Below are 143,562 nucleotides of genomic sequence, written 5' to 3'. Positions count from 1 at the left end.
TCCAGAGCAAACTAATGGGAACCTAGGGGTGTCCAGAACGAGCAAGTTTATTTTGGGAGTTATCTGAAAAGGAGGTTTATAGGCAAGTTGAAAACTGTGTGAAAGAGATTGACTCTTCCAAATTTGCTTCCCCTAGATAAGAACTTGCTCTCCACCAGTTTAGCAAGAGGAACTGCCTTCAGTGAGGGTGTGAGCTGCTTACAGGCAGGAGGGGCAGCAGGAACCAAACACACACACACACACACACACACACACACACACACACACACACACACACACACACACACACACACACACACGCCTTTTCATCCTGTAGCCAGGAGAGCCAGCCACACACACACACACACACACACACACACGCGCGCGCGCGCGCGCCTTTTCATCCTGTAGCCAGGAGAGCCAGCCCATGGCAGAGTTTAGCACACAGCTCCGGTTGCAACTGGACCCTCTTCTGGGTATAATTAACACCTGTGGGTGGTACCAGACTGGTAAAGCACAGGACCCAAGCGTCTGACAATCACGACAGGCTTGCCAAGATACCAGAATAAAATATGCACTGAATTATTATCAAAAGGCAACTGAGGGGCTGGAGATAGCACAGCGCTTGCTGTGCTGCTGCCAACCTGGATCTCATCAAAGCCAGGAGTTACTCCTGAGCATGGCCAGGTATGGCAGCCCCTCCCAACCCTTTAAAGGCACTTGCCCTAACATGGAACTGCTAGAGTAAGCCCTTAAGCACCGCGGGGTATGGTCCCCAAACCAAATCCCCTAAAAGAGCTAAAGGCAACCGGGCCATAGCCTTATTGTAAAGATCAGAAATTGGCCCAGATAGTTAGCTAAGATCTGGAAGGCATGCACAGAGCTCCAGGGTCAAATCCCCAGGGTTGCATGGCCTTCCCGAGCACTGCCAGGATTTATGCACGTCAAGACCCATGTGGACTTGATGGGTCAGGGAGATGGCTCAGAGCTGGTTCATGCGCTCTGCACGGGGGAGCCCTGGGTTTGATCGGAAGTGACAGAAAGTAGGTAGTTAACATACCTCAGTGGGAAATTCAACGTGGCTTTGCAGCAAACTTTTGGCACTCCCTCCCCACACATCAGCCATCAGGCTTTCTGGAGCCCGGGCTGCAAAACTAGAGACTCCTTCTGCCACTGTCCTTCCTGGAAAGGCTTCGTATCCCCTGTGTGGACAGCACCCGCTGACTCTCGGGGAGCCCCCGCATCTCGTTCAGCCAATGGCTTGGGCATATGGATCTGGGGCCCGGGAGTTAGCACAAGAACCATGATGTGGTGGCGGTGGGGGAGCTGGGGTCACCCTCTTACCTTCCACAGCAGCTCACACTCGCGCTCCTCCAGAGCTTTCTTGTGACGCGCCGTCACCGCTTTCACCTCCGACTGGACCACCTTGGCCTTCATCTCCACCTGCTCCGCGACCGTCTGGGCCTGCTCGATGCTCAGCTGCAAAGAGGAAACACAAGGCACGTGCTTCGTGCTCTTCAGGTGGCAGAGAGACGGCTCGGTTGCTGGTTCTCTCTCTCAAGTACAGAGAAGGCAGCAGCCCCCTCCCCCACAGCCCCACGCACTTCCCGAGCAGGCACCTGCTGAGGCGAGCTGCTGGCACACACCCAAACGAGAGATGCCACCTCCAGTAACCCGTCAGAGCCACAGTGAGATAATGCCACCGCGAAAACAGTGCGGCTGGGTCACGGCCAGGGCCAGGAATGCGTACTGGCTCCGGGGACACGGCAACAACTTCCCACACGCTCTCTGAACCCCCTTTCCCAGGCCAGGGATACCCCTTACCCTCCCCTCCCACCAGCTGGGGATACCCCCAGTGCCCCCACCCCAAGCCTGGCTGCCCCACCCAAGTTGATCAGCTGGTTTAAATCGAACATATTATTGTTCATACAAAATTCATGCAGACAGAAGGCTTGGTGTTGCTATTAATATTACATGACACCTTCTTGAAAAAGCCACCAGGCTTTCTCAAAGATACCAAGTTACTAAATCAGGGATCCCAAAGTGTTGGCGGGCACCCAGGGGGCCGAGAGGAGGACAAGGCGCCTGACAGGCACTCGGGGTACAGTTCACGGTGAAAAGTCACCTGCCATGCACAGGTATGGGACACATCCAACATCCAACATCCAAATGGGACCACTCTGAACAGAGCAGAGCAGAGCAGACAGCCCACCCTGGGGCTGGGGGGAGCCCAGCTCCGAAGCCCGGCCTCCCTCAGCATCTTGGGAGGGCCCGCTGGGGAAACAGCGTGGGTGGAAAGGCAAGCGCGGCCACCCTTCCCTTTGGCCCCTGGGAGGGGCACAGGCTCCCTGGTTGCGTCACTCTTTTTTGTTTTGGTTTTGTTTGGGTCACACTCAGCAATGCTCAGGGGGTCACTCCTGGCTCGGCATGCAGGAATCATTCCTGGCAATGCTCAAGGACCATATAGGACACCAGGGATCAAACCCAGCACCTTACCCACTATACTAAAAATGTTTTATTTTTTTTTGGGAGGTGGGGGGGCGGCAGGGCCCCTCCCTCCCACACGAGATTTCAGGAGTGACTCCGGATGGAGCTTGTGGTGGGATAGTGGGGAAGAACATGATGAAGATGAGATATAGGTAGCACCATAGACTGAACCTGGTCTCCTGCACTCCAAGTATGTGCTCCAACCCTCATTGTTTCTTTTTTGGGTCACACCCGGAGATGCACAGGGGTTACTTCTGACTTTGTACTCAGGAATTACTCCTGGCGGTGCTCAGGGAACCATATGAGATGCTGGGAATCGAACCCGGGTCAGCCGCGTGCAAGGCAAACAACCTATCCACTGTACTACGTACAGTACAGCTATACGGCTGTACTCCAGTCCCCCTCCCTCACTGTATTTAAACCATGATTGTAGCACAGTAGCACTGTTGTTCCAGTGTTCATCGATTTGCTCAAGTGGGCATCAGTAACATCTCTATTGTGAGACTTGTTAAGGTCTTTGGCATTTCAAATACGCCACGGGTAGCTTGCCAGGGATGAAGAAATCGAACCCAGATCGGCCTCGTGCAAGGCAAACGCCCTACCGGCAGTGCTAATGCTCCAGCCCCTGATTAAACCATGATTTTTTTAAAAAAAAAAAAAATCGGAATAGAAAACCTGCCCTTGTAGGTTTCACACATTCATTATGTGCTGCCGCCAACCACCAGAACAAATTCATCACTGGAAAACGAAATTCCATGCCCACGAAGTAGTGGTTCTTCATACCCGCACACTGCAACCATATTACAGCTCTACAGATGTTAATTACACATAAATAGAATCAAACCCCACTTTATCGATCTTAGATTTGTGACTACAGTTCCTGCCAACATGTGCTGTGCCGCGTTAGTCTAGTCTTTGGGACTCGGGCACAGAGCTTATTTCTCTTTGCTGTCCCTCAATTCAGGGCCAGAGCGATAGCACAGCGGGTAAGACATTTGCCTTGCACCTGGCCAACCCGGGTTCGATTCCCGATTCCTCCATCCCTCTTGGAGAGCCCAGTAAGCTACCTGTGGCGTATTCAATATGCCAAAACCCAGTAACTAAGTCTTACAATGGCGACATTATTGGTGCCCGCTCTAACAAATCGATGAATCTCTCTCTCTCCCTCTTCTCCCCCTCTACTCTCCCCCCCACCGCCCACCACTCAGCTGACATTCAGGGTTGCTCCTGGCTCTGCACTCAGGAATCACTCCTGGTCGTGTTCAGGAAATCATCTGGGATGCCAGGGATCAAAGCCTGGTTGGCCGTGTACAAGGCAAGTGCCCTAGCAGCTGTGTTATCAGCCCAGCTCTCCACAGTCTCCTTTAACAGAGGGAAGGTCTCTAGTTTTCTAGGAGCTGGGAACACTGAGGCAGAACCAAACAAAAGCTTGTTCACGTCAGTCTCCAGATCACACCACCACACATGAATGGTGAAAGGGTACGAAGCACAGCCCTGCCTACGAGGCGCGGATACTCCCCAGCAGCAAAGGACCCCTCAAACACACGCAGGAAGGCAGACCCTGAAACAATGCTGCACAGGCAGACTTTCTTTTCGATGGTTTTGGGGCCATACCCAGATGTGCTCAAGAAATCATGAGTGTGTGTGTGTGTGTGTGTGTGTGTGTGTGTGTGCTCGCGCACACTACACACACGGACGCCCGGGTATCAAACCCAGGCGAGTCACATACAAGGCACGCACCTTAAATCACCACCTTTAACTTTGCCCCCCCTTTATTTTGAGGGGAGGAGGGGTGGTAAAGTGATGGATACCACATTTTCTAGTGAATAACCTGCATTTATACTGTGGAAATTCAGCAGGTTTGCCTAATATTGCTCAGATCAGCAAATGCACTCTCCCTCCTTCCCTCCAATTACCCATGTGCCACTTGGACCCCCCATTCCAAAATTCTCCATGATCACATAGTGACAGAAGACCTCTACTATATGGGGCTAGAATGATAGCACAGCGGGTAGGTCATTTGCCTTGCACACGGCCAACCCGGGTTTTGATCCCCAGCATCCCACTCAGTTCCTTGAGCAATACCAGGGGTAATTCCTCAGTGCATGAGCAAGGAGTAACCCCTATGCCTGGCGGGTGTGACCCAAAAAGGGGAGGGGGGGGGGAAAAAAGACCACTACTGTAGTATCAAGTAACATCTAAATCTAATGACTAGGTGCTCATCACCTCGCAGAGCAAACTCTACTAGCAATGACTCCTTGCCTCCGAAAGAGTTTTCTTTCTTCTCTCCACAAAATACTAAAATCTCCACTTCTCTGCGATTTCATCATTTTGATAACGCGCAGCCCTGCCCCTTTAACCCCATACTACTTCATGGTAACTCATCGTTCTCTCCAAAAGGGCAGTCGCCACAAACAGCAGGAGCAAAATTCCCGACTTGCCTCTAAGCAACTAAGGGTTCTCCAACCAGAACTCAAGAGTGCCCAAGAGACACAGCAGGTGAACACACAGACGGGTCCTACACTAAATGGAAGACAGAGTCAGTCCATCCATGGGACAAGGGTCACTGAAATGTGACAAGGGTCACTGAAATGGTACAGAAGTGAAACCATTCTTTGTGCTAATTGGGACTACTGAGATTAACCAAGAGACGCTCTGAGGCAAAAGAACGCAAGGTGCCTGGGCAGAGGGAGGCATGACAGAAATAAGTCTTTCCAGAAATACATACTCACACTCTTCTGATTTTATGACCTGAATACATCATCTGATTTGAAGTAATTCAATACCATGCACAGAAACATGACAGAGGTTAAGTAACTTATTGGAAATATAAACCATGCCGCTGATCAAACCCTCAATCCTTGGAGCACAGGATCGATCCTTTGCCATTTTCAAAAACTAAAAATATTTTCCCCAAGGAGCGGAGAGAAAGCAGAGGATAGATAGGGCACTTACTATCCAGAGTCCTGCAAGGGTGGTCCCTGAGCACGGAATCAGGAGTGAGTCCTGAGCACTAGAAAGTGTGGCCTCAGAACCCAAACCGAGACCTTCTACTTCACGTTTAAGTACTCTAGAATATATAAACAACAACTTTTTTTTCTTCTTTTTTAAAAATATAGGAGCACTGCTGTTTATTCAGCCATTGATTAAGCTGATTGCATTGGGCATGAACTCCACGTTGGTTTTTTTAAATTTTTGATTTTATAAGTTAGTATAAACAACTTGTAATTTAGCTTCTCCTTGAGAATTAGCCATCCTTCTAGGTGTTCCGTGCTTATTCTGTTAAAGAAGAAAACTGTAAATTTAGTTTTTCTAAAACCTGCCGTCTGGATCAGGCAGGAAAGCACAAAATTAATTCAGGGTCAGGGCTCACCTTGCTCGGTGAACCACAGTTCAGTCCCCCACACTCGATCTGGCCACCCCTAACATCCTCAGGAGTGACACCCTGGGCTTACCAAGTCAGGGCTAAACCCCGAATACTGGCGAGTGTGGCCCAAAGCAAAGCAGGGGCTGGAGAGCCCAGACAGCAGGCAGGGGGCTTGTTTTACATGTGGCCGACCTGGGATCAACCCCTGGCATCCCATAAGATCTCCTGAACACCACCAAGAGTGATCCCTGAGTGCAGACCAGAATTAACCCCTGAGTATCACCGGGTGTGGCCCCAAAACACCAAAAAAAAGGACAGGGTAGGGAAAAAAAACTGGGAGAGAGAGAGAGAAAAAAAAAGGATCAATCAGACAATTATATACCTGTGATAATGCGGACCGCACTCCTCTGCCCTGGTTACTCGTGCCGTCTCTAGCCCCCAAAGAACGGGAATGCCACAGACACATAGTCTCAGCGGGATGTGACCTAAGAAACTATCTATGGCGGAAATCATCTTCGCTTTCCCTCTGTCTGAAAAACGCCTCTGCTTCCCACACCCTCAGGAAAATCCCCTGCAGTCTATATGGAGCAGGGGAGCCTCTGGCTGGGAGAACAGGGGCCCCGAGGCCTTTCCAAGCACCCACAGGCCAGTAGCTCTGACAAATCCCCCCATGGCCCTCAGGGTGTAAGGAGACGGCCATGTGCTCAGTAAGGTCCTTTCTCCCACGGTCCCTACATACTGCAGCTGGCCCAAGAGCTCAAAAAGGGCGGAAGGCAGGGGTGCTGGAGAGATAGTCCAGAGGGTAGGGCGTTTGCCTTGCATGTGGCCAACCTGGGTTCGATCCCCAGCACCCCATAGGGTCCCCTGAGCACCATTAGGAGTGATGCCTCAGTGCAGAGCCTAGAGTAACCCCTGAGCATCACTCGGTGTGACCCCAAAAGAAAAAAATAAAAGGGGGAAGAAGGGAGGGGGAGGTGGCAAAAGTTAGTGCCGAAACATTGCAATATCATCATGGGAAGACTGACCTGGAGCGCCTGGCGGCCCTGCTGGGCGTCAGCCAGCAGCTGGATGGTGAGAGCCCGTGAGTCCTGCAGCGCCTCCTGGAGGTAGATGAAACTGTGGCCTCCGTGGCGGCCCATGGTACACTCACGGCAGATAGGCACGGAGCAGGTGTCACAGTACAGGTGCAGCACCTGGGGACCAGAGAGAGGACAGGTGTGAGTGAGACGGGGGGCTGGAACAGGGGTCTGCACCCACACACCCAACCACCCGCCACGCCCCAGTCCAGCTGCAGCTGGAGGCAGAATGAGACACCCCCGATCCCGCAAAGGTCCCTGGCACGAGAGGAGTGCCCGGGTCTTGACTAATAACCCAGAAGATATATATGGCTTTGTTTGAGGTAGGAGAGATAGGGGGTTAATTTGAGTTGCACACAGCTGATCTGGGTCCAACCCCGCTCCCCCACAAGTGACCCCCTGGGTACAGAGCTGGGGGTAGCCTTAGGAATCAGAAGTGACGGCCCCCTTCCTCCCCCCCACAGCCCCCCTATCTCCTGGTGTGCTGGCCACCCCTCCCAACAAGGAGATCAGCACAAAAACCCAAGCCTGGTTCTCCCCGCGACCCAGCACGCTCCCGAAGGGCCCCCCACCAAGCTAGCTTTAAGGTCAGCCAGCTTCTTGTCTTTCCTCTTCCTGCCAAGAGGCTGCGAGGAGCAGAGCCTGGGAAGCAGCTGGGCTGACAGAGGTGCTTTATGTGACTCTCCGTCTCCCTGGGGCCCACCCTCTGGCAGCGAGGCAGGGAGAAGGGTTGGCACGAGCCAGCCCGCTGATAACTGCGGGGGTTTCAGGAGCCAGGGCTCCTTGGCACGGAAACTGGGCCAAGCCCATTGTCTCCCTGCTCAGAGCAGGGGCCCCTTCGCACCGAAGTCTGTGTAACAGGTCTGCTGGACGGCTGTCAAAAGTGGGCTTACAGCTAGCTGCCTCTCCCTGGGTGTGAGGCTGGGCGCTGGGGCCAGGAGGCAGCTGAGCTGCAGGCAATGGCTGGGGGCCGGCAGAGAGAGCATACCTGTCCCACACCGGGCCCCACCAGCCAGAGCCGAGAGGAAGATGTGGCCACTGCATGTGAACAGCTCGAGGACAGGCTGGGTGGCAGGGATAGAAGGGGCACAGGGCAAATAAGGCGAGAAGGCAGCTACGTCACCTGGCCAGAACCCCAGCAACCTCCCAGTGGCACAGACGAAAGAGCCTGCGATCCTGGGCTTCCAGAGACATGGGCAACCCGCCTGGGGGGATTTAGGTCTCACCCACTTGGCACAGGCCCCCAAGCACCACTGCAGTCTGTGACCTCGGCCCCTTTCATAAAAGTAGCCTAATTTAAGAAAAAATGTGAAGAGGTCTCTAACTTCATTGCCCATTTAGGCTGCTAATTTCATCAGCAACGAGCAGGCTCCCAGTCTAGAGATACTCTGTAATCATTCCAACCCCGCGGCTCAAATTCTCAGGCAGGACTGGAGAGGGAGCTCAAAGGCTGCGCTCATACTCCGCACACGAGGCCGAGCTGCGCAGCTGTATCCTACCCCGCCCCCAGCACTGCCAGGTGTGGCCTCAACCCCCTCTCCAGCTCCCCCCATCCCCAACAAAGGAAAACAACAAACAACATTCTTGAGCTAACTTTAAATACTAACAAAGAGGCCAGGTTGGGTAAATTGGGGGCTCGGGGGCAGTTTTATGAGCTAGTCCTAAAGTAATTCTCCCACCCCCTTCAACCTCTCCAGTGCGTTTCTTCCCTTTGCTCTCCCCATTTGTCATGGGAATATAAAGGGTCCCTGCCTATGGTGTGAAGCGCGACATCAGAAGCCTCCTTTTAAGGGCGAATGGGACATGTGGGGAGTCCCCTGTCCATCCGACCCGCCTGTCTGAGTGGCCTCCCCCGCCTAGCCCAGGACAGAAGGTGTCGCTCAGCTGCGCAGGGCGGTGGCCCGTTCCCCGGCTTTCTTTCAGCTGCATCCGACGGGCATTAGGTCAAGCAAATGGAGCAGGCTCTAGTCAACACCCTGTGTCTGTGCAGGCTGTGAGTGGATGAGACCTGAAGCGTGTGTGTGGGGGGGGGGGGAGGGGGGAGGAGAGACACAATGATACAATGATATGTCACACACTTCGGGGTCCCAGTTCAGAAGCCCTACTTCTGGGGACCCCCATGTCACAATGATGCAATCCATAAAAGACTGCAAAGCCATGCCACCAGGCTCTAGGTGTCATCTGAATCACCATGAGGACATTTTCCGGAGTTTTAGGCTGGCTCAATGCCAGGCCTTTGGATGACGTGATTTCCTATAACAAGGAGTTCTTCCAAGGTTTCTGAAGATGCAGTTAACAGAGCAGGTGGCAACCGGGTGCCCAAAACCAAGCCTCGGAGCCCAAGGTCCCCCATAGGCTCAGATGTTCCCCTGATGGGGACCACAGGTCTCTGGCCAGAATCCCCAGGTGGCACATTTCACAAGGCTCACTGGACCCCTAGGTGCCCTGCACACGGTGGTGGGAGTCCGTGGGAAGGCCTGGGAGGGCCTGGGAGGGCCGGAGTTCTGCAGGCACAGCTGCCAGCAGGGGGCACAAGTAGGTCGGGAGTCATGAGGAGCCGCCGGCCGGATGCAGAGCTGAGCTGAGGGTGCACAGCTCAGCCCTACAGTAGGGGTCTTGCATGAAAGGTTCCAGCCTCCGTATATATTATCCCTCACACTGTCTCTCTCACTCACACACACACACACACACACACACACATACACACACCTGCCTCCACACCTCACACGCTACTAAAACAGAAGCCCAGTGATGTTTATATGGTGGGAACTGGGAAAGAACCTTGTCAGGGAAACTGGCTTTAGGGTGCATACGTCACATTTCAGAATCCCAGGTTTGACCCCCGACTATGGAGATAGGTGTGATCGTCACCCCAAAATGTGAGAAAAAGAGTAGGAAGAGCACTGTTTAAAGGGCCAGAGAGACAGTACAGCAAGCAGGCAGGCGGCTTGCTTTTTTGCACACAGCCACCCCGGGTTCAATCCCCAGCATCCCACAGCCCCGCCACGCGTGATCCTTGCCTGAGCAGTAAGGAGGAAGCCCTGAGTACTTCAACCCCCCTACCTCCCCCCAAAGAAATAAACTATCGCTCTCGAGGTGGGTCTCCCACCAAAAGTGGCAGAAGCCAGGGGCCTGGGCAGCTGGAAGAAGCTGGCCTCTGGCGGCAGGAATTCCAAAGCGCGCCGGGGGCTTTCCAGGGCCGTTGCAAGGACACGCCCCCACCCCATGGCGACAATCTGGCTGCCCGGGCTGAATGGAGCAGGCGCGACCTCTGACCCTGCAAGTGACCACCCTCTTCCCTGCCCCCAGCCTCCAGCACGCCCCACCCACAGCCTTCCTCTCCCAAAATTTCTAAAATACCAGGCAGAGACAAAGACCAAGGAATGTGGGCCCAGCGGGAGAGGAGGAGGAGGCTAAAGAAAAAATAAATAAAAATAGCACATGGGCACTGTTTACCCTAGGCAGTTTTTAAATCTGGCGCTTTGTTAGCGCACTGGAACCTCCAGCCGAATCTGGCCGGGCTGCGGGCTGCTGGGTGACATGCGGTCGCCAGCTTCAGAAGAAGCATCCTGGAGAACAGAAGTGGAGGAGCCCCTGGCGTCTCCCAGTCTCACCTGGAGGCTGCTCTCTGGCATCCGCCCACCCCCCCACCCCCGGGGATGTGGACACCTGGTCTTCCCAGACTTTGGCTGGGATAGAAGAGAGTGCAATACCAAGAGGGTCAGTCTATGGCCTTAGTATTGTCGCAAGTGGATGGAGGAGGCTGCCACGGGCAGCAGCCACTAGGCAGGCTCAGTGAGTACTTGGTACATACAACCCCAGCAACAAAGCACAAATTACCTTTCAAGAAGCCAACAACGGCTGTGGCATCTATTATGTAGCATCAAACCAAGCTTTAACATATGTAAGTTAAAACATGTTAAGTTAAAATGTTACTGCAACTCCAAATCCCATCCCCTGGGGAGCAGAAGCAAAACCGCTCTCCTCCAATCCCTGCCCCAGTGAGGGTCAGGGGTGGGGGTGGAGAGAAGAGATAGGGGGTGCTCTCAGCAGGAAAGCCAATTTGCAGGACCTTTATCATGCACAATTACCACCAGCTCAACACAAGCTGCATCCCTGGTCAAAACCTCTTGTGCTAATTTAGGGGAGGGGTACAAGTATATTTTAAATACTTCAAATGCCTACTTAATCTCTCCTCCCCCCACACCCATATCTTATTTAACTGTTTTTACTTTTTAATGGACCTACTCCCCAAACAGGGTATGCATAGATGACTTCTGCCTCGGGCGGCCTGGAGGAGGGGTTGGGAGATCCATTCTCAGTGATACCACCAGTATGCCTGGTGATACTCATGTAGGCTCAGACCCAACCAGTCACCAAATTGGTGCTATGGGATCATGGAACTAAGGTCAAAAGGCTCCAGGTGCAACTCCATGTAAGTTTTTGTTTTTGTTTTTTAAGAGACGGCAGTGTCTCTCGATACTAGGCTTCTCACTTGGACCATTCTGCCTGGCTTAAAAAAAAAAGATACATATGGTACTTGATAGGCTCGCGAGGTAAATAATTTTAAAGCTGTTCCCTGATTTCTGGTGCGCATGTGCGCACGCGCTCCGCCCCCCCCCCCACACACACAATGCTTCCATGAATAGTCCTGTTCTCATATCAGCCAACATTTTCGGTTTGGTAAAGTGTTTACTTATTGCTGCCCCCAACGTACCAAGAAGATGGACAGGAAGAACTCTTAAATTTCAGTTGCTGGGGTCTAGCCTGCCTCTAAAGAACTAGGATCATCAAACACTAGTTTGTTACCAGCATGACAAAAGGGACCCGCAAGTTCTGGGCATTCAGGTCTGCGCATGCTTCGTGGGATGGCGGGGGAGGGGGGCGGCAACAAGAAAAGGTGTCCACGTCCCACGCACACAGCTCAGGAAAGGTCTCTAGATGGGTTTCCCATGGAAAGAGGGTGTTTCAAACAGACCAGGCCATTCAAACAACTCGGCAAAGCAAACCCGGGGTCTGCAAACTCACTCCCTGTTTAATCCCACAACCACACAGGCTCAGGAAACCAGGTTTTACTTGTAATTGATTATTTGGCTTTTTAGCCAGGCAGGTGAGTGAAATCCTGAGTATGGAACCAGAATTATTGTGCAGCCCCCAGTAACTCTCCCCTCAATGTTTTAAAACTTGGCAACAAACCTAAACTGGCATGAAAGCAACTAATGCTTTCCCACCAGTATCATTCATTGTACGTTTTCTGTATTTCACAGAAATAGTCACAGAAATGCAAATCTGTATTTGCATGCACTACTTTATGATGCTGTTAATTCTGCACAAGCACAGTACTTTCTAGGACTAGAAAACTTTAAATTCACAGGCACATTCAGCCACAAAGATGTGGGTAAGGCTTTAAGTAAACTTAGATATAGAGCCTGGAGAGCAAGTGCTGCAGGGAGGAGTTTTATCTTTCAAGTGCCTAACACGGTTCCTTCCCTGGTACCCCATCTAGCCGTGTCCCCCCCACCCCCGCCCCGACCGCCAAGAGTGATCACAGAGCCAACTGTGAGTGAGGCCTGAGCAGAGTTGGGTGTGGTGAGGAACCTCAGAGTGAGGTAACAAGAGTTGGAACTGGCTGGAGGTGAGATGCACATAAACCCCAAACTGGGGACAGTGGCCTCCAATTTTCTCTGCCCTGGCAGAGAACGCAAATGATAAAAATAACAAGGTAGAAACAGAAAGGAGGCGGCTATGAGCGTGCTGGAGTGGGTAGGGCATTTGCCTTGCACGTGGCGGACCAGGGTTCGATCGCCAACGTCCCATATGGTACCCTGAGCACCACGAGGAGATCCCTATGTGAAGAGCCAGGGTAATCCCTGAACACTGCCAGGTGTGGCCCAGGAACTAAACAAAGCTGGTTTCTTCGATTAACTTCAGGCTTAAGTAATTCCTGTGCACGTTTCATGCCACTGCCAAAGCCAGGCCACGAGCCCACCCCCCTTTCTTTAGGGGGAAATCTTGCAACCCAGCCCACTACCCAGTCACTGCCCCACCCCCCACTCCCTCCTCCTCAGCCTTCCAAACCATCCTCCTCTTGGGACTCAGTACCCACACACCTGAGCTGAGCTACGTATTGGTGAACAGTCCCTCCACCCCACCCCCCCACCCACTGGCCATTCCCCATTGGCCCTTTCTGGGACCACCCACCAGCGCATATTAATGAGTGGGAGCCCGGACGTGGGAAACCAGAATCGCGACCTTCGCTAAAGGGGCGCGAAAAAAAAAAAAAACAGGCGAGCTCAGCGTCCGCGGCTGAGAGCTGCCACTCCGCCGCGCTTCCTTGCCGACCCGAAGAGAAATAAGCCCCTGGAAGGGCTCAAACGATGAAAATGAGCTCATCCTGGAAGAAAACCAGCTCCCCGCTAGCTCGGCCTCTCCAAGCAGCAGCAGAACAATGACGCCCTGGGGCGGCGCAGCACAGGGTTAGCTGGAGCCCCTGATGAAACAGTTTCACAAACGCAGGCTCAGCCCCCAGCCCATCCGCCCGGAGGGGTGGGGGTAGGGGCGAGGGCCAAACTTCAGGTGCTGTTTGTTCGCAGGCTACAAACATTCAATTTCTCAAGGCAAGATCAAGATGTTGCAAGAAACATGAACAGGGGAGCGAGAAGGGAGGAAGCAGGCTGCTTACTTCTCTGCCTCGGGTCCCTGCATTTCTGCTTTCCGGACAGCAGACAGGCAGGTGGGAATTAGAGCCTTAGGGTCTAGCATGTCCCAACCGTTTTGAATTTGCCACCTTGGGTCAGTGGTGGGTCAGTGGGCTTCAGCCTTTTTTATACCTACACTCGCCAAGGGTGAAAAGGACTCATCTAAACTCTCCGGAATTCAAGTCTCCAAACAGCTCCATTGCTTTTCTCAATGTCCCGAGACCCTTCTAGTTGTCAGGCACTTGCACCAACTCCAGGGTGATGTGCTCTCATGCAACATGCAGTGGCCCTCAGGAAAGCAACACCTTCTAGAAGGTCACATCTGAGACTACGGCTGACTCACGTCACACACCGGAGTGACAACATGGAACATTATACTTAGGACCCTACCAAACGTGATTTCAATTTACTTGAAATGACACTTGGGAGTACTTAGGGGCTGGAGCAATGTAAGGTGCTAAAGGCACTTGCCTTGCACGCAGCAACCTAGGTTCAACAACCCCTGAGCAACCTTCAGGAGTAATCTCTGAGACAAGTCAGGCCTGAGCACTGCTAGGTGTGGCCAATAAACCGAAAATTAATTGCGGTAGTTTATTCAACGAAGGCTGAGTCAGTCTTGTGAGCAAATATGATGCCAAATATGAGGTTCAAATCCCCGGTGTCCCATGTGCACCCAGGCACAATCTGGGAAGCTCTGCAGCTCTCCACCCCGGCCACATGCAAATTCCAGGCACATTCCAAGTAGAAAGCTGGAAAACAGGGGCCTGAGCCATAGCACAGTGGAGAGGGCGTTTGCCTTGCACGCAGCCAACCTAGGTTCAATCCCAGGCATCCCCTATGGTCCCTTGAGCACTGCCAGGAGTCATTCCTAAGTGCGGAGCCAGGAATAAGGTCTGAGCATCACGGGTGTGATCCCCAAAAAGCCAAAAAGAAAAGAAAGCTGTGAAACACCAGTCAGGAAGTGTGGCCCTTGCAGAGCAAGTTGGATCATCACTGTCCTGAACCCCAGGATAAGCAAACAACCAAACTGTGTGCCTTGATGTGGATGAAGACCCGGGGAAAACAAGCACAGAGGCCCTCATCAGAGTGCAAACAGCTCAGGGCAGTCGGGGGCAGTCAGGCCAGATTAGCTCCATCAGCTGGGATCACAGCACCAGCAAACAGGGAGAAAAGGAAAGCAACAACAACAAAAACCCGAGGGTAGAACACAGCAGGTAGGATCCATGCCTGCACACAGCCCGCCTGGGTTTGAACTCTGCCATCCCATAAATCCACCAGGAGTAATTCCTGAGCCCTGAGACAGTCATCCCTGAGCATCACCAAGTGTGGCCCCAAAACCAGAAAAATAAACAAACCAGGACACTGCGCTGACAGCACAGCAGATAGGGAGGGCACCTGCCTCCAAGTCAAGCGACCCAGGTTCGATTGATCCCTGGCATCCCATATGCACACCCCCTCCAACACTGCCAGGAGTAATTTCTGAGTGCAGAGCCAGGAGTGAGCCCTGAGCATCCACAGGTGTGGCCCAACCACAAAAACAGAAACAAATCAGTCAACCGGGGTGTTTTAAAATTCCCATTCAGGAGGGGCCAACCAGTGAGTGGAACAAATGTATGACTAAAACCCAATCACACACAGCTCGGTAGCTGTGTATCTCATGTGGTCCAATAAAATATAGTAAAATTCCCACTCAGAAAGTAGGGGCCTAGTGGACAAAGTAGTAAGTAATACACTGGGTAGGGCGCCTGCATGTGGAGTCCGGGGCTCGATGCACGGCATTCGATAGTCCCCCAAGCCATCAGAAGTAAGTAATTCCCGAGTGCAGAGCCGGGGCTGTCCTGAGCATCACTGGGTGTGGTCCCAAAGAAAAAATTTTTTAAAAAGGTAAAATTCCCATTCAAAAAGATCTGGGGCTAAAGCAATAGCACAGTGAGTAGGGCGCTTGCCTTGCACTCGGTCGACCCGGGTTCGATTCCCAGCATCCGATATGGTCCCCTGAGCACTGCCAGGAGATATTCCTGAGTGCAGAGCCAGGAGTAATCCCTGTGCATCTCGGGTGTGACCCCAAGAAAAGAAACCAAAAAAAAAAAAAAAAACTAAGACCTACCCATCAGAGAAAGGCTACGGGTAAGGACCCACATGTCAAGAGTATTTTTCAGCAAGGATGGAAAGGGGGTTGTGGGAACATGCCAGCCTGGCATTCCCATGTGACCTCACTAGGTGTGGGCCCGAAGTCACAGCGTGCTTAGAGCAGTGAAACAAAGTGTTGAGCAAAGTTTAAGGTGTGGGAAGGTTCCAATGTTCAGTTCCCTACTGAATGGAAGGAACAGGGTATGATGCTTTGAAGTGTGCGAAACGAAAAGGTTTCCACTGCCAAAGGTGGGGTTCCACTGGGGAAGTCAGAAGCTTCAGGCGAGACAGCTGTGCCCAGGTCTGGTGGGATAAACGGATGGACAGACAGACCGACGGATGGTGGGCACAGGTGGGTGTAACTGTCAAAGCTCACCTATGTCATCTATGTGCGATGCACTTCCCTCAGGGAGGGGGAAATCAAAACCAGCTTTGTTGAGGTTATCAAGCCTGGAGTCCAGCTGAGCACATGGGGGGAGGGGTTGGGAGACGGGGATGAGAGACCAAGGTCCGATTTACAGCACCATGGCCCTTGGAAATAATTAGATCCAGCATGCCTCTGACCACTGGGGAACTAATGAGAGCCCCCCCGCAGGGTCCCCAGAAGCGAGTAAAAGATTTATTCCAACACGGCATCGCTTCCCAGGTAAACTGAGTTACAGAATCCTGAAGCTGACAAGAAAGATAGATTTTGACACGAGTATGCTGCTTTCTCTCACTGAGGGTGCAGAAGGCCCGTTTGCATCCTGCGGTGTCCCCCACTAGGAGAGCAGGGGGTACTTGGGGCTTTTAAAAGGGTGGAACTCTGGGGAGGATCCAGTTAAGTCCCTCCTCACCTTTTCCGGTGCGCCTGCAAGCCAGCCAGCTGACTGAAGGAGCGGGTGTTTCACTTGCCTGAGCACCCCAAGATCAAGCGGCCTTTTAAACCAGGGGAGGCACCCTGGGAAAAGGACGTCAAAGGATGCAGAAGCAAGACTGAACAGAACTGAAATTCTGGCTCTAACAGGAGTAGCCTGATTTGTCTCCTGCCATTCTAACTCATTCCACTGCCACAACTGTCCTATCTGCGGATAGTATTAGAAGCAGGACCCAACGCCCCCTCACACATGGGGGTTACTGAAAACAAGGAAGTTGGGGGGGTGCCGCTCAGGAATGATGGCCAGGCCCTGATGGGGGTGTGCAGGTAGACTGTCGGGGAGAGAGGCCCAGACAAGATGCTTTTGCGACCTTCCTTCCATGTTAGGAAGGTTGTCACAAAGGGGTGAGGGTCGGGGAAGAGTCCACGGAGAGAGGACAATCCTGCAAACCACCAGCATCAGAAAGGAGCCCTGGGACGGCTGAACCCCAGTTCTGGTGACAGGTGTCACCTGTGGAAAACAGTTGTCACCCGCCATTGCCTCTCTCACCCGGGCGGAGAGCATCCATTGTTAGGTCTTCTGTTGCTGGAAACTAGAGGACGGGTTTTTGCCTGGCATCAAAGGAAGGACACTTGATTAACTCAGCTAACGGCGATCTTCAAAAGGGTCTCCAAGGGCTGGGAACTTTGTATGGGGGCTAAGGTGCTTGCCTTGTACAAGGCCCAATCCTACCCAGGCACGGACTGTGTACGATCCCTTGGGCACTGTCAGGAGTGATTCCTTGAGCACAGAGCCAGGCATGGCAGAATAACAAAAAGATGACCATGTGGGGGGCATTGCAGATTAAAATGAAGGAAAGAAAAAAAAAAAAAACACCAGGAATCCAGAGCCCCTCCTTGGGCTAGAATCCCAGCACCTCCACCACGCTTTATTCTTTGGCCTGGGGGGGGCTCATTCAGGGCACAGGACTTACTCCTCACTTTTAAGCTAAGGGACACCCCCATGGCAGGGGTCCTTAGGGGACTATATGGGGTGCTAGGGTCAACTTCACCTGAGGCAAATGCATGACCCACATATTCCATTCCTCATCACACCTCCACCTCCCCCCCCCTTTTAACTCTACAATTAGAATCCGTTCAAGTCTCAGCTGTGGACCTTTCTCTGCAACATCCCCCCCCACACACACACACCCGTCATTCCAACAAGGGAGGCGTTCCCACCTTGCCTCAGCTCTGACAGGAGCAGGGAAAGGATCATACAATCAGAAGACCTTCCACCCCTCATCTCCCGAACAGATAAGGCAAAGATAAAACTTTTTTTTTAAAGTCCGTGTGGAAGGAGGTTTGGCTGCTCCTCCCCTCCCCCCACAGCTCTGAGCTGGTGAAATAATCAGCTATGTCAGTTATGTCATCGGAAAGCTGGGGGGGGGGGGGGGTACCGGGACCCGCCGCGGCAAGGCTCAAGTGGCAGAGCACATGCCTTACATGTCTCGGGCTCTGGGTTCAAACCCCGGTATCAGAGGCCTTTGCACTCACCAGCGAGTGTGGCCTCTACAACAAAAATTATACTGGATGTAGGGGTGGGGAGATAGAAATAAAAGCGTCCTTGGTTGGAGAGAGAGTACAGAGGTCAAGAGCACTTGATCCCCTGGCCCAAGCACTATACCCCTGAGTAGTGCTTTCACCACCCACCCCCCAAAAATAAACAGCCCTGGAAACGGAGCAGGTAGGGCGCACATGGCCAGCCCAGGGTCAGTCACAGGCATCCCAAGTGATCCCACCAAGGCCTCCAAGGAGAGATCCCAGAGCGAAGAGCCAGGAGTGGGTGTGGCCCCCAAGCCAAAACCAACCAACCAACCCACTGGCCTTTAGTCCTCTTCTCTGTTTGAAATCCCTGGCCTTGCTTCCTGTGACTCAAAATTGGGGAAAAAGACCAGGGGCTGGAGAAATAGTACAGTGGGTAGTGTTTTTTCTTGCACACGGCTAACCCAGGTTCAATTCCTGTGGCGCCCCATACGGGACCCATAAGCATGCCAAGAGTGAGCCCACAGAAATTGTCTGCCGTAGGAGCAGGGTGAGGACTGGGATGTGGACGGTGGAAAATGGTCACTGGTGGAGGGATGGGTGTTAAAAAATCTTATGGCAGAATCTCAGACAGGAAAGCTTTGTAACTATCTCACTCACAGTGATACAATGAAAAGAAAAGTAATTGTGGAGTTCATGCCCAATTCAATCAGCTTACTCAGTGGCTGAACAAATAGCTGTACTCCTACTTGGAAAAAGAAAAGAAAAAAGAGTAATCCCACAGCACAGAGTCAGGAATAAGCCGGGGTATAGCTCAATGTGGCCCCCACTCCCCAAAAATTCAAAAATAAAGCCAGGTGTCTATTTTTAGGGCCTAAAACCTCAACAGCACTGTTCATCTATCTCCTTTTCAAGACTCATTTAGGCTCTGAACAAAGGGCCTTGGGAGATTTGAAGTAAGACTCTCATCTGTGATTGTGGATGTTCTGCATACACCAGCAAAAATGTATGAAGCCAGGGAGGGGGCTGGAGTGATAGCACCACAGAGCCAGGAGTAACCCCTGTGCATCACCGGGTCTGACCCAAAAAGCATCAACAAAAATGTATGAAGCCAGGATGAACAAACATGTATGAAGCCAGGCTGGAGAGATAGTACAGTGACTGGGCGCTTGCCTTATGCATCACAAGACCTGGGTTTGATGATACCCCATGCCCACCACAGTCCCCTCAAGTCCTGCCATGAACAAAGCCAGGATTAAGTTCTGAGCACTGTGGTGGTTAAAAAAAAAAAAAAGAGGGGCTGGAGCAACAGCACAGCGGGTAGGGTATTTGCCTTGCATGTCACCACCCGGGTTTGATTCCCAGCATCCCATATGGTCCCCTGAGAACCGCCAGGGATAATTCCTGAGTGCATGAGCCAGGACTGACCCCTGTGCATCGCCTGGTGTGACCCAAAAGGCAAAAAAAAAAAAAAAAAAGCAGCTTCCTGTACTTTGAAAATAATGACGGATTCTAAGATTTTGGATTACAAGTCCAGGGGGACACCCAATCAGTTTTTTTTTTTTTCTCGGACTTTGGTTTTTCCCTTCTAGAGCCATCCAGGTGCAGGGCCAGCACGCCACCAAAGGGCTCTATCCCCTGCATGGCCTGGAGACTATACACTCAGCTAAGGTGTGTGTACACCCAGACAACACTGGTTCAATCTCCAACATAATGATGCCCCAGCCGGCAGGAGTGATCCCTGTCCTGTCTGTGGCCCCAAAACAAACAAAAGAAACTTGCCGGCCAGAGACTACAGCAAGTGCTCACCTAGCTTGCAGCCAACCCAGGCTGAAGCCACAACACATGTGTACCCCCTCGCACACACACACACACCCAACCAACCAGGAGTGCTCCCTGAGCACAGCGCCACGAGTAAGCCCCAAGCATCACCACCAGGTGAGTCAAAGACAAAAAAATAGAAAAAGAAACGAAACTCAAAGTCTCTGGCCTGAGGAGCAGATAGATGGTGGGTTGCCCAGGCTGGCCGTTCACTTTGACAGACCCAGCCACGTGGCGTGGGGAGCACCACGCGACCCAGGGCAGGGCTGACATGTCAAGCATTGTCAACCTAAAGCTCTTTCGGAAGCTAGGGCTCAGGATGTTTCACCTCAAGGGGCAGGAGTCGAGTGGGGCATATGGGAGCCGCTCAGGGGAGATTTTGTGCCGCCTCCCAAAGTCAGCAACAGGCACAGAAGAATTCCAGGGTTAGTGACAAGCGGAAAAAGTTCAGCTCAAGGACTGCTGAGTGGGGTGCGGCAGCAGCATGCACTAACAGCACGCGTGCCCGCTGAAAGGAGGGTGGAGTCCTTGAAGACAAACGTTCCAAGAGTTTCAGGTGGCAAGACCTCCGACCCAGATCCGCTGTCTCCAACTTAGGATGTGCTCAGGGCAGACCGGAACCCGCCAGTCGGCCTCACCGCCACTGGCGCTCTGGCACCCATTTATGGGCAAGTGTCCAATTCTTTACTGCACTACATGAGAGGAACAGGCGGGCAGAGGGGGTCGGCACATGCACAGGATATTTTTTATTGAGGTTTTTGTAAGAAGAGGGCAGGAGCCTCACAGCCTGAAGTTCTCAGAGGATCACATGCAGTGTTGGGTATGAATCCGGATGGGCCATGAGCAAGGCAAGAGTGTCACTGTACCACCATCATGCTGGCCAACAGACATGTGATCGAGGAAAAGCGTCAACTTCCAAAGAGAAGCATTCCTTTGCTCTGCCAAGTAAGAACCTTAATGAGGCACTGGATCTGTTTTATGACGTTCGAGCCATCCAGGTAGGAGGCTTCCCTCAAGAGTCATGATTTATAGCACCATGTTTCAGAAAACAAAACATCTGCCCACCAACCGGGAACTGGTCAAATCACTGTTAAGTAAGATTGAGAGAACATGGGCTGACCAGCCCCTATGGACTGGTCTCCGAAATGTTAAAGAGAAAAAAGGGAAAATAAGAGCAGAGTATATATTAACATATGTCAGGGAAATTGTGTACAAGCTTTTCATGGATTGCTGTATGTGCTTCAGATCACAGAATTCGTCAGGACATACTAGACACTTGCTTTTTTTGGTCTATAGTAAACTGCGGTGTGAAAAACAGCATGACAAAAATGTGAGGTGAAAAAGAAGAGAAAGTTGGGGCCGGAGCGATAGCACAGCGGGTAGGGCGTTTGCCTTGCACGCAGCCGACCCGGGTTCGATCCCCGGCATCCCATATGGTCCCCCAAGCACTGCCAGGAGTAATTCCTGAGTGCAAAGCCAGGAGTAACCCCTGAACATCACTGGGTGTGACCCAAAAAGCAAAAAAAGAAAGAAAGAAAGAAAAGAAAGAAAGAAAGAAAGAAAGAAAGAAAGAAAGAAAGAAAGAAAGAAAGAAAGAAAGAAAGAAAGAAAGAAAGAAAGAAAGAAAGAAAGAAAAAGAAGAGAAAGCAAATCAGGTCTGTCCTGTCTCTCTCAGTTTGCGGGCCAGACCAGGTGGTGCCGAGGCTTACTTCTGGTCCTGTGTTCGGGGGCGGGGCTCTGGGATATGTCCCAGCTGGGCACCAAACCAGGACAGTTGTGTGCACGGTGCCAGGCTACTCACTCCATCTTCCTGGGTCTTTTCTAAACCCATTTAAGTGAAAGTGCAATACCAAAGTACAAACTCATTTCCAAAGGGCAAGACTAGCATTGTGAATGGGAGGGGGGGAGGAAGAAGGGGCCTTCAATGACAGGGTCCTCCCTCGAAGTTAGCTGTGGTGAGGTTTGTCAGGCCCTGGAGAACCTTCATAACTGCCAACATTTCTTTAGGCACCAGAAGGGTCAGGGCGAGGGCAGCCATCAACTCGCCTGACTCGTCACAGCTTTATCAGGCCACCTAACCCACGCGTCCTCATTTTACACATGCAGAAATGGAGGGACAAAGTCTCCCATCACCCACGAGCAGAAAAAAATCGAAGCCGGGTTTGAAGAGTCCAGGCAGAAGCCGTGAGGCTCTGCGCACAGCACACACTCACTCACTCGCCTGGGACCACTCCATCCCCACACCGCAGCCCACCAGGGGTGGATCCTGAGCCCAGCGCCAGGAATAAGCCAGAACACCCAATACCCACCGCCCCCTAGAAAGCCCCGAACCACAAGTGGCCAAACCCCAAAATAGTAATGTGGGTGTTTTTTAATTCAAGGTAACAATTTTAAGATCTGGAACTAGGAAGATGGCCCAACAGAACCAGAGCACACTGGTCAGGGCTGCCACCCTCGGGGCCCACAGCCAGAGTTTCAGAAACAGAACAGCAGGCGTTCCGTGGATATTCTCAATCCACAGCTCCAAGCCCAACACCCAGTAATTGGGGGAGGGGGAGGGCCGCGCTAGAATCCCTTCCTCTGGGGCAGGGCATATATGGCCCAACCTGAGACACCCCCCCATGCACTTCCCCACCGGCACCCCAAATGTTCAGCAAGAAGGCGGCTGCTTCTGAGCGGAACCCCAACTCTCAGTCTGAAAGGGCTGGGGCTCAGCCTCCTCCCCTGTTGTCTCTTCACAGCACTTATCCCAACCACTCATCCAGGCTCCTACAGGCTCAGATTTCCCTGAGACCCCCTCAGGCATCAGCCAGTAAAACCAATTGAGCCTACGCCCAGCCCCCACCCTCTCTAGTTCCCGGGATGGAACACAGCCCTCAATGTCCTTCAGAGGTGCCCCTGGGGACTCCTGTTGAGGCCACAACACGGTCCCTGTCCCTAATTTCACTCATGGCCCCACAATCCGAAAGGAGACCCCCAGGGGCTCTGTGATCAATTGAGTCCAAGGCTTAGAGCCAATCATCAACTCGCAGGGTCCAAGATGGCAGCTGGTCCATATGGAGCCTTTGTTCCCCCGGCCTCCCTCAGGCAAGCTCCAGCCCAGGGTTCCAGGCATTCTCTCTGCTGAATGGCTTCTTACGAGCAGAAAATTCCTTCCCCCCCAACCCCAGCCCAAGAGATAGCTGTTCTTAATGCTAAGTATCAGCCCTTCTAGCAACTTCTCCTAATTTCTTTAAAACACCCTCCCCCCCCATATTTTGCAACCCTGAGAGTAAGTTCTCCCCCAAGTTTAATGCTTCAGGGCTAGAAAGAGTATAGGGTAACGCTAACCTGTAAGAAGGCACTTGCAGCCTGCACAATGGGCAACCCCAGTTCCATTTCCTGCAAGACCCAGGCACCACATATGGATGCCCAGAGCGCCAGGGGTGATCCCTAGCAGGGTACCACCGGGTGTGGACCAGCCCTCCCTTCAAATAAGCAAACACACAAACAAAAAAATTAATGCTGTATGGTTCCCACCCAAGAGGTAATTAATTTAAATCAGAATTACAACGATCATTCCTCTCCTCCCCCTTCCATGGGCCAGCTCTGTAAGGAACCATTACAAATAGGAAGAAAGGCTGTGGAAAGCACTTGGCATAAGGCTGAGTGAAGGGGGGGGTCCACCACCCTACCTGCGCGCACACACACACACACAGGTTCCCTGATGGTATTAACTCTATTACTGACTGCATTCACCCCTATTACCAATTTTTTTTGTTTCTGGTTCAAAATGTTAAGTGATGCATGAAAGCCATTTTTAAAGAATTAAACTTAACGTAAGAGGAAACAGATTTGAAAGAATTTTTAACTCTTAGAGCAGAGGTTATCACTTATCAAAAGAAGCTACCAGTCCCAGTCTTATTCACCCCAGCCGCCCCCAACATCACCCCCCCCACACACACACACACAAACACACACAGTAAAGTAGTAAAACTAAGGTTCCAGTTGGGTTTTGGGTAAGGCTGATTCTAATCAGCCAGTCCACACAAAAGTTTAAAAACCAAACAGGAAGGTGGGAGTTTGTTGCAAAAACATTTCCCATTGTGTTTTGGCAAGTAACTTTTTTCCCCTAAGTCGCCCCTCCCCCGCTCGCACCTCAGGGCTTCTAATTAGAATGGGGCGGGGTGGGGGTGGGGAAGGGACTCCAGATTTCAGGTTTTGATCAATGCAACATGTTAGGGGCAGAGCACAAGGTCAAAAGGAAATGATTAATCCCGCAAGAGAAACGGGCATCTGACGGGGCAGGGAAAGGCTTCCCCACTAAGCCCTCACTAGTAAATAGGTCCAAAGATACTCGGCTCTACCAGGCTCCGCCCCGGCCCCACCACACTCGGCATTCCATTTTAAAGCTGGGGGGGTGGGGCAGCGGGGTGGGTTGGCTGGTTTGGGGTCCACACCTGGCCGTGCTCTGGGCTTATTACTCCTGGGCTGACTCAGGGATCACTCATGGTGGGCTATGGATGCCACGGTCCTGGGGGTCAAACCTAGGTCCAGCTGGGTAACCGCTCCAGCCAAGTGGAGGTTCTTGCTTTTCTTCTTTAAGATCTGAAGAATATTCACCAACACAAGCTAGTTTTCCCTGGCAGTTTCTCTTTTGCCAACTAGGTTCCAGCTGTTGAAAAGACAGCGTAGAATGTCACCAATCCCTCCGCCTTCTGCAGTGTCCTCAGACAATGTCCCTTACTAAAGGCAGCGGCGCTGATCATTAATGGGGATGGGGATATTTTAGGACTATTTAAAAGAAGTTACCCATCAAGACATACAATATCCCTTTGATAGGCTATGACATCAGCACTCTGAAAGCACATAAATAGGTCAAACTCCAGAGGAGAGGGGGGAGGGAAGCGGCTCAGATCCTCTGGGAAACAATTTTCTTCTTAGCTTTTCACCCTCCCTAAGGCTCAATTGCTTTGGGGCAGGGGAAAAAAAAATCACATGCCAAAATTCCATATTCTAATTAATGATGCAAATTATCTGGCCCAGCCACAAAGGTTGACACTGGCAACTGCCTCAACTTTCAGCCTCCCTCACTCCCCCCACAAACAGCGCGAATCCCAATCAGGGAGGCGCCACAGTCACAGGCCGTGGGTTCTGTTGCATTTAAGAAGATTCTGCCAGAGCGATAGTACAGTGGGGAGGTTGTTAGCTTGCACGCAGCCAGCCAAGGTTCAATCTCCGGCATCCCATATGGTCCCCCGAGCACCGCCAGGAGTAATTCCTGAGTGCAGAGCCAGGAGTGACCCCCCCCTCAAAAAAAAAAATTCTGTGAGAGCTTTGCCCTGAAGCCATTCCCGAGAATGCTTGTGAGCCCAAGCCTCACAAGCTAGATGGAAGTGGTTCACGATCTGTAGGCACAACTGCAGGGCCCAAGTGCTTTATCTTCCCAGGACGAAGATGTGCACGGTGTCAGACTGCCTCCGGTCCCCAGCTACAGTGGGGTCAGTGCTCCGAGCTCCTGGATTCTGGCTCCCGACTCACACCAGCCCTCCTTCCTGAACCACACTACCCAACTGTCCTGGCCACCACCTCTCAAGGCCAGTGGTGGAGAGGCCTGGACTTCCCAATACCCCACCAGAGCCGTTTCCTGCCGACCTTGCCAGTGGGAAAGGAAGGGCTCCTTCTCCCAAGCAGGGCTTTGCATTTCAATTCCAGCTCTCCGGCCCGGCCGGCTCTCTGCCTGAGGCACTCCCGGATTGGGACCCATTTGCAGTAACAGGAGAATCCAAAGAAAAGCTGTGGAGCCGGGTAACCCTTCCGGCCACTCCAGACCTGTGGGAGCCAGTGGAGATCGGGGAGACAAGGGGGAGGGGGAATTTTGAAGGGGGGGGGATAGCCAGAGTGCAGCACAGACACTGTATGATGAAGTCGGAACTCTCTGAGCTTTTCCTTACCCCCAAGTCTCAACTGCTCCCAGCTCTCCTGGGAAGCTGCCTCAAAGCTGCCCCCTGCCTGCTCCTGTGGGCAATAATGAAGACAGAAGCAGCTTGGAGAAACTGACCAGAAAGGGGACCCCAGCACAGAAGGGCACTTGCCTTGCACGGGTCCAATTGGGGTTCAACCCCAGCACCCCATATGGTTCCCTGGGCCCACTAAGAGTGATCCCTGAGCATAGAGCCAATAATAAGTCCTGAGTTTATCACTGGGTGCCAAACACACGAGGGGGGGGGGAGAAGAAGGTGGGCTTGAGTATAGGGTTACTTAAGCACCTTGGAGGTTTAAAACAGAATCTCTCCCTCTCTACCGGGCTTCCCCTCCCCCTCCAATGACTCAGCCCCCTCCCATCCCTCCAGGAAAGAGGGGTAGGATCAGGACCAGCTGACTTCAGGAGAAAAGATAAAGAGTTTATGGGTCAGAGCTTGTGGAACTCCCTTGGCAGGATTCCTGGAGAACCTTGGGGACAAAGCCAGGTGCCCTCCCCCACGTGCATTCACCTATTTCAGATCTGTGTTTAGGAGGAAACAAATGAACACACACACACACACAAAATCTTCTACTATCTGGATGTGACCAGAACCACAAATCTGCATCATGTTGCACAAGGTTTGGGTTTGAGGCACTCCACTTGGTACACCCAAACTTCTGAAAGAAACCTGCCAAAGGACAGGGGCCGCAGAGATAAGCCCCCTGAGAAGACAAAGGAAGGAAGTACAGCAGGCATGCCGGTAGCAGTCTTCTGAGCTGAAAAGCAACTCCTGATCCATGCCTTTCAGGAGAGCTACTGACCCACGCTGCCTCATTCTCTCAGAAAGGTGAGCAGCATTAAGTAGGCTTTTTTTTTCCCTTTTTGGGTCACAGCCAGCAATGCACAGGGGTTACTCCTGGCAGTGTTCAGGGGACCATATGGGATGGTGGGAATCAAACCCGGGTCGGCCACGTGCAAGGCAAATGCCCTACCCTCTGCTACTCTCCAGCCCCAGCATATGTAGCCTTATGCTTCCACGAAACACAACTCCTCTATAACCTTAAGAGAATGCTACCCAGAGAGTTATGAAAGGATTCTATCCCGTCACCAAGCATCTTCCAGATGTGTGCTGAAGACAAACACTAGAGTACACAAGCAAGCCACAGAGAGGCACAGGAAGGGGGAGGGGGTCCCTAGGCAGACTGTGGGGGGAACAGAAGAGGGGCCTTCATTCTCTGCCCAAGGCAGTCCCAACTGGACAGGCTTGTGCACATCATGGCAGGCCTCTCCCGTGGCTCTACCCCGAAGCCAGTGGGCAGTGGACGGCAGGTAAGGGGCCTCGGGACCCAGCTCAAGCATCCAGGCTCGGCTGTCTCACAATGAATGGGCTCCCCCGGAGACCACAGAAGCTACAGTGGGGTTCTTTTGCAGAGAAACACAAAGCTATGCAGGATTATTTCCTGGCTCTGCACTCACTCAGTGCAGGCTCAGGGGACCATATGAGGTGTCCAGAATCAAACCAGTCACACGCTTCCCCAGAAACAGCTGTTTCAATGCTGACTTCGAATGAAAGGTGAGCTGGGGCAGACCTCCCTCCCTGCACTCTTCCAAGGTGGATTAATCCGTGGTGGCCAAGCCGGGTTCGATTCCTAATGTCCCATATGGTCTCAAGCTCCGCCAGGACTAATTCCCGAGTGCAGAGCCAGCAGTAACCCCTGCGCATCCCTGGGTGTGACCCAAAAAGGGGGGGGGGGGGAGAATCCAAGAACTCCACCCATGCTCAGAGAATCAGAATCCCCATGGGGGTGTCCCAGGACTTACTAGAAAGACTTGAAAAACCATGAAGTCATATGAAGCAGAGGGACCGGAGCACGTAGTACAGCATGTAGGAAGTTTGCCTTGCACTCATTCAACCCTGGTTCAAACCCCAGCATCCCATATGCACCTCTGAGCACAGCCAGGAGTAAGTCCTGAGTGAAGAACCCGGAAAAACTCCGAAGGAAAAAGCAGCAGCAGCAAAATAATAAGCTAACTCTTGAGCACTTTCACTAAAAATTCTGTTTGCCTAAGACCTGCGGCTCTCCCGAGTTTGGGGGAAACTATAAGATCTCATCCAAGAACCTCGACTCTATCACAGGAAAAACACTGCCTTTGGAGGTCTGCAGACCCTCACTTCAGCTCTGTGCTTTTCCAGAAAGAGTTCGAATGGCAGTCTCCTTCCCAGAAGGTTCCTACACTGTGCTTGGGCTGGAACAGAAAACTTGGCACTGGTGGGAAAAGCATAAACGCAAGGAGGTTGGGAAAGACTATGCAGCTATTCCAAGTGTACAGAGGACTGAATAGGAAGGCAGAGGTTCTTAACGCAGCCCATCAAAATGCTGATCTTCCCATTCTCACAGACCTGAACCTACTGAAAACGTGGCCCTGGAGACACCTTAAGCGTAACCACACACGGTGACGGTATAGTGGGCAGTGGTTGGAGGAGGCTGGCACATACAGGTATTCCAGGGGTAGGTCCTGAGAACAGCTGGATGTGACAAAGAAAAACAAAAACAAAAAAGGAAGGCTGAGGGAATATAGACCTTCAGGCACTGTTTTGCATGTGGCCGACCTAGGTTTGATCCCAGGCAATCCCAGGCCTGCCAGGAGTATGCCCCTAGTGCAGAGCTAGCACCGCCAGGCATAGCCAAAACAAATCAAACACCCCATGCCCCCCCACCAAGCATCAACAGGAGCCCCTCACAACATCACCTTTCAAAAACAGCAGGAGTTTCTGCAATGCCTTAAAAACTCTAGGGCAGAAAATAAGAAAAACGGGGTGGGGTGGGATCCCCAAAGAGCACCAACCTCGGTTCTATAGTCGCTTTCACATTTCTCCCGATGAGTGTAATCCAGGGGACCAGCCTGGGGCAGAAGCTCCCTCCCAGTTTCAGTGGGGCCTGGCTCCAAGTCTCTAGTCCGTGCCCCCCTCCATAAGCCCCAGAGCTACCCACCTCCCAAACAGACCAACAGCATCGCCACCAGAAGGCATGAGGGGCTGGCGCCCATGAGCCTACAGGAGCCCCGGAAGCCCAGCTCCATCCCAGGCACCCCAGTTTGTGTGGCGTCCCCCACACCTGACCCAAACACCTGGAGTCACTGAGCACTGCTGGGTGTGGCCCAGAAACAACAGCGAAAAGCACTTATTAAGCACCTAACTGCTGAGACTCCAGGCCCGATTCTCAGGAGCCTGGCTCCACTGGGAGAGGGTCATTTATGGCCATTAAGGCCAGAGGAAGGCAAGCTCCTAGAAGCCCATAAAACTCCCAGGGAAGGAAGTGGGGATTAACCACTTCCTCCTGCCCCTCACACAAGGGGCTTCAGCTCTACGCCAAATTGCAGTATGGAGGGTTCCCGAGAGGGGTATAGAGGTGGGGGGTCAGGAGATCCGACCCCCAGCCACTCTCTGCCAGGGGACAGGAGGAGGCCTGGGGTTTCTCAAATTGCTTTGATTTTCACGGATGAGAGCTTTGTAGTCCGGAGGCCCAGCACCTCTCTGAGCTCCTCCTGCCTCACTGTCCACCGGGCACAGGTCTGCATTCTGTCCAGAAAGGACAAGGACAGGGCACGCCCCAGGATTGTGTGTGCTAGATGGGACTGGCTCTCCTTACTCATCAGGCAGATTTATACTCAAAAAGCCACCGCCTCAGGCCAGAGCGACAGAACAGCTGAGGAGGAAAGGCATGTGCTGGCACACACAGCCAACCTGGGCTTTCATCCCTGGAACTCCGGCGTTCACAGCCTTATCGGGCACGAGCCAAGGAGTAAGCCGTGAACACCACTGATGGTGGCCATGAAGAAGAGCAAAGAGGGAATGAAGAGAGTACAATGGGTAAGGCACTTTGCCTTGCACATGGCCAAACCAGGCTTGATTCCCAGGTCCCCGGCACCCCATCATGTGTGATTCCTGAGCAGAGTCAGGAGTACCCATCACCAGGTGTGACCTTCCACTGAGACAAAAAAATCTCTGGCACTATATCTGGACACTCAAGCGCCACAGGGCCATCCCTGAGTGCAGGGCCAGAAGTCCTGAGCATTGGGGCTGGAGAGATAGCACAGCGGGTAGGGCGTTTGCCTTGCACGCGGCCGACCGGGGTTCAAATCCCAGCATCCCATATGGCCCCCTGAGCACGGCCAGGGGTAATTCCTGAGTACAGAGCCAGGAGTAACCCCTGTGCATTGCCAGGTGTGACCCAAAAAGAAAAAAAAAAATAAATAAAGAGACAACATTTTAAAAAAAAAAAAAAAGAAGTCCTGAGCATTGCTGGGTTACAGGGAGGGAGGGGCTAGAGCAATTGCACACTCCCTTGGAAGGTGTCAAGCCAAGTCCTATTCTCAGAACACTATGGACCCCAGAACTCTGCCAGGAGTGATCTGCCAGGAGTGATCTCTGCACACAGCGCTAGAAGTGAGACCGAGCACCGCCAGGTGTGGCCCAAAACCTAAAAGAAAAAAAAAAAAAAAGAGGGGAGGGGGGCCGCAATCACAACCTGTCTACTGAAATTTATCTCAACCACTCCCCCCAAAAATCTAGGAGCAGCAGCAGTGAGTCAAGAGCAAGCAGAGGGGCTGGAGCGATAGCACGGTGGGTAGGGCATTTGCCTTGCACGCAGCCGACCCGGGTTCAATTCCCAGCATCCCATGTGGTCCCAGTCCCACAAGCACCGCCAGGAGTGATTCCTGAGTGCATGAGCCAGGAGTAACCCCTCTGCAACTCCAGATGTGACCCAAAAACCAAAAACAAAGAAAAAAAAGCAAGCAGAAAGCAGAATGAGGCAGAGCAGAGGCCTGTGGGGAAGAGTGTGTGTCTCTCCCTATGCGGAGACCGCGTGTGTCTTGGGCTCTGGGCACGAAGGGTAGAGTGAGTTACACCAGGAGGTAAACACGGTGGGAGAGAAGCCAAGCAACCAAACGAGACCCACGAGAGCCCGAACAGAAGACAGAGATGGCCCGGGGAGGGCCTAAAGGTCTAAAGCTTCCCTGCCCTCCTTGCCAGTGGGTAGAAGCTTATGCTGAACCACATAGGAGGATTGGGGCGCTGGGGGGAATTCTGGGAGCCGAAACCTGAGCAGCCTCCCCGGGAAGCCTGAGAATTCCGCCCTTCTCTCCGGACTGCTCCAGGCTCCCAAGGGGAGGAGGTTCTAGGGCTTCTCTTTGCCAGCATTTGCAGGGACAGAGTTGAGTGCCCCACGCCTTGTGTCCTTGTGACAAATGGCACTCGCCAACTTATGGAAATGGTGGTGGGGGGGGGTGTCCTTGGTGGCACACCATATGCTGGGATTCTCAGCCCCTGCCCACAACTCTAAAAGGAGGGTCCAAAGGCCAGCAGAGCTGGGTGGACCCCTGCCCCCACCCCCACACTCCAGCGTGGCCTGGGTCATACCAGGCACAAGAGTCCAAACAGCAGTTCATTCTGGAGGCAGCTGGGAAAGAGAGTACAGCAGGCAGGGTGCCGCCTGGCTTGTAAACAGCTGGTCAGGACACCCCGGCACCCCAGATGGTCGTCTCCCCACCACTACAGGAGTGACCCCTGAGCAAAGCCAGACATGGCCCAGAAACAAAAATACCGCATTGAGATCTTGTTTTTTTTTTTAAAAAGGGGGGGGGGGGCTGGAGCAATAGCACAGCGGGTAGGGCTTTTGCCTTGCACACGGCTGACCTGGGTTCGATCCCCAGCATTCCATATGGTCCCTTGAGCACTGCCAGGGGTGATTCCTGAGTGCAGAGCCAGGAGCAATCCCTGTGCATCACCAGGTGTGATCCAAAAAGAAAAAAAAAAAAAACTAGAAATCAGGGATCTGAGCAATTAATACAAGCACTTGCCGTACATGGATTGATCCAGATTCAATATTCTGGCACTCCATATGGTTCCCCCAAAAACCACCAGGAGTGATCCCTGACCATCACTAGGTTCAACCCAAAAAACAAACCAAAGTAAAAGAAGCCAAGCACTGGCAACTGACAGGCTCTGCAGCTGCTCCCTGACACCCATGCCGCCCCCCCCCCAAATCCTTCACAGGGTGATATCTGAGTGCCAAAAAATAAAATCAAGCACTGTTCGGTTCAATTTTATTTTCAGACTTGTTTAATTTGCCTAAATGCATCCAATTAAATGTTGAGACTTATTTTGAACAAATGACTACCTAGGCTGGAGTGCATGCTTTGAATGCAGGGGGGCCAGGTTAGGGCCTGATAAAGATTATTCCACGCTTATGGACTGACCAAGCATCCTCAGCGGTGGCCAGACCCTACATTCTCGGGTTCGGAAGTTCCTGCTGGCCGGTCTCAAGTGGGGCGTCATGGGGGAGCAGGCTTCTGACTGGCCGAAGCTGGGAGCAGACCTGCGGTGCAGCAGGTAGGGCAGCCTTGCACACGATTGACAAGGGTTCGATCCGCGGCACCCCGTCTGGTGCCCGAGCATGCTGAGCATTGCTGGGTGTGTGTTCCCCAAATGAAAATGAACACAAACAAAGCCAAACCCCACCACACTTGTCTCAGTCTGCAGGGACAGGGAAGGCAACGCTGAAGTCCGAGACCAGGAATCACACCAAACTGATGAACAAACGGTTTCCTGGCAGGAAGAGAGCTCTGTAGTCTGGGGTTCCAAAGGGAAGATGGCTAATTTAAGCCAGAGAGATACAGGAGCTAGGTGGGGACGGGGTTGGGTCCCAGCCCTGAGGGATCCCGACCCCACCCAGCACCGCGCCTGGGATAAGCCCAGGGCAGCACCTGGTGTGGCCCAAATACCACAAGTGAAAAGATGAGACTTATATTGAAAAAATGACTTGATTCATCCCACCATGGAGACACAAGTAGGAAAAGGGCAGGCGGGGGGGGGGGGGGGGGGGGGGGGGGAGGGAGAAAGGGACTGAGCCCAGAGAACTGCTTGCAGCATAGATCAGAGCTGCAAGCAAGCCTCTGAGGCCAAGGCGATCAGCATTCCAGGAGGCAGCCACTCCCGCCCCTCAGAGAGACAAAGGGCCTGGGGGAGGAACTCCTGCTGCCCAGACAGAGCAGTGGCCCCCCACAAGAGGCAGGAGAAAAAGAGCCCCCCAAAACGGGGAGCCCAGCCCCTCTGGCTGCCGCTGAGAAAGCCCCAGGAAAGCCTCCTGCCAGGAGACAAGAAACAATGTGTGCAATTGAGTCTCCGGCTGGGACAGAAGGAAAACAGGCCCAAACCTCTGGTTTTAATCATTAACTATCTTGAGGGGTCTTCTCCGCATCCATGCCTCGCACGCGGCCGCCGTCCTTCCCAGCAACGCAGCTCCGGGCTTTGCTGGCTTGTTTTTTAAGCCTTGGCTCCTGCCTCACCACGTGACCCCAGGGAGCCTCCGAACTGAAGGAAAAGGTGGGGGCGGGGGCCCAGGAGCTGATAAAAGTAGCCCTTTCCCCCTTCTGCTTGCTGTTGACAACACAAGTGGATGGGATCTTCAGACAGCTTGAAAGGGAGGTGAAAGATGTGCGCTCTCCTCGTCCTCGGGACAGATACAACTCCAAAAGCGGTGGCGGGTCTGCGGGTGCCTACTCCCATCACCCAGCCCCCCACAAACCAGCCCCAACTCAGAGCCCCCAACAGCTCCCTGAGGCCTGTTTGAATGCGCTCCGGAAGCATTGGTTGAACATTTGCTTTGCAGATAAAGCTCTCCTCCATAGAGCCCTCAAAGGGCTTCCCAGTTCCCAAGGCCCTGCTCCTCAAAGCAAAGTTCATTTTCTTGTCAGGGTAACCCCTACCGCGGCTCCAGTCCAGTTGAGCAGGCAGCTGCAACAGAATGCAGGCTCTCCAGTGTTGCAGTTTTAGACTACGAAATAACCAAGTCTAAAATCCCAAAGGGTTGGGCGCTTGCCCCCTCCAGAGCTGGAAACTGAAGTTTATTGAAGGTGCAATCCTGCACTTAAGAAATTGCACATAAGAAAGGCAGATGGGAATGACATTTACAACAGCTGGCCCTCGGGCAAGGAATTGCTCCCCTCCCCGCCCCCGGGGCCTTTCTATTTTGTAAGAAGCTCACAATCAAGGTATTTCCCAGGAAGTCACCAGCACACGGGACCAGCTAGCCCTGCAAGACTATGCATTTCCTCTTTTCTCTCTTCCCCAAGGACCCACAGGATAAGATACTTAAGATACTGCACTAGATTAAATTTTCACCACAGAAGGGGCTATGTTAACCACCCCCACACTAAGCCCTCTGAAAGGAGGTACACCAACGCTCCCCTAGCATTAGGGCCTAATGACTCAAGGCTCCAGGTTTGAGCACTTGAATTTTCTAAAAACATAAACAATGTATGTGAGCACTCATCCGGGCCACAGGGATGGTTTCACTCTTGTTTGTGCCCAAAATCCCCCTCCTAGTATTCTGAGGGTCTCCAGAAGATACCCTCTCCCTGGGTCCCTCCGCGGCTGTCCTCAAACACTGGGGGAAGTCGGACACCCGCAAAGGCCACGGGAAAAGAGTGCGACCAGCATGGAATTCACTGCCACGTTTTCCAAGCAATCCTGGAGGAATTTGGCTCCCAGCAGGCCTCCCTGGCGGACAACAATGTGCCCGGACCATTTGCATTGTGCCCAGAAAATAGCAAATGTTTAAAAGAGGAAGAAAAAAGGAGATAGAATCTGAGCCTTCACAGAGGCTGAAATGCCCCAGAGGTAAGAGGTGAGGGAACCGACAGCTCTCCCAGGATAAGCAATAAAGGACTCAGGATCCTTCACATCCCCGTGTAAATTTTTTTCCAAGACCCATGGCCAAATTCTCTTGAGACAAGCACTGGCAAGAACTACCCGAGATGTAGAAATACTGTTTTTCTTGATTAAATGAGTGTCATTGTCAGAACTCAGGAAAATGGGAGCTTTAAGTACATGTAGTGTGTGGAACTAGGCTGCAAAATGATAATTGAGCCAATGGGGTACGACTGCTTGTAGGCAAGGCTGTGTCAGATCTGCCTTTAGTTTCAGAAGGGAACCGGGGGTATAGCTTGGTGGTAGCTGGTATGCCTCACCGAACTGGAGTCGCCCCTGGGTTGACTCCCAGGATTCAATCCTCAGCACTGCATAGCCTGGTCCCTGAGCAATGCCAGACACAAACACCCCACCCCCATAAACAGAGCAAAGAGCTCTAAATACATAAATAAGGGCTGGAGCAAGTCTTACAAGTGACCAGGTTATATTTGATCCCCAATACCAAATATAGTCTGCCGCCTGCAAAAAGGGATCCCTGAGTGCAGAGCCAGGAGATAGTCCCAAGCACTGCCGGTTGTGGCCAAGTACCCAAAATATTCTGTAACTTCGCAATGCATAGGACAATCATGTGTATGTATGACAATGCGACATGACAAAGATAATACTGCAAAGACAGGGATTTTTAGGAAATAACATGCGTATGTATGTCTACATTGCCTACTAACTCATTTTATCAAGAAAGACTACTACAAGTCTTACAAAATCTGGAGGGCTGGGGCCAGTGAGTACAGCAGGTAGGGGGGCTTACCTTGCATGGGGCCAACCTGGGCTCCCTGAAATTGGTTCCCTAAAATTCCATATGGTACCCCCCACCCAAGCACCACGAGGAGTCCTGAGCATCACCAAATGAGGCCCAAAATCAAACAAAAAAAAAAATGGAGGGGTAGAGGAAACAGAGTACAGCAGGTAAGGGAGGCTGACTCAAAATAGGATCCCCAAAACCACATATGGTGGGTGCCCACATTCCCCGCCCAGGCCACAGGAATAAAGCTCTAAGCACAGCCACATGAAATGCAAAAGCAAAGGAGAAAAACATGGGGAGGCCAGGAGAGAGTACACAGGAGACACAACTGGAGAGGAATGGAAAGGCAACTGTGAGACAAGGCTGTTTATAAGCAAAGACCGATACACACAGTAACTGATAGGCAGAGGCACCAGAGAAACCCACGGGAAGGGCTGGCTGGTCAGTAACAAACCCAGCCGGCTACAAGCCCAGTCACTATTACTGTGAATCATGATAAACAGGGAGGAACGCATCTACTTTTTTTTTTCTTTTTGGGTCACACCCAGCGATGCACAGGGGTTACTCCTGGCTCCGCACTCAGGAATCACCCCTGGCAGTGCTCAGGGAACCATATGGGATGCTGGGAATCGAACCTGGTCGGCCGCATGCAAGGCAAACACCCTACCCGCTGTGCTATTGCTCCAACCCCTGATTCCACTTTCTTAATAGATACCAAGAGCTCAACAATACATTGGCCAGGGGCACCTACACTCAGCTCTGGGCACTCACAGGGGTAGAAACGTTAATTGTGCCCACCCTGCACCCCCACACCCAGTCAGCAACTATATTCAGGTCGATTCCCAGAAATGTAAGGTTCTGAGACATAGGGGAAATGAGCCCATTAATTTACTTACTCAAGGAGTCAGACTCATCATTCGCTCCAAGTCGAAATAAAACCATCTCACAGCCAAGAGTATTTAGAAACTAAGACAAAGTATAAACAAACACCAGAACTAACCTCACTGCAATCTGAAATGTTTAGTAAGTTAAAAAGTAAATTGAGGCAAGTCATCCTCCCAAAGTCTGCTGCAGGTAAGCTAGCACCTTAGGTTTTCTGAAAAGTCGAGACATTTTTTAACTCAGTTGGAAATCCAAATCCTAATAAACACATGAAAAGGCGCTCACTGAACAGTAATCACGGAAATGCAAAGTGAAAAACAAGGAACGTGAAAAACAGGACACACCATTCTCTCCCCCCACCCCCCTGCCGTTGGCTTGCTGGCTTGCTGGTTACTGGATCGAGGGAGGAGGAAATGTGGCCGCTGGGAGACAGCTCAGGAGCAAATTAACATTTCAAATGTATCCCGAGCCACCATCCTGCAGATGGGCTGTGGGAAGGGAGAGGTCTTCCCTCTAGAATTAACTAAAGGCTGAACAATTGGTAAATGCAGAGAAGCCCCAGCTAGGACCAGCTAAATAAATCCCAACCATCAACAACCAAGTTTGAAGCAGTAATGAAGCAAATCAGGAAAATGTCTAAGTAAATTTCCTAAGACTAAAGGGCTGGGGCGATGGCTTGAAGGGCTGGAGCATCTGCTTTACATGTGGGAGCAGGGATTCAGCCCCCAGCCCCAGCTCTGAATGGGGCCTTGGAGACTGTTGAAACAGGAGATTATACTTAACACTCAATTTTGCATATGGGTAGAAAACTTAAGAAAATGCAGGAAACCCAAATAGGGGGGAAAAAAACTTCTTAATGATGCGATAGATACAGGACATAGTACAGTAGGTAGGACACTTGCCTTGCATGCAGCCCAACCCGGGTTTGATCTGCGGCATCCCATATGGTCCCATACAGTCCCCAGGACATTGCCAAGCAAGATCCCTGAGTGCAGAGCCAGAGTATTGTCAAGTGTGGCCCCAAAACAACCAACGAAAAAAAAAGATGTGGGCTGGAGTGATAGCACAGCAGGTAGGGCGTTTGCCTTGCACTCGGCTGACCTGGGTTCAATTCCCAGCATCCCATATGGTCCCCGGAGCACCGCCAGTCGTAATTCCTGAGTGCATGAGCCAGGAGTAACCCCTGTGCATCGCCGGGTGTGACCCAAAAACAAACAAACAAAAAAAGATGTTATTGGTATGGGTCAGGAATATACCAAGTTGGGGGCTTGCCTTATAGACAGCATACCTGGGTGACTTGAATTCAACCCCTGGCACCCCAGATGGTCCCAAGCTCCACAGGAATGACCCCTGACCGTGGCCTGGTATGACCATCCCCCACAAAAAATATCTGAATCAGGGGCTGGAACGATAGCACAGCGGGTAGGGCGTTTGCCTTGCACACGGCCGACCTGGGATCAAATCCCAGCATCCCATATGGTTCCCTGAGCAACACCAAGAGTAATTCCTGAGTATGTGAGCCAGGAGTGACCCCTGTGCATCGCCAGGTGTGACCCAAAAATGAAAAAAAAAAAAAATCTGAATCATAACCCCGAAGAGCTAGTACTGCTAAGTAAGGCACTTGCCTTGCCTTGCGCGCTCATGGCGCAGGTTTGATCCCTGTCACCCCATATGACCCAATCCCCGCCAGTAAGATCCCTGAGCACAACTGGGTGTGGCCCAAAAACCAAAATTACAGATGTTATTGATAGGATTATCAATACCTGATATATATGCTCAAAACTTACTGTGATTAACACTTGCAGAATTAAATCAGAATTGGGGGGGGGGGGCAGTTACTATAGTGCTATGAGTGTTTGTCTTGCATGTAGCTGACCTGGGCTGGAAACCGGGCACCCTATATCCCTGACCCCCAAAGTGATCCCGGAGTGCAGAGCCAGGAGGAAGCCCTGAGCACTGTCCCAATGTGGTCCCTAAACAAAAGCAAAACCAAGCCCATGTGACTTCGAGAAAAACCTTAGTAACTTGGAGAAAAACCTCTACTTCCCAATACATTCCAGCAGCTAAAACCAGCTGAGGTGAAGGCAATGGTGAGGGCAAATAGAGTCCTACAGATTCAGAAAAGTTACAATCTAAAACAAGAGTTCTGGAGTCCAAACAAAATCTCTCCTCCCCCACAACAACTGCACCCTCTCCACCCCTGCAGTGTTTACAAATGTCCCACGTTTCTATTTTGCAGGAACTGGCTCTTGGTTCCGCTTTTCTGTTCACTGGGGGTGTGCAGGGGCCAGCATCTAGCTCTGAATCCAAGGAGCAGGGTCCCCACAGGCAGTGACATTTACAAGTACTGAAGGCCAGTCAGAAACTGAACTGAGAAGGGCCTGGCAGCCAGGGCAGGGACCTCCAACTTCGCTTTTAAGACCTTTGTTTCTTAATCTGCTGAAACCACGGAAGGAATGTTAAACCTTGGACATTCTGGGCTCCCCCCTGGAATGACCTCCTCCATGGCCTCACACAGGAGAAAAGGGTTAGAAGGCCACAGGGACCCAACGGAGGCTGAAACCCAATCTCTTCTCCCCGCAAAACTGGGGCAACGGCGCTTTCCCCCCTCCTCCTCTTCCTAATTTGATCTTGCACACTTTAAATTTCATTCCCATACATTTACTTATGGGGGGGGGGGGCAAAAATTGGTTATGCATGCAACCAAGCAAACAAAAAACCTTGAAAAGTAGTTCTGAATCTAAAGCAAACAGTTCCTGATTAACTATCATTAAATTCAAATGAATTGTGTTCAGTTCTGCAGCAGACCCTCAACAATAGGGGGGGGTACGCAAACACTAATGTAAGGCTTAAAACACCCAATGTGAACCAACCCTCTCTCCACCCTTTTTTTTTTCTTTTTGGGTCACACCCAGCGGCGATGCTCAGGGGCTACTCCTGACTTTGCACTCAGGAATCACTCCCGGTGGTGCTCACAGGACCATGTGGGATGCTGGGAATCAAACCCGGGTCAGCCACATGCAAGGCAAACGCCCTACCGGCTTGTGCTATTGCTCCAGCTCCCTCCCCACCCTCTTTTAAAAATGCTAAGGCACTTGTCTGTTTCCAAATTCCAAACATTTGCTATAATCAAGTATAATTTTTAGTCTGAAGGTGCCTAATTATTTTCAATGCTTCTTTTTGCAAAGTTTCCAGGTTAACATTTGTGTGGAGATAACTATGTACAGAACTGAGTTAGCAAACAGCCAACTATGAAGCAAAGATGATGCAGATGGACAATATTAACTTTGGTTCAGATACCCCAAGCACAGCTCCTTATTGCACAATAGACAAAGGGCCGGTTGGGAGCTGCACACAGGTACCAAGTGTTAGAATTACATTAGAATGTGAGTCTAGAATCATGCCTCTTCTTACTACGGAGGATTTTACTATTCCTTCACAACCTACCTTCAACTTATCACTCAGTCACTAAAGCCAAAAACAAAAGCCCCTTCTCCCCTAAAAACCTTCAGCTTGAGGGGGCTGGAGCGATAGCACAGCGGGTAGGGTGTTTGCCTTGCACGCGCCCGACCCGGGTTCGAATCCCAGCATCCCATATGGTCCCCTGAGCACCGCCAGGGGTAATTCCTGAGTGAAAGAGCCAGGAGTAACCCTTGTGCATCGCCAGGTGTGACCCAAAAACCAAAAAAAAAAACAAAAAAACTTCAGCTTGAAAGTTGACAATTTTGGGGGATTGTTTTTCGTTGTTTTTTTTTTTTTGGTGCAGTGCTCAGGGATTACTTTTGGCTCTTCACTCAGGATTTTTCCTGACAGTGCTCAGGGGGACCATATAAAATGCTAGGGATGAAACCTGGGTTAGCCCCGTGCAAGCAAATACTCTACAGCTGTTACTTACTTCTTGTCTGGCCCCAAAAAAGTGGAAAACTTTCTCTTTGGGATTTTTGGATCATACCAGGCCATGTTCAAGATTCACTCCTGGCTATGACCGGGAGACACCATTTGTGGTGCTGGGGAAGGAATGGATCACCCTGAGCAAGGCATGAGGCTTAACCCTGGACATCCCTTTCTGGTCCAAAAGCGGAAAAACATTTTGGGCTGGAGATAAGAGTATATAGCAGGCAGAGCACCTGCCTTGCAAGTGGACCAGCATAGTTCAATCTCGACACCCTACAGAATAGCCAGAGCCTGTCCTGGAATGACCCAAGAGCCATGAATAAGTTCAGAATACCACTGGGTATGACCCAAAACCTCCCCGAAATAATCAGAAGTGAGGGGGGCTAGAGGGATAGCACAGCGGGTAGGGCGTTTGCCTTGCACACAGCCGACCCGGGTTCGATTCCCAGCATCCCATATGGTCCTCTGAGCAGCTCCAGGAGTTATTCTGCATCGCTAGGTGTGACCCAAAAAAGAAAAAAAAAATCAGAAGTGAAAAACTTAAACCTTACTTCATCCACACCTGTACAAGGTTTTGACCCCATTGATGGGAGTCTGTCTCTCTCTTCCTCTCCCTCCTTCCCAAATACTCAGGTACAGAGCGATGGGCTTTATTTAAACCTTCGGTTTCTCAGCGGAGGAAAAGTGTGGTGAGGAAGTGGTATGTCTTCTCTGTCCCAGCAGTGCCTGGGGAAGCTGAAGGAAATCAAGAAGCCCCGCCCCCACCAACCCCCCACCAGCCCTATTGAGCAATCCCTCCAGCCCCTGGTTTTTCATTTGCTTGTTTAAAAAAAGGGGAAGGGGGTTGGAGGGGTGGAGCAGAGCAGGTACAGTGGAAAGGGCACTTGCCTTGCAAGCAGTGAGCCAGGGTTTGATTCCCAGCATCTCATAGGGTCCCCCCTCCAGGACCACCAGGGCTAAGTCCTGAGCACAGAAGCCAGGAGTAAGCTCTGAGTACCACCGGGTGTGGGGTTATTTATTATTATTTTTTTAATAAATGAATTTTAAAATGAGGGGGAAGGGGGAGAGAGAGAACGAGTAGCACGCTTGCTTTCTAACATGCTGGCCCAGGAGTTCAAGCCCCGGAACCTGTACGATGCCCTGAACAGAGGCAGCAGTACAGCTCTGAGCAAAGCAGGCGGGTGTCCCCCCAAAAAAAAAATAAAAGAAAAAAATGGGAAAGTGGTAGAGTGCATGCTGGGCAGGAGGAAGGCCTGAATTCACTGCTGAAGACCACGGCCACCCCTCCACCCACCAACAGCTCCACTGGGCACCAGTGACAGCCCCTATTTTAAAATCCAGCTACATTAGTCAAACTAATTTTACACTTAGCACACAGTCCCCTCCAATTTCCTGATAGTTTTGTGAAGACTGAAAAAAAACAGCTGGAATGATAGTACAGGAGGGTACATTTGCCTTGTACATGGTCAAGCTGGGTTCAAACGCACCGGCAGCCTGGAGCTGGAGCTAGAGCAATAGCACACCAGGTAGGGTAAAGTGGCAGACCCAGGTTCAATTCCCAGCATCCCATATGGTCCCCGGAGCACCACCAGGAGTAATTCCTGAGTGCATGAGCCAGGAGTAAGCCCTGTGCATCGCCATGTATGACACAGAAATTTTAAAAAAACAAAAAACAAAAAACCCTGGCGGCCTGGAAGATCCTCTAATCACCACCAGGAGTAATTTTTGAGCTCCTGAGTATTTTCCAAGTATGCCCCCATATTTCTTTTTTAAAAAAAGGAAAAAATTACCTATAAAATAATAGAGGGTCTGGAGCAATAGCACAGCAGGTAGGGCATTTGCCTTGCACATGGCCAACCCGGGTTGGGTCCCCAGCATCCCATATGGTCCCCTAAGTACCCCCAGGAGTAATTCCTGAGTGCATGAGCCAGAGTGCATGAGCCAGGAGTAACCCCTGTGCATCGCCTGGTATGACACCCCCCCCCCAAAAAAAAAATAAAATGCCTCTGGACACTTACCTCCACAGGTCACCCCTCCCCACACCAAGGATAAAAGAAAAGTATCTTTTCATCCCATGCTTAGAGACTTTTTGTTCTTAGTTTGGGGCCACATCCAGCATGGGGGGTGGGAGGGGGACGCTGAAGCAGGTAGGACAGTAGGCGATGACCACTTTTAACTCCTGTGTGGCTCCAATCCATTAGGATTAAGAAAGGATCAGGAAAGGAGTCAACCTTCTCCCCAAAGTGTACCATTCTCTCCAACTCTCTTCTTCCAAAACAAGCACCACTTTCTCTCTCTGCCCAGTTCAATCTGTTCAGCTAGTAAACACATTAACATTTAGATTTCATCTAATAGTTTAAAAAAGATCACAACGCTGCCCCCCTCTTCTTTCATCTCTCCTCCCCCCACCCTGTTCCTGGGGAAGAAGGAACAGGCAGCAGACCAGTCCTGGGACATCTTTAGCACGAAGCCAATTCTTCCACAAACAGGCATGCAAATATTTTAAGGACAAATCTTAGCACATTTAGTCCTGTCAGCGATACTCAGATGATTTCACAGAATCAAATATCCCCCATGGCCATCAGCCAGGAAATATTTTAAGATAAGCAGCCTATTAACTTCATATAAAAGGAATTCTACCTGTTTTGGCTGCAGTTTGCATGAGAAAGTAAAGAAGATTTTTGTCAGGATACTCACAACTCTGCATGTGTATACTGAACAGTGCGCCCAGAAATTCAGAAATTCATGTTTCCCTACTGATTTCTGTGCTGACAGAACCATATGGTGTACCAGGGATTGAATTCAGGTCGGGCCCACACAAGGCAATCACCTTACCCACTGTCCTATCACTCTGGCCCACATCCCTTGTCTTGCATGGAAAGTTGTAAGCATCTTCCAGACTCCCACTCTCCTTTTTGTATTTTCCCCTACACTTACCTGACTTTTAAAAAATCAATTAAAAGGGCCAGACAGATAAAGACTTACCTTGCATGCGTGCAGGGCCAACCCGGGCTCCTTCCTCGACACGCCATAGGGTCGGTCCTACCTAAGTCATGCCATGAACAATCCCTAAGCACAAAATTAGGTGTGTACGTGTACAGATACACACGCGCGCGCGCGAGCGTGCCCCCAGCACACCCCCAGCACACCACTGAGTGTGATCCAAACCTCTGCTCACAAAACACTATCAACGATGTGGAGTGACTCCAACATCTCATGGTCCCTGGGAGACAAGGCAGCAGGAACATTCCATGTGGAACTGAGCCAGGGAGACCTGACCCTGGGTCCCAAGCACCTCCAGGAACACCTCCCGGGCACAGAGCTGGAGGTATTCCAAACAAAGGGGGTGTAGGGCCAGAAACAAACAAACAAATTTAACTTAGGGGGCTGGAGTGATAGCACAGCGCGTAGGGCATTTGCCTTGCCGGGGTTCGATTCCCAGCATCCCATATGGTCCCCCGAGCACCCTCAGGACTGACTCCTGAGTGGAGAGCCAGGAGTAACCCCTGTGTCAAGTGTGACCCAAAAAGCAAAAAAAAAAAAAAAGTATTTAATAGTATTTAATGCCAAAATAGTTGGACAATAAAGAAAGTAGCAATGCAAAGCATCAAATCCAACGTGCAAGCCAGGAAGAGAGCTCAGGCAGCTGAGGCGCTTGCCTTGTAGGCAGCTGACCCTGACTGAATCCACCACACCATCTATGGTTCCCCAGAGCACTGCCAGGAATAAGCCCTGAGCCAGGTGTGATCCCAAAATTGGCCAAACAAATCCAACTTGGGTGCAGACCCAGTCACATCTTCCTGGAAAGGGCTCCCCTATCCACTAAAACAGGCTCCCCCTCCAAACTCTAGCCCTGGCTGATTTGGGGGTACATGAGCTCCAAAATAAAGAGTATATGAGGCCGGGGCTGGAGTGATAGCACAGAGGGTAGGGTGTTTGCCTTGCACGAGGCCGACCCGAATTCGATTCCCAGCATCCCATATGGTCCCCCGAGCACCCAGGAGTAATTCCTGAGTGCATGAGCCAGGAGTGACCCAAAACCCCCCCAAAAAAAAGAGTGTATGAGGCCCAAGAGGTAGTACAGAGGTTAAGGCACATGCCTTGCATGCAGTGGACCCGGGTTTAATCCTCAGAATTAAACGCAAAACGCCATATGGATGGTCCCCTATGAGGCAGACAGGATGTAACCTTATGCACCACAAGTATGGTCCAAAAGCCAAAAAATAAAAATAAAAAGTAATAAAAATTAAAAAGTAGGGGCGGGGCTGGAGCAATAGCACAGTGGGTAGGGCGTTTGCCTTGCACGCGGCCGACCCGGGTTCGATTCCCAGCATCCCATATGGTCCCCTGAGCACCGCCAGGAGTGATTCCTGAGTGCAGAGCCAGAAGTAACCCCTGTGCATTGCCGGGTGTGACCCAAAAACCAAAAAATAAATAAAAAGTAGGGACAATAGTATAGTGGGGTAGGGTATTTGCCTTGTACACATTCAACCCCGGTTCGATCCCCGAATCCCATACGGTCCCCTGAGCACTGTCAGGAGTAATTCCTGAGTGCAGAGACAGGAGTAACCCATGAACACTGCTAGGTGTAACATAAAAAGCCAATCATTAAACAAACAAAAGTGATTATGAAAGGGACCCAAAGAGATAGCACAGCTGATAAGCGATTGCTTGCAACCTAGCTCACAGCTGACCCAGGCTCAACCCCCAGGCACCACATATGATCACGGCACTGAGGAGCCATAACAGGCAGTCAGGCATAAGCCATGAGCATTGCCAGGTGTGGCCCTCACACCTGCCCCAAGATGCAGTGTTGCAAAAGGTGAGAGGGAGAAGGGGAGGGAGGGAGAGAGATTTGGGGGGAGGGACAAAATGGGGTGGGAAAACAATGGTGCAAGTGTGATGCTGAACACCAAAGGCATCCAACTGTCACTTTTCATCCCATTAATCATAGTGCCTCTTAAGTAAAAAATTTAAGGAGGGGGGCTAAAAAAAAAAATCTAAGGAGTATAGGATTCAACTTCAATCTTAGGCCTGGGTTCCCTGAGCACCTCTGGGTGTGCCCCCCAAAAAACCAAACCACACTCATAAAAACCAAAGCAAAACGCCTCAGGACTGAGCCACAGGACTCCCGAGTGACGGACGCTGAACATGGTCCGGCACGAGAACCGCCGGGAGCACCAGCAGTCACCATGAGCTTCAGGGGTAGGACACCTGTCTCCCTCCCATGTGAGATTCTGGGTTCCAACATGCACACACCCTCGCAGATACACCTCCCACACACACATTCACTCCCGCTCATGACTCCCACCCACCCGCACTGACATTGCAGGGTAAGGGAAAGGGGGAGGGGGAGGGGAGACAAATAACTAGGGACACTGCAGAAAATCCACATGAGGGCTGCAAAACAATCCAGGCCTATTATCTCCCAGAGAGCACTTAGGTTCGGTTGGGGTGGGCTGACACTCAGGAGTCACCATTTCTGTTTTGTCCTCCCTTCAAAGTCACCCTGAGCCAACTATCCCATGCAAGCTGGCTGTGAGCGCATCTAAAAAGAGGTAAAAGCATGGACACTAGCCTAGTTTCAGATGTAAATAGCCAGTGCTTAGCTCGTTTCCCGCCGCCCCCCCCAACCCCCAATTTTTCTGTTAACAAGTCCGGAGTCTTGTCAATCAAAACAGTCAATCTGGTTTGAGTCAACTTGGTTTGTGGGCGTAAACAAAACCTCAAAGGGAGAAGAATAATTTCGTATTGAACAAGCACCCGGGCACGGCAAGTGAAGAGGAAAGATGGATCAGGCTTCCTCTCACAAGTCACAATGCTTGAAAGGTCAACAAGGGAAGGGGAACAGAGCCGGCTGCAATGGGTGGCATCTTGCTCCCTTTTAGGCAACTGTAATTCTTTATCAATATCTTTCTCTGGCTGCCTTCCAAAGCAACAGAGGAGGTGAGGGCAGTGTGGGCCCGGCCTTCTTGACTCTTTGTGGAGGTGTTATGGGGGGAGGGGAAGGGAGGCCTACTTTGAAGCTGCCTGCATGGTGGAATTCTTCCCAACCTTTTGCTTAAGTGTCATGAAGAATGACACCAAAATGGGGCTTTATTCATGAAGAATGAACACTGCTGAAATAAGCTGTGCCCCAGTGCCGGCAAACCCTGCAACTTTGAAGCCAGTTGCAGAGAAAATAAAGGTAGGGGAATTTAGTACTATGGAATTACCCCCTCTTGAACCAGTAAAATGTATACTTTTATCCCCCTGCACAATATTTACCTCGCCTCCTCACTTGTAGGTTTCAACATACCCCCCGCCCCCCCATAAAGCACATTTGAATGCAAAGAGAATCATTTTAAAAGTTAAAAAACAAGCTGATTTAGCTGTAAGCTGCATCAAGTTGCATAAAGACAAAGATTGCTTGGCAAACACCCTACAGGCTATACAGCATTAAACAGGAGCTTAGTAAGGATGTAGAAAAAGCAAATCTTTCTCAGTCATTCCTTTCGATAATTTTTTTTTGAAGGGGTGGCCACACCCAGGAAGCTCAGGGTTAACTTCTGGTCCTGCACTCAGAAATTACTCCTGGCCAGACAGTGCTCGGGTCCATTTAAAATGCCAGGAATTGAACACAGGTTGGCCACATGCAAGGCAAGAGCTCAACCTCCTGATTCCACTAATTATTTTTTTCCCCACTTTTTGGGTCACACCCCACATTGCACAGGTTACTCCTTGCTCATGCACTCAGGACTAAGTCCTGGTGGTGCTTGGGGGACCACATAGGATGCTGGGAAACGAACCTGGGTCAGCCGAGTGCAAGGCAAACATCCTACTGGCTGTGCTATCGCTCCAGCATTAATTCTTTATTCCCTGCACAACTAGTTTGAATATATCAAGTACAGTTGAGACTGGGATGGGGCTCAGCAATGGGAGCACTGGTCCTGCACATAAGCCTCTGGGTTCCATTTTGACAGTGTCCCCAAAAGCCAAGTAGGGTAATGCCAAAATAATTTAAGGTTTTTGTTTTTTGGGTTTTTTTTTTTTTTTTTTGGCTTTTTGGGTCACACGTGGCGATGCACAGGAATTACTCCTGGCTCCTGGCAGTGCTCAGGAATGGTCATATGGGATGCTGGGAATCGAACCCAGGTCAACTGTGTGCAAGACAAACGCCCTACCCCCTGTGCTATCGCTCCAGCTCCCCAAAATAATTTAAGGTTGAAAGTTTCCTTCCCCTAAAACACCTTCCCTGTGTTTCCAGAGATATGTATTCACCAGCATAATAAAAACCTTGTAGAATAAAATCAAGTCTATGGTGTCTATACCTATGTAGTTTACTTGGTGTAGGGGGGGAAAAAGTCAGTCCTAGAAGGTTTCCAGGACAGGGCTCACACTATTAAGTCTTAAATATTTCTGGGATGTTTTAAAGACCTGGGGTTATGGGGCCAGGGAGAAAGCTAGATAGTTTCACATGCTTTTGCCTGGGGTTTGAATCTCCAGCACCAACAAGTGTGGCCCAGACCCCACTCCCCTTAAAAAGACAGGAAGTCAGGTCTCGTCTCTGTGTGGCAGCCTCATCAGAACCAGCTTCCCGAACCAGCCCAAATCCCTAGCCAATATAGATACAATTCATCAGCCCGAAGCAGTCAGGCATATTTCTCAGCAAAAATGACTTTGAAAAGCCCAAAGATTAACACTCAAAGCCTAAGAAATTGAGAGTTAATTATTTCCCTCCCACATGATTTTCAGTATCCTGGAAATCCAACAGGCTCAGTCTACAAATACCTAGCTGCAGAATTGAACTTAAAACACTCAACATTCAATTAATTATTCCCAAGGTAAGTCAAGTTTGGCTTTCTGAACAGGTGAGATAAAATGCCCGACGCAGATATATCCACCTGGTCCCCCTCCAGAGAGCCAAAAACGGGGTGCAGAAATAAAAGAATGCTTCTAGTCCTCTTCTATAAATAAAACACATTCCTAGTCTCTCTTTCTTAGCTTGGGGAGCCAGGGATCAAAATTCAGGGGCTCACGCATGCAGGGAATGTACTTCAGCGCATTACTGCTGGGTCAGTCTCCTCGTTGGTCTGAATTTTGTGATTTACACAGCACATGCACTTAATTTTAAAGCAAACATGCACACACCAGGGAATAATGAATGTAGGCCTGAAACAGCGTTGACTCCAGAATATAAAATAAAATATAGCGATGCCAATGTACTCTTCCCCCAGAGTCATTTAATCGAACAAATGCAAGCAATCCTACCACCAATTAATTAATTCTGGAAGCCAACCACCTTCCTTCATTCCGTGTGATGCGGCCAGCTTTGGGGGCGGGAGCTTTTCTGGAGACTGTCTCCAAATCCAGGGGGACCGTCTCCCAATCTCATAAGTCCGTACAGTGGAAATGCCAAAGCGAGGAAGGTTTTTGAAACCAAAGCCAGGGCAGGGACTGATTATAAATCCGATCCGCACCCCCTCCACCCCCACTCCCCTCTACAGAGGAGGCAGCCCCCGCCTGTGGGAACAACCCAGCTCAACTCAGGTGGACGTGGCTACACGTTTCCCTCAGCCAAGATGGCAACGGTGTCACCGTGTCACCGCCTAGCCTAGCGGGGCTTCTCCCTGAGGGACAACTCAGCTGACTGCTGCTGTCAGGCGACCTCTACATTCTGGCACTACACCCCCGACCCCTTGAGATTTCTGCTCCCAGCCTGACCTCCAAAGAAGGGAAGATCCCACGTCCTCATGGTGCCAATAATGCACCGTAAAGGTCACTTCACTGCACTCGCTGTTCTCCGAAGCCCGAGGGGGGTACAGCTGGGCAACACAAGCAGGCTCAGAGCCAGGAGACCCTGGGTCACCGCAGGCAGCAGCGGTGCAGTCCAGTGCCTGGCTCCCTTAGCCACCGAGGGAAGGAAGGGCCAGCCACGAGGGCGGCCCGCAGAGCCAGCCTGACCAACACCAAGTAGCCAGAAATAAAATCCAACAGTTTCTACCAGGCCCGGGCCAAATGCCGAGCAGAAGTCATCAACTTAGCGCTCCTCAGCAAAACCCAACTCCCCCCCTGCCTCTATGGTGGGTGGGCTTTAAACCACATGCCCAGAACTCCTTTTGACCATGGAGGGAGCCGCTGAGATGGGGGTTCTATGCTCCCCTTCCCACCAGCTTCGGCGTTTTCCCCTAGGCCAGGTGGCAGCAGTGACCCTCAGGAGATGGAAGAGGGCCCTGAATTATTTAAGAGCCTGTTTGACTCTTCTTGTAGAAACTGATGCAGCATGCAACAGTGAAGAAGCCACATACCAAAATGCAACCTCCAAAGCATCCCTCCTCTCTCTCTCCCAATCCCCACACCTTATTCTGAACACACTTCCCGGGAGAGACAGTACAGCGGGGAAAGGCAGGGGACCGGGGGATTAAACCCTGGCAGGATCCCCAGGCACCCCATACCGTGCTCCCCATACTCCCACACCATCAGAAGTGATATCACTGAGCAGGGGGGAAAAAAAGAAAAGCAAGAGCACTCCTTCCCCAAGAAAAGGAAGCTTCTGCCTAGCCTCCATCCACACACTGGCTTTGCCACCTAGAAATAATTTTCAAGCATTACTCTACCCTGGATTAGCTCCAAATTACTTTTTCTTTTTTCTCGTTAAATGAACTTAGGCAGGAATGGAGAATTTTTTTTGCTCCAGCGGGCTGAGTTCTGTGTTTTGAAAAATATTTCGTTTACTCTAGGGTTAGAATATTTGTCAGTTGGCTCCAAGGGGACTAGGGGACTACGCACGAAGTGACTTTTCATGCGACCCGAAGTTACCTCCCTGGGCCAGGAGAGTTTGCTAGGCTTCTCACTTAGCACTCTCCCCCTTGGCTTGAATGGGCTTATAATTTAAAAAGAGTATAAACCTTTTTACAAGTCTGGCAACACTGAGCATCTACTGTTTTAGGCCAAATAAACCGTATGTGAATCTTTAACTGGGAATATAAATAAAACCTGACATTTAACCTCAACTGCTGGGGAGGGTTCAATCAAGGAATTCTAGGCGCGCCCTGCCCTCCTCCCTCGCTCCACCATCCCCCTCCCCATCTGACCCTAATTTTCAAGTGAATTGGCTCCATCTTTCCATTCCTGGGATTTGGGGCCAGTATTTAGGCTCAATCATTCACATCTCCTAAATATGATTACAGAATATACTAGAAACATTCCCCCATTTAAAGTGGTAAAAAAAAAACCTTTTATGACTCAAAGTCCAATCAAAACTTTAACAAAATATTCAAGGAAAAAGAACTTAGAGACATTCTGGAGTCATCCCCTCTAGACATTATCTTGAATCTTAAAAAAGATGTGCGCCCAAGGCCAAAGAAATAATACAAGCAGGCTTGCAGGCAGCAGATCCGGGTTCGATCCCCAGAAACCCACAGGGTCTCAAACTAGGCTGGGTCAGAAATAATTCCTGAGTGCAGAGCCCGGAGTAACCCGAGTATGGCCAGGTGTGGCCCAAAAACACTATCCCCCAAAAGCGGGCACCCACCAGGAAGTATACTCACTTTTCCCGAAGGGAGAAAAGCCGGCTTCGGGGGAGTCTGGCTAAGGCTACGACCTCCTCCCAGGCAATTAACAGGCTGGGGGGGCAAGTAAGGGTCTCGGTGCGCGGCGGCGCCGACCTCAGGACACGCGCGCGCGCCAGTCGCACACAGCACCCCCACGGGGGTGTACTACGCATATGCCCGGTCTCTCTGTCTAAGGGAAATCGCACCAGCTAGAGACCCACGCCCCGCCCTAAAACCTGTAGTGGGTGGGAGGCAGCGCGCAGTACATTTGGCTGGGCGGTGGGGGATTTGAAAAGGAGAGAAAAGCGGCGGAGCAGCACCCGGAGCTGGAATACCGTGTAGCTTGCAGGGTTTTGTTTTTTGGGTTTTTGTTTTGTTTTGTTTTATTTTTGTAAAATAAATTTTGTAAACCAAAGGGAGCCCAACCTAGTGCACTACGATGAGGACTCTGGCTAAAGCGGGGAAACCGGTTCACTTCGAGCTCTCAAACCCGGATCGGAGGGGGAGAGCAGCCAACCGACCGTCGCAGGGACCAAAGAACACCCAAGGGTACCTCAGGGGTCGGCGCGAGTATAAAAAGAACCCGCAAGGCCCCCTCTACCAACATGCCCAAGATGCCCTCCTAACCAAGGCAGGCTGCCGCCACTACCCCCAACGACTCCTCCAGAAAAATCCAAATCCTCCCTTGCCCGCGCACACGCGGAGATCAGCCTAGACCCACGCACTCACCACGCGGCCCGGCTCCCGGGGACTTCACAGACGCGCGCGCGCCCACGCCCCCCCCCCCCGTAGCGGCTCCTGGAGGAGAAGCAGCACGTTCGCTCCACGACACGGGGAAAGCTAAGCACAGGCTTCCCCCTGGAAGCTCAAGGAACCATGCCGTGAGACCAGGGGGACAGGGACCGTCTCTGCCGGAGGCCGCGTGCTCACAAGCACACTTGCCCCACGGGAAACAAAATGCGCCCGTAGTGGGGGATACGGGGACCCCACGCCTTGGGATCCCGTCGGAGGCCCTCGTAGCCGGCGCACACCAACGCCGGGCCAGGGATGACCAGCAGGAACCGCCTGCCACGTCGCCGAAAGTTGTTTTTTGGAAAAAAATTTAAAAAAAAAAAAAAAAAAACAGAAACGCGGCGCGGAGATTCCAACCCGAATTTTGGTCCCTCCGGGGAACTCACCTCGTCGTCGTGGTGCTGGCAGAAACCGAGACGTTCGGGAAACACGGAGAGGATGGAGAAGGGCGCTCCGGGGAAGGCCGGCCCGAGGCCGAGCTGCTGGGCGGCGGCGGCCGGCCCCGGCGGGCCGCGCTCGATGTAGTGGTCCTTGGTGAGGCGCACGCGCTGGTGCGCGCGGACGCAGTTGTCGCACAGGTGCTCCTGGCAGTCGAGGCAGCGCGAGGAGGCGGCGTTGCCCTCGTCGCACGAGCTGCAGCCGTGGGGCCGCCGCAGCAGCAGCGCCGACGGGGAGGCGGCCGGGCCGCCGGGCGCGGCGCGAGCGGGCGCGGGCGGCGGCGGCGCGGGCGGCGGCGGCGCCGAGGCGGCGGCGGCGTGCGGGTGCGCGTGGTGCCGATGGTTGCTGTGACCGCCCGCGCCCGCGCCGGCGCGCCCGTTCTTGGGCGGCGGCTCGTCGGCCGTGGCCACGACGGCGTCCAGCAGGTTGCTGAGCAGGAAGGCGGAGGAAGGCAGCGCGTCCATGCCCGCCGCCTCGGCCAGCACCACTTTCTGCTCGCACACGGGACAGCGCAGCTTGAGCGGCTCTCCCGGGGCGCCGCCGCCCGCGCCCGGCAGCCGGTGCGCCTCGAGGCACGCGCGGCAGAAGGCGTGGAGGCAGGGCAGGACGTGCAGGCGGCGCGCCGCGGGGCCCCCGCCGCCGCCCCCCGACGACGTGGAAGTCTGCGAGGACGACGACGAGGCGGACGAGCTGGAGGAGAGCGGCGCCGGCGAGCCGCACATCTCCTTGCACAGCAGGCAGATCTGGAAGTCGGTCTCGGGGAACGAAGCCATTGGCAGGCGGGCCCGGAGGAGGGAGGAGACCGGAGAGGAAGCGGAGGAGGAGGTGGAGAGGAGCGCGGACGGGGTGGGTGGGGGCGCCGTCGGCTCACTCGGAAAGGGGCATCGATCCGGCCGACAAGCCGGGCGCCGGGCCTCTAGCGTCCCACCTACGCGGGCGGCCGCCCCCGCCGCGGCGGACGTTCAAAGCCACGCGCTCTCGGGGAGGCGAGCAGGACCCCTCCCGCAGGAGGTGAGCGCCGCGCGCCTCCGCAAGCGGGAGTGCCGGGACAAGCCCCGACACGCGGGGGGCGAGCGAGCGGGGGCGGGGAGGTCAGCGGACTGCGCCCCCGGGCGCGGCTGCCGCTTCGCCTCTCCCCTGCCGAGGAGGGAAGCCCCCCACGCGCACACACCCCACCCCCCGGGGAGAGTCCGCTGGGCAGTCGCAGCTCCGGGGCGGGGGACGCCGACTCGGGCCCCACGAGTACTTGTCTTGCTTTCCCTGAACGGCTTTAGTTGGCCTCTGGTCGGGAGCGGAAGGCGCCCCGAGTGCGTAAAGGCGGGAGCGGCGCGACGCCAAACCCGTGTCCCCCCGCGCGACGCCTGCCGCCCCGCCGCATGACGCGGCGCAGCCTGGGGCTCCTGGGTGGCCCCGGCGTGCTGCGCTCGGGGCTTGCGGCGTGGCCTCCCCCTGCAGGCGCAGGGTCCCGCCGCAGCCGCCGCTCTCGGGGCCCGGCGGCGGCCGCCGCACGCGCGTCCCACGCGCCTCGTCGCCCCGCGCGCCCGGCCGCCCGCCCGCGCTCAGCACGCACGCGCGCCTCCCGCGGCCCCGGGCCCTCGTGTCCCCGCCGCGCCCCGCCCGGGCTCCTCCCGCGCGCTCCTTCCCCCTTTGGTTCAGCCGCGCCGCCGCGCGGGGCCGCAGGTCCCCGCGGGCCGCCCTGAATTATTCATCGGCAGGAAGATATTGGATGTACCCGCTCCGCGCGCGCCGTCGTGCGATGCTACCCGAGCCCCGCGCGCGCCCCGCGCCCCTCCTCCTCCTCCTCCTCCTCGCGGCCGTCCTCGCTGAAGCCTGGGCAGCGGAGGGGATCACATTTCCTTTGTCATCGGGCCATTTCGCCCTCGCCGTGGTCCCCCCTCCGAGCCGCGGGGACGGAGCCTCCCTTCCCGGGCGCGCTGGAATCAGTGGAAGCGGCGACGGCCCCACGCGGCGCTGAGCTCGGGAGCCGCGTGGCCAACGCCGCCGGCCCGCGCCCGCGTCATCTCCTTTCCGAATCGAGTCGCCGAGCAGAACTCGGGTGGCCGCGCTGCGCTGCGCTGCGCCTACCGCGCTGTGCCGGTGCCGTGCGCCCCCCCGGCTTCCCGGGGCTTTGCACGACTCCCCCAATTCGGGCTGCGTGCGAGTGCGCGCGCGCGACCCCTTTCTCTGCTTTGCCGCCTCTCCTCCTCCTCCTCTCCGTGAGCTGGTTATTGGGACTGATCGGAATTCGGAATCCTTTTAATCTGCAAAGGAGCAAACTCACTTCCGCCCGAGTGCGGGGAGGGGGCTGGGGGAGGGGGCTGCGGCAAACAGGAAACATTAGCCCGCTCGGCTCCGCTCGCTTTTGTGTGCGCCCTCCCGCCTCCCTCCGACCTCTTCCCCGCGCCGGCCGTGGGGAGATGGACGCCCCGGGCCGCCGTGCGACGACCTTTGAAACCTCCCGAGCCGGGAGCCTGAGCGACTCTTCCGTTCATTTTAAAAAGAGCAGGAAAGAATTCGTTAGAAATCCTGAGTCCACTGAAGCTGGTGGTCGCTGCCGAGCCGATCTGGGCGCCCCCACCAACACACACACACACACCCCTTTTCATTTTTTTCTTTTTGCGTTTCCTTAACGTGGGCTTTTCTGATCCACACCAAAACACCTCGCAGTTGAGCTTAGTTGGATGCGTGCAGTGAGACGGATCCGAATTCTGATCTAACGAGGGGCCAGTTCCCTCCTGAGTTTTCCTGGTTGGGGTGGGGGCCACCGCGGGCAGCTGTTTCGGGGGAGGCTGGCCATCTGGGTGGTGCCGAGACTGCCTGGGTGGTTCTGGAAAAGGAACTGGCCTGGTCCTAGGAAGAGACTGAATTGGGAAGTGCTGAGAGAGCCACGTACCAGGATTTATAGTCTCCGGAGACCGGGAACAATTGTCCCTGTCTTACTAGGGCCGAGCTGCAAGTGACATTTTGGATTTTACTTTAAGTCACATGGCCGGCTTGCACAGGCAAAGACCTGAATTGCATTTCATGAACAAGTTTGGAGAAAAGAACCTGGACACAAATGAGTTCCTACTGTGTGTGGTTCCCTCTGCAGGAAATTCTGGAAGAGGCAGAGCCCAGCTCCAGGGCTAGGGAAAAATACATTTTGACATTGGCTGGGAAAGACGAATGGAGGCAACATTCTGGAGCACTGAAAAAGAAAGAAATGAGTGTGTGTATTTGTCAGACCATATAAACCTGACGTTTAAGATCGGTGCCAAATTTCACTAAATTAGATGTCAATAAAAAAAGGGGGAGGGAGAATTCCGGTGTCCTAGCCTGGGTCACCAGACCTGCGGTATCATTAAGAGAGGGGAGGTGGGGGAGGACAAAACACCCAGTAGGTACATAAACATCCTCTACCGATTGTTTTTGCAAGCCAGAATTTAAGGCATTTTCCGGGGATGGCAACGTTGGAAAGAGCTTTCAAGTCAACCTCCTTGGACGAATGTTCTGGAGGTTCCGGGCTGCAGAAACACTTTTCCTGCCCCTGTAGGCACGGCAGCTGTGGTGGGGCCTTAGTGGAGTTGTGGAATAGAGGCTTCCCGCTCTCAGGTGCATGAAACCTCCTGGGCACCTGGGCGCAATCCCATCACTGCCAGCATTCACTCAGGCATGAGTCTGAAAGCGCAGATCAAACCAGAGCAGAGCGATTCCTTTGACAAGTGAAAGAGATGTAAACTTGCACTTTATGCAAGATGACAGGATCAGGCCCTTCTCGTGCTGTAGTCTATTGCCAATACAACAAGTTTCGTCCAAAATTTGAGGCCTGTATGTAAATACATACATGCTTACACATGAATCATGAATCAACACCAGCCTCACACTGGCTTTGTTCCCATGGTGGGGGGAGGGGAGGGGTATGGGGGGGACGGGGACGCCTTCACCTTTTGTTTTAATATAGTTTTTAATTTTTTTTTTTTTTAAGGAAATAGAGGAAAACAGATGGGGAAAGAAATGCCTAGGAGGATGGGAGCCCCAGAAGGTCAGAAAAGGAACAGGCCAGACCCTTGGTTGGCCCCTCCCACCAGCATCTAAAAGGGTTTAGAAAAAAATGATGGTTGGGGGTGGGGGGACAACAGAGGACTTCGATCATCTTCCGGGTGCTGAGACTCAAATATCCTGACAGCGGATGGCAGAGGAGTCAGCGGGGACATCATGGAAGAGCAGAAAGAGGAATCACACTTGACAGCTTTCTGAGGACAATTACTCAGAATAAACCAAAAAGAAAAGAAAAAAAAGGGGAGGAGGAGGGGGGTGTGGAAAGGTTTTGGTTTCTTTGCTTAAGGGACTTTCCCTTTCTTTCCTTTCTTGAGTTGCCTGGACTCTGCCAGGAAAAAGCAGTGTAAATTGTTAAATTAGCACATTCCTAATTTACCCTTGGTCGAGAGGAAGGACATCTTTAAAGCAGGTGACCTCCAGTTGCAGAAGCTGATATTTTTTTTTAATATGATACAGTGATAACAAATTAGGAGGAGAGGCTCACAAAGCTACTGATTGTCCATAAAATGAGAGCTACAGATCAGATGAAAGACCAAGGACAGTCGCTCCTACCTCCCCGCTATAAACTAGTATTAAATTTTTCATTGCCATCCCGACTAATAAACACCCTTTCTGAGCAGCTGAGGAGCCTCCCGCTTGCAGCTCTCTCTCTCTACTAGTTAGCATCCAGCTGTCTACACCTTTCCAAAGCCTGGGCAGGAGCCAGTTCCCACCCCCACCCCCCTAAGCTGAAACTGAAGGGATGACTCAAAGGACTGAGGTTCAGAGTTTGCACTGGGGAGACCAGGTTCCATCCCCAGTATCACATAGTGCCCTAAGCAGCGACAAGAGGGTTCCAAATTCTGTGCCTGGAGTAGCCCTTTAGTATCTCCAGAGTTGGCCCGAAAACAGAAAGAAACCAACCTGGTGACCAGAGAAATAGTACAAGGATTAAGGCATTTGCCTTGCTTGACTGATCCCAGTTCGACCTCAGTATCTACACATAGGGTCCCCCAAGCACCTCGAAGAGTGATTCCTGAGCACAGCTGGCTGTGGCCCCCTAAAACTACATACAACGCTCCAATTTATCCACAATCACACATCACACTTGGTTCCCGGCAGCAACACTGGCCTGAGTGATTTTGCCTCTCCTTTTTTTTTTTTTAATCAGAACGTCTTATTGAATTTATGGTTTGGGTTATTGCTTTGTTTTAGTTTTATCTTATTTTTTTTTTTAGGTTTTTGTTGTTTTTTAGTTTTATCTTTTGGACTGCTTGGAAGCTACTTCCAGCTCTGTCCACGAGATGTCAGGAATGGAATCCGGCCATACTGCGTATAAACTATGGAATTCTCAATCCTATTGAATATTATGTTGATATTAAAATTAATTTCCCCTGGGGGGCTGGAGCGATAGCACAGCAGGTAGGGCATTTGCCTTGCACACTCGGCCAACTAATTCCCAGCATCCCATATGGTTCTCCGAGCATCGCCAGGAGTAATTCCTGAGTGCGTGAGCCAGGAGTAACTCCTGTGCAATGCTGGATGTGACCCAAAAAAAACCAACAAAAAAAATAATAATTTTCCCCTGTTGGTCCTCTGAGTACATGATTTTTTGTTTGTTTGTTTGAAACATAACTATACCCAGCATCCAGGAGATCACTGTCACTCCCAGCAGTGCTCAGGAACCAATCAGTGTCGAGGATTAAACCTAGGCATCCTGCATACAGAGCATATGCTCCAGTTCACTGAGTCATCTCCCAACCCTTCACATAATATTTGTAGGTTCAGGGACCGTAACTAGAAGAATTCAGGGGGCATTCCTGCCAGTGTGCTCAGGGGTGACTCCTTGGTGGTACTCAGTGCACCAAATGCGGTGCTAGGTGGGGTTAGCCACTTGCAAGTGTCTGACCTGCTCTTCTCTCTCTCTCTGTGACCCCCACATAACTGTGTGTGTGTTTGGGGTGAGGCCACTCTGGGCAGTGCTAAGGGCTTACTCCTGGTTCTGTGTTCAGGGATCACTGGCAGGCTTGGGGGATCCTATGGTGTGCCAGGGACCTGACCCAGGTCTACAACATGCAACAAGCACCTTGCCCATCAGACTATCACAATACTCCCAATAACCATTTTTTGTTTACTTATCTGTTTACTTTTTGGGTCACACCCAGCAACGCTAAAAGGTTACTCCTGGCTCTGCATTCAGGAATTCCTCCTGGCATTGTTTAGGGAACCATATGGGATGCCAGGGATCGAACCTGGGTCAGCCACGTGCAAGGCAAACGCCCTATCTACTGTACTATCGCTCCGGCCCCAACAATAATTTTTTAAAAAGACAAAATGGCTGTATCTCAGAGTGATTAAATTTTTAAAAAAAAAAATAAGACAAAACAGGCTGAAGAGATAGTACAGTAGGTAGGGTGCTTGCTTTGAACAAGCTGCTGACCTGCGTTCGATCAGCAGCATCCCAGATTGTCCTCCAAGCACTGCTGGGAGTAATTCCTGAGTGCAGAGCCAGGAGTAACCCCTCCCTGAGCATTGCCAGGTGTGGCCCAGCAACCCTACCTCTCAAAAAAAAAAAAAAAAAAAAAGACAAAACAACTGAATATGGCTCAGAAACAAACAAATCAATTCACAGGCCTGAGCAATTGTATAGGGGGGTAGGACACTTGATTTACATGCAGCCAACTCAGATTTAATCCCCAGCACATGTATGATTCCCTGAGCCGAATCATTCAGGTATGATCCCTGAACTGAGAGCCAGGTGTAGTCTAAATCATTGGATTATGCTTTTCTTATTGTGTGAGGATGGTTGATATGGCTTGCATGGAAATCCTTTATCACAGACTTGCTTTGCAAAATTTCTTTCTCCTAGCTGTAGCTAATTTGTTTCCATTATCTATTTTTGGTTTTGTGACAACTTGATCCCTGAATGGCAGCACCAGAAGTAAACCCTGAGCATTATCCTGTGTGTCCCCACCCCAAACACACACCTGGCAATGCTCAGGGCCTATGCCTGGCTCTGAGCTCAGGGCTCACTCCTAGAACCATGTGGACTTACCAGGGATCAGACCCATGTTGGCTATGTGCTAGGCAAGAGTCCTATCCACTATACTGTCGCTCAGTCCCTCCATTATCTTTTCAATGGATGTTACTTTTTTTTTTCTTGCTTTTTGGGTCACATCTGGCGATGCACAGGGGTTACTCCTGGCTCTGCACTCAGGAACCACTCCTGGCGGTGCTCAGGGGAACATAGAGAATGCTGGGAATCAAACCCCGGTTGGCTGAGTGCAAGGCAAACACCCTACCCACTGTGTATCCCTCCAGCCCTGAATGTTACATTTATTTTTTTATTAGTGAGTCACCATGAGGGTACAGTAACAGATTTACACATTTTCATACTTGTGTTTCCCTCATACAATGTTCGAGCACCCCTCCCTCTCGAATGTTACATTTTGATGAAACTCAGTTCACCAATTTCCTTTGCTTGTTTGTTTCTTGAGCTGCATCCAGCAGTTCTGTGGGGCTATTCCAGGCTCTGTACTCAGGAGTGACCGCTGGCCGTGTTCCAGGGATCATGGGTTACCAACTTACTGTTTGGGATTGTGCTTTTGGACAATCTGTCCAACTTTTGGACAACTGTCGAAAGAAATTTCTCTTTTTGTATTGTTTAATTTGGGGTCCACACCAGGCAGTGCTTAGTGCTTACTCCTGGCTATGTGCTCAGGGATCACTGCTGACGGGCTACGTGGGTTGCTAGGGATCAAACCTGATTGGCCACATGCAAGGCAGATGTCCTTCCCATTAGCTGTTATTGATAGCTGTATTATCACTCTGTTTGTGGGGGTGAGAGGGGAGAGGGTTTAGTTTGTTATTTGTTTTGGGGGCCAGCCTGGCGATGCTCAGAGGTTACTCCTGGCTGTGCACTCAGAAATTACTCCTGGTGGTGCTCAGGAGACCGTATGTGATGCTGGGTATCAAACCTGGCTTGGCTGCGTGCAAGACAAGTACCCTTGGGGTTGGAGCGATAGCACAGCAGGTAGGGCGTTTGCCTTCCATGCGGCCAACCCGGGTTCAATTCCCAGCATCCCATATAGTTCCCCGAGCACCGTCAAGAGTAATTTCTGAGTGCATGAGCCAGGAGTAACTCCTGTGCATCGTCAGGTGTAACCCAAAACAAAACAAAAGAAAGACAAGCACCCTCCCCTTAGTACTGTCTCACCAGCCCCAGTACTTGGGTCCCATAAAATTTTCTAAGACCTGGAAGACAGCTCAAAGAGTTAAAGTGTATGTTTTTGTTGCTGTTATTTTGGGGTGCGTGGGAACAGTGCTCAGAACTTACTCCTGGAAGGGCTTAAGAGATGATATGTTGTGGCAGAGACATACCCAGATTGGCTACATACAAGACAAATGCCACCTTGCCCACTGTACTATACTTCAAGACCCTCAAAGAAATTTTTTTGTAAAAGAAGAAGCTCCTTGGGGCCGGAGCGATAGCACAGCAGGTAGGGCGTTTGCCTTGCACGAGGCCGACCCGGGTTCAATCCCCGGCATCCCATATGGTCCCCCAAGCATGCCAGGAGTAATTCCTGACTGCAAAGCCAGGAGTAACCCCTGAGCATCGCTGGGTGTAACCCAAAAAAAAAGCAAAAAAAAAATAAATAAATAAAGAAGAAGCTCCTTGGGCCCGGGAGATAGGTGAAATGCTGGAGAGCATGCTTTGCCTGGAGCCCAGCTGGAATTTAACCTGTGGTGGGCTTGTTCCCCTAAGATCCTCTAGGAGCAGCCCCTGGGAGTAGCCCCTAAGCACTGCCAGGTGTGGAGGAACAAAGCCAAACAAACTCCAGTGATAGAGCTTTCGGTTCTAGCAACACACACACACACACACACACACACACACACACACACACACACACACACACGAATCAGTCCATAAACAAAAAAATCCTCTTCTAAAGGCAGCTCAGATAGAGAAGGGAACACGAAGTAGAGGATGTTGGGAAGACCTTTCGGGTTGGAAGATGCGTACTAAAAGTAGACCATGGATGGAACATGAAGGCCACTCAATACCTCTATTGCAAACTACAGCACCCAAAAGGAGAGAGAACAAAGGGGAATGCCCTGCCGCAGAGGCAGGGTGGGGGGTGGTGGGGGGTGGGGTAGGGGTGGTGAGAGGGATACTGGGATCATTGGTGGATGTGAATGGGCACAGTGGAGGGATGGGTAAACGATCACTATATGACTGAAATGCAAACACGAAAGTTCTTAAAGTTGTAATTGTACCTCACAGTGATTCTCTAATAAAAAATTTTTTAAAAATCCTCTTCTATTAGTGTGTATGTGTGTGTGACTAGGAAGATTAAATGAGATCTTGATTGTTGGTTGTTTTTAGGGGCATGGCCAGCAGTGCTCAGGGCTGTTGCTGCTTCCTATGGGGGTGCTGGGGGATGCAGTGCCTGATCTCAGGGCTCTTGCACACAAAACATCGTGCCCCTTCCCCCCCCCCCCCGCATATCTGGGCCAGATAATGCTTTTAAAGTGCATACTTTGGGCCAGAGCTATGGTACTAGAGAGCACTTGCCTTGCGCTTGATCAGTGGCACCCCATGCTGAGCACTGAGCACAGTCCCCTGAGCACAGCCGAGAGTGATTCCTGGGCACAGTCAGGAGTAAACCCTGAACACCACTGGGTGTGGTCCCAAAACAACAACAAAAAATTCCATGCTGGGAAAAAAAGTACAGCCCCCCAGTTCGATGGTTTGATCCCTGGCATGACATGGAGACCACCCCCAGCCCCCAAGCACCACCAGGAATAACTCCTGAGCACAGAGCTGGGAGTACTCTCAGAGCATCACCAGATATGTCCCCCAAATACCAATGAAAACCTAAACAATAAAAACCTGCCAGGGACCAGAGCAATAATACAGCGAGTAGGGCATTTGCCTTGCCACGCGACTGACCTAGATTCAATCCCCAGCACCCCGTATGGTCCCCTGAGCACTGCCAGGAGTGATACCCGAGTGCAGAGCCAGGAGTAAGCCCTGAGCACCGCCTGGTGTGGCAATAAAATAAATAAAAACAAAACCCTGATAGAGGACAGTGGACATGATGCCCAATTACTGCTTCAACTCACTGACCAGCAGCTGAAGAATTCTTTGTGAGTGAGGTCAGCCCTCAGCCTCCCTGCCCAATGCCCAGGCACTGCTTTTCCCCACCAGGGAAGACGGACAGGCGAGCTTACAGTGAGTTCTCACTGCGCACCTGTTGGGCAAGACGGTGGGCACGACTCCCTGGAGGGAGAGACGGACAGTGCACGCCCTGGAGGGCTGGGCTAGCTCCCGTGGTCAAAAGTCTGACAGGGTTCCAGGTGGGGTGCTGCCTTCCATGGAAGGCCTGTCTCAAAAGCCATAAGTGTCTACCCAGGGCAGTTGCAGAGACCGGGTACGTGTCTGGGTGCAGGGGAGCAGATTCAGAAAGGGTGGCAGAGCGAGAAGGTCATGATGAGGGAGGAAACGTTTCGGAGACAAGAGACGGGGGCCTGAGAGATGGTCCAGGGGAAAGCACTTGTCCTGCATGTGTCCGAGCTGGGTTCCATCCCTGCCTCCTCAAAACACCACTGGGAGTGATTCTGGAGCACAGAGTCAGTAAAGGCCCACCCACTCTGCAAGAAAAAAACAAGGAGGGGCCAGAGCCTATCATACAGTGCATAGGGCATTTGCCTTACATACGGCCAACCTGGGTTCGGCCCCCAGTATCCCATATGGTCCCCCAGTACTGCCAGGAGTAATTCTTGAGTGCCAAACCAGGAGTAGCCCCTGAGCTCCGCTAGGTGTGACACACGCACCAAAAGCTGGGACTTTGCATTTTGTATTTGGGTGTGGGGGCCGCACGGGCAGTGCTCAGGAGTCTGTTCCTGGCTGTGCACAGCTAGGAAACGGGGTCCTGTGAGGTGCCAGGATGTTGCACAGCAAGGTCAGCTGCTGTGCAGCGCCTCCATCTCTGGGCGGTCTCTCTGGCCCCTCATGATACCTTTTTATTGGGGGTGCGGGGACACTTGGATGCACTCAGGGATCACTCATGGCGGCTAAGGGTGGGGGCAAGGGAGCGTATGTAGTTGTCAGGGATCTAAAGTGGATCAACTGGGGCTGGAGCAATAGCACAGCGGGTAGGGCGTTTGCCTTGCACGCGGCCTGACCCGGGTTCAATTCCCAGCATCCCATATGGTCCCCTGAGCACCGCCAGGGGTAATTCCTGAGCGCAGAGCCAAGAGTAACCCCTGTGCATCGCCAGGTGTGACCCAAAAAGCAAAATAATAATAATAATAATAATAATAATAATAAAAGTGGATCAACTGCATGCAAGACAGGTGCCCTACCCACTGTACTAGCTCTCTGGCCCCCATGCCATTCTCATGGAAATACATGTGGCCCATGTCTCCCTGGGCCCTGGGAGTTCTCATGTCTGTTCCAGAATGCGGAAGTGCAGCTGGGTCAGGAGCCTTCCTCAGCTGCCATGAAGGACAACACAGGACTTGGACTCGGCTCACAGCAGCCTCGCTGCGACGCCTGAGCTGCCCTATACAAAGGCCATGTGGGGCTGGACAGAGAGTCCAGGGAGTAGGCGTGCAACTAATGGTAGTTCGGTGTGATCCCCGGCACTGAATATGGTGTCCCAAGTCCCTCCAGGAATGATCTTTGAACTCAAGGCCAGGACTAAGCCCTGAGGACTGTGGGGTATGGCCCCAGGCCAAAAATAAATAGGGGTGGAGGGGACGGGGTGGGGGTGGGGGGAGGGATGCTGGGACCATTGGTGGTGGAGAATGGGCACTGGTGGAGGGATGGGCACTCAATCATTGTATGGCTGAAACATAAGCACGAAAGTTTGTAAGTCTGTAACTATCTCACGGTACAGTTTTATTCACTAATAAAAAATTAAATAATAAATAAACAAATGGAGCTGGGGATATTGTTCAAAGGACTGGAGAAAGACAGATACAGAGGGACTGCATTTATTTGTGACCAGGGAAAACAGGGGCCAGGAGTAATGGTCAATGGTTAGAAGCTTGCCACCAATGAGGGTGTGGGGGTGTGAAGGGAGTTAGGACAGAGAAGGGACCAGTATGACAATAATAGTTAGAAATGATCACCTTGGACAGGAACTAAACGTTGAAAGTAGATAAAGGGATATACCTGATAACCTTTCAGTATCTATATTGCAAACCATAATGCAAGAGAGCAAGCGAGAGAGAGAGAGAGAGAGAGAGAGAGAGAGAGAGAGAGAGAGAGGTGTTGCCTGCCATGGAAATTGGGGACCCTGGGGTGGGAAATGTACACTGGTGAACGGATGGGTGTTGGACATTATAGGACTGAAGCCCAATCAAGAACAACTTTGTAACTATGTATCTCACTATGATTCAATTAAAATAATTAATTTTGGGGCTGGAACGATAGCACAGCGGGCAGGGTATTTGCCTTGCACACCCGGTTTTGATTCCCAGCATCACATATGGTCCCCTGAGCACCGCCAGAAGTGATTCCTGAGTGCAGAGCCAGGAGTAACCCCTGTGCCTGTGCATTGCCAGGTGTGATCCAAAAAGAAAAAAGAACACTAAAATAATGCATTTTAAAAAATAAAAGAGAGGGGCTGGAGGGATAGTACAGTGGGTAGGGCGTTTGCCTTGCATGCAGCCGACCCGGGTTCGATTCCCAGCATCCCATATGGTTCCCCGAGCACTGCCAGGAGTGATTCCTGAGTGCAGAACCAGGAGTCAGCCCTGAGCATCGGCAGGTGTGACCCAAAAAAGCCAAAAAAAAAAAAAAGAATTGGAGCACATGCTTTGCTTGCAGAAGCCCCAGATTTGATCCCTGGCACCTCATGGTTCCCCAAGCACAGCTTGTGGGGTGCACACCCCCGGCCACCACTGTGGAAGAAGTCAGTCGAGTACTGCTGAGTGTGGTCCCAAAGCCAAAGCGGGGAAAGGAGATAAAAGTAGAATGGGGTCTAGAGAGATACAACAATTGGTAGGACACTTGCCTTGCATGTGGCCAATCAGGTTCAATCCCCGGCATCCCATATGGTCCCCTGAGCACTGCCAGGAGTGATCCCTGAGCCCAGAGTCAAGAGTAAGCATCTCATGCTGTGCCCCCCGCCACCCCCCAGGAAAGGAAGAGTGAGTAAGATTTGCTAATCATTTGGATGAAAGTCATGAAGTTTGAGTAGGGGTGACCTGATGGATGAAGGTGCTGCCGAATGACGGGATAGTCGATAAGTGGCAGCAAGTTTCCACGTTTGCCAAGGCCTCCGTGGGGTAGGACCATTCCCGAAGCAGCCCCAGGCAGCTGTCTCCAGGCCCCTTGCTGGTTCCTGGCAGGCTGCTCCTGCGATGGGGCAGCAGATGGGCATGGCAGGGAGGCAGAAGCAGGTCAGTCTCCCTTCTTTTAGCCGGGGCATGGCTGGTGCCTCCGCCTTAGCCCCAGGGTCCCAGGGGCCCTCAGCCAGGGAGCCTCCAGCCAACAGGCAGCAGCTTCTCTCAGTGTTTGGCTCCATTCCGGGTTTACCTGAAAGCTCAGGGGCCCAGTGAAAAGCAAACACCTGCACAGCCGCACTCCACTCCCCCTCTCCCCTTAAGGGTCTTAAGGGTCCTCCCCTCTGCCGCAGCCTCCTCCAGACTGCAGTGCGGCTGAGCTGTGGCTGTGTGACGGACTTTTGTGCCCGGCTCTGTACCTCTCTCGCATCTCACAGATCCCCTCCCTCTTTTTTTTTTTTGTTTTTCCTTTTGGGTCACATCCAGTGATGCTCAAGGGTTGTTACTCCTGGCTCTGCACTCAGGAATTACTCCTGGCGGTGCTCAGGGAACCATATGGGATGCCGCAAATCGAACCGGGATCAGCTGCGTGCAAGGCAAACACCCTACCTGCTGTACTATCGCTCTGCCCCCCCACCCCCCAGCTCCCTTAATTGCACAGTTTATTTTTTTCTGTTTTGCTTTTGGGCCACCCCTGACCATGCTCTGACAGTACTCAGCACTTATTCTTTTTTTTTTTTTTGCTTTTTGGGTCACACCCAGTGATGCACAGGGGTTAACTCCTGAGTCTGCACTCAGGAATCACTCCTGGTGGTGCTTGGGGGACCATGTGGGATGCTGGGAATCGAACCCGGGTCGGCCATGTGCCAGGCAAACACCCTACCCATTTCAGCACTTCTTTTTTACTCCCTGTTCAAGGATTAATTACTCCTGATGGTGCTAGAGGGGCCATATGGGGTACCCGGGATCGAACTCGGGTTGGCCATGTACAAAGCCTGCACCTGGCTGGCTGCACTGTCTTTCTGGCCCCGTCTGAAGACTTTGTACTCAGCCTCCCCAACCTCCCTCAAGAATTCCATCTGGAAGCCTCCTGGTTTCTGGCAGGTTCCCTCCCCCAGCTGGGACGCACGTTCCCACATCTGAGCTGTCATCACGATGTCAGTCAAAGCAGAGGGCAGGGATGGTCCCTGTGTCCACTCCCATAGGAAACTGCCGGCTCTCTGGAGGATGGGGGTAAGTCACCAAATCTGGTGCCACAGAAGAGGAAAGGAATTAAAGCATAGTCCCTGAGCACTGCTGGGTAGGATCACTCTCTCCTGACCTCCCAAGAGTCACAAAAATCTGGTGTGGGCCTCTGTAACTCGTGTTCATGCCACTGCCTGAATTGCCACATTTCTCTCTCTCTCTCTCTCTCAAGACCCAAAGGTGCTCAGGTCTTACTCCTTGCTTTGTGCTCAGGGATCTCTCCTGGCAGGACTCAGAAAACCATACGGGGTGCTGGGGATCAAACCTAGGCTGGCTATGTGCCAGGCAGACTTCCTTGAGAGCTTGCATGCATGCAAAATGCATCACTTTGAGATTGCTCTGGCCCTTCCTTTTAAAAACAGTTTTGGTGTGTGTGGGTGTGGGGTTGAGGGGCCCACACAGGCACTGTGGTGCTCTAAGGTCACTCCAGGCAGTCCTGGTGGGGGGAGGTTGCACCTGGTATCTTTACTAGCAAAGCTTGTGCTCAGTCTATTGTGTGATCTCTGTGGTTCCTGAAATAATTTTGTATACAGAGAAAAAGAAAATAGTAATACCAAAGCACATCTACCCTTCACCCCTTCACCCAGTGCTTCTAAATGATAATCCCCCTTCTGCATTATCATTCCCTGTTCTCTCACATATACTTGTATTATATATATTTTAATTCATATGTGTATACATATATAAATAGCACAGCGGGTAGGGTATTTGCCTTGCACACGGCAGCCTGGGTTTGATTCCTCCACCCTCCACTCTCGGAGAGCCCGGCAAGCTACTGAGAGTATCCCACCCACACAGCAGAGCCTGGCAAGCTCCCCATGGCGTATTCAATATGCCAAAAACATTAACAACAAGTCTCACAATGGAGACGTTACTGGTGCCCGCTCGAGCAAATCAATGAACAACAGGATGACAGTACTACATTGTATTGTACTATATATGTAGCTACAGTGCTACATATATATACATTTATATGTGTGTGTATATATGTGTATATCATGTGTGATTTACCATGTGCACATAATTGGCATTGTTGATATGTGTGGCATTTTTTTGGTTTTTGTTCCTGTGATGCCTGGAATTGAGTCCAGGTCTCATGTTTGCAAAGAATGTGCTTTTGCGACCAGAGAGATCAGGTAAGGGTTTAGGTACTTGCCTTGCACACAGCCCACCCACATGGGTCCTCAGCACACTGCCAGGAATGAACTCTGAGCACTGCTAGGTGTGCCCCCCAGCACCACCCCCCAAAAAAATATGTGCTTTTGGGTTGAAGAGAGCTCACAGGGCTGAGTGCAGGGTTCGCATGCGGGATGCCCAGGTCCCACCCCTTTACGGCATGGTCCCCCCAAGCACTGCCAGAGGCGGCCCCTGAGCACCACCAGGTATGGCCCCTAAATCAAAAGAAAGTGAAATAAGTGGGCCAGAGAGATAGAACTGAGGGCAGGAATTTGGTTGCACAAGGCAGACCTGGGTTCCGTGCCCGGAACCCCAGAGTGACCCTTGAGCGCAGGTGTAGGACCTGAACACAGCCAGGTATGGCTCCGAATCCAGTTATGGCTCCGAAGCCCAGTTCCTGGCTCAGTAGCTCAGCTCAGTTACAGTATCTTTCCTAGAGCCCAACCCCCGCTGCCTTGCCCACAGGGAAAGCATTTCCTCGGGGGAACCAGAAATGTTTCTTCTTGGGGCTGGATAGCACAGTGGGTAGGGCGTTTGCCTTGCACTCAGCCGACCCAGGTTTGAATCCCAGCATCCCATATGGTTCCCTGAGCACTGCCAGGGCTAATTCTGAGTGCAGAGCCAGGAGTAACCCCTATGCATTGCCGGGTGTGACCCAAAAAGAAAAAAAAAATGTTTCTTATATGCCCAAGGATTGCCTTTTCCCTCCCAGGAACCAGCCCAGCCTGCAGACTGCCCCTGGTCCCGACTGTCTCTGCCTTTCCTCCGGGGCCCGCCTTTGTCTTTCAAGACCCTGACATTTTGGAAGCTTCTCAGGCCGTTGTTTTGTTTCCTCACGGGTTCAAGAATGCCCCCTCGGAGTTTACCTCTCACCACCATGTTACCCAACTCTTCTCCTTCCGACTCAGGGGAGGGCTCTTTGCAGGGCCTTGTAAAACCTTAAATAAACTACAGGAACAAATTCCACTTTGACCACTATCTTGTTAAAATTCCTTAAAAAAGTGAACTCCGAGCCCCAGTCCCTTAACAAAAGCCAGGCACACTTCTCCCGGCACTGTCTGTTCCTCAAAGGGTTTTATGTGCTGTTTAATGATTTTTCACAAATAGTTTTTCTTGCCCTTAAAGTCGGATTAATTGAATTTTAATTCAGTAGGATCACCCCCTAAAAACGGGGAACAGTGGCTATGAAGGTCGAGCTAGGGCTGCGCGCCCTAATTAAGACCTTCGCCAAACAGCGGGGTGGAGGGGGTGGGAAGCCCAGCCGAGAGTGCGCCCTGCACACATCTCTGCTCTATCCCAGCGCGGATGCCCCCCCTTTCCCTCTCGGGCTGGCCAAAGGATGGAAGCCAGCCACTGAGGCGGCCACACTGGGGTCTTCAGAAGTTAATCCACCACCTTTGCTGTGGCCCAGGACACGCCACTAGTATCTCCATTTCCCTCCGCATTCGTCCAAGGTCGGTTCAGTACTTGATTAAAAAAAACAAAAGATGGGGCTGGAGCGATAGCACAGCGGGTAGGGCGTTTGCCTTGCACACAGTCGACCCGGGTTCGATTCCCAGCATCCCATATGGTCCCCTGAGCACCGCCAGGAGTAACTCCTGAGTGCAGAGCCAGGAGTAACCCCTGTGCATTGCCGGGTGTGACCCCCCCCAAAAAAAAGCAAAAAAAAAAAAAAAAGAGAGAGAGGCCCAGAGAAAGAGAGAAAGAAAGAGCAGAGAGAGAGAAGAGCAAGAGAGAGGAGAGAGGAGAGAGGAGAGAGGAGAGAGAGAGAGGAAAGAGCAAGAGAAGGGAAGAGAGAGAGAGAGGAAAGAGCGAGAGGAGAAGGAAGGGAAGAGAGAGAGAGAGAGGAGAGAAGGAGAGAAGGAGAGAGAGGAGAGAGGGAGGGGCCAGGGGCCAGTAAAGCTTGCTTTGCACAAACCCCGACCAACCTGGCACCCCTTAAGGTCCATGAACCCTCCCAGGAGTGAATCCTCAACACAGAGCCAGGAGTAAGCCCTGAACATGGCCCAGCTGGAGTTTGTGGCTCCAAACTTTCCAAAATAATAACAAGAAAAACCAAAAACAAGGGCCCGGAGCAACAACACAGCAGGTAGGGCACATGTCTTGCAAAGGGCAGACCTCCGTTTGATCCCTGGCACTCCATATGGTCCCCCAAGCCCACCAGGAGTGATCCCTGTACACAGAGCCAAGAGGCAGCTCTGAGCACAGCTGGTGTAGCCCAAAATCCAAATCCCCCATCCCCCCAAAACAAAAACAAAAACAAAGAACAAGAGAAGGCCAGAGAGATAGAACAGTGACCTGGTTACACCCCACGCACCACATATGGTCCTGAGTCCCGAAAGGAGTAAACCCTGGGCAGAGTCAAGTAAGCCCTAAACACTGCTGAGTGTGTCCCCAAAACAAATGAGAGAGTGGGCGGAGGGAGGGAGGGAGGGGAACCTGAACCATAAATAGTACAGTGGGTAGGGCACTGGTCTTGCAGGCAGCTGACCTAGGTTCCATCCTCAGCATCACTTGTGGTCCCCCAAGTTACACCAGGGGTGAGCCCTGAGCACTGCCCTGTGAGTATGGTCCCCACAAATAAAACAAGTGAAATGAAAGAGATGGGGGGGAGGTAGAGAGAAGGAGAGAGAGAGAGGGAGAAAATTTATTTTATTTATTTATTTATTTTAAATTTATTTTATTCTTTAGTGAATCACCATGAGGGTACAGATACAGATTCACACATTTTCTTTCTTTCTTTCTTTTTTTTTGGGGGGGGTCACACCTGGCAATGCACAGGGGTTATTCCTGGCTCTGCACTCAGGAATTACCCCTGGCAGTGCTCAGGGGACCATATGGGATGCTGGGAATCTAACCTGGGTCAGCCGAGTGCTAGGCAAACGCCCTAGATTCACACATTTTCGAGCTTGTTTTTCCCTCATACAATGTTCGCAAACACATTCCTCCACCAGTGCCCATTCTCCACCACCAATAAACCCAGTATCCCTCCAACCCCCAAATCCCATCTCCCCCCCAACCCCACCCTGCCTCTGTGTCAGGGTATTCCAAAACAGGGTGATTTTTGAATGCTGTATCTTTTGTTTCTCTTTTTCTTTCTTCTTCTTCTCCTCCTCCTCCTCCTTCCTCCTCCTCCTTCTTCTTCCTCCTCTTCCTCCTTCTCTTCCTTTCTCTTCTCCTTTTTCTTCCTCTTCCTCCTCCTTTCTCCTCCTCCTTCCTCCCGCTCTTTCTTCTTCCTCATCTTCCTCCTTCTTCCCCCTTTTTCCTTCTCCTCCTCCTCCTCCTCCTCCTCCTTCTTGTTTTTTGTACTACATTCAGAGGTGCTCAGGGCTTACTCCAGACTCTGAGCTCAAGGATCACTCCTTCCAGGCTCAGGAGCCGTATGGGTCCTGGGTGCTGGGGACCAAAACTGGATCAGTTATCCAAAGCCCGAGCCTTTCCTTAGCCATCTTCACTTTCTTTAAGCCAGATGCAGGCTCAGAAGAGAGTGTGAGAGTGAAGACCTCCCTCAGAGAGGGGAGGGGGAAGGAAATCTGGCCGAAGCAGGCCTGTGACCCTCTTTCTGTTCTGTTTTGCACAAACCTGGCTGTGCTCAGTGCCTACTCCTGACTCCGGGATCACTCCTGGAGGGCTCAGGGAACCATCTGGAGTTCTGGGGATCAAACCCTGGTGGGACACTGTACAAAGCAAGCCTCCTACCTGTGTACTACTGTTGGTCAGCATGTTCCTTTTTTTTTTTTTTTTTTTGCTTTTTGGGTCACACCTGGCGATGCACAGGGGTTACTCCTGGTTCTACACTCTGGAATTACTCCTGGCGGTGCTCAGGGGACCATATGGGATGCTGGGATTTGAACCCAGGTCAGCCGTGTGCAAGGCAAATGCCCTACCTGGCTCCAGCCCCAGCACGTTCCTTTCTGACTGCAGCACCCTGAGCCATGAGGTCCAAGAACTAAAACATCCACTTCCACCCAAACCCTCCAGTCCTCTATTAGAGAGTAAAAGCCCCCCAGAGAGGCTCCCACCCTGGATGACTCACACCCAGGCACCTGACTCAGTTAGGATTTCCAACCTTTTTTTCAGGGGCTCTGTATTTTCAATGGTGACTGAACACCCTGGATGAGGAACTGTCAGTGTTTGTTTTCACTGTTTCTGGAAACTCAGAGGCAGGAAACTCGCTTCAGAACAAGACAAGCTTCTCCAGGGCACCCCTAATGCTCTCCCAAGCCCACCAGGAGTGACCCCTGAGTGCAGAGCCAGGACCAGTCCTGAGCACTGCCCAGTGTGGCCCCAAAACAAAATCAGAACGCAAAGCCGGAAGGGCCATGGAGAGTGCCAAGGGCTGAGTGCATGCACCCCCCTGCTGCCACGGGGTCCCCCAGCACTGCCAGGTACAACCAACATAGCTGGGAGCTGGGCGTCCCCCATAAACCTACCCCACCCCCCAAAAGAAAACTACATGAAATTAATAAAAGTAGTAAAAGGAAAATGAAATGAAATAATAAACCAAGTAAGCACCAACTCAAGAAGTGGAATAAAGGGTGGGAGGGGGTTGGCCTTGCCTGCAGTGGACCTGGGTTCAATCTCTGGCCTCCTGTATGATTCCTGGAGCACCGCCAGGAATAATTTCTTCTTTTTTATTTTTTTGCTTTTTGGGTCACACCCGGTGATGCACAGGGGTTACTCCTGGTTCTGCACTCAGGAATTACTCCCGGGCAGTGCTCAGGGGACCATATGAGATGCTGGGAATCGAACCCGGGTCGGCCGCGTGCAAGGCCAACGCCCTACCGCTGTGCTATTGCTCCAGCCCTAGGAATAATTTCTTTTCTTTTTTTTTTTTTTTTTTCTTTTTGGGTCACACCCAGCGATGCTCAGGGGTTACTCCTGGCTTTGCACTCAGGAATTACTCCTGGCAGTGCTTGGGGGACCATATGGGATGCCGGGGATCGAACCCGGGTCGGCCGCGTGCAAGGCAAACGCCCTACCCGCTGTGCTATCGCTCCGGCCCCATCCCAGGAATAATTTCTGAGTGCCGAGCCAGGAGCAACTCCAGCTGTGACCCAAAAAGCCAAAAAAAAAAAAAAAAAATAGAGAAGTGGAATAAACGGCAAGTCATTTAAAAAAAATGCAGTAAACGGAAATAAAACAATCAAAGGAGCGAAATGCCGCGAAATGCCGCGAAATGCTGCGCTCAGGCTCCTGGGTTCCCGAGGGTAGGGCGCTCGGTGGGGCTCAAGCTCGAGGCCCAGAGCGGCTGGGTCTGCAAAGCGGTGCTCCAGCGGGTGGGTGGGGCACGCGCGTGGCGATGTTGGCTTCCCGCGGTGGCCGGCAGGGGGCGCGCCGGGCTCCGCGGACGGGGTTGGCGGGGGTGGTGCTGGCCGCTGCGCGCCCCCTGCCGGCGAGTGCTCGCAGGGCGCCCCCGCGCCGGGGCCCGCAGCCGCGCGAACAGGCTGGCGCGGGTCCTTCCGCAGCGCCCATCCACCTGCCAGCCTGGGGACCCGGGCGGGGTGGGGGTGTGTCGGGGTGTCGGGAGGGCGGGTGTGGCCCGGGGGCTCCGGCCACGCTGCGCCGGGAGGAGGGGGTGCGGCGCGGGCCAAGGTGGGACCCGCATGCAAATGCTCCCCGGGGAGGCCGGGCGGGAACAAAGCGCCCGCATTTCTCCATCTGAAAAGGCCGCATTCCTGGGCGCGGGGGCGCCCCGCCGCCGCCCCGCCCGGACCACACAGGGCGCCGCCCGCGCCCGGGGCTCCCGGCCGGCCCGGCAGCTTTTCTTTTGACCCGGGCGATGCATACGAAATGGTGCAATTTCCCTAAACGCCGGCTTTGACATTTAATGCGGTCCTAAGTAGTCTGAAATGGGGACGGGATTAGGTAGAGGCTTGGGGCCCATGGGGACACTTGGCCAAATCCTCCTAAATCCTCCAGGACAATTGCTTGTCACCACACAGATCCCCCTTTGCCCCAAATGAGGGGCGCAGGGGGTGGGTGGGCGGGGGGAGGCTAATGAACTGGTCGCCTCCTGCCCGGGCTCCCCACTCAGGAGGGAGCCGGCATCTCGGCCTCTCCTTCCCCGGAGGAGGGTCGCTGCGGAGTCTGCACTGGCTTTGGGTGGGTGGGGGGGGCTCTGCAGGTTTCCTGCCTGAAGCTGGGGAGGCTGACCCGGATCCGTCCGCCCTCTGCCCTGGGCCACGACTGAACCCGCCAGGCCCAGGGACCCTGGGAGCCTGGGAGTTACCGTGGGTAACTTCCAGTCCCCACCGGGAAGGAAGTGTGTGCCGACACGCTGCGGAGGCGACCTGCAAAGTTAATACCACCCAAACCTCAGCGCAGTTCATCTGGAGCCATCCATACACACACACACACACACACACACACACACACACACACACACACACAGAGCCGTGCCCGTCCACACCGGTGCCCACCGTGCCATCCATACACACACACACACACACACACACACACACAGAGCCATGCCCGTCCACACCGGTGTCCACCGCACCATCCATACATACACACACACACACACACACACACACACACAGCCGTGCCCGTCCACACCGGTGCCCACCGCGCTTGCACAGACCATGAGGAGGGTGAAAAGTTTGCCAAGGGGACAGAAAGGCAGTCAGGGGCCCTGGTTTGACTCCCCAATCCCACTCCCCACCCGGCACCACACGGCCAGGGGTCACTGCTGAGCCCAGAGCCCGGAACAGACCCTGAGCTCTTTGTGTGTGGCCCCCAAACCAAAGAGACGGAAAACTATTTTTTTTTTGGTTTGGGAGCCACACCTGGAGGTGCTCAGGAGTCACCCCTGCTGGTACTTGTGGAGACCAAGTGATGCTGGCGATTGCTTTCCACATGCAAAACATCAGCTCTTGCCCGTGATATTATTATTTCTGTTTTGGGGCCACACGTCGCAGTGCTCAGGGCCTACTCCTGGCTCTGCACTCAGGAATCACTCCTGGCGGGGCTCAGGGACCTGCTCGGGGACCTCCGCTCCACATTGCTCCCCTCCTCCCCTATCACTTCATTTTCATCACACTCGGCCTAAAGTTAGGAGCCACCAGCTGAGCGATGGGTAGAGTCCAGACGATGCTCCCAGGGAAGTGGTCAGGGAAGGGGCTGTGGAAACAGGAGGCCGTGCTGTCTGGGAAGGGGGCCATGACGTCAGGAAAGAAATGTTGGAGGGCAAGCAGGGGTGGAGCGGGAGGAAGTGGGGGGCACACCGCAGGTCACTGGCATGGATGCGGGCAGCATTTGGCTGGACTAGAGGTCTGCAGAGACATTACTGGAGTTTAGGCACTTGCCTCGCATCATGCCCCCGTCTGAGCCCCAGCACTGTATATGCCTCTCAACCACTGCCAGGAGTGATCCCTGAGCACTGATTCCTGAGCACCGCTGGGTATGACCCCCACACAAAGGGAAAAGGGAGGCAGAAGAGGCTGGAGCAATAGTACAGAGGGTAGAACGCTGGCCTTGCACGTGGCCGACCAGGGTTTAATCCCTGGCATCCCATGTGGCTCCCAGAGCACTGCCCAGAGTAATTCCTGAGTGCAGAGCCAGCAGTTACCCCTTGAGCATCACTGGGTGTGGCCCCAAAACAGAAAAGAAAAAAGCAGCGGGAGAGACAGGCAGTACAGAGGTGAAGCGCTTGCCTTGCATGCGCCCTGGTTCCCCTTCCAGCACTACACATACCTCCCCATCACCAAGAGTGAGCCCTGAGCGCCGGGGAGTATGGCCCCAACAGAAGACAAAGAAAAGGTGCGACCCCAGCAAGCCCTGTAACTAAACAGATGAGTGAGGCCAGGGACTTCGACCTCTGGTGAGCACATGTGGGTGCAGCACAAACTCTGGGGAGCACCTCAAGCCTGATGTGTGTGTCCCCCGCCTTGGCAGAAGCAGAGGGAAGGGGAGAGAGAGGTTCACCCCGTGACACGGCGGTGACGGCCATGTGCCAGTGACCACGTTCCGTGGCAGCCCTGTGGTCCCGGAGGGCGAGCCACAGGCTTCACGCTGAGTGCATGGGGTGGCACTGGGGGTCAAACCCATAGCCTCACGCCGGCAAGGGAGAGCTTATTCTGTTGAGCCGTCCCTGAGCCCACGGGATGCTGTGGGTTGGAGGTCAACAGTGACCCTGGCACCGACAGGCAAGTCCTTACGGAGACACGGTATGCAAAGGGGAAGACGGAAGGACGACGCAGGGAACATCGGTGGCCATCAGTGTGTGTGGAGTGCGTGTGTTTGTGCCACACCTGGAAGTGCTGCGGGTTCCTCTGGGCTCTCTGCTAGGGGCACCATATAACACTGAGAATAAAACTGGGCTGGGCTGCAAGTCGAGTCTGTTGTTTTGGGGCCACACCCGGAGATGCTCAGGGGTTTTGCACTCCTCAGAAATCACACCTGGCAGTGCTCAGGGGACCTGTAGCATGCTGGGGATCGAACCCAGGTTGTGGGCGTGGAAGGCAAGAAACTTACTTCTGTGCTATGGTTCTGGCCCGTGCAGGTCGAGTGTTCGCCCTTGTCTTATCTGTCCAGCTCTGCTTCAAGCCTTTCAGCGTGGGCCTGAGGGGGAGCGTGGTGGAGGCACTTGCTGATACAGGTTTAGCCCCCATCTCTGCACATGGTCCACCGAGCATGCTAGATCACTTCCGAGCACAGAACTAGGAATGGCAACTGAGTACCACTGGGTGTGGTCCTAAAGCCCCCCCAAGTACCACCCCCAAATAAAACCCACTATTTCCTTTAATTTGGGGGTGGGAGGCGAGGCACACCCAAGGTGCTCGAGGATCACTGCTGGTGGGGCTTGGGGGACCTTATGTGGTGCCAGGGATTGAACCCGGTCCTATCTCTCTATCCCCAAATAAGAGCTTTTGGTGAGGGTCTGGACAGCTGAGGGCTGGCACGTGCCTTACAATAGAGGGCTCAGGTTCCGTTGAAGGCACCAGGAGAGTCCCAGGCCTCAAGCCAGGACCCCGAGCACCATCAAGTGTGGCTCCAAAACCTAAAAACAAAACCCGCCAAACCAAACTGTAAAAACAAAACAAAACAAACTGTAAAAACAAAACAAAACAAAAAAGACTAAAGAAAAAAAATTTTTTGAAAAAAAAAATTTTTTTTGAGGGGCTGGGCCACACTTTTTTTTTTCCCTATTTGGGTCACACCTGGTGATGCACAGGGGATACTCCTGGCTCATGCACTCAGGAATCACTCCTTGTGGTGCTCAGGGGACCATCTGGGATGCTGGGAATCGAACCCGGGTCGGCTGCGTGCAAGGCAAACACCCAACCCAACTGTGCTATCGCTCCAGCCCCCACTTTACACAGAGCTTACTCCTGGCCCTGCACTCTGGGATCACTCCTGGCGGTGCTCAGGGGACCTTATGGGATACTGGGAAATTAAATCAGGGTGACTGCATGCAAAGCGAGCACCCATCTGCTGGACTACTGCTTTGGCCCCCAAACTAAAAATGTAACCTTCTAGGGTGCTGAAGGGAGCTTAGTAGCCGAGGTGGGCTATGACTGTGGGGAGCTCAGTGACTGTGTGGGCTGTGCCCGTGGAAAGCTCAGAGGCCGAGAATGGGCTGTGCCTACAGGAAGTGCAGGTTCTGTCCCTGGCACATGGTCCCCAGAGCTCTGAGGCAGACCGAGACCTTTAGCACCGCTGGGTATGGCCCCCAAATAAGAACGAAAGGCTAAACCCTGTTAGTGGAGGGGCTGGAAAGATAGTACTGCAGGTAGGGCGTCTGTCTTGCACATGGCTGACCCCACCTTCCATATGGTCCCGAGAGCCTGCCAGGAGTAACCCCTGAGCATCGCTACTGTGTACTTCCCCGCTGGCCCGAGACCCCCCCCAAAAAAAAATCTTAAAACAAAACCCAACCTTTTAGTGGAGCCAGAGAGATGACTCAAAGGGCCCGAGTGGACACACGTCCACGCAGAGGCTCCGGATTCAATTGGGAGTGAGCCCTGAGCTCGAGTGGGGAGTAAGCAGTTCCCGGGCACCGTCTGTGCCACCTCTAAAACCCGCAATTAAAACTCTTTAGCAAGGGATGGCGAGCACAGCTCAGCAGAGCACTAACTTGGACGCTGACACGAAAACCAGAAGCCTTTAGGATAGTTAGAATCACGTGAGCTAGCAGAGAGGATGACCTGACAAACAGCAGGTCATCGGGAAATAAGAAACGGCGGGAAAAAATGAAAGCAATTTGTTACTTTATCAACAAAAAAGTTTATTTAGATTTTTTTCCTGTTTCGAAGCACACCTTGGCAGTGCTTTGGGGCTTTTCCTGGCTCAGTGCTCAGGAGCACTCCCAGCCGTGCTCAGGAGCACTCCCAGCCGTGCTCAGGGCACCATGCTGTATTGGGAGTCAAACCCAGGGTCTCATATATGCACTCATATATGTGTGGCTCTGCCAGTGAGCCACACGCCAGCCACCAGGGATTGACTGAGGGGGCCCTGCGGTTGCTTCCCCAGCACAAGGTCCCCAGAGAGCACTGCCTGGACTGTGTCCGAGAGAACTCAGGGAACAGCTGTAAGTACGGCCAGGAAGGCCCCCAGAATATGGGGACAGAGACAGCAAGGGATAGTCCTAAATGGGAAACTGATCAATCTACAAGACATACTTTGTATTTTAGGTTCTGGGGCCATGCTTTGGAGGTACTTGGAGGTAACTGTTGGTGTACTTGGGAGACCATGAGACGCTAAGGTTCAACCCCCCCATCCTCTCATACATGAAGCACGTTCTCAGGCCTTTGCATTACTTCTCTGGCTCCTCTCATTTTTACTTGGGGGGAGGGGAAGGCCCTGGGTGGGGGAGGTATGTCCTTACCCAGTGGTGTTCAGAGTTAGCCCTATGTAAGGCAGGTGCCCTACTTGCTGTGCTAGTTCTCCAGCCCTGTCAATTTGGTTTGTTTTTGAGCTACACTTGGCAGTGCTCGGAGATCATTCCTGGCAGGGACTGGGGGCGGTATTTGGGGTCCCCAGGATAGAACTCGGGTGCACCGCATGGATGGTAATGAATGCATGAACTATCTCTCCAGTTCCTGTCAAATTTTCAAATGTTTATCTCAGGGTTGGGCTAGAGAGCAGTGGGAGAGAGCATGGTGAGCTTGTATGAGACCCAGAATTTTATCCCTGGCACAGCAAAAAGCAATGGCAAAATTTAGAACACCAAAGCTGGAGAGTACAGGGTGAGGTAAGCTTATCTTACATGTGGCCAACCCCAGTCTGATGCCCGGAACTGCAGCCAATAGTGACCCCTGAACACTAGAAATGTCCCTGAACATCACTGAATGTGGTGCCAACCACTATCCTTCCACGCCCCCCAAAATGGAACACACAAAATCTCAGATGATACAGTTAGTTACAGGAGGGGTCTGGAGCAATAGGACAGCTGGGAGGGCATTTGCCTTGCATGCAGCTGACCTGGGTTTGATCCCTGGCACCCCCTTTGGACCCCTGAGCCTCTCAGGGGTGCTCCCTGAGCACAGAGCCAGGAATAAGCCCTACATGTGTGGCCCAAAACCAATAGAAATGAATAAAACCAAAAATCCAGAAAAACAATAGTTATAAGAAAATGTATTATACAACAGAGTTCTGGTAAGACCATGTTTTAATTGCCCATGACACAAATACATTGTATAATGATTCAAAATTAATAGTAAAGATTAAAGACAAGATTAGAGAAAAACAGACTGAAATGGATTTGTGCATCCTTAATTTTAAGCTTCTGGCAAAAAAAAATCAGGGGTTAGAATTGATTCAAAATTGTGCCTTTGAACCTCGCAGTCATCATTCTTTATTCACTTTGCTCTGATACAACTGAAAAGGCCTGTGAACACTCCCCTGGGTCTCAGGTAACAGTTTTCCGTGAGGAACCTAGAAAAGATCACTTTCTTTGTACAGTGAATGCTGGCATTTGGATGGGCTGGATCGGGTGGACGGGCTGAAACACTGGCTTCTTTCTCATTTCAGAGAGTGTTTTCACTGCGGGGAGCAGCTGGTTCCTTTTGATGATCTGTAAGGCCAGCTGGGTGTTACCTGTAAGAACACATCCTATTACGAAACGGCAGACGACAAAACCACCATACCCGGCCAACTGCGGGCCCCTCTCCCAGATGGAGGCTGGCGGCTGGCGTCCTGTCCCAGGAGCACAGAGAGCTCTGATTTAAGAAGGTGGGACAAGCAAATGCTCTACCACTGGATTCCGTCCCTGTGCCCCCCCGCCCCCCCCGCTGGCCCGGCAATGGGAACCTTGAGCACGGCCCTAGGTGTGGGCCCTCAGCCTCCTGAATCATCTCACCGTCCCTCCCTTTTTTGTTCAGAAGAATCTGAAGGCTCCTGTCTTTAACAGATGTCAGAATTCCCATTTCTGCCCGGCACCGCCCCCCACCAGGGATCCAGCCCAGGGCCTCATCGGCGCAAAGCAAGTCTCCAGCACTGAGCTTTCCCCTCCGGGGAGAAACATTAGGCCCCAGCGAGGCTCACTCACCATTCTGCAGCTCAAGGTACACTGCCAGTAAGATGGCTTCGGGGGGCACTTCCCGAGGATGGATCATTGAAGCCGCCTTCGCTCAGAACAAACAAAATATACTCATGAAAACTCAATCTTTTTCTTTCTTTCTTTTTTTTTTTTTGCTTTTTGGGTCACACCTGGCAATGCACAGGGGTTACTCCTGGCTCTGCAGTCAGGAATTACCCTTGGTGGTGCTCAGGGGACCATATGGGATGCTGGGATTCGAACCCAGGTCGGCCACGTGCAAGGCAAATGCCCTACCCGCTATGCTATCGCTCCAGCCCCGAAAATTCAATCTTAAGATAACTCCAAGTAACGCAAAAAGAAAAAAGGAACAACAGTTAATGACAATTTTTTCCAAGAAAGAAAGAAAGAAAGAAAGAAAGAAAGAAAGAAAGAAAGAAAAAGATTTGTTTTTGGGCCATATCCAGCAATGCTCAGGGGTTACTCCTGGCTCGGCACTCAGAGATCGCTGCTGGCAGTGCTTGGGGACCATATGGTGCCAGGGATCGAATCAAGGTCAGCCATGTGCAAGGCAAATAAATGCCTTATCCGCTGAACTTCTCTCCAGCCCCAATTGTTTTCAAGCTCTCCCCGCTCAACCTCTCCAGGGGCCTGCGGCAGCCTTGTCATAACCCATCACAATCAAACTTGACACTCAGTTAAATGTTCAGTTGTCTTGGCCTAATTCAAAGGAGTTACTCGTGCTTGTTTATGGCTTCATAAATGTAAAAAAACTAGTGATCTATATCCCCAATCCATATATATGTATGTAAGTGTGTGTGTGTGTGTGTGTGTATATATATATATATATATGCATATATATATATATTTTTTTTTTTTTGACTGAAAGGGAGGTCACACCCAGAAGGGGCCACTCCCAGGTGCTGCGCGGGTGGGTCCCTCCTGATGGTGGTGCCAGGTGAGGGAGTGAGGCTGGAGCTCTCACTAGCAGTCCGTGCTCCAGGCTTCCAAATCTGTCCTCTCCTTGGTCCATAACAAATTCTTCTTTTTTTCAAATATATAAGTACTGCTATTTATTCAGCCATTGATCAAGCTGATCCATAACAAATTCTTAATCAAAGAAAGGCTGTTTTTCACTTTTGGGGTCACATCCAGTGGTACTCAAGAATCACTCCTGGCAGGGCTTGGGGGACCACGTGTGGTGCCAGGGAGTCAACCCAGGTCGTCTGCGTGCAAGGCAAGTGCCTTATGCACTGGCTATAGCTCCAGCCCAGCTTTTTTCTTCCGGTTTTACTTGGGGGCCGGTTCGGAAGTGCTGGGGAAGGCATGCTGCTCCCGGCCTGGCTCAGAGGCTGGCGCTGTGCCACTGCCTGCTGACGGCTCTGCTCCCTTCCTCTGGCACGGGGGATGCACGGGCAGTGGTGCTGGAGGCTACTCTGGTGTGCTCAGGAATCCAGAGGGTTCCGGGACGAAACCTCCGATTAGCACATTCTGCTCTTTCCAGAAGCCCTGTGGTGCTCCATTTTTTTTTTTTTTTGAGAGGAGGGGGGCACACCCTGAAGTGCTTAGGGCTTATTTCTGGGGGGCCTTTGGAGCCTTGTAGGGGTAGCAAGCAAGCCAAGTGCCTTACCCTCTGTGCTGTATCTCTGGTCCCCACTGGTGGCTCTGAATCATGGACACCACCGCATCTTTTTTTTTTTTAATTTTTTTTTTTTTTGGTTTTTGGGTCACACCCGGCGATGCACAGGAGGTTACTCCTGGCTCTTCACTCAGGAATTACCCCTGGCGGTGCTCAGGGGACCATATGGGATGCTGGGATTAGAACCCGGGTTGGCCGCGTGCAAGGCAAACGCCCTACCCGCTGTGCTATTGCTCCAGCCCCTTTTTTTAAATTTTTAATTAGTGAATCACCGTGAGGGTACAGTTACAGATTTATACATTTTTGTGCTCACGTTTCCCCCATACCAAGTTTGAGAACCCATCCCTTCACCAGTGCTCATTCTCCACCACCAGTAAACCCAGCGTCCCTCCCACCCTCCCCAGTCCTGTCTCCCCCCACCCCAAACTGCCACTATGGTAGGGTATTCCCTTTCATTCTCTCTCTCTGATTAGGACACCACCGCATCTTTATCAAGAGTCTGCATGACACTTTGTTTTCCTTGGGAGCAACTCAACTGCAAGCTCCCAATATCAGGAATAAGAATTTGAACATAAAGCAGGTAATCTAGACCATAACCACATTCAGTCCCCTCTTGTAAGGCCTGAAACAGTACAATTTTATTTATTTAGACTTTTTGGTCACACCCAATAATGCTCAGGGATCACTCTTGGTAGTGCTCAGGGGACCATATGGGATGCCAGGAATTGAACCTGAGTCGGCCATGTGCAAGGCGAGTGCCCTGCTGGCTGTACTACTGCTCTGGCCCCCAATTTTTTCTTTAGGTTTTGTTTTCTGGGTGATACCCAGTGGTGAGTGGGGTTTGTTCCTGGCAGTGCTCAGGAGACCATGTGATGCGGAGACCAAACACTAGGTTCCTGTAGGCAAGGCATACGTCCAGCCTTTTGAGGAACTCCCTGGCCCTAAAACAGCACTTTATTTTCCAAATAAAATAACACTGACCTGAACACTGATCCTGAACACAACAGTAAGCCCTGAATATAGCTGGGCACAACTTCCACCCCAACCTCCTCCATAACAGCAAAAACATCCTCTAATAATGCTATTTCAATTTCAATACCATTCCAGCACAAGGTACATAAGAAAAACAAAACCCTAAAAGGCTACTTGAACATTTTGTTCTGTACTATGTCATTTTACTTTTTTCGTTTTGTTTTTGGGTCACACCTGGTGGTGCTCGAGGGTTGCTCCTGGCTCTGTGCTCAGGGATGATGTCTGGAAGGCCTGGGGGACTGTATGTTTTTTTTTTTTTTTTCTTTTTGGGTCACACTCAGCGATGCTCAGGGGTTACTCCTGGCTCTGCACTCAGAATTACTCCTGACAGTGCCTGGGGGACCATATGGGATGGTGGGAATAGAACCTGGGTCGGCCGCGTGCAAGGCGAACGCCCTACCCGCTGTGCTATCACTCCAGCCCCTGGGGGACTGTATGTTGTGCCAGGGGTCTAACCTGGTCGGCTGGAAAGCACCTTAGCCGCTGATTTATCTCTCTGGCCCTGGGCCCTCTTAAAAAAAAAAATATTCCATTTTTAATTTGGGTACCATGATTTGCAAACTTATTCACACAGCAGGCATAGTTCAGCTTCAGTGTCAACCCTCCCCTACCAGCGCTCTGCCCCAGCCCGCCTCCTGACAGGCCATGTTTAGTCCGCTTGCTACTGCTCGGATCCCGCACTCTGAGTGCTGCTGGCTCTGTGGCTAAGCTCTGTAGTCACTGACACCTCTTCACCACCAGCCTGCCTCGGGGTCTCTCGTGTCAAGGCTCATGCTTCTGAGAAGCTCAGCTTCTTCCCTTCATCGTGCCAGAAACGTGTCCTCCTACAAAAGTGCCACCTGGAGGTACTTGGGGCCTCCTCGTGCTCTGCATTCAGGGAGCTTGGGAGCGTGTAGCTGCCAGACACGGAACCCGGGCCGGCTGTGCCTTCCCCGCAGTACTGTCTCTTTGGCTCTCAGAAAGTGACATTTGATACTTCCAGGCCTAATTTTATAGATGCAAGACCATCTAGGTATCATTTGTGGATATCACCACCTCCATTTTCTTGCCCTCTGGCTAACAGGCCCCGTATTATTCCGGGCACTGGCCAGAGCCAGTAGTTTTTCGAAAACAGAAGAATGCGCAGCGGTCACTTTCGAAGACCTTCCAGCATTTCGCTTCCTGGCTGCTGAGAATGGTTAGTGGTGGACACGGCTACTCAAGAGCCCTGGCCAACTCTTCCCATCATTGTTCTGCTCCCCCAGGCAGGGGGGCCTCCCAATTAACAAAGGTCCCGCTACGGGATTAACCTAAAAACCAAGGGACCAAAACAAAACCCCCTCAGACTCCAAACCAGGCCTGACCCCATCTGTTTCCCTGGGTGAAGCAGCTGCCATGACCACCTGCTGAGCAGACCCTCAGCTGGCCGGTACACAGAGACTAGAGAGCCGAAGGCCCACCCGCCACACTCGTGAGGCTGTTACATACACAGCACCGGCAGCAGTGCAACTCCTACTTGTCTCATGTGCCAACGCCCATGAAAAATCAAACACTATTTTTCTTTTTTTGGGGGGGGTTGGGCCACACCTGGTGATGCTCAGGGTTTATTCCTGGCTTTCCACTCAGGAATTAACTACTGGTGGTGCTCAGGGGACCACAAGGGATGCCAGTGCCCGATGCCGGATTGGCATGTGCAAGGCAAACACCCTCCCTACTATACTACTGCTCCAGCCCTGAGCACATTTTCTTGGCTAGTCACTCACTTCCCTGATCTGGGATCAGAAATGCCAACCTGAAGCCACAAAGCTGACAAAATACCACCGTTATTCTCCACATGCTAAGCCTCATTACTTCCAGATATAAGTTTGCCTTCATAGCAAGAAAATTTCCTGAAGCAGCCATGTTTTGGATTAGATCCAATTTCAATTCCAGTCACCCTGACAAATCAGGGAAGTTCATCTCCTCATGAGCTGCTGTTAGAGATACTATTTTCACAAATTTTCTAGATGATCCCTCTAGCTGTTCTGCAAAACCCATGCATGACCTTCATTTGCCGTTAGTGGAAGGCATCTCCTAACAGGATGGTTCACAGGGTCAGGAGCCCAGCGCTTCCACTTTATTTACTCTCTTATTCCCGTTGCACTAACAGCCCTCCCAGGGGTTTGCCCCTTTCTTTCTGAGGCTGGTGGTGGCGGCTGCTAGAACCCTGCCCGTGCATGGCTCCTCAGGAGCAGGCGGGGACGCAAAGAGTCCAGTCAGTCTTTCCTGGGACAGACTGGTTCAGTTTCCTGGTTCAGTTCCACAGAACCAGGTTTCTTTCCTTTTGGGGGCAACACTTGGCAGCACTCAAGGCTTACTCCCAGCCCTGCACTCAGGTAGCACTCCTGGTGGGGCTCAGGGGACAATATGGAAAGCCGGGGATTGGACGTGGGTTGGCTGCGTGCAAGGCAAGTGTTCTACATGCAGTATCGCTCCAGCCTCCAGAACCAATTTTCTTTAGTACAAGAGAATTTCTCTCTTACTCATATATGTTTTGGGGCCACATCTGGGAGTGCTCAGGGGTTACTCCTAGCTCTGCACTCAGGAATCCCTCCTAGTGTGCTCAGAGGACCATATGGGATGCTGGGAATCAAACCCAGGTTGGCCGCGTGCAAGGCAAGTGCTCTACATCTCTGTGACTCGGGAATTTTTCTTTTTTGGCTTTTGGGCCACATCTCGCTGTGTTCAGGGCTCACTCATGGCTCTGTGCCCAGGGACCATTTCTAGTGGTGTTTGGAGGACCACATGGGGTGCTAGGGATGGACCATCAGTCAGGTGCATGCAAGGCCAACACCTGCTATACTGTTACTCTGACCCCAAGAGGAATTTCTTTTGTACTGACTTTTGAAATCTTGGAATCTGGGGATCAGACACATGCGCCACAAGGCAACCTGCCTGCTGTACTGGATCTCTGGTCCCTGAAAGTACTGTTTTTGGTTTTTGGGCCACACCTGGCAGTGCTCAGGGCTTACTCCTGGATCTGTGCTCCGGGATCACTCCTGGCGGGAACCAGGGATCTTATGTGGTATCAGGGATCAAACCTGAGTTGGATACATGCAAGGAAAATGTCCTACTCATTGTACTACTGATTTGGTTTCTAAAAGATACTATTTTTGTAAACTCTTTTTTGGCAAGGCCAGGAAATGGAACTCAAGGGCCTCATCATATTTGAAAAGCTCTAACTCTGAGTCACACCCTCAACCCCTTAAGGGATCCTTAATTAGATGGTTTCCAATCTTTTGGGGGGAATTTTAAATTAATTTTTTAGAACTTTTTTTTTTCCTTTTTGGATCACACCCAGTGATGCTTGGGGGACCATATGGGATGCTGGGAATCGAACCCGGGTCTGCCGCGTGCAAGTCAAACGTCCTACCTGCTGTGCTATCGCTCCAGCCCCTTAATTTTTTTTAAAATCAAAGATATTTATATTTTTAAAAATGTTTTTACTTTGGGGAGCCAGGGATAGCAGGTAAAGAGCTTACTTTGCCCATGGCTGACATGGGTTCAATCCCCAGCATCCCATATAGTCCCCTGAGCCCCATCAGGAATGGCCCCAAACCAAAAATTAAATAAAATGCTTTTATTTTAGGCAATGTAATTTACAATATTGTTAACAAAAGGGTTTTATGCATATAATGTTCCAACATCACATCTTCCACCAGTGTCCCCATATTATCCTCATATCTTGTGAAATTTTAATATAAGTAATCAGAAAACAATTCTCCTGTAAGTTCAGGCGACTATAATCAATTGTCAACCTTATAAAAACAATTTTTTTTGCTTTTTTTTTTTTTGGGGTCACACCCGGCGATGCACAGGGGTCACTCCTGGCTCATGCACTCAGGAATCACCCCTGGCGGTGCTCAGGGGACCATATGGGATGCTGGGATTTGAACCCGGGTCGGCCGCGTGCAAGGCAAACGCCCTACCCAATGTGCTATCACTCCAGCCCCAACAATTTTTTTTAAATAAAAACAATTTTAAGGTTGCAAAGTAATACTTTCATGTTTAATGTTCTAACCAGAAGTCTTAAGCAAATTAACAAAAAACTGGGGCCAGAGAGATAGTACAGCACTATGGGTAGGGCAGTAGCTTTACATGCAGAAAACCTGGGTTTGATCCCCGTACCCTGTATGGCCCCCAAGCACCGCCAGGAGTGACCCCTGGGTGCAGATTCAGGACTAAGCCCTCAACATCACCAGGAGTGACCCAAAAAACAAAGATAAAGAAAGAAAAAGAACGAAAAGAAAACAACAAACCCCATAAAAAACCCAAAACCATAAATTCTAAACTGTCACTTATTTTTTTTGGGAGGGGTGACACACACACTCCGGGGTACCTGAGGAGCTGTGTGGTGCTCGGGATCGAAGTCAGGCCTCCCACAGGAGAGCACATATGCTTCGGCCCTCTGGCCTCCCTGCCCAGCCCTTTGACAAGACGGTCTGGCTCTGTGCCCTCCAAACTCACCTGGTGGAGACACTTGCGGGCTTTGTCGTACTCGCTTCTCAGACAGTAAGCGCTGCCCAGGTTAAACAGCATGACAGTCCTGGCAGAGTTAACAGAGCTGGGGTAGCACTGAGGGGCCCGTTTTCCGGCTGCGGTGAAACAGTATGGACATGAGTGAAGAAGAATGGCCAAGGGCTAAGGAGCGACCCAGTCCCCTGCCCGCCCAGGAGCCGCCCAGCTCAGCACAGAGCGACGGGGGAGCAACGAAGGAGCTGGCGGCAGCCTTCACCTCGGGGGATACAGCCAGGCTACCCAAGTCTCTGTAAAACTTCTTACTCACAGGATTCCATTGCTTCATTGTCACCTTTCTCTGAGCCTACGCAGAGAAGAAAAGACATCTAAGGAGGTAGAACAACACAGTCTCTTTTCTTTATTTTTTTGGGGGGGCAGGAGGGTGGCGAGTGGGTGGGGCCCACCCATGTTCCGGCTTATTCCTGGCCCTGTGCTCAGGGATCCACCCCTGGTGGTGCTCAGAGAAACACACGGGGGACTGTGGATTAAACCTATGTTGGCTATGTGCGAGGCAAGCACCCTACCCACTGTACTATGCGCCGGCCCCAAAGTCTGCTTTAGGGAATGGAAGTCCACTATCATGGCACTAGGTCACAGTATTATTTTTCATGTGTGGGGACTCTAGCAAAAGATATCACAAGGCTGGAGCGACAGCACAGCGGGTAGGGCGCTGCACGAGGCTGACCCAGGTTCAAGTCCCAGCATCCCATATGGTCTCCCGAGCACCGCCAGTAGTAATCCCTGAGTGCATGAGCCAGGAGTAACCCCTGTGCATCGCTAGGTGTGACCCCCCCCCAAAAAAAAGACATCAGAAGGGCTGAAGTGATAGTACATTGGGTAGGGCACTTGCTTTGCATGTAGCCAACCTGGGTTCAATCCTCAACTTCCCATATGGCCCCCTGAGCACTGCCAGGAGTAATTCCTGAGTGCAGAGTCAGGAAGAACCCCTGAACATTACTGAGTATGGTGCGGTGCCCACCCCTGCCCAAACCCCAAAAGTTTGGAAAAAAAAAAAAAGACACCAGAAAGCTACCGCCCATTAAAACATTAATACCCAGTGAAGTAACCTTGAATCAAGTACACGTCAGCCTCACTTCCCCAAAAATTTAGTCAGAATTACCTTTTTTTTTGCCCCAAACACCCAGTGATGCTCAGGATTAACTCCTGTCTCTGCACTTAGCAATCACTCCTGGTGGTACCTGGGGCACCATATGGGATGCTGAGGATCAAATCTGGGCTGGCTATGAAAAAGGCAAGCTCACTACCCATTGTACTATCTCTCCCACCCCAGTTCAGTCATGATCGATGAATTACTCTGAGGGCAAATCGAGGGCCTCTCACATGGACAGCAAGTGCCCTGTTGCTGAGCTACATCATAGTCAATGGTCATCATTTTATTTGCTATTGTTTGATTTGGGGGCCACACTCAGCATGGTTCAGGAGTTACTCCTGGTGGGCTCGGAGGGACCATATGGGATGCCGGGGATTGAACCCAGGTTGGCCACATGCAAGACAAGTGTCCTACTGCTGTGCTATCACTTTGGCCCCCTTAGCTATTAATGTAAACTAAATTTTCAGAGTGAAAAATTTAAAAAAGTCCCTTTCAACTTCAGAATCACCGAGAAGAGATAAATATCGAGTCCTGTGGGAGAGGTCAGTGGCTTCAGGCGCGGGTGAGAGCCTGAGTCTGCGGCGGTCTGTGGCGAGCTGGGTGCTGAGGGCTCTGTGAGCGCCGCAGCCAGCACGGGGAACTTGGCTGCCAGGGAGCCTGAGTGACGGGGCCCTGGCGCATGGGGGAGCCCTGAACCCGAGGCCACAGCCACAGAGGCGAGGGACCGCAAAAGGCCAAACTAGCGAGCGAGCAAACAGTGAAGAGGACAGTGGGGTCTAAGACCCAAAACAACAGAACGAAGCCTAACCCTGTCAGTCCCTCAAGACCGAGAGTTCAAGCCCAGGACAGTCAACACCCAGGTCTACACAGCAAATCATTACTTCAAAGTCATACAGCTGAAAGGAGGAGTGAGCTAGAACTTCCTTCCTTCCCTTTGACACTGCCCTTAACATCCATCCATCCATCCATCCATCCATCCATCCATCCATCCATCCATCCATCCATCCATCCATCCATCACCTATCATCTGTCATCTATCTATCTCTGTATCTATCTATCTACCTAATTTTTGGTGGAGGAGAAGAGGGGTGGGGGCACATCCAGTGTTGCTTAGGGGACCGTGTGGTATTGGGGAAGGGAGAGAAAAGAGAGAGAGGGACAGAGGGAGAGAACTCCTTTAAACTCTCACGCATCCTAAGTTACGAGAGTGAATGGTGACTGGTTCCGATCGAATGTGCCCTCATTAACCTTGCTCCTGGTCGTTGGAAGAGATCCCTAAGGAGACGTCAGTGACATTCTCTGGGTTCAAGTGAGTAATGGCATCGGATATTCTGTCCAGCGAGATGAGGGCTTCTGCAGCGTATAAATGGCCCAAAAACCTAAAATGAAGCAAAGTGAAAAAAAAAATAGATTCTCAAACAAAAAGTAACTCATCACTTAAATACCAAAAGTACAGTAAGATTATGTTTAATGCATTTCAAATCTTTGAACTAGCTCTAACTCTATTAATGTGCCAATAAATGCTTAATCAGTTAAGGTCACCCCAATATAAATCTCCCAAATAAATCCCACACATATATTTGGCAATGCTCTGGGCTTACACCTGGCTCTGTGCTCAAGGTTCACTCCTGGTAGGGCTCAGGGCTCAGGGGACTCTCTGGGGTGTTAGGAATTGAACCTAGGCTGGCTGCTGCAAGACAATTCCCTTATCCTCAATACTATCTCTCTGTCCCCTAAAACTTCTTTTCCCCTCTTTTTTTTTTTCATAAAAAATAACAAGGATCAAACCCAAGGTATGACAGATGAAAGGCAAGTGCTCTGTCACTGAGCCAAATCTTGGTCCTACATTTCACGTTTTAATTTCATCTATTTGGGTCCCTCACAGTGATACCCAGGGACTACCTCAGCTCCTGGGGGTTGCTCCCAGCAGGGTCTAGGACCAGCCGGTATCGGAGCTTGAATTTGTCCAGTAACTACGTTTCCCTTTCTTTCCCCCCATACCAGGTAGTGCTCAAGGGACAATATGGGATGACAGGGATTGAACCCAGGCAGTGGCAAGGCAAATGCCCTGCCCACTGTACTGTCTCAGTCCCTCATTTGACTGTTTAAATTGAATTCCACAAAGCAGATTTATCATGCTGACCAAAGTCCTTAACTTGTGAGTCCTTTTCCTTAGGACTCATCTTTTTTCGGGGCTGGTATCTAATAAGAAGGCTTCAGTGACATGGTCCAGAGGCTGACAGGTGTAGGCAATGGACAGTTCCAAGTGTCCAAGCTTCTGCCTCCTCATATTCGTTCAGCGCAAATAATTTCCATGCATTTCACCAACACATACAGGAGGTTTGTGTGTGTCAAGTAGAAGTTTTATTTGGGACAAAAAAAAAAAAAAGTGAGAGGGAGGGAGAGAGGGGAGAGTGAGAGAAGGAAGGAGATAGAGACAGAGAGAAAGAGGGGGGGGAGAGAGAGGAAGAGGGAGGGAGGGACGGAGGGAGGGAGGGAGGGAGGGAGGGAGGGAGAGAAGGGAAGGGAGGAGTGAAGGGAAGGGAGGGAGGGAGAGAAGGGGAAGGAAGGAGGGAGGAGAGAGAGATGTTCAAGAGGCCAGTCTGGGGCTGGAGTGGTAGTCCAGTGGGGAGGGTATTTGCCTTGCCCATGGCTGATCCGGGTTCAATCCCAGCATCCCATATGGTCCCACTAGCACCATTAGGAGTAATTCCTGAGTGCAGAGCCAGGAGTAACTCCTGAGCATTGCTGGGTGTGACCCAAAAAGCCAAAAAAACAAAACAAAACAAAACCCCAGCCCCATATAGACTTCTCCAGAGGGGAGAAAGCCAAGAGTACACATTTCAGGCTGAGATGCAGCCAAACCCAGAGAGAGAATGTGACAAGAAATGCTTTAGTCAGTTGTTTTCTTTAGATAACAAATATATATTCCACTGGGGGAATGAAAAGAAGTGACTATGCACCACAAATTAACCAGAAACATTCCAACAGTAGCAACCAGGGAGGGACACGGAGAGAGGCACACGTACTTCAGAGATCCTGATAGCTTGGGCTGCTGAAGGAGTCTATCCGCATGGTTCAAGGCCATAAGGTTATCACCCAAAGCCAGAGCCACGTAAGCACTGCAGGCTAGTATGGAGCACCTGGAAGACAAATGAGAAGGACTGAATACCTGGGTCACAAAGTGTTTCTACTGTCACTAAGAAAGAACTCCACAATTACAGTGGCAATGACCAGACATCAGGAAGAGAGAGAGAAATTTGCAAGGCGTGGCTCAAAGAGTTGAGTGCACGCTTTGTATACTGGAGGCCTGGGTTCCATCCCCAGTACGGATCCCTGATTACTACAGTTGGGAGTGACTGCTGAGCCTAAGCCCTGCTGGTGTGGCCCCAAAACAACAAAAATAATCAGAATGAGGGGCTCGAGCGGTAGCACAGCGGGTAGGGTGTTTGCTTTGCACGCGGCCGACCCGGGTTCGATTCCCAGCATCCCATATGGTCCCCTGAGCACCACCAGGAGTAATTTCTGAGTGCAGAGCCAGGAATAACCCCTGTGCAACGCCAGGTGTGACCCAAAAAGAAAAAAAAAATCAGAATGATGTATAAAAGATCACCTTTATTTTTGGTCTTTTTCTTTTTTGGAGGGGAGGGCTGGGGGCTACAACTTGTGGTCTTAGGGCTTACTCTTGGCTCTGCATTCTGGGATCACTCCTGGCAGAGTTTGGGGGACCATAAGTGATGCTGGAATTGAACCCGACTTGCCCACTTGCAAGGCAAGTGCCCTACTTGCTGTACTGTCATTCCAGCCCCTAGAATGACCATGTGAAGCACAGTTGACCTATTAATCTTAAACATCCTGGAGCCAGAAAAACAGTGTAGAGATAAAGGTCCCTGATCTGCACATAGCTGACCCCTGTTTGGATATGGTCCCCCAAGAAACACTAGGAGTGATCCCTAAGCACAACGGAAAACAAAACAAACGCTAAACACTTCTGGGTGTGGGCCCAAAACAAAACCAAAGCCAAAACCAACCAAAACTTTAGCTTCCATTCAATTGTACCCAATCCTTAACAAAATAAACAAATACAATTACAATCAACATGCTTATTTTTTTTGTTTTGTTTTGGGGCAACATTGGGTGTTGCTCAGGGATTACTCTTGGCTACATGCTCATGAATCTTCCTGGTGGTGCTCAAGGGGACCACATGGGATGCTGGGAATTGAACCCTGGGTTGGCCACATGCAAGGCAAGCACCTTACCTGCTATACTATCTCTGGCCACAAAAATGTATATTTGTTAGGCTATAAGACAGAATATATTTAGGGGCTAGAGTAATAGTACAGTGGGCAGGGTGTTTGCCCTGCATGCAGCCAACCTGGGTTCGATTCCTCACATCCCATATGGTCCCGAGGACCGTTAGGAGTAATTCCTGAGTGCTTAAGCCAGGAGGAACCCCTGAGCACTGCCAGGTGTGACCCAAAAAGGAAAAAACATGTATTTAATGGCTGAGTGAGAAGGTTAGTAGGATATTTCTTTAACACCCTATGATGCTATAGAAGCCGATTCTCTAATCCAGGCCATGTCTGTAGTTCTCAGCAGACCATGTGCTATGCAGAAACGAACTGAGTCAATCAGACACAAGGCAAAAAGCTTTACTCCTGTTCTGGGCCTTCAGCCTCTTGAGGTAGAGTTATTCTTTTTTTTTCTTTTTCTTTTTGGGTCACACCTGGCGATGCACAGGGATCACTCCTGGCTCTGCACTCAGGAATTACTCCTGGCGGTGCTCAGGGGACCATATGGGATGCTGGGATTCAAACCCGGGTCGGCTATGTGCAAGGCAAATGCCCTACCCACTGTGCTATGGCTCCAGCCCTGAGGTAGAGTTATTCTTGCTACAGATATTTGGCATTTTACTAAAAGTAAAAGGTTTCTTTGCACCTCTTAAGTCTATACATAGATCTTTTACGGTAAGCAAAAGTGCCAAGAGAATATAGAAGAATTTTATTCATGTAGATATGATTATCCTAAAAGATATTCAAGAAAAAATAAACCAAGTAGAATAAATACATGTGAATACTAAAAATACATGTCTCCTTCCTTCCTTCCTTCCTTCCTTCCTTCCTTCCTTCCTTCCTTCCTTCCTTCCTTCCTTCCTTCCTCCCTCCCTCCCTCCCTCCCTCCCTCCCTCCCTCCCTCCCTCCTTCCCTCCCTCTCTTTCACACCTGGCAAGATGCTCAGGGGTTACTCCTGACTCTGCACTGAGAATTACTCCTGGTGGTGCTCGGGGGACTATATGGGATGTCTGGGATCAAATCTGCACCAGTTAAGTGCAAGACAAGTGCCCTACTTACTGTACTGTAACTCCCCAGCCCCAACACTGTTCTAACTAAGTTTTATTAGAAACCTAAATTTCCATTCTGTTTTCTTTTTTTTCTGTTCAGTTTTCTACTAAATAAGCAGCTCCATTCAGATAGATCCAGCTAAAGATTTGATGCTAAACAGACGCCTGAGTGTTACAAATGGCCATCTCAAAACAGAGGGTTTGGGGTATGTTTACAAATTACTGTGTGTGTGTGTATACAATTAAGGATTATCATTCCAGTCTAAGGGGAAAGTAACCATATCATCACCAGCTTTTGAAGTCTCTGAATTCTGACTAGAAATTGCCCTTCTAGAAATTGCCCTTTACACAGCTGAACAAATTTAAACAAAAAAGATGATTGGGGTCTCAGAGATCCAAGAGCAGTTAAGGTGCTTATTTTGCATCTCCAACAACACATACAATCCCCCAAACACCCCCACCCAGAAGCAGACACCAGCAGGTGTGGGTCAGAACTCAAACCAGGGCTGGAGTGATAACACAGGGGTTTAAGGCTTTTGTCCACATGTAGGCAAGCCAGGCAGGCCATAGATACGCCGAGCGCTCTAAGAGTGACCCCTGAGTGCTGAGCCAGGAGTGAGCCCTGAGCACCACCAGCTGTAGCCCACAACCAAATCCAAACCTAAACCCTCATATTCCTGAAAAGCAGGAGCTTGAATCTTTGGTCTCTGCCGGAGACTCGGTAGCTGCCTGAGGTGTTAAACAGGTATTTGCAGACAAAGCTTTCAGGACTGTCCATGAGAGCCACAGGCACCCCGACTCCCACCTTCCTGGGCCACCTTGCTGAATCCGACTTGCTCCCGGCACCCAGAGATGAGAGACAATCTCCAGTGCCGGGGTCTGAACAAGCCTCCCTGCTACCAGGCCTCTCCCACAGCTGGGGGCTCTCTCTACACCACCCACCGACATGCCACTTCGGGTGGACGAATAGTCATGTCAGGAAGTCCACACCAACAGGGTGAAAACCTGTCTTCCTCAACTGTCACCTTTCCCCCCAATTCTTTGCCCCATCAAGTCACAACAGAGTGCAAGATTTTCCTAACAAAGTCATCCTTCGATTCAAACACAAACATGTAAATGCAAAGATTTGGAGCTGGCATCCAGGCTAAGAGCCAGTGGTACTGAGTAAGTCTCCTTGCGCTGAGTGCAGATTAACAGTTATGTTCCTCCTGAGTGCCTCACAATCTATTCCAACTCACCTCCCAACACCCGCGCACTCACCCTCTTTTTCCTCTAAGAAATGAACACCCCACGCTGCAGCCTGGTTATGCTTGAGATGAACACTCCATTCCTGCAGCCTGGCTATACAAAAAACTGGGCAAGGCTTATCCACTCAAGCCCCTGGAGAAACCCTTTTGTTCTGATAAGCTGCTACCTAAAATGTTGACCCCCCCATCTACTTCCTGAGTCACTGTCTAATCTGCTTTACAGACCACTCAGTGGATCTGACAGTTCATCAGACTGGAAGCAGCAGCCCTCAAGGGCAGACACACCAGCTCCTCACCCCCTGTGGAGCTGACATAAGCCACTCTCCTCTACATACTGGGGGAGTTGACGCTGGGTCCACGGAACACAAACCCTTGGAAAGAAAACAACAAAAGAGGAAGAAGAAAAAGGGAAAAAAATCACTTTCCTTCAAGCATCAAACTAGAGCATTAAGAGTTGGAAAGAGGGGCAGGAGTGATAGCACAGTGGGTCGGGCGTTCGCCTTGCAAGCAGCTGACCCGGATTGGATTCCCAGCATCCCATATGGTCCCCTGAGCACCGCCAGGGGTAATTCCTGAGTACAGAGCCAGGAGTAACCCCTGTGCAATGCTGGGTGTGACCCAAAAAGCCAAAAAAAAAAAAAAAAAAGAAAAAAAAAAAGAGTTGGACAGAGTTTTCAATGTGCTGAGTTGCATGCTCTCCATACAGTAGGATCCCGGTTCAATTCCTGTCATGGCACGGTCCCCTGGCACCACCAAGAGTCATCCCACCCTCTCCAGTATGGAGCTGGGAGTAGCCACTGAGCCCCGAGTACCACTGGGTATAGTAAAAAACAAAAACAAAACACACCACCACCCGTACTCCCTCCTCCTCCCTTCCACCCCCCACCAAGAAAAGAAAAGTTTTTTTTTTTTTGCTTTTTGGGTCACACCCAGCGATGCTCAGGGGTTACTCCTGGCTTTGCACTCAGGAATTACTCCTGGCAGTGCTTGGGGGACCATATGGGATGCCGGGGATCGAACCCGGGGGTCGGCCGCGTGCAAGGCAAACGCCCTACCCGCTGTGCTATCGCTCCGGCCCCAAGAAAAGAAAAGGTCTTAAAAAAAAAAAACAAACTGTCAGCAGACAAAAATGTTTAACATTTTCTGGGGAGTTGTGGACATGCCCCTAAAAAAGCAATGCTCAGGGGCAGGCAGTGACTGTAAGTGGTGGGAATCAAACGCAATGTCCCTCTGCAAAGCATTCATATTAGTGCCAGGGATCAAACCCAGATTGGCTGTGTACAAGGCAAGCGCCTTATCCCTGCATTACCTCTCCAGACCTTAAGATATATATTTTTTCTTCTGTTTTTTGGGGACACACCTGGGGATACATAGGGGTTACTTCCGGCTCTAGACTGAGCAATCACTCCTGGCAGTACTCAAAGGACCATATAGGATGCTAGGGAACAAAAGCAGGTCAGATGCATACAAGGCAAAGGTCTTACCTGCTGTACTATGCTCCTGCCTCGAGATATTTCTTATATATTAAAAAAGAAGGGTGGGCCGGAAATAGATGGCTATTCTGAGTGATTCAGGATCTAAAGCTATCTTTTAATCTGTGCCATGACGTGTTTTCAATTATGTGTGAGATACAAATAAACTGTCTTCCCTAATTTAGTATATCAGTACTTTTAAGCCATTTGAGCTTCACATTTAAACTCTCTTAATTTCTTTCTTTTTTTTGTGTGTGTGTCACTCCTGGCTCTGCACTCAGGAACCACCCCTGGCGGTGCTAAGGGGACCACATGGGATGCTGGGAATTGAACCTGGGTTGGCCTCGTGCAAGGCAAACGCCCTACCCGCTGTGCTCCAGCCCCTCTCTTAATTTCTAAGAAATTGTTCTGATCTGGAAACAAACTGCTATTTAATTGTAAGAATATTTTTCTGAGGGGCTGGAGCAATAGCACAGCAGGTAGGGCGTTTGCCTTGCACGAGGCCAACCCGGATTCTAATCCCAGCATCCCATATGGTCCCCTGAGCACCACCAGGGGTAATTCCTGAGCGAAGAGCCAGGAGTAACCCCTGTGCATCGCCGGGTGTGACCCAAAAACCAAAAAAAGAAAATTAAAAAAAAAAAAAAAAGAATATTTTTCTGAGAGCTGTTTTGTTATTATAGAATTTCAGTACTGCTTCCAGTGACACATGCCTTCGACAAACAGAGCTATGATTAGCTCAGTTTGGATTTTCGAACCCATGTTTATTATGTTCAAGTGAAAAAAAACATGAAGCTACTCAGGAGCTGTGTGTCACTGCCAGAAGCAGCCACAATGACTTCCTACATATCAGCTAGCGGAAAATAGGGAGTGAGCTTTTGCGCTGGTATCCCGCAGATAATGTAACACAAAGGGTGAAATATGAAATCCATAAAATCCATACACTGGCCACACATACTTCTAATCACATCCAAGCATTCAGGTCAAAAATAGAGAAAGTCTAAGAAACCCGCGATCTTAGCAGAGCACCCTCAGGCTTACACTTACACCCTCCCACTCTGGCTGGCTCAGGCCACACGTCTGCCCTTTTATACACCCATCTGCATCATGAGATTTTACAGCTTTGAACATGACTGCACAAATCTTTTCTGACGCCTTTCCTGCCCCCACTGCCAATCTCCACGTTGCCATCACCACGGTCTTACAATCTCTCCTTATAGAGCCACCCTAAGGCTCCTCCCATCTTAGTCCATATCCTTCCTCCCATCTGCTTCTGTAAGGAATAAAGGGTAATAATAAATACCAGGGAACCTACCTTTCCTTCACACTCTGGTGGAATTCCCTGCTGAGACCCTTTCCCCAGAAATAAAGAAGTCGTTTTATTTTCTCCGAAGATCTGAAAATTGCCAAATCTTACTACTAGGGCACCTTGCAAGGAAAAAGCTGTTGTACCATGAAAAAGTACAAAACTCTGCACACTCATACTCCTAGCTTTCATACCACGTTAGCCTTTACTTCAGTTTTTGGGCCATATCTGGCTGTGTTCAGGGGTTACTGAGGAACCCATATGGGGTATCGGGGATCAAAGTGGAGCTGGCCAAGTACAAGGCAAGCGCCCTACCTGCTGTACTATGGCTCCAGTCCCTCCTACCAATTTTAGAAGGTAATACCAAATCCAGTAATTATGTAGCCTGTCACTATGGGATAACATACTTAAGCTCCATGTATAAATAAAACAATCCTAAGATTAGTACTCACTCAAATCAGTTAAGAATAAAAAGCTTAAAAATTTCAAGTATCTGTGAACAAGAATTTTTTTCATTAAAGATTTAGGAAGTTCCTTTAGTAATACTATAATGTAATATTCACTGCAGTTTTATATGTAATAGTAAAAAACGAAAATATTTTAAGTATGATTTTTTTTTTTGTTTTTGGAGCACATGGGCAGTCCCCAGGGAACCATATGCAAAGCTTGGGATTGAATTTAGGTAGGCCAAGTGCAAAGTAAGCATCCTGTTCACTGTACCACATACTGCCCAAGAATTAAAAAAAAAAATTAAATTATTATTAATTTGTTTTGGTTTTGAACCATATCCAGCAATATTCAGGGTCTGCATTCAGGAATTACTCCTGGCTGTGCGTGGGGGACCATATGGGATGCGCAGATTGAAACTGGGTACCCGAGTGCAAAGTAAACACTCTACACATTGTACTCTCTCCTGCTCTAAATTAAAATATTTAATTTTTTTTTTTCCTTTTTGGGTCACACCCAGCAATGCACAGAGGTTACTCCTGGCTCATGCACTCAGGAATAACTCCTGGTGGAGCTCAGGGGACCATATGGGATGCTGCAAATCGAACCCGGATCGGCCGCGTGCAAAGCAAATGCCCTACCCTTTGTGCTATCGCTCCAGCCCCTAAATGAAAACATTTTAAACAGCTGAGTACAACTGTCAAATACTGTATGTCATACCGACATAATGCAACTCCATACTCAAAAAAAGACTGAAGAAAACAAAGTCCCAAGCTTTTAAACAGAGCCTTAACCTAATTCTGAACAATCTCTAAAGACAACAAAATCAAATGAGGAAACTAAGGTAAAGAACAGTGTGAACAATATATTAACTGCTAGTATAAACATCACCACACACACAGATAATGGGGTAAGAAAGGCTTTTTCTTTTTTTAAACACATTCCTACTCAGGACAGAATCCTAGCATAGTGAAATTACTGCAATTAAATGGTTAGGATTTGGGGCCAGAGAAATAGTACAGTGGGCAGGGCGTCTGTCTTGCTCACGGCTAACCCAGGTTCGATTACTGGCATCCTATATGGTCCCTGAACCTGCCAGGAGTGATCCCTGCGTGCAGTGCCAAGAATTAGTTCCTGAGCACTGTCGGGTGTTGCCCCCAACAAAACAAAAAGTTAGGATTTGATTGCTCTTTAATAATAAAGTTATAGGGGCTGGAGTGATAGCACAGCGGGTAGGGTGTTTGCCTTGCGCTCGGCCGACCTGGGTTCAATCCCCAGCATCCCATATGGTCCCCTAAGCACTGCCAGGAGTAATTCCTGAGTGCAAAGCCAGGAGTAACCCCTGAGCATTGCTGGGTGTGACCAAAAAAGCAAAAAAAAAAAAAAAAAAAAAGAAGTTATAGGGGGCTGGAATGATGGAATGATAGTACAGTAGGGAGGGCGTTGGCCTTGCACTCGGCCTACCCGGATTCGATTCCCAGCATCCTATATGGTTCCCCAAGCACTGCCAGGAGTAACCCCTGTGCATAGCCAGGTGTGACCCCAAAACAAAACAAAACAAAATAAAAATGAAGTTATATTCATCATTTTGGTTTTGCCATTATTTTACTGATAATTTGTCACTGTCCTTTTTTTGGACAAGGCAGGCGTGCCAACAGCTGGTGGTGCCAGAGATCAAACCTGGGCTTGCCATGGGCAAGACAAGCACCTTACCTGCTGTTATGTTCATTTTGTTTGTTTTTTTCTGTTTTGGGGTCATATCCAACAGTGCTCAGGGGACCATATGTGGTGCTGGGGATTGAATCCCGGTCAACCATGTGCAAGGCGAGCACCTGCTGGACCAATTCTCTAGCTCCTCTCCTCATTTCTTCAAAAGCAAGATAAAAGATGGGGCTGGAGCGATAGTACAGTGGGTAGGGTGTTTGCCTTGCATGCGGTTGATCCAGGCTGGGGTGATTCCCAGCATCCCATATGGTCCCCTGAGCACCGCCAGGAGTAATTCCTGAGTGCAGAGCCAGGAGTAACTGCTGTGCAGTGCCGGGTGTGACTCAAAAAGAAAAAAAAAAAAAGCAAGATAAAAGAAATTCAACAAAAAATAAGAACTGACTAATCACAACATAGAGATGACCATGATGCTGGTTCTGACAGATTCCTCAGATTTTTTTGTGTCACACTCAGTTGCGCTCAGGGCTTACTCCTGGTGGTGCTTGGGGAACCAGACGTGGTGGGGGCAGAACGTGCTCAGTCAAATACAGGGCAAAAACACTTTACCCACAGTGCCTCTCCGGCCCCCAAGGAAGTATTTCCTAACAAAGTTCTTAAATCATTTTGCTTCTGAAACAGAAATAAATCTTAGGCCAGAGTGCGAGAGAGAATGCAGTGGGTAGGGCGCCTGCCTTGCATGTGTCCCATCTTGGTTTGATCCCTGGCACCTCATATGGTCTCTCTGACCCTTTTAAATTAAGAAAAAAATTCCCACTCCCAGCAATCTATAGGAAAGGCATTATATACCAACTAGATGATCTGTCACAAGACCAAAAAGACGGGTAAAGCATTCGACATTCAAAGAGTATTAATTCAAGAAAGGAACAGAATAAAAGATTAAACACAGGGCCGGGATCTGGCCTCGTGGTGCAGCACAGGCTACCTTCAGCGGGGAGCTTCAGGGTGAGGCCCCTGGAAGCCCAACAGCAACAAAAGAGAAAGGCTAAAAACTACGCACTCACTTCAACATTAACATAGCTAATTTGTTGAGATACTCACTTTAAGTTTTCTAATTCCTGTTTTCTCAATGGAGAAGAGGGTGGAGCTGGGATGAATTTATCTCCATCATGATTCTTACTGCTAAAGAGAAATAGAATCTTACTTACAAAAACCAACAATGAAATATAAATCTTTGTTTCCCTATCTCTGATTTTTTTGTTTGTTTGTTTTGGGGCCACACTCAGTGACGCTCAGACTCTGGCTACTGCCCTTGGCTCTGTACTCAGGAATCTATCTATTGATCAATCCATCTTCCAATTATTTATCAACTGAGTGAAACATAATTTCTGATTAGAAAACAAAAATATCCCACTTTCCCTAAAACTTTTTTGTAAGAAAGATGTATTTTATTACAATAACAATTGCTAGGATGGAAATTTTATTTCAAAAGTGCCACGTGTCAGGCTGGAGCAACAGTATAAAGGGTAGGGTTCAACCCCCAGCATCCCATCTGGTTCCGAGTACCACTGGGAGTAGTTCTGAGCGCAAAGTCAGGACTAACCCCTGAGCATCACTGGGTATAGCCCCAAAACGGAACAAAACGGTGCCAGGAGTGGACCAGGGAGATGGCACAAGGGACTAGAATACATGCTTTGTAAGTAGGAGCCCCAGGCTTGATCCCTGATACCATGTGGTCACCCAAGCACTGGTCCTGAGCACGAAGGGAGCCTCCCGATAATAAAAGGTGCTACATGTAGAACAAAGCGTGTTTCATACTTAACATGTTTACTTAGTTATTATTAGATAAACTCTCCCAATTTCTGGGGATCAGGGATGGGGAATGTCCATCCACAGGAAGCATAAGGCCAGTGAAGCCCTGTGGTCCGGTCCTGGCGAGAGAGGGTACACACACAGGGGCTTCTTGTCTGTCTGCTGTCCGGACTGTATGACTCGAAAATGATGTTTAAATATCCACATGCCCCTGGCAGGTAAAAAGATCCTCCCCACCCTGATATGAAGTTTGATTTTTACTAGAATACTAGAAATACATGGAAATAGAGGTAAGAAATATGTAGGGTTTATTTTCCTTTTAGAAACTAACATTATTATTTTGAAAATACAGGCAAAGATGAAATCTAAAGCATCAGGCTAACAAAACCCCAAAGGACTTGGCGGAAGTGCAACAGAGGGTAGGGCTGGAGATTCCAATACCTGCAAGTCTCGCTTTCGCTGCTTTCGGGGTTCCCACCTAATTGACTATTATTTTTGGATCCATTTTCCTGTTTTGGATCCTGCTGTTCTTCCGGCAACAACAACAAGGCATTTCTGAGACAAATAGCCGCAAACTCCATACTGGCTACAGGAATTGCTGAAGACTGTCCATCACTTAAAAGAATAAAATTATCAAAGAAAAAAAAATGACATGAAGTTGAGAATATTCTATCATCAGGAATAAAATCAATACAATTAGAGATGAAATATTTGCCTGCTGGGGCCTGAGTGACAGCACAGCAGAAAGGGCACTTGCCTTGCACACAGCTGAACCAAATTCAATCTGAGCACATGATGAGCCAGGAGTGAGCCCTTGAACACTGCCAGGTATGGCCCCAAAATAAAACAAAAATTTTGCCTGATGAGGCAGAAATTTTATTTCTTTAACTTTATTTATTTATTTATTTTGCTTTTTGGGTCACACCTGGCGATGCACAGGGGTAATTCCTGGCTCATGCACTCAGGAATTACCCCTGGCGGTGCTCAGGGGACCATATGGGATGCTGGGAATTGAACCCGGGTCGGCCGCGTGCAAGGCAAACGCCCTAACCACCCGCTGTGCTATCGCTCCAGCCCCTCTTTATCTTTTTTTTTTTTTTTTTTTTGCTTTTTGGGTCACACCCGGCAATGCACAGGGGTTACTCCTGGCTCATGCACTCAGGAATTATTCCTGGCGGTGCTCAGGGGACCATATGGGATGCTGGGAATCGAACCCGGGTCGGCCGCGTGCAAGGCAAACACCCTACCCGCTGTGCTATTGCTCCAGCCCCCACTCTTTATCTTTAAGTTATTATTTTTTTGGTTTGGGGTCACATCTGGCAATGCTTGGAGTACTCCTGGCTCCTCTCTCAGGAATCTCTCCTGGCAGTGCTTAGTGGAACCATAATGGATGCTGGATATTGAACCCAGGTGGGCCACAAGCAAGTCAAACAGCTTACCCGCTGTGCTATCTCGCTGGCCCCCTAGGGTAAAAAAAAAAATTTTTTTTTTTGCTTTTTTGGGGGCAGGGGTGACACCTGATGATGCTCAGAGGTTTTACTCCTGGCTTTGCGCTGAGGAATTAGTCCTGGCTATGCTTTGGGGATCATATGGGATGCCGGAGATCAAACCCAGGCATTTGCAGGGCAAAGACTTTATCTACTGTATTATTGCTCCGGCCCCTAGGGTAGACATTGTAGTTTAAGAGTAACTATAAGACAGTACTCAAGAAACCAAATTCTGAAAGGAAAGTTTTACATTGAGTTGAGTTCTGGTTGATTCTTGCTTACAAAAATACCTATCAATGAGTTTTTAAAATATAGTGTTTAGGGCTCGAGAGATTGGTAGTACTGTAGGTACTATACCCTGCTGCTTAAGGGCTTATTCCTGGCTCTGTCCTAAGGGACCAATCCTGGTGGTACTTGGGGACCGTATGGTATGCCGCGGATCTAAGCTGGCTGGTAGCATCAGCAGTGTACAAGGCAAGTACACTCCTCTCTGTACTTTTTTTTTTTTTTTTTTGCTTTTTGGGTCACACCCAGCGATGCTCAGGGGTTACTCCTGGCTCTGCACTCAGGAATTACTCCTGGCGGTGCCTGAGGGACCATATGGGGTGCTGGGGATCGAACCCGGGTCAGCTGCGAGCAAGACAAATGCCCTACCCGATGTGCTATCGCTTCAGCCCCTCCTCTCTGTACTATTGCTTCAACCCCTGTAAATTGAAATCTTAATGCAAAATAAAGATGTGCATGGTTCTTGCTTTTTTTTTTTTTGGTTTTTGGGTCACACCCGGCGATGCACAGGGGTTACTCCTGGCTCTTCACTCAGGAATTACCCCTGGCGGTGCTCAGGGGACCATATGGGATGCTGGGATTAGAACCCGGGTCGGCCGCGTGCAAGGCAAACGCCCTACCTGCTGTGCTATCGCTCCAGCCCCAAAGATGTGCATGTTTTAAAATTGATCTGGTTAGGACCTGAGAGATAGCACAAGGCACTTGCCTTGTTAGTGGCAGAGCTGGGTTCAATCTTCAGTACCACGTAAGTCCCCTGGAACCCTGACAGGAATGATAACCTGAGCACAGAGTGAGGACTAAACTTTGAACATTGCTGGGTATGACGCCCACACCAAAAGAAATAAAATATGAAATATATCAAGTCTCCCTCTTCTTTTTTTTTTTTTTTTGCTTTTTTTGGGTCACACCTGGCGATGCACAGGGGTTACTCTTGGCTCTGCACTCAGGAATTACCCCTGGCCGTGCTCAGGAGACCATATGGGATGCTGCGTGCAAGGCAAACGCCCTACCCGCTGTGCTATCTCTCCAGCCCCGAGTCTCCCTCTTCTGAAACGTCTAAATAATGGCCTTGAAAAGGGTTTCTCAGGCCATGAATAATTTCAGCATCCAAATCAGGGCTACAGAGGTATTACAGGGGTTAAGGTACTTGCCTTTTACCCTGCAGACCCTGGCTGGAATCCCTGGCACCACATCTGGTCTCCTGAGCACAGGCAGTGCTCACTCCTGAACACAGAACCATGAAGAGCTCTGAGCTTCACCAGATGTGGCCCCCAAAGACAAAATAAAAATGAAGAAGCATTTTGGATAAAATTCAAAATCAGAGGGGCAAAGAAATGGCTTAAAGGGCTACATGCTGGGGCTGGAGTGATAGCACAGTGGGTAGGGCGTTTGCCTTGCACACAGCCGACCCGGGTTCGAGTCCCAGCGTCCCATATGGTCCCCTGAGCACCACCAGGAGTAATTCCTGAGTGCAGAGCCAGGAGTAACCCCTGTGCATTGCCGGGTGTGACCCAAAAAGCAAAAAACAAAACAAAACAAAAACAAAAACAAAAAGAGCTACATGCTTTGCAAGCAGGAGGCCCTTCTGCGTGTAGCCCCACAGGAAAAAAAAAAAAGAGGAAGAATAAAAATTGACCAATGGGACTAAGCACACGTTGAAGTAGCAGTAAGACTCAGATACTAAGTGGCTCCTCCAATGAGTCTTTTTATTTTTTTTCTTTTTGGGTCACACCTGGCAATGCACAGGGGTTAATCCTGGCTCTGCACTCAGGAATTACCCTTGGTGGTGCTCAGGGGACCATATGGGATGCAGGTCAGCCGCGTGCAAGGCCCTACCCACTGTGCTATCGCTCCAGCCCCGAGTCGTCTTTTTTTTTTTTTTCCTGTTATACCCAGCAATGCTCAGGGGTTACTCCTGGATCTGTGCTCAGGAATTACTCCTGGCGGTGCACAGGTGGACCATATAGGATGGTGGGGATCGAACCTGGGTTAGCTGCGTGCAAGGCAAATGCCCTACCCACTGTGCTATAACTCTGGCCCTTAAGTCTTAAACATTTTTTATAGATGAGTAGTTTGAATATGAAAAGCTATGTTCACTTTCTTTGTACAAAATACTTACTTATACACGGTATTCTGTATGGACTGCGATGCCAACACTATTTTACGATGATAGCCTTGACCAATGATACTCTGTACAATTCCCTTCTTGCTTGGAAGACCTTTTGTTTCTTGTTCAGAAGTCTAAAAAACATAAGGAACTTATAACTTCACAGAACTGTTTGAAGGGGTATAAAAAAAAAATAACCCAATGCCTTTCACAACTATCCTGCTATTAAGATCCACCAATGTGGAGTTTTTGGTGATAAAGTATGTTTAGTATCAAAGAATCAAGTAAGGACCATGGGGTGGAGTGATAGTACAGCGGTAAGGCACTTGCCTTGTATGCAGCAGACCTGGGTTTAATCCCCAGCATTCCATATGGTCCCCTGAACACTGCTAGGAATAATTCCTGATACAGAGCCAGGAACAAACCCTGATCATTGATGCATGTGGCCCGAAGTTTAAAAAAAAATAAGAAAAGAGTAAGGTCCAGAGCGTTAGATCTCTCCCAGCAGAGGTCAGGGGTAAAGACTTACTCCTTGCATGCAGCTGACCCAAATTTGATGATGTCCAGCACCATCATGATCCCCCGAGCAGCCTCAGGTGTTCCCAAGTATTTGTGCAGTGGCCCACGATTCGTGGTCTGAGCAGGACAACATCCTAGGCCTCAACAGTTTAATGTTTAAAAATTTTTACTTTTTTTGCTTTTCGGGTCACACCTGGCAATGCACAGGGCTTACTCCTGGCTATGCATTCAGGAATTACTCCTGGTGGTGCTCAGGGGTCACTCCTGGCTCTGAACTCAGGAATTACTCCTGGCAGTGCTCAGGGGACCATATGGGATGCTGGAAATTGAACCCGGTGGGCTGCGTGCAAGGCAAATGCCCTACCCCTGTGCTATCACTCTAGCCCCAACAGTTTAATGTTTAATTAAATAGATTTTGGGAAATGGGGCTTGGAGTGATAGTACGGCAGGTAGGGTGATTGCCTTGCACAGGGCCGACCTGGGACTGATCCCCATATAGTCCCTGATTGATAGCCAAGAGATGCAGCAAGTGGCGCCTGAAAACTGCTTGGGAAGTCCCCACCTTTCCTCCTTACCACAAAAAAGATTCAAGATTTCAGGAAAATGAAAACCTATGCTGTTATTAATACTATTACTTTGTTTTGGGGTGCCATACCCAGCAGTACTCAGGGTTTACTCCTAGCTCTGTGCTCGGGGATACTCCTGGCGGTGCCTGGGGGGAATCAAACCCAGGTCAGCCCTGTGCAAGGCAATCACCCTACTGTACTCCAGGCCCATTTCCCAAAAACTATTTTAATTAGACATTAAATGGTCTCTCTTCCTATCCAAAACTGCCAGGTGTGGCCCCAAATCCCAAAGGTAAACCAAACCAACCCCACAAAACAGATAAGATTGAAGATACACATGCCACACTCACCCCCTTATTGGCGGCAATGCAGCACTCGGCCAGCCGGAGCCAGAGGCGGGGATTTGCGTGATACACCTGAACGGCTTCAATCAGACACTCGAAGGCAGCCAGCGGCCTCCCAATGTGCAGCAGCTGAATCCCACAGTTATACAGCAACTCATACCTCTTGTTGGTCAGCAACGTGCACATGGGGCGTCCCGAGAACTTTTTGGCTGGTGATAGGGATAGATGGGATGGAAGCATTAGACTTTAAGGAAGAACCACAATGAAAACCCATACTCCAACGGAGTCCTTCAACCACCCACTGTTTACACGCTGCTAATCCGAGCTGAGGAGGCCTTGGTCCTGACCATCAGTGGTCTCTGCCACACCTACACACACACTCACCAGACTCCTGGCAGTTGCCTGAGCTGGTGAGCAGAGAAATCTCAGCTCACTTGCTAGCCTCAGGCACTTCTGCTCTACACGGCAAAGGAAAGAGATGGGGTTCATTTTCAACCCTGAGAACCCCACACCTCTCTATTTTTTTGTTTCTCTTTTTGGCTCACACCCAGGGTTACTCAGGGGTTACTTCTGGCTCTGCACTCAGGAATTACTCCTGGCAGTACTCGGGGACCATATGGGATGCTGGGGATCGAACCTGGGTTGACTGCACACAAGACAAACGCTCTCCCCGCTGTACCATCACTCCAGCCCCACCTCTCTGTATTTTTTTTTTTTTGCTTTTTGGGTCACACCCGGCAATGCACAGGGGTTACTCCTGGCTCTGCACTCAGGAATTACTCCTGGCAGTGCTCAGGGGACCATATGGGATGCTGGGATTTGAACCTGGGTCGGCAGCGTGCAAGGCAAACGCCCTACCCGCTGTGCTATTGCTCCAGCCCCACCTCTCTGTATTTCTGAATGTTTAAGGACTTTCCACTTTTGTAGGATGAGGCAAGGCTCCTGGTGGAATAGAGGAACAGTGCTTTGGATTGGGGGGTATCTGTGCTGGGCCAGAGCTGGGATTGGAGGGGAAGAAGGTAAAAAAGAACATTCCAGTTTTCCTCAACATTTAAAAAAAAATGGAGGTAGCATTTCTTTAAAAGTGTGCAAATGGAAAAAAAAGTGTGTAAATGGAGGCCAGAAAGATAGTACAGTGGGTAAGGCACTTGCCTTGCATGCAGCCACCTAGGGTTTGATCCCCAGCATCCTATATGGTCCCCTGGATCCACCAGGAGTGATTCCTGAGTGCAGAGCCAGGAGTTACCCCTGAGCACTGCCAGATGTGGCCCCCAAACCAAAAACAAATCGTATGCGAATGTTTCTAAGTTTTAGGGGTACAGTGTTACCACACACTCATATCACTGATGTTTCTACTTTCAGCCTGGTTAACCATTTATCATTTATATGCTATGCTAACTATAACAGTAATGTAGGGAGCAAGGGACTCTGATAAGGAAATACAAATTAAAGTACTATGGGCAGAAGCGAATTCTGAGGGCTGAACGCAGGTTCTGCATACAGGAAGCCAGGTTCCATCTCTGGCCCTGCATGGCTCTGAGTACTGCTGATCGAGGACAGCCCCTGAGCACTGATGGGTGTTGCTCAAGAGCAAAACAGAAAACCAAAATAAACATTGGGGCTGGAGAGACAATACAGGAGACTGGGAGATTGCTTTGCATGTGGCCACGATGATTCTACCCTAGTTTGAATCCCTGGCACTACAGATGAGCCCTGAGCACCGCTAGGTGTGGCCCCAAAGCAAAAAAAAAGAAAAAAAATCAAACAAACAAAAACCACTATATACCTGTAATACTGTGGCTCATCCACTTATTTATTAAAAGTTTCACACTGCAGGGGCTGGAGCAAGGCCATCCCTGACTCTATGCTCCCCTAGCAATGCCAGAAGCAACCTGAGCACTGAGTCAGGAGCAGATCAAAACCAAACAAATCCAAAGTTTCATAGTCTATAATAAAATGAAACCATTTATGATTCTAAATAAAAATTTCTATCAATTCACATTTTTTTAACTTTAAAAAGCTAAATAATTGCTTGATTTTAAGTACTTCATATAAGTAATTTAAATCTTTTAGTTTTTGGGTCACCCCTGGTTGTGCTCAGGGGTAACTTCTGCCTCTGCACCTGGGATCACTCTTACTGGAGCCCAGGGGACCGTTAGGGATGCTGGGGATTGAACTTGGGTGGGTCCTCTGTCAGGAAAGTACTCTCCCTCTGCTGTACTCTCTTGGGCCCCCTGTCATCAATAATCCTTCAAACAGGAGCCGGCAAGTTAGCTTCAAGAGCTGCTTTAAGGGGCCCAGGTTCCAGCCCTGGTACTTCATGATCCCTTGAGCAATGCTCCAGAGTGGTCCCTGAGCTCCATCCCTAGGGCACTCTTCCCACAAGAGGAATCTTAAAATGGGACCGGAGAGATGGAACAGGGTGTTAAAGCACTTCCCTTGCATAACGCCAACCCCAGTTCAATCCCTGGTACCACGCATGGCCCCCCAAGCCCTGCCAGGAGTACCCCATGAGTACCGCCAGGTATGGCCCAAATTCTACCCTACACACATAAAAATGTAATTTTAAAATTTTGCTTAAAGATTGAGCATTCCTGAACACCCATGATCTCGGAGGCCCACTAACTACTTTCGGCACCCAGCATCTTCTTGCAGAAATGCCTCTAGACTGTGAACTAAGCTATGGCCCCATGCTGTCCCAGGAGGGGAAAAATTTTTCTCTCTTAGCCTTTCCTTTGCCCAGCAGCATGGCGACCGCCATCTTATAAGACCCACTAAACAGAGGTACAAGCTTGCAATGATGCGACTTCTGGCAGAAATTTCTCTGGACTTAATTACTAAAATACCAAAAATCCAAAACTGCGCAGCCGCAATAGCAGCTGCGCAACCTCATATGCTCTTCATTCTCAGCAATGGAAAACAAATTATCAAATGATGCCTTTTCGGCAGGTCTGATTGTTGGGGGAAAATTCCAAATAAGAATAGTGAGCTTTCTGTTGAAATACTGAATGTAATCAAAGTAAAGAGAGAGTACAGTGAAAATCATCAGCCACACAGGCGGGGGTGGGGATGGGGGTGGGATGGGAGGTATACTGTGGTTCTTGGTGGTGGAACATGTGCACTGGTGAAGTGATGGGTGTTTGATCATTGTATGACTGAGACTTAAGCCTGAAAGCTTTGTAACTTTTCACATGGTGATTCAATAAAAAATAAAAATAAAAAACAAAAAAACAAAAAATACTTTGCTTAGGGGCTGGAGCAATAGCACAGCGGGTAGGGCGTTTGCTTTGCACGCAGTCGACCCGGGTTCGATTCCCAGCATCCCATATGGTCCCCTGAGCACCGCCAGGGGTGATTCCTGAGTGCAGAGCCAGGAGTAACCTCTGCACATTGCCGGGTATGACCCAAAAAGCAAAAAAAAAAAAAAAAAACTTTGCTTAAAGATTGCGAGGTACTTTCAAAAGCATATCAAGTCAGGGCTGGAGCAATAGCACAGCAGGTAGGTCGCCTGCCTTGCATGCAGCCAACCCAGGTTTGAATCCCAGCATTTCATATGGTCCCCTGAACACCACCAGGAGTAATTCCTGAGTACAGAGCCAAGAGTAACCCCTGTGCATTGCCGGGTGTGACCCAAAAAGAAAAAAAAAAATTTTGCTTTAAATTATATGGGATCACTGATTTTTAAATCTACAAAAAAAACAATATGATTGAGAATAATTCAAAATTAGTCCTAACACTGGGCTCTTCTAAGTAGCAGTATCTATTAAAAATCCTAAGAGTTGGGCAGCTGGAGCAACAGTACAGCGAGCGGGTAGGGCGCTTGCCATGAATGTTGCCAACCCAGATTGGACCTCTGGTACCCCACACTGTCCCCTGAGCTGGCAAGGGGTGTTTCCTGAGCAGAATTAGGAGTAGACTCTGAGCCCTTGCCAAACCACCCCCCTCAGAGCCTCAGAGCTGGGGCCAGAGAGATAGCACAGCATTTGATGCTCAGCACCATCAGTGGCCCCGAGCCCTACCAGGAGTGATCCCTGCGTGCAGGGCCAGGAGTCAGCTCTGAGTCCCGCCATGTCAGAGTTAACTATGCGGAGCCAGGATCAACTTTAACTGTACAGCTCACAGAGCATGCATTCTCACTACAGGCTTGCTCCTTAGAATTGTGCTTTGCCCATAGAGTAAAATACAGGGGGTGGCAGTGGGGTGGGGGAAGGGGGAGGTGGCAGAAAGGAAGATGCACTGGGGTCCTTGGGGGAAGGAGATGAGTAGCTGAAGATGGGTGTGGTGCTGTAATTACGTACACGAGAAACCATCATTAACAATACTATAAATTACAGAGTCTCAATCAATTAAAAAGCAAACAAACAAAAAACCCATAAAGTACAACACAAACTGTCCCAGCAAGGGCCTCACCTGGATCCGTATTGCCTGCACTAAGCTGTGCACAGACATTGTCATTTTCCTGCAGAGCCTTTTTAAAGTAGAAAATTCCCAAATTGTGCTTGCTCATGGCAAAATGGATGCAACCAAGATTATTCCAGAACATACACCTTAGGCATTCACCTGAGAAATAAACACATATATGTCCTTAGTAAAAAAGAAAAAAATTTACTGCTGATATACCTCATACAGGTATACAATTCTACTTGGTTCCTATAGGACAGTTTACAAGGCATTTGGAATTCAGAGCTATCTGAAAATGTCATCATCTACTTTCTTTCTTTTTTTTTGTTTTTTGGGTCACACCTGGCAATGCTCAGGGGTTACTCCTGGCTCATGCACTCAGGAATTACTCCTGGCGGTGCTCAGGGGACCATATGGGATGCTGGGAATCAAACCTTGGTCGGCCGCATGCAAGGCAAACGCCCTTCCCACTGTGCTATCACTCCAGCCCCTTTTCTTTTTTTTTTGGTCACACCTGGCAGTAATCAAAAACTGTAATTCCAACTCCGTGTTCAGGAGTGGCCTCTGGCACTGCTGGGGAAGCATGCATGCAGAGGGCAGGAGCTGGGTATCCTGCATGCAAAGCATGAGCTCCAGGTGGCTAAGCTCTCTTTCTGGTCCATAAATCTCTTTAAGGGCTGCAATGGTCCAGAAGGGCCACACATAGGGGTGCAGGGGGCTTACTTCTGGCTCTGCACTCAGGGATCATACCTAGAGGGGCTCAGGGAAGCAAAGGGATGCAGAGATCAAACCTGAATCAGATATGTGCAAGGCAAGCACCCTGCCTGCTGTACAACTGCTGTTGTCCAATCATGATAGCATTTTAAAGAGAGAAAATAGGGGGGGGGCTGGAGTAATAGCACTTCGGGTAGGGCACGCGGCCGACCCAGGTGCGATTCCCTGCATCCCATATGGTCCCCTGAGCACCATCAGGAGTGATTCCTGAGTGCATGAGCCAGGAGTAACCCCTGAGCATCACCAGGTGTGACCCAAAAAAGAAAAAAAAGAAGAGAAAATAGGGGCTGGAGAGAGAGTATAGTGGGTGGCCTTGCATGTGGATGACCTGGGTTCGATCCCTGGCATCCTGTGTGGGGACGGACACACACACACACACACACACACACACACACACACACACACACACACACACACACACACACACACACACACACACACACACACACACACACACACACACACACACACCCCACCACCACCCCCCATTTGACCCCTGGCATCCCATGTGGTCATACGCCCCTCCCCCCTTCTAAAGGAGGGAGTTTTCAGGGAGTGGCACTGTGAACACTTTGAGGAAAACTCTCCAAGGCCCAGGGGTGATTGAGGTTGGAACAACAAAGAAAAGATGAAGGGGCGAAAAAGGAAAGAAAAATTCTATCACCATCTCCTCTAATAAGCAGACTTTTACTGGTAGCAAAATTTCATTTTCGTTTTCTTTCTGGACTATACTCAGCAGTGATGCTCAGGGACTCCTGGCTTAATGTTTGGGGGATCAAAGGCAGGCTGCCCACAGGTGAAGAAGATTACACTATTCTGGAATCAGAGAGAGAACTCAGCAGGCTGACTGTAGGCCCTGCATGGGGGAAGCCTGATTCCCCATCAGGAAGGGGCCGGAGTGACAGTACCATGGGCAGGGCACTTGCCTTGCACGTGGCTGATGTGGATTAAATCTCTGGCATCCCATATGGAGTGCCTGGAGTGACCCCTGAGCACATAGCCAGGAGTAAACCCTGAGCACTGAAGAGTATGCCCCCAAAACAGAAAAAAACAAAAACCAAGCAAAAAAGCCGGAAGAAAATATGGCTTCACAGTATTCTTTTACCTGTCTTCATAAATCCTGGATGCTCAGCAATGTTTGAACTGTTTAACAGCTTCACAGCTTTTCGATAATTGCCTCTTAAGTACTCAAAATTGCTCTTCAGAAACAGAGAGGGCGCGGACTGTAAAGAAAGTGCACATTACTGGTGACTTGCTTTAGATGCCTGAGTGAAGTCAGAATCCTATCAGTCTGGGATGTGTCAAAAGCATAATCAGTTAGGTCAAGGCCACAAAGAAGATAGTTTATTTTGTCACTGTTCTCACCATCAAAAACTAAAACCTGTCAAAGTACCTTATACACCGAACTAAGGGTCAACCAAAACTAAGGGTCAACCTGAAAACCCCTACTATATGCTCATTAGCAGAACAAACTCTGACTTAACCAATCACATTATTTATTTAGTTTTGGAGAGACACTCAGCAATGCTCAGGGCCCACATGTGGTGCCGGATAGTCAAATCAGGGTTGGCAACATACATGGCAAGCGCCTTAGCTCCTGTGCTATCACCTCTTTGGTCCCAAGATCCCTTATTTTGAGTCAATGTTGCTACTTTAAAATAAGGCTTTTGAACTGAAGGCTACCTTTTAATCCTAACAAGTCTCCTGGTGGAGGATCACCTGTATAAAACTAACTTAAAGTGCAGAAAAAGGCAGGGATCTGGGGATGAAGCAGTGATTTTCTGGAGGATCTGCAGAGGCCTTATTTACCCTCTATTTACAGGTCTCTCAAATTCTTGTTAGTGCTTTGCTCCATCTCCTGGTAGGTGGCAGTAATTCCTTTTAAAGTTTTCCCTAACTAGGTATGACTATTACACTGAATTATAATTTATTTTCCTATTTTTTTTTTTTTGGGTCTTCAATGACTATAGCCATCTTTGAAGTAAATACTTGGCCCCTCTCTAGGCTATAATGGTTTTAATTTAATTTATTTTTTTGCTTTTGGGTCCTACCCGGCGATGCACAGGAGTTATTCCTGGCTCATGCACTCAGGAATTACTCTTTGCGGTGCTCAGGGGACCATATGGGATGCTGGGAATCGAACCCGGGTCGGCTGTGTGCAAGGCAAGTGACCTACCCCTGTGCTATCGCTCCAGCCCCTATAATGGTTTTTAAAAAAATGAGTGATCTGGGGCTGGAGTGATCTGGGCCAAGCCGGGTTCGATCCCCAGCATCCTATATGGTTTCCCCAGCACCGCCAGGAGTAACTCCTTGAGTGCAGAGCCAGGAGTAACCCCTGAGCATCGCTGGGTGTGACCCAAAAAGAAAGAAAACAAAACAAAACAAAACAAAAAAAACCCAAAACCAAAACCAAAAAAAAACCCCCAAGTGATCCAGTGGCTAATCTGGATACTGCTTATTATTTCTAGGGTTGATTATCTTGACTTATTCCTGCTGTGTTCAATTGTGATAAACCATTCAAAATACTAGATAGTTGTTTAAAATGGCAATTCTGAAGCTAAACACAAAGTGGGAAATACTTATTAAAACTTCAAGTGACAAATACAGTCAATTGTAGAAAAAAATCACTGTTTTGCAGCTCTCTAGCAAGGTTTTTTTTTTTTTTTTGCTTTTTGGGTCATGCCCGGCGATGCACAGGGGTTATTCCTGGCTTTGCACTCAGGAATTAACTCCTGGCGATGCTTAGGGGACCATATGGGATGCTGGGAATTGAACCTGGGTCGGCCTCGTGCAAGGCAAACGTCCTTCCCACTGTGCTATCAATCCAGCCCCTCTAGCAGGGTTTTTGGGTTTTATTTTGAGGCCACATCTGGCTGTGCTCAGGGATCATTCCTGGCAGGACTTGGGGGGCCATATGTGGTACCAAGGACTGAACCTGGGTCAGCCTTAACCTCTCCAGTCCGCTTTATATAGTTTACATACACTCTAAGACTAAGAAAAAGGATTTAAAAATGACAAATACCTACTATACACATAATAGAAAGCTTTAGGCTTTGAAATCACAAATGAAAACAAAGTCCGAGAAACTCACATTTCCAGCCGTGTTCATGACCGACTTGACCTCCCTTTTGCACGCTTTGAGAGACTTCATCTGGATGTAGGCTCTCACCTTATACTGTCAGAGGAGAAAGGAGAGATGTGTGTGTGTGTGAGCATGAGGACAGCTCTGCATATGTCACTCTTATTTTCTACTCAAGGAACTTATACCCAATATGTCTGTTTTAGTAATGCCAGCTCCTTGTGAGAGCAAGTTTTACACTGTTTTAAATGACTTTTTTTTTTTTTTTGCTTTTAGGGTCACACCTGGCGATACTCAGGAATTACTCCTGATGGTGCTGGGCAACACTATGGGATGCTGAGGACTGAACCTGGGTCAGCCACGTGCTATTAGATAAACGCCCCACCTGCTGTACTACCACTGAGAACCTCTCTCTATCAATTCTTAACTGCTCAGGGTAAATAACAATAAAAAGTCTTAAAGTATAAGCTGATTTTATCTCCTTTCAATTTCTGGAAAAAAAAGAAGTGATAACTACATTATGCTCGAGCAAAATATATTTAGAAAAATAAATATGCTCCAAAGTCAAATAAAGATACGTTTTTAATTATTTACTGCTTTCAATGATCAACTAGTCATTATTTACTGCTTCCGAAACCACAGGCTTCATCATTAAGAACTAGAAATGTACATTATATTAGCTTTACCTGATGAATCTTCGACTTTGCTGCTTCTATCAGAGCTCCACTTTCAGCTTTATGATTAGATCCATCTTTGTTTGTATTATTACCAGACTGTAGGGTGATGATAGAAAGATAAACCCAATTAAGTATTTCAGTCTGTAGAGTTTTCGTAATTCAGAATTCCAAGTTCCGCTCCCAGAAGTTCAGGGTTGGCAGTGTGGATTAGCTGATAGGAATCGACTTCTAAACAGCACACAGATGAGGCTCAGTTTTCATTCAAAGCATATAATATAAGGGCTAGGGATGTGCTCCGTGGAAAGCACTTGCCTTGTTGACAGGAGGCCTGGAGGTTGACCCCTGACAGTCCCTGGCACTGCCAATGCTGAGTTGTACAGGATCACTACCATTGCGACCCCCGCATCACAACAAAAATGTGATCAAGAAGCCCCACCCAGGGGGCCGGAGCGATAGCACAGCGGGTAGGGCATTTGCCTTGCACGCGGCCGACCCGGGTTCGATCCCCGGCATCCCATATGGTCCCCCAAGCACCGCCAGGAGTAATTCCTGAGTGCAAAGCCAGGAGTAACCGTTGAGCATCGCTGGGTGTGACGCAAAAAAACAAAAAACAAACAAACAAAAAAAAAAAGAAGCCCCACCTGGTTTCTTTGAAATAACAAAGAAAAGCAGAGGAGAAAGCATGAATAGGATGGTTTAAAAAGCGTGGGTAGGGGCCAGAGAGAGTACAATTAAGTAAGACTCTTGCCTTATACACGACCAACCTGGACGTGTACGTTGGTACTCTTATTCTTTTTTTTGCCACACCCAGGTGCTCAGGGATTACTCCTGGCTCTGTGTTTAAGGATCATTTCTGGCGGGATCGGGGAGGGGAAGCAATGTGGGGTGCTGGGTATCAAACTGGGTTAGCTGCATGCAAGAAGGCAAGTGCCTTCTCTGCTGTCCTGTTGCTACAGCCCCATAACCCTGGTACTCTATCTAATAGTCTCCGGAGCTCTGCCAGGAGCGACCCCTGAGTGCCAGGAGTAAGCCCCGAGCACTGCCAGGGACTACTCAGCGCAGTGCTCAGAAGACCTGTGGTGCTGGGGCTCAGACCTGGGTCTCCAGCATCCGTTCCGGGTCTGGTACGTGATCTCTCAGAACTCTAAAGTTGCTTTGGGGCATAAATTTAGATGGGGGAATGATTATGCAACCCTGTGTTTACTAAAAACCACAGAACTATATACTTTAAAATGGTAAGTTTCATATGAATAAAAGATTTAAAATATTTAATAACAAAAATATATTTTAAATGTAGTGCGGTTACCTCAGAATACTCACCTCATTCTTTCCATTCTTGTTACTGTTACCCTGTGAAATCATTTTTTCTAGTACAGCAAGAAGATGTAAAGCTTTCTCTGCTTGGTAGGTCAAGATATACAAGTCTACTAGCAAGAAACACACTGCTTGTGCAAACTTTTCTTCTGGGGGGTAAAACAAAGAAACAAACACAGAAAAAGCAAAGTCACAATCTAAAGTGAATCAAACACTATCGGTTTTCATTCTCCCCTATGAAAACAAGGCTCTAAAAAAACCCAAGTTTTGATTGAAATAAATGTTCACTGGCAGAAGCATGAGTGGAAGCAACTTGCCGGACTCCAGGGGGCTGCTGAGGCTCAAAGCCAGGCCCTGAGCACAAAGCACACAACGCCAGCCCTCTGAGCCGTCCATCTCTCCAGCGCCTGCACACGAGACGAGGAGTTACATCAGGTGGAAAGAAATCTCACTTCCAGTATCTGCTCTGCAGCTTACTACACATATGGCCTCTGCACACCACAGCACTAAGTTTTGAAGCCCAGGTCCATGGCTGCCTTGTAAACTGAGAAGAATATGTGACAGCCAAAAGAGAGGGAGGTGGACCAGGTGGTATTCTGAAGGATTTTTCAATCTAAAAAAAAAATAATAAAAAAAATATATATACATATATACACACACACACACATATATATATATATATATATGTATATATATATATAGTTCTAGGAAGATTTCACATTTGTGATTTTTAGAGAGATTTCCCTTCCCTTTTTTTGGAGGGGGAGTTGGACTGGGGGGTGTAGGCACATCCAGTGGTGTTCAGGATTTTCTCCTGGATCTGTGCAGTGATCCCTTCTGCAGTTGCTAGAGGGGCCATCTGTGGTGCTAGGGATTGAAGGGATTGAATCAGTGTTGGTCGCATGCAAGCCAAGTGCCTCAACAGCCCCCCTCCACCCCCATGTATCCTTCCGGCCCCAAGACTTCCTATCTACACATGAGACGGGAGGGAAAATGTTCTTGAGTGCAGAGACAAAAAGAAAGCAAGAGGTGGATTGGAGTATATCAAAAAAGTGAAAGAGGGTCTCGATAGAAAGTATAGTGGGCGGGGCTGGAGCGATAGCACAGCGGGTAGGGCGTTTGCCTTGCATGCGGCCGACCCTAGTTCTAATCCCAGCATCCCATATGGTCCCCTGAGCACCGCCAGGGGTAATTCCTGAGTGAAGAGCCAGGAGTAACCCCTGTGCATCGCCGGGTGTGACCCAAAAAACAAACAAAAAAAAAGAAAGTATAGTGGGCAAGGAGCTTGCCTTGCACATGGCCAATTCAGGTTCAATCCCGGCATCTCATATGGTCCACCAAGCACCACCAGGTATAATTCCTGAGTGCAGAGCCAGGAGTAACCCTGGGGCATTGCCAAGCGGATTAGCCAAAAACCAAAAGAGAAAAAAAAAAAGTGAAAGACTGGAGAGAAATGTATAAAAATGAGAACTTTAAGGAAGAACCTAACAGAGAGAGGAAGAGTAACCTATTTTATTTTATTTTGTTTATTTTAGTTTTTGGCATTTTGGGTCACACCCGGCAATGCACAGGGGTTACTCCTGGCTCAGGTACTCAGGTATTAACTCCTGGCGGTGCTCAGGGGACCATATGGGATGCTGGGAATCAAACCCGGGTCGGCCGTGTGCAAGGCAAATGCCCTACCCGCTGTGCTATTGCTCCAGCCCCCAAGAGTAACCTATTTTAACATAACCCTATTTTCCTTTTCTTTCAATAAAGAAGAGGAAAAATTAAGGTTTATAGAAAGCAGCTATAAGAAAGAAAATTTCAAAAGTTCTTGAAAGATTTACAAATCTGCCTGATTCTGCTCTTGCTCCTGCAGAGTGGCATTTCAGGAATCCAAAGAGGATTCCATTTAAAATGAAGATCACCCAACATGTCTGATGTGCGAGGGTCTCCAAGGGCTTCCCTTCACACCTAAAACAGGGAGTGCTTCTACTCTTTGCCTCTTCAAAGCATCTGACTTCACTTTCTACTGTGCTCCTCTAGCTCCAGTCCTGGGGCCCTCCTGCACGCAGTTCCTCTCATTCACCGGGCTCCCCTCAGAGCTGGAGACTCACTCACTCACTGCATTATCCTCAGGTCTCGGACAGTACTTTCTCAGTGAGTACAATGTGTGGGGAACCAAGTAGTAATGCTGGAAACAAAACAAAACAACGCAAAACAAAAACCATCCCAAACCTCAAATCATGTTCTTCTTTTACTTTGGTTCTTTTTGGGCCATACCCAGGGGTGTTTGGAGCTTACTCCTGGCTCTGTGCTCAGGGATTACTCCTGGAGGGGGCTGCAGGACCATATGGGGTACCAAGGATCAAACCCAGGTTGGCTGTGTGCAAGGCAAGCACCCTACTCCCTGTACTATTGCTCTGCTGCTGCCCCATTATTTTCTATTTTAAAAATTTATTTTTGGGGCTGGAGAGATAGCACAGCGGGTAGGGCGTTTGCCTTGCACGCGGCCGACCCGGGTTCGAATCCCAGCATCCCATATGGTCCCCTGAGCATGACCAGGGGTAATTCCTGAGTGCAAAGCCAGGAGTAACCCCTGTGCATTGCCAGGTGTGACCCAAAAAGAAAAAAAAATTATTATTATTATTATTTTTTTTTGCTTTTTGGGTCATACCCAGCAATGCACAGGGGTTACTCCTGGTTCTACACTCAGGAATTACCCCTGGCGGTGCTCAGGGGACCATATGGGATGCTGGGATTCGAACCTGGGTCAGCCTGGGTTGGCCGCGTGCAAGGCAAGCGCCCTACCCGCTGTGCTATTGCTCCAGCCCCCCCCAAAAAAATTATTTTTATTTAATTTTTTAATTTTCATAAAGTTGTTTATATTAATGGATTACATTCGTATTTTGACACCACCCCACCACCATTACACCTTCCCACCACCATTATTTTGAATTTTCTTTCTATCACTCAAGCCTGCGGAAAAGGCATATGCTAGATAATTTATTATTTTGTACTGCTTGTTATGAATAGCATAAGATGTCGCGTAGCAGCTTTTGTGGTCACATGCTCCTGGAATTCTAAAATTTTGGATAATTTGGATCTAGAGAAGCGAGCGGCTCAGTTCCAAAATTCTTTTGTGTGTCTCTGGATCACGGCTCTTTTTTCTTTTTTTTTTTGCTTTCTGGGTCACACCTGGCGACGCACAGGGGACACTCCTGGCTCTGCACTCAGGAATTACCCCTGGTGGTGCTCAGGGGACCATACGGGATGCTGGGAATCGAACATGGGTTGGCCACGTGCAAGGCAAATGCCCTACCCGCTGTGCTATCGCTCTAGCTCCTCTGGATCACAGCTCTTAAGGAGCTTAAGTAATGTCATCTTAGGGTCATGAACTGCTTCCAGCTGCTATTTGATTAACGGCCATGGTCTAGTAAAAGGGGACCTGACAGCCCTTGCTGAAGTACCACAGAAGCCACCACAGCCCAGCACTGCCACCTGTCCTGTGGTGGCTGTGCTAGAATGCATGCATGTACACGAACATCAGGAACCTGCATGTGCGAAAGGCATCCAGAACCTGCGTGTGCGGAGGCATCAGGAGCTTCTGTGTGCATGGACATTAGGAACTTGCACATACACAGATATCAGGAACCTACATGTACACAGACCTCAGGAACCTGCGTGTGTGCAGGCATCAAGAACCATGCCTTACACACAGCCGACCTGGGCTTGATCGTTGGTACTCCATATGGTCTGAAGCCCCTTCCAGGAATGATCCCTGAGCACAGAGCCAGGAGTAATCCCCAAGTAATGCCTTGCATCCCATATAGTCCCTGAACACAGCCAAGAGTGATTTCTGAGTGCAGAACCAGGGGCTGGGGGTGTGATCCCAAAACTAAATTGGGGCACAGAGAGGGGCTAACAGAAAAGTGAATTCACATAAAAGTGATCCAATTTACATATTTACTAACCCCATAGAAATTTTCTGAGAATGCTTTTGTTCTTTCTTTAAATAATAACAGGCAATTTTCCGGCTTGAGCTATGTGAAAAAAGGTACTTCAAGTTCTGCCTCTGGCATCAAATTCAGGGTTCATTCCCAGACTGGGAGATGAGGAGTAGGCTCTGGGAATCCCTTGCAGGCCTTTTACAATATGAGGAGTTAGAGAAACTTCTGACTTGACAGATTACATACCAAAAGGTTCTATGAATTGATAAAGTTTTTCACCAACTGATATCGCTTCTGTATATTGCCGCAGGTGATAAAGAATGACTGCTTGATTGTAATACAACATGCTGTTTTCAACATCATCTAACCCATCCATTTCTTCAACAGCTGAGTGGACCTATAAAATAATCAAAGGGATAATGCTCTAACAATAGTAAGGAAATAAAGAACAAAAGTCAAAGAATGCTTAAATAAACAAAAATCATCAGACCAGCAGTTCTGCTCTACATTGCCTTATACTTTCAAGAGATTGGGTCTTTTTTTTTTTTTTTTGCTTTTTGGGTCACACCTGGTGATGCACAGGGGTTACTCCTGGCTCTGCACTCAGGAATTACTCCTGGCGGTGCTCAGGGGACCATATGGGATGCTGGGATTTGAACCCGGGTTGGCCGCGTGCAAGGCAAACACCCTACCCGCTGTGCTATCGCTCCAGCCCCCAAGAGATTGGGTCTTAATCGCTCACATACTAAATATTACTTCACAATTACCTCTGTAATAACTCGTGTTATGTAAAACCTGTATTTTGATGAGATCTACTTAAGTACCGAGTACAAGGCAAAATGATTCTCTTCCTTGCATTGTGAAGATACCTTCAGTTATTTTTTTTCAGTGCTGGGGATTGAACTCAGTCTCATTTGTGTAAGACACACTGAGCTACATATCTCTGGCTGCTAACTCCCATGTTTTATCTGCCAACATCAATGAGCTGGATTTTTACTTTCTAACTTATTAGACTATTTTCTCTTGCCCCTAGAAGTGACTTCGGAAGAGTAAGTGAGTTGTCTTGTACATAATACAGAGCAGGTCTTACTCCAAGTTTGTTACTGGACCCTCTTGGACATCAAAGGTCTAACTGTGATATGAGCAATATTGCTCTTAGGATGAGACAAGTAAAAAGGTGGGCCTAAAACTACAAAACAAAACAAAACAAAAAAAACCCTCCAAAATCAGATTTGGGGCTGGAGTGATAGTACGGACCTGGCTCTGGTTCTGCTATATACCCGGCATCCTATATCGTCCCCCAAGCACTGCCAGGAATGATTCCTGAGTGCAGAGCCAGGAGGAACCCCTGAGCATCACCAGGTGTGGCCCCCAAACAAAAGACAAAACAAACAAACAAAAAATTAGATTATCTTCCACTTAATGGACTAATCAGGTCATGATCCAAAGTGCCAAAATACATTACTTATTTGGGGCCACACCTGGCAGTTCTCAGGAGTCACTCCCAGCAGTGGTACTTGGGGGCCAAGCAGTATCAGGGATCAAACCTAGGAGTCCCACATGGCAAACATGCTGAGATTCCAGTACTGTGGGCCATCTTCCAGGTCCTAACCGTTTAACATTTTAATGATGAAATCTTAACAGTTCTAACAGTGATCTTAGCACCTAAGCTTCTCCATATTTACATAAGCATCTATGCCTTGATTTTCAGATCTGCAAAATAAGACAAGTTATAACTACTTCATAGGCTTTCTTGTGTTTTTATAACTCTAAAACTCATTCAATTTTTTTTTTCTTTTTGGGTCACACCCGGCGATGCACAGGGGTTACTCATCGGGGGACCATATGGGATGCTGGGAATCGAACCCGGGTTGGCCGCATGCAAGGCAAACGCCCTACCCACTGTGCTATCGCTCCAGCCCCAAAACTCACTCAAGTTTGGTACATTTTATCTATCCTGTTCAAGGTAAAAACTTGACAGAAAATAAAACCATACAATCTACCTTTTATTCCCTGGAACAATAGTTTGTCTGTTTTTTGGGCTTTTTGGGTCACACTTGGCGATGTTCAGGAGTTACTCCTGGCTCTACACTCAGGAATTACTTCTGACAGTGCTTGTGGGACCATATGGGATACCAGGAATAGAACCCAGGTCTGCCAAGTGCAAGACAAATGCCCTACACTCTGTACTATCACTTGGGCCCTGAAATAATAGTTTTATACTGTATCACTGTCATCCCATTGTTTGTCGATTTACTCGAGCGGGCACCAGTAATGTCTCTTACACTCAGCCCTGAGATCTTAACAGCCTCTCTTTACTCGTCTTTCCCAACGATTGGAGGCTCTTTCAGGGTCAGGGGATTAAGACCAATTATACAAGCAATATTATCAACAAATGTCTCACATAAATACCGTGCTATTAATTTCACATATTAAGTCATGTTGTTTCTTAACTATTGCTATTTCTCAATTCAAAAATATTTTTGTAGATGAATTCACTTGTGTATCACCTGATTCTTCAGCTGGTTAAGTGTTTGTCTCAAATTATCTGTTGTTGTTTGGTTACTTTTAAAAAACTCAGCTACTGCTGTATTCAATATTATTTTATAATCATCTTTGTTTATATCTTGCAGGCAGGCAAGGTGCTGTAGACAGGCATCGTAATTTCCAGCCTAAAACAAAACATATTCACAAATAATATTACATGTTGGCTCAAAGAACTAGACATTCATTCCTAAATATAATTCACTCATTCACTTTAATTTAAAATTTAATTAAATTATTTTTGTTTTGGGGTCATACTCGGCAGTGCTCAGATATTACTCCTGATTCAAGAATCTCTCTTGGAAGACTCAAGGGACCATATAGGATTCTGGGGATCAAACCAGGGCCGGCTGTTTGGAAGGCAAGCACCCTACCTGCTATACTATCTCTCCAGCCTCTAATTATTTAAAGACTTTTTTTGAGTCACCATAATTACAGTTATATCATTATTCATGATCGAGTTTCAGGAGTATAATGTTCCAACACCAATTCCTTGATCAATGAGTGTCCACTTCCCTCCACTGATAACCCCCACTGAAAAATTATTTTAGAAAACAGGCAATCCCCTATTATGCTAAAATTACTAGATGAAGGAATATTCATGTCAATTAATAAACCACAGGGCCAGAGAACATTTGAAAGGGCGGAGCGCAAACTTTGCAAGAAGGCCTGAGCTAGCTTCCTTCCTTTCCTTCCTTCCTTCCTTCCTTCCTTCCTTCCTTCCTTCCTTCCTTCCTTCCTCCCTTCCTTCCTCCCTCCCTCCCTCCCTCCCTCCCTCCCTCCCTCCCTCCCTCCCTCCCTCCCTCCTTCCTTCCTTCCTTCCTTCCTATCTATTTAGGGGGAGTGGGGTGTGGTTCACACTTGGTGTTGCTTAGGCATTAGTGGTAACTTTTGGCTCTGAACTCAGGATTTACTTGCGGGACCATATGGTATGCCAGAGATCAAACCTGGGTCTGCTGCATGCCAAGACAAATGCCCTCCATGCTGTACTCACTCTGGCCCTAGGAAGCCTGAGCTTGACCTTCTGGTATCATACAGTCTCCTAAATTAAGAGCCAGGAGTAGCACAACAATGCTGCTGGGTGTGGTCCTCAAACAAATAAAAACAAAAACCACAATGAAATGGTGATTTGTCACACATTTTAATAAAACTGGGAGGAAAAGAAATCATGGATATTTATTTCCTGAAATTTATGCTGATACATGCTTAAATAATGACAGAGATATATAACATTGATATCTGTATATGTAAAATAGTTAATATCACTTGGAGAGATATATATTGGTCTATCTTTTTGTATTTGACATATGGTAATTCACTTTGTTGTCAGAGTTAAATAGCCAAGCTGAGAAAGGTAATTAATTACTCCAAATATAAATTTCTAGTAAATTACACTTTTTTGTTTTTGGGCCACACCTGGCAGTGCTCAGGGTTTACTCCTGGCTCTGCGCTCAGGGATCACTCTCGGAGGGGCACCATATGTGGTGCTGGGGATCGAACCAGGGTTGGGTAGGTGCAAGGCAAGTGACTACTCACCTGTATTATAGTAAATATACTTTAAATACAAAGCATCAACATTTTTTTTCTATGCAACCTAATAAGGTCTCCCTTCATATTGTTTAAAGCCAGAAATGTTAGAAAAATTTTTTGTTTTACTTTTATTTTAGTTGCTTTTTTAAAAAATGCATTTTCTTTATTATTTATTTATTTTGCTTTTTTGGTCACACCTGGCTCTGCACTCAGAGGAGTTACTTCTGGCAGTGCTCAGGGGACCATATGGGATGCCAGGGATTGAACCTGGGTTGGACACATGCAAGGCAAATGTCCTACCTATTCTGGTCCCTATTTTAGTTGCTTTTTGTCTTTGGACCACTCCTGGTGGTGCTCAGGGGACTTTGTGCTGTGGGAAATGAACAAGGGTTAGCTGCTTACAAAGGCATTTCCTGAACTGCTATGCTTTCTCTTTTGCCCTGAAGAAAGAAAGTTTTATTTAGGAAATATGAGAGAAGAGAAAATCCTGTGAAGAAAAAATATAATGCAATCCAAGACAGGATATATGGAAGACTCCAGAACGGAGTGCCAAACGGATATTTTTTATTTCTTCACACATGAGGTATGCATGTGCTCTACCACTTAGTCACTTTCCTGGTGCTGTCTTTCATCACATTTCAATGCTAAAATGTTATTTTTCATTTGTCTCCAGAGGCGTTCCCAGTTGTGCTAGGGGTCACCAGGGTTCCAGGGTCAAATCCTGGGGCTCATACAGGCCAGACATTCTCTTCAGCCCTTTGAGCTCTCTTTCTGGTCCCCTCTAAAACACTATTTTTATGTGGGCAGGGGTGGTGGGATAGTTTGGGTCGCACTTGGTGCTCAGGGCTTACTCCTGGCTCAGTTGGGGTGGGGGTTTCTTATGGGGTGACAGGGATTAAATCCGAATTGGTCATGTGCCAGACAAGTGCCTTACCCATTGTACTATATCTCTGGCCCCCAAAACTACAGATTTGTTTTTCTGTCACACCCTTCAATACTTAGGGGTTACTCCTGGATGTGCACACAGCAATCATTTCTGACAGTGCTCAGGGGGTCATACGGGGTGGAGGGATTGAACCCAGGTCAGCCATGAGCAAGTCAAGCATGCTACCTGCTGTTCTCTCTTTCCAGTCCTGAAAATATGGATTTATGACAAGAAAATACTTGCCAGAAGTTAAGAATGGAGATGGAGAGAAACCATTTCTTACCGTGAATGCTTGGAAAGCATTGGTGGACAACTCCTTTTCTTGATCAGTGATCCCAGAAGACTGACCTGCCCCTTCATGTTTCTCTGCTCCCTGATCTGCAGATATACAAATTTTACTGTTGTTTAGAAAGGAGTAAGCTGTACAGAGAATGTGTCATTTTCCCTAACAAAGTTGCCAAAGATCGAACTCTCAACTATAAAGAATAATTAGGGGCTGGAGCGATAGCACAGCGGGTAGGGCATTTGCCTTGCATGTTGCCGACCCGGGTTCGATTCCCAGCATCCCATATGGTCACCTGAGCACCGCCAGGAGTGATTCCTGAGTGCATGAGCCAGGAGTAATCCCTGTGCATCGCTGGGTGTGACTCAGAAACCAAAAAAAAAATATATATATATATATATATATATATATATATTAGGTCTCTCTCCCAGCACCGTACTAAGAATATACAACAATTTTTGTCAGGTCTGCAGACACAAGATTTTAAATCCATGTATAATATACCTTTAAAAAATTTATATTCCAGTTGCATCACAGTAACACTTAACAATTGGAAAAATACACTGTTAAGAGCTCAGTTAATTTCCAGGCAAAGAATGCTTTTATAGAAAGCAGCAGAAATCTAAAGTCAGAGATGAACTCCAAAATACCTTCTTTAAGGGCTAGGAATGTAACTCACTCACAGAACACTGACCTTGTGTGAGGCCCTGGGTTTGATGCCTAGCTCTGCTAAACCAAAATAAAATGCTTCCATCGACCAGGTTCAAGTGGGTGGCGTGCATGCTTGACATACTGAAGCCCTGCATACGATCCCTGGTGCCACTCGGTCCCTGAGCACTACAGGGTGTGGCCTCACACACCAGAAATTCTTCCTCAACATACAGTGCCCATATACATTCTTTTAACTTCTTTGGGTCACATTTTGCAGTGCCCAGGGGATTACTCCCAACTCTTTGTTTAGAGGACCATGTGGTATCAAGGAACAAACTCTGGTCTCCCACAGGCCAAGCATGTGCTCAATCTGTTAAGCTATCTCTCTAGTCCCTTTCTTTTTTTGTGTGGGTAGAGGCAGTGTCAGGCATTGAACTCAATTCAACAAGTGCTTACAATTTGTTTAATCTTTCAAGGAAAGTAATCTACCATTTAGCTATAATCCCAGCTTCCTTTTTTTTGTGTGTGGTGGGATGAGGGTGCTCACACTCAGCAGTGCTCGGGCTTACTCCTGGCTGTGCTCAGGGATCACTCCTGATGGGGCTGGGGTGGGGGGGAGCATATGGGGTCCTGGGGATCCAACCCATGTCGGCTACTTTGAGGTAAGTACCCTACCTGCTATACTACTGCTCCAGCTCTCTTAAAACATTTTTAGTCTATATTTTTTATTTTTGGGCCAACACCCGATGGTGCTCAGGGGTCACTCCTGGCAGTTCTGAGGGACCCTATAACAAAGAGTCCACCACAGGCAAAGTAGGCACCTGCACCTGTACTACCTCTCTGGGCCCTGACTTTGAGTGAGATCATGCACTTATCTTTCTCCTTCTGATGTATTCTACTTAACATGACACCGCCTAGTTTCAAGTTGTAAATTTCTTTTCTTATAAGCAAACTCCAACTAATATTCCATTGTGAACATACAGCACCATTTCCCCCACTCATTTGCTGTTGGGCACTTAGCTAGCTATTTCAACATCGTGGCTATTGCAGTGGCACTGCTATGAACACAGGGTGTACACTTATCTTTTATTTTACTTTATTTAGCCTTTTGGGTCACACCCAGTGTTCAGGGGTTACTCCTGGCTCTGCTCTTAGGAATTCCTCCTGGGAGTGCTCAGGGAACCATGGGATGCCAAGGCTCAAACCCTGGCCAGCTGCATACAAGGTAAGTGCCCTCCCCGCTGTACTATTGCTCTGTCCCATGCACATATATTTCAATGAGCAATTCTGTGTTCATGCCAACAGATGCCAACGAGCAGAATAACTGGATCACAAAGGAGTTTTAGTTTCAATTTTATTTTGAGGGAGGGACACAGCTGGTGGTACTCAGGGGATACTCCCAGCTCTGTACCTGGGGATGGAACGAAGGCCTCCCACATGCACAGCAAGTGCTCAGACCTATGCGTTCTCTCCAGTCTTTCAACTGCTCCCCAAGATTTAAAGTTCCTGTCCCACAATTTTGATTTGGGATTCTATTTTGAAAATAATAGAATCCCAAAATAAGCCTGAAATTTTCAGCTCAATTAAGTCAAAATGTTTCTTTCCTTTCAGTAAGTAAGCATCATCACCACTCTCCAAACTGTGACCACAATCTCATATCTTCTTGTTCATGGTAGAATTTTCTAGAACAAGCCTAAAATACATGGTAGATGATGAGGGTAGAGGGAAAGGGACAGAGACAGAGGGGTAGGTGCTTATACAAACATTTCCTTTATTTTCTTCTAGGGATCTGCTGCCTTGAAGTCAAAGTAAGACAAAAGCCTTACTCACAAAACCATACCCTGGAGACATGCTTATTTCTCATACATTTCATACCTTCATATAAATTACATAACAGCATCTACAAAATATTTAGAAGAGTTAAAAACATAGTTCCCATTCTACACACAGGACAAAGGAGACATGCAGAATTGTCATTCTTTTAAGTGGGTAGGACACTTGCCTTGCATGCTTCAGACCCTCGTTCGATCCCCAGAATCCCATATGGTCCTCCAGGCACCGCCAGGTGTAATTCCTGAGTGCAGAGCCAGGAGTAACCCTGAGCACCGATGGATCTGGCCCAGAATAAAAAAAAAAAAAAAGAAAAGAAAGAAAAGAAAGAAAGAAAGAAAAAGAAAAAGAAAAGGAGTAATAAAATAAAGTATGAAAAGTAAAATTAGGCTTAGGATGTGGCACAGCCATAGAATACTTGGCTTGTGTGTGGGGGAGGGGGCCGGTGAGATGGTTGGAGGGACAGGACAGTGGACAGGTGCTTCAAGTCTTGCAAGCAGGCAAGCCAGGCTTGATCCTCGGCCCCAGTGGGTGTGGCCCAACAACCCTCACTCCAAAAAAGAATCTAAAATTAAAGTTAGAGCCAGAGGTGCAGACCTTGTACGCATGGGTGCCAGCTTGATACTCTGATACCACATGTGGTGTGGGGGATTCAACTGGGGTTGGCTGCATGCAAGGCAAGTGCCTTCATTCCTCTGCTCTCTCTTTCTGGTCCCTAGTTAGGGGTTTTATTTTTTATTATTATTTTAATTTAAAACGTTTTTAGCTCACACCTGGTTGTGTTCAGGGTTTATTTCTGGCTTTGCTCAGGGATCACTCATGGTGGGCTGGAGAGACCATATGGGATGTTAGGAATAGAACCTGGATCAGCTGCTTGAAAGGCAAACACCTTCCTTGCTGTATTCTTTCTCTGGACCCGACATCAGAGTTTATTCCAGAGGCATTCTACCTCCACTTCCCTTCTCTTCACAGGAAAAGCAAGAGAGATTTGGATCCCTTATCTTCTCCAGAAGCAGCTAGACATTAATTTTACTACAGACAATGCTACTGCTAACAATAATAAAGATCAGGCGTTTAATTATATGTGACCCCTTGCACTAAGGACTTTATATAAACGATCCTTGACCTACAATGTGATCAAATGTTAGTGTCACTTCATGGCACTAACCATATGAAAACTGTGGTTTAGAAAGGCTAACTCGCCCAGGGTGACCCTAGAAGTGAAGGTGAGTTTTAAACTTAAAGCTCTAGTCTTCCCACTTGGTCAAACTGCCTCCTAAGAAGCCAGTCCTTAGCTCCTCTGTTCAAAGTCAGTGAAGGTGTGGATCAGGGTTGAGCTAAGAGTGTCTTCCTGGGATTCGGTTTTACAAATCTGTCTTACAATAGCTCCCTTCCACTCCTCATGCATCCCAAGTCCCTTCCCAGGACACAGGCAGAGCAACCGCACTTCCATGACTTTACCAAGAGCTGTCTGGATAAAAAGAGTTCTCTTATCCTGCACCGTCTGCTGGCCTCTTCACCAGGGCAGCCTCACCACCAGTGTCCTTCACCGCCTTCCTTAAATAGACACTTATTGAAAGACTAGACATGTTTGATAACACAGAAATAAAGTTTGATCTTAGCATTAAGTGTAAATCAAATAATACAACAGGGCCAGAGGGACAGCTCAATAGACCAGAATGCATGCTTTCTAGGCATGGGTCTCGGTTCATCTCCAGCGCCCCAGGGTAACCTGAGGCCTGCCGTAAGTCCTGAGGACAGAGACAGGACCAATCCCTGAGAATTCACGGGTGTGGCCCCAAACTAAAATAAATATGGTCATCAGCAATCAGGGCTAAAGAGTTTTCTTCTCGGAACACCAAGTAAAGGGTTCTAGGAGGACCAGCTCGGGATGGGAGATGCAGGCTGAAAGTAGACTATAGACAGAACATGATGGCCACTTAATACCTCTATTGGAAACCACAACACCCAAAAGGAGAGAGAGCAAAAGGGAATGCCCTGCCACAGAGTCGGGGTGGGGTGGGGAGGACGGGGGTGGGGGGGATGGTGGGAGGGATGCTGGGACCACTGGTGGTGGAAAATGGGCACTGGTGGAGGAATGGGTACTCAACCATTGATGACTGAAACACAAGTACGAAAGTTTGTAAGTCTGTAACTGTACCTCATGGCGATTCACTAATAAAAAAAATAAATAAAAAATAAAGAGTTTTCTTCTCTTTTACACCTGGCTCTGCACTCAGGGATCACTGTTGGTGATGCTTGGAGGACCATATGGGATGCCAGGGATAGAACACAGGTCAGCAGAGCAAGGCCAGTGCCCTACCTGCTTACTATCTCTTGGGCTCCCGGGATAAAGATTTCTAATAACAACCAGCCACAGGTGGAGTGTGGAGAAACTCTTTTGGGTGTGTGTGAACTGGAAAGTAACGGTGCTACCTAGGTACGTAGCCTTTGACCAGGCATCCCACCTTTGGGCATCTGTGCTACTCCTTCACATTAGCAAGCACACAGGGAGCACTATTTACAACAATGACTGTCGAGAACTGAAGCATCATCACCATGGAGTTTCATACAACTAAATTTCCTCTTCTGTAAACATATAATAGGTATACAAATGATTTATGGAATTTCGGAAAATGTACAGAATAAAATCTACGTGTATATACACTAGTGGTTTCTTCTAGGGAGTGGGAAAGAGGAAGGGGAGATCTTAGTTTCCTTCACAGTCCTATTAAGACTGTTATGGTGAACAAGGATTTTTTTTGGGGGGGAGGGTGGATGGATGCAGAGATTTGGGGCCATACCTGGCAATGCTCTGGGAATCAGGGAGGGCTAGGAATCTGGGTGTGGTCATGTTCAACGAAGTTCCTGGACTGTATCTTTGGTCCCAACATAGATTTTTTTCCCCTAGGTTTTATTTTTAAATAACTACTGAAATGGAAACTAACACAGTTTTAAGAAGTTATAAACGTTTCAAGAGTCTAAAGCCAGCAAAACACATAAGGGGGATTGCAGATAACAATAACCTATGGGTGCATGCGGTAAAAATTCAATAAACCATGTGTATATTCTGATCTGGGCATTTTTTGAAAACGGCCTAGAAGCTAATTTCCAGGAGCATTTAGAGAATCAATCCCCACAGACTTGACCTTGGCTAGTCCTGGTCAGGCACATATCAGACTTTAGCACCAACTCCCAGCTTCCCTGTCTCAGAAGACAACATTGTAACAAGATGTGCCAATGACATAAGTCCCCTCTACAGTTCTGTCTCTTCCCATCCACTCAACTCTTTGCTTGAAGCTGCTAAATTTTTAGTGTTCCCATCTTTTTTTTTTCCCAGAACTTTTCCAGATTCTTGCCATTATATGTATACATGTATACATATGTTTTGCTTTTTGGGTCACACTCAGCAATGCTCAGGGGTTACTCCCGGCTTTGCACTCAGGAATTACTCCTGGTGGTGCTTGGGGGACCATATGGGATGCTAGGGATTGAACTCGGGTCAGCTGTGTGCAAGGCAAAAATGCCCTACCTGCTGTATTATTGCTCCAGCCTGCCATTTTATGATTTAAAAATACATTTTGGGGCTGGAGCAATAGCACAGCAGGTAGGCCGTTTGCCTTGCATGCGGCCAATCTGGTTTCGATTCCCAGCATCCCATATGGTCCCCCGATGACCGCCAGGAGTAATTCCTGAGTGCATGAACCAGGTACTCCAGTAACCCCTTGTGCATTACCGGGTGAGACCCAAAAAGTAAAACAAAACAGAACAAAATCCCCACACTTCTACTTCTATATTTTAAATATACAAATTAATCACTTAGTATGACCTGATTAAGGATTAGCTCCTTAGCTCACGTGAAACCTCTATAGAGGGTATACTTTTTTAACTTTTTTGGTTTTCGAATCACACCCAACATTGTTCAGGGCTGACCCCTGGCTCTGCACTCAGTAATTACTCCTGGTAGTGCTCTGAGGACAAGCTGGGATGCCGAGGATCGAATCTGGGTAGGCCGCATGTAAGGCAAGTGCCCTTCCTGCCGTATTTTCTTGGGACAGGGCTAACAATTCTAATAAACCCTCATACCATGGAACCTTTTTTTGGGTAGGTCGGGTCTCAGCTTCCATACTAGACATTTCAGAGTTGCACTCAATAGTACTTTATGTGTTAACGAATTGTTCTTTCAGCTAAATTCCATTATTCAAGATAAAACTTCGAGAATAATACATTTCAGGATAGCTTTTTCTGGTAGGGGTGGGGGACACACACCTGTAGTGCTCAGGGCTTATTCCTGGCAAGCTTGGAGAGCTATACGGGGTGCCAGGGATCAAACCTAGGTCTGCCATGAGCAAGGCAAGTCCCCTATTATCACTAAAGCCCCCAGGGTTAAAATCATTAATTTTAATGATTATCTTTGCATTTTCAAATTTCCTGTAAGAACTCGGTATTATTTTGGATCGGTTTAAAAACTATTATCTTCTGTAATGGGTGATTTCTTACCAGAGAGAGTCTGTATATAATTCCACAATGTGTCTTTATTTGTCCAAAAGCAATCCCCATTGCCAACTGAAACGGGGTAAGACCGTTCATCCAGAAGCTTCACTTTCCTCCGACCCTGGCCCAGTGCACCTGGCTGACTTCCTAGGCGGACAGAGTTCTTCGGTGCACAAGCCTTGACGCTCTTTAAGCCAATAGGTTTCATTTCTAACCAGACTACTGCCTGAGGTCTGAGCTAAGTAGAGAAGAAACACACCTGCGTTTTCAAAACTGCTAAGAATCAGTTAACTGAAAGTACAGGCACATTCCAATACAGAATGTTAACAACGGAAATCTGATTGGAGGAGGTTTTTACAGCCAAGCTATTACTATTCAATATATCTAACTCCACTGATGCTCAAGAAATGTCTTCTTTTTTTCTTTTTTCTTTTTTCTTTTTTGGGTCATACCTGGCGATGCTCAGGGGTTGCTCCTGGCTCTGTACTCAGGAATCACTCCTGACAGTGCTCAGGGGACCATATGGGATGCTGGGAATCGAAACCGGGTCGGCCGCATGCAAGGCAAACACCCTACCCGCTGTGCTATTGCTCCAGCCCCAAGAAATGTCTTTTTTAAGGGGGAAAAAGAAGGGGGGAAATGTTAAGGCATATGAAAAGCTACTACTACATGCAAAAAATACTGATGATGCCTCTGTGAGTGAAGTTTAAAAAAAAGATGTTATTTTGGGGGCCAGAGTGATAGTACAGTGGGTAGAGCATTGCACATGACTGAACTGGGTTTGATCCCAGGCATCCCATATGGTCCCCTGATCACAGAAAGGAGTAATTTCTTTCTTTCTTTTTTTTTTTTGCAAGGAGTAATTTCTGAGCGGAGAGCCAGGAGTATGCCTGAGAAATCACCAGATGTGGCCCAGAAACAAAAACAAAAATCAAACCAGATAGTACAGCAGGTAGGGCACAGCAGACCTGCACTCAGGAATTACTCGAGACTCTTACCCCTTTATATTTTAAAACCACACTCTATGCTTATAATACACAAATCAATTACTTAATATGACCTGATTACAGATTAGCTTAATGGTCAAGTACGGTCCCCCAAGGCTGCCAGGAATGATCCCTGGGTGAAAAGCTAGGAGTAAGCGCTGAGCATCACCAGGTGTGGTTCAAAACACTTAAAAAAAAAGCCTTTCTTTGGAAGTACAATTTCCATTTTATATTTTATTTCCCCCTACAGGAGTTTGTCTTCAGTCCTTACAGTCTTGGTTTTGGTGGGGTCTTGGGGCAGAACCTGCAGGCCTAACCCTGGGTAGGAGTACTGGTCCTGCCGGCTTCACCAGCACCGTGAATCCCTTACCACCTTGCTGTGAATGGCACACGCACAGGAATGTGACTTGACTACAGTCTGGCTTTGGGGAAGACGACATAGATTACTACCACAGCTGAGGAGCAGTCACTTTCTTTTATTATATTTTTGTTTGAGGTATTATAGTTTACTAGTGAAATCCTTTTATAGTTGCAAAGCTACTACATCAATTCTTCCACTGGAAGGTACTAAGACTTAAGATATTATCCACTTGCCCACCGCACCCTCCCCCATGCAAAGCACTTCCCAAGGTCATAAAAATTCCAAGCAGTACAGCTAGGATGAACTTAGGCCGTCTGAGGTCCACATACCTATCACTTTCTCAGTTCTCTATTACATACAGCAGATAACATTAGGCACCGGTGCAATCCACCAGTGGCGAACCATTAGTAGAACCAATCCAAACTTTCACGGCTTGCAAGGCCTGCCTGACAAAAGCTGGGCCTTGCTGCAACTCTCGTCACATTGCCTTTGCTACTATGCTTTTAGCATGTACCTATGCTCCTACTGGCCACACCCTTACAAAGCTGTTCATGATTAGGTATCAGTCATAGTGTTCCAACACCCATCCCTCCATCAGTGTACATTTCCCAGCACCAGTGTCCCCAGTTTCCCTCCCATCACCCCCCACCCTGCCTTTATGGCAGGAGCTTTTTTTTTTTTTTAAATCTTCTCTCTTTCTCCCTTTTGGGCATTGTGGTTTACAATACAGATGCTGAAAGGTTATCAGAAATATCCCTTTACCTACTTTAATTTGTTTGTTGTTCCTCTCACCTGGCTTATTCTTTCACCTGACTAGCTCTTTATCCTTTAGGTCTCCATCAAAAGGTTAGTTATGAGAATCCCACATTTCTCACTTATCCCATCTCCTGACCCGTTTTTCTCTTCTTCACAATATTCATCTCTACTCGAAATCATATTATCTTATGTGTTTGTCTTTTGGGCTGGAGCGATAGCACAGCGGGTAGGGCATTTGCCTTGCACGCAGCCAACCTGGGTTCGATTCCTCCATCCCTCTCGGAGAGCCTGGCAAGCTACTGAGAGTATCCTGCCTGCACAGCAGAGCCTGGTAAACTACCCGGGGCCTATTTGATATGCCAAAAACAGTTAACAATAAGCCTCACAATGGAGTCGTTACTGGTGCCCCCTTGAGCAAATAGATGAACAATGGGACAGTGCAACAGTGCAGTTTGTCTTTCAAATGCTACACAAGTCCCATCTGGGAGATGGAGGGAGAGGTGAAGGGGGGTGTTGAAAGAGAGAGAGAGGGAGAGAGTTCACAGCTTAGCAGAGCACTCTTTCGTTGGATATCTACTGACTCAATGATCACAACAGTAACTGGTCTAAGCCAGCCGCTAAGTTTTCAGCCATGCTTCACTTAACTCTACTCACTACAACAATGTGACCTGGTCACTTGCTGTTTTAAATCCTTTCATGGGCTTCTCCCTCTTCCTACATAAAGAACACACATAAAAAACCCTGCAATTTTGAAGGAGCTCAGAGCATCTCAGCTGAACTGCAAGATCCTTCCCTTTTTTCCTTTTTGGGCCACACCCAGCAGTGCCGGGCGCTCAGGGATTATTCCTGGTGATGCTCAGGGGACCGCACGCGTTCCTGGGCATCAAACTGAGGTGGATGTGTGCAAGGCAAACGACTTAACCATGTACTCGCTCTCTGGCCCACTAAGCTAATCTTGAGTAAGAGTTCATGAGATAACTAGAAAAAAAGGTCATTAGCATTCAGAAGCCCAAAAGAACACCAGATTTTGTGAGAGAATTTCTGGCGGGAATACAGAAATTGCTGTGAACAGATGAGTCTTGGAAGTAAAGCAAGGAATGAGGATTTGATGCACAAAGACCTTGGAACATCTGCTGGCAGGGAAAGGGTATGATTCCACTAGCCTTTATAGAATCAACGGAAAGGCAGTGAGAAGAATGAACTGGACAGGAAGAACGCCCATTCAGTGTTGCTGCTGTGTGGGCGGGGCGTCGGGAGGTGGGGAGGATGCGATAGTACAGGGGTGAAGGTGCTCGCCTGGCACAGCGTTAGGATCTCTGCCCAGGAGGGCCTCCGGCACGCCGGGGCCGCCCCATCACGGGCTGGCCTGACACTCCTTCCACACTTGACGCCCCACTGCTAGGTTCTTGCCCAAACAAGAGCCCCAGTGACAGCAGCAGCTCGTCAAAGCCAGGGAGCGTATGGAACTGGTTTCTTCCACATCTCAGGCTACCGCGGCCACTCCGGTCTTTGGGGACCACTGCATGGGTGAGCAGAAGGCTGGAAGTCCGGGCTCGCGACACCCCGAAGGTGAAACCCCAGCTTGGTATATACCGGGGGGCAGGTGAGCAACAACGGTGAACCCGGGGAGGGGACGCTTCCCTTCCAAGAACGACGTCGCTCCCCTCGCCCAAGGCGCGCCTGGAGCCCTCTCCTGACCCGCCGCTAACCCACTGCGTGGAGCTGACCCGTCCACGTCACTCGGTGCGGGCGGCAGCCCCCGCAGAGCGCGGCCCTGGCCTGTCTCGGCCCCAGGGACAGACGAGCTGCACCGGCCCCCTTTCCCGAGACGTTCTGAAGTGTGTGTGTGTTGGGGGGGGGGGGGTGTCTGCCTGCTTAGCAGACGCAACGCTTTCAGCTGCCCTGGGCCCAGGACCGCGCGCGTGGCTCGCTTCGATTCCCGAGTCCGGCAGCCGGCCACGGCGGGCAGGACCTGCAGCACAGGAAACCTCTGCACGCCTTCCTTCCGAAACAACAACCAGGGGTGCCCAGCACTGACACCTTCCACGCTCGGGCACCACTCCGAGTCTCCTGCTGCGGGCCCACCAGGACGCCGCAGAGCACACGGGCATCTCGCAGGAAGCCTGCGCCGGGCCGCCCGGGAGAAGAGCAGGCGAGACCCCGCAAGTTCCCGCGACTGCGAAGGTTCAGCGGGCCGCGGGGGAAAAGCTACCCGGGAGGCGCCGAGCAAAAGCCGCCGTCCCGGGGAGTGCAGTAATCAGACCCCGCGGCGGGGGCCCGAACGGCCCGGACGCGTCCGATCCCCGCTGGGGGAGAGGGGGGCGCCACGGGGAACTCTGCGCGCCCGGAGAAGTCCCGGGAGCGGCCCCACGGAGGCGAGCGCTGTTCCGGCGCGCGGGGCGACGGCGCGGGGCAGGGCCCGCCGAGGGAAACGCCGGGCCCGAGCCCGAGCGCGCCTGCGGCCCCGGCTCGCGAGCCGCGCGCGCTCACCTGCAGGCTTGTCTGCAGCCATCTTCCCACCGCGGCTCGGGGTCCTCCCAGAGGACGGCGTGGTTCCGCTCCGGTGGCGCGGGGCTGCGGACGACGGCGGGCTGCCCACCCTGCCCGCGGGCCCCTGGGTTCCGGCCTGCGGAGTGGGCAGACGGCGGGCTGAGGAAGTGACGAAGGCGAATTCCCGTTGTCTAGCAACCGCGGCAGCCGCGTCCGCGCCGGGGAGGAGCTATCACCTTCCTGCCGTACAAGGTTTCCGCCCCGACGCAGCGGCCCCAGTCTCATGACTTCCGGGGGCCGTGGCCGCCGTGGGAACTGCGGCAGGCCCCGCCTCACGCCCGCGCCTTCTCGACGCCCCGCCCCCTGAGGCGTCCCTTAGAGCCCCGCCTCCTGCCGGTATTTCCCCCAAACCCCGCCCCCTGAGACGTCCCCTCAGCCGTGAAGCGCCCCGCCTCCTGCCGGCGTCCTCTCCAAGCCCAGCCCCTTGGGGGGCGTCCCCTTAGAGCCCCGCCTCCTGCCGGCATCTTCCTGTCGCGCCTCGCCTCCCGCGGGCGTCTTCTCGACGCCCCGGCCCCCTGAGGCATCCCCTCCACGCCCCGCCCTCCGAGGCGTCACCCTTCGCGCCCCGCCCCATACAGGCGCCTCCGAGCCCCGCCTCCTGAGGCGTCCCCTTCAAGCCCCGCCCCCTTCTGGGATTCTCCCCCTCCATGCCCCGCCCCCTGCTGGTGTCCTTTTCACGCCCCGCCCCTACCGGCGCCTCCTCCATGCCCCGCCCCCTAAGGCGACCCCTCGGCTCTCTGTCCCCGACTGGCGAGCGCTTGCTTGCTTGCTCCCTGCACTTCTTGCGCTAGCTCGTTTTTTTTTTTTTTTTGGGGGGGGGAAGCGGCGGAAGGAGTGGGGGCGCAGATCATGTCTATGGTACACTGTTCGTTTTTTGCTCATGCTGATTAAGTTACCTAGTGTTAGAGTACTTGTCCTTCATTTCACGGATAATCGCGGGAACTAAACCTTATGTTTTCTTGCTAAGCTTTGAGCCTTACACTGGGTCTGTTCTCTGTCGTTAATTTCTCACAATTCTGGTGCGGGTACCCATTTCAAAACAACCGTTTTAGAGTGGTTATAGATCTACAGGAATGTCACAGACTACAAAGTTTCTCCATACTCACCTTGTCTCCCCTGTGGTGAATGACTTAAGTAATTAAGTTAGCATGCTACACCTGTGCATCTAAGAAACCACCTTGATTGATTTCTATTACTATTAATTACTATTATTACTAGCAATACTAATATAACCAGCAATTATGGAATAAATATTAATAGTTAATATGATTGAAACTTATGAAATTACATGATCTATAAATTACAATTTATGATAATAATGGACAATGCAGTTATACATTATAGCATTATTACTATTACTGTTAATTACTACTACCACTTTATTTGGATTTCACCAGTGTTCCCAACCACCTCCTTTTTTCCCTCCTCCTACTTACTTATTTGATTTTTTTAAATTTGGGGCCATACCCAGTGGTGTACAGGGCTTACTTCTGGTTCTGCAGTCAAGAATCACTCTTGGTGGACTTAGGGATTATATATGATGGTGAGACAGAACCCTGGTTAGACCCTTTCCTTAACCCTTGATCTATCTCTCTGTCCTGTCCCTCAAATGTTCTTAGGATTAAATCATCAGCCTTAATCTTTGGTACACTTCCTTGTAAGTGAAATAAGTTCCTTTGGGAAAGAGTAAGGGCTATCTGCTGTTCAGCTGTTTCTTCTCAGAACAAAATCTTTTAAGTTCTAACTGTAGCTGGGACTGGGATCCATGATGCTCTTGTTTTAGAAATTAAACACTTAGTGGTGAGTAGACAGTACTCTGGTCTTACCTTTTCTGTGCTGGCATGGAAGAGCAAGTAGAGCCCTCGGTTTTTCAATCTCTCTCATAACCAAAGAAAAGTGTCAGTGTCATGAATAGGGGAGGGACAGAAGATTTCCTGCTTCTTATTAGTTCGCAGGAACTTAGGCTCAGTTGCCTGTGATAGGGATGGTGTGACATCTGCTGATGACCCTAGGAAGATGGCCTTCAGTCTGGAGCTGAGAGGCAGCCTATAAACTTTTTCCCCCCTACTCTTCTTCTTCTAAGACAGACAGACAGACACAGACATACTTGTTGTTGTGTTTGTTTTTGCTCTGTTCTTGGGTCTAGCTCCTGACAGAGCTCAGAGGACCACATGGTACTGGGAACTAAACCCAGGCCTCCAGCATGTGCTTTAGTCTTTTGAGCCATCTCCCTGGTCCCGAGCCTTACATTCTTACATTCTTGTCTGGACTATTCTTTTTTTTGCTTTTTGGGTCACACCCAGCGATGCACAGGGGTTACTCCTGGCTCTGCACTCAGGAATCACCCCTGGCGGTGCTCAGGGGACCATATGGGATGCTGGGATTTGAACCTGGGTTGGCTGCAGTGCAAGGCAAGCGCCCTACCCGCTGTGCTATTCCTCCAGCCCCTTCTCTGGACTATTCTTGAGAGTTTATCTTGCTGAAATGGGAGTAGGGAAAAAAAATGCAGGAATCTCAGCTCACATTTGCAAGAGCAGACCCAGGTTTCATCCCTGGAACCACCTATGGTCCCCAGACGACTACTTGGAGTGAAGCCTGAGGACAGAGCCAGAAATAAACCCTGAACCAACCACTCCCCTCCCCCCCAAAAAATCCAAAAAAATGTTCTTATCAGTTCACTAATGAATGGTTCATGCTATCCTCATGCATTCTTGTTTGAAGGGACCACCTGTCCTTGGCGTTTGCATTATAACTCTATTTCTGTGGCATACTGATTCTGGAACTTCAGAGTATGTTTTTATTATAACTTCTTTTTTAAAAGGCTTCTAAAATCTCAGGGCTAGGACGAATGGAGATGTCACTGAGACCGCTTGAGAAATTTGACAATCAACGGGATGATGATAATGATGATTAAAAAAAATTTTTTTTTTTTTTTGCTTTTTGGGTCACACCCAGTGATGCACAGGGATTACTCCAGCCCCAGATGATGATGATTTTTTTTAAAAAAATTAGCATCTGTTGAGGAAGCTCAGGGTGGCCCTGGAGAGATCGTACAGAGTTTTCTTGCATCCAGCCAACCCTGGTTTTATTCCCAGCACTACATATGGTCCTCTGAGTATCATCAGATGTGCTCTCTTTTTTTTTTTTAAATTCTTTTATTAATTCACCATGTGGAAAGTTACAAAGCGTTCAGGTTAAAGTCTCAGTTATACAATGCTCAAACACCCATCCCATCACCAGTCAGATGTGCTCTCTTAACAGAGCCAGGAGTAAGTCTTGGAACACCACTAGGTGTTATTCTCCAAAACCTAAACAATGAAAAAAAAAATTTTTTTTAAAGAGAAGCACAATGTGGCAAATCAAAGTTCATCCCAAGACTACAAGAGAACAAGAAGTTCAGGGGGTAGAGTGATATTACAGAGGGAAGGGCATTTGTCTTGTACACTGCCAACCTGGATTCAGTCCCCTGCACCCCATATGATCCCTCTGTGCCCCACCAGGAGTGATCCCTGAGAGCAGAGCCAGGAATAAGCCCTGAATAGTGCCAGGTGTGGCCCAAAACAACAACAAATGAAGTTCATTACTCACAGGTTATTTTTGTTATTTCTGTTCTTTTTGGACCATACCCAGCTGTTCCTAGAGCTTAGTTCTGGCTCTGTGCTTAGGGGTCACTTCCTATCAGGACACAGGGACCGTAAGGGGTGCTTGGGGACCAGACCTATCTTGGCTGCATGCAAGGCAAGCTCCTTACCTGCTGTACTGTCTCTCCAGCCTCCAGCCAGCTCACAGGTCTTGAAGGATGTCTCAAGAGGCCACACCAGTAGGTGAAAGACCGAAGGCACAGAGAGAGCCCTGAGCTACAAGCTTTTGCTAGAGTCTGTGGATAGATTGCTTTGGGGCTCTTGGGCTAAGGCCAGGTTGGTTAATGAAGCAAATAAGAATGGGGCTTTGCTAATCTTCACAGGGCCTTGTCTTAACAGGTATGCAAGAGGAAGATTTTGGGAGGCATGTTTTCTTGGTACTTGTTGCTCACAAGGACTATTTGGGAAGCCAAACCAGCAACTTGGTTTTTCTGTTATCCAGGGCATGCAAGTGCATGAAGGGCTAGTCAGTATAAGGCATAAGCATAAGGCTTTGCCCATTGATTTCCACAATCAAGGATGCATCTTTCTCCAACATCTCATCATATTAAACATCAGAACTGGGCCTGGTTGGATGGGTGTTGAGATATTATATGATGGAAACCCCATTATGAACAACTTTCTGTGTATCTCACAGTGTTTAATTTAAAAATAAAAAAAGAAAACAGCCTTGGAAACAGCTTCCATAGTCTGTGATTCTCTGCACACCTACATCTTTTTTTAATTTTTATTTTTTAATTGAGTCACCATGAGATGCATAGTTACAAAGCTGTTCATGATCAGGTTTCGGTCACACAGTGATCCAACACCCATCCCTCCACCAGTGTCCATTTCCCACCACCAATGACTCCAGTTTCCCTCCCACCACCACCCACACTTACATCTTTAGCTCTGATTGTAAGCCTCTTAGAATCCATACATTTACCATTGAGTCCCTCTCTGCTTTCCCCACCTCCAGGCTGTTTAGTCAAACACAAGGATGCCAGGCAGCGATACCATAGAGAGAGTCATTTAGCTAAATTCTCAATTGTTTTCTAGCTAACACATAAGAGCAATTTTTAACAGCTCCTCCACCACTTTTCGTGAGACCCGGCAAAACTCAGAGGTCACTTCTGGCTCTGTGTTCAGGGATCAATTCTGACTCCCGGGAATAGACTATGTGCGGGGGATTGATTGAATCTAGGTCCATAGCATGCAAGGCAAGAGGCAGAACTTCTTTCTGTACATCTCTCCAGACCAACATTTCCCTCTTTTAAAAAAAGTGAAAGTATATTTAAAAATTGTTGGGTATAATAAAGCACTCACATCAAGATAGTTGAAAAAGAAAAGTTTTTTGCTTAGTTTTGAGGCCACACCTGGTGGTACTCAGGAATTACTTCTGCATTCAAGGGCTCTGCACTCAAGAATTGCTCCTGGGGCTGGAGCAATAGCACAGTGGGTAGAGCGTTTGCCTTGCACGCGGCCGACCCAGGTTCGATTCCCAGCATCCCATATGGTCCCCTGAGCACCGCCAGGAGCAATTCCTGAGTGCAGAGCCAGAAATAACCCCTGTGCATCGCCAGGTGTGACCTAAAAAAGAAAAGAAAAAAAAAAAGAATTGCTCCTGGTGGGGCTCAGGGGACAATATGAGCTGCAGTATCAAACCCGGGTCAGCAGTGTGCAAGGTAAGCATTCTACCTGCTGCATTATTGCTCTGGCCTCAACTTATTTAAATTTTTTTAATTTAAAAATATTTTTATATAGGGGCTGGAGAGATAGCACAGCGGGTAGGGC

At 49.7% G+C, this 143,562-nt stretch overlaps 2 protein-coding genes across 4 annotated transcripts in view; both read right to left on the bottom strand.

The window, feature by feature from the left end:
• Positions 1-53,459, bottom strand: part of TRIM71 (tripartite motif containing 71) — a 63,342-nt gene extending 9,883 nt beyond the window's left edge. Inside the window, exons 1-3 of the mRNA XM_004603853.2 lie at positions 51,884-53,459; positions 6,859-7,026; positions 1,324-1,458 (exon numbers count right to left, since the gene is read on the bottom strand). Coding sequence (XP_004603910.2) covers positions 1,324-1,458; positions 6,859-7,026; positions 51,884-52,708 — 1,128 coding nt within the window. The 5' untranslated portion in view covers positions 52,709-53,459. The remainder of the gene's footprint in view (positions 1-1,323; positions 1,459-6,858; positions 7,027-51,883) is intronic.
• Positions 53,460-77,935: 24,476 nt separating this feature from the next.
• Positions 77,936-138,411, bottom strand: CNOT10 (CCR4-NOT transcription complex subunit 10). Of its 3 annotated transcripts, none has more exons than XM_055136132.1 (19): positions 138,089-138,411; positions 126,521-126,615; positions 123,749-123,910; positions 121,485-121,635; positions 117,313-117,455; positions 116,002-116,088; positions 115,328-115,411; positions 113,342-113,459; positions 111,472-111,621; positions 107,068-107,270; positions 105,645-105,766; positions 102,195-102,368; positions 101,043-101,120; positions 91,496-91,609; positions 89,715-89,845; positions 87,624-87,659; positions 87,305-87,432; positions 80,161-80,236; positions 77,936-79,709 (listed from the first exon to the last, which is right to left on the bottom strand). In XM_055136132.1, the coding sequence occupies exons 1-19, from the start codon at positions 138,108-138,110 to the stop codon at positions 79,558-79,560; spliced, it is 2,226 nt and encodes a 741-aa protein (XP_054992107.1). In that variant the 5' UTR covers positions 138,111-138,411; the 3' UTR covers positions 77,936-79,557. The 3 variants fall into 3 exon arrangements, with proteins under 3 accessions (XP_054992107.1, XP_054992108.1, XP_004603908.2); XM_055136133.1 differs by having other exon boundaries at positions 77,937-79,709; positions 101,043-101,123; positions 117,313-117,452; XM_004603851.3 differs by having other exon boundaries at positions 77,937-79,709; positions 101,043-101,123; positions 138,089-138,297.
• Positions 138,412-143,562: the final 5,151 nt, after the last annotated feature.

This window comes from Sorex araneus, chromosome 4 (assembly GCF_027595985.1).
Source record: "Sorex araneus isolate mSorAra2 chromosome 4, mSorAra2.pri, whole genome shotgun sequence".
Lineage (NCBI taxonomy): Eukaryota > Metazoa > Chordata > Mammalia > Eulipotyphla > Soricidae > Sorex > Sorex araneus.
The sequence above is the reverse complement of the archived record's forward strand: the minus strand, read 5'-3'. Positions and strand labels throughout refer to the sequence as shown.

Excerpts from the sequence above, each read along its gene's own strand:
- CNOT10 (XM_004603851.3), bottom strand. The coding sequence starts at position 138,110 with ATGGCTGCAGACAAGCCTGCAG. Across the intron at positions 121,636-123,748 it reads TTAACCAGCTGAAGAATCAG|GTCCACTCAGCTGTTGAAGA; the intron begins GTGATACACAAG and ends ATTATTTTATAG. Across the intron at positions 105,767-107,067 it reads GCATTGCCGCCAATAAGGGG|ACTTCTGAACAAGAAACAAA; the intron begins GTGAGTGTGGCA and ends TATGTTTTTTAG.